Genomic DNA, 144,179 nt, shown 5'->3' on the forward strand with positions numbered 1-144,179 from the left:
GATACCAGTGTCATAGGTGGTGGCTTTACCCGCCATGCCACAACACTGGCCCCATCTGACACTATTTTTTAATCTATGTGAAATGAACTTTATTAACCAACTCAAGACATCAGTTTTAAGAGCTCTATCCTTACACCCATTTTAACTTCTGTGAATACATGTTAAAAACTTGTGAATTTTCATTTATTTTTAGGTACTTCCATAAACCAGTTATATATTTTCTTTTCCCAAATTATTAATCCCAAGAGCCAGTTATAAAATCAGACTGCCATAAAGTTACACAAACTATAATTAGCTTTAAAATTTTATTGAAATTCAGTTTTAGAATTTAACAATTTAATACAACATACTGAATATTTTCTAACTAATATTTTCACCTACTTCACATGATTTCTGAGCATACTTTCGGCCAATTTTTCACGAGACTGTCAATACATTAAAATATCAGATACTTCTCCAACTGTTCTTATCTCAATGTCAGAATTTTAAAAAATAAGTTAAAATGTTTAAAATGTAAGACATTAATGCTGTGGCCAACATAATATAAAAAATTAAAAAATTTGCAGAAACTTTAACTGCTTAAAACTCCTGTTAATGTTTACTATAGTAACACAGTATGAATTTTAAACATAATCATATGAATTTCTTGTTAAAAATGTTCCAGCATTTCCTAACAAAGCATGTCAAAAGTTATAAAAAAATCTTTTCTTTTAAACTAACTTATATTGATTTAATCCAAAAAAAACCCGTGGCACTTAGATAAGACATTTTTATAAGGTGTATTTTAAGTACCTAAGATATAGCCTGATCAGTAGCAGGTTACCGGGCAGAATAAAAAGCATAACTTTCTTTAAGGAGTGAGTCGTTTTGGGTCACGAGGGAACATCGATGTCTGACGAACATTATGCAATCCCAAAAACAGCATGGTCACTCGTTCCAACCCTGGGGAAACAAAATGATTATCAACTTCTTTTCTGAAAACCTCTCAGGATTTTATGTATTTAGAACTAACACAATACCATTGTTTGATAATACATTTCCTTATTAGGAGGAAAAATAACTTCTGTAACTTGAGTTTATTTAGAATGGCATGTTTTGGGAATTGATTTTAAAAAGAGAGATGCTGTTCTGTATGAGAAAGACTAAATGGATATCCTTAAGGGGAATGGAGTCATAAAAGTGAACGACAAAATCCTACATAAATGAACAAAATCTATGAAACAATGAAAATCGAATCAAAGTATTTCATAGGTATGTATTTTTTAAATGATACCAGGCTCTGATTATGTGGTCCAGGTAATGTAGATGAAAACCATGTTTGAGGAAGTTTACTTATAGAAGTGCCAAAATATTATTGGGATTCTAAAGGCATTTCACAAGGTAGTCCCTGGCATAAAGGGTTCCAGATTAATTATCATACTAGGTAAGTGTTTTGGGTATAGAAAAGCCACTAATTTTGGCATGTGGTTTAAATACTGGACTACTGGGGCTGGCGCTGTGGCATAGTAGGTTAAGCCTTCATCTGTAGCACTGGCATACCATACAGACACTGGTTAGAGTCCTGGCTGCTCCGCTACTGATCCAGCTTTCTGTTATGGCACAGGAAAGCAGATGATGGCCCAAGTGCTTGGGCCCCTGCCCACATTATGGGAGACCTAGAAGAAGCACCTGGCTCCTTGCTTTGGATCGGCTCAGTTCTGGCCATTGCAGTCATTTGGGGAGTGAACCAACAGGTGGAAGATCTCTCTCTCCATTTCTCTCTCATCCAAGTACTATCCAAGCCCGACCCTGCTTAGCTTCTGATATCAGATGAGATTAGGGTGGTATGACCATAGACTCTCTAACTCTGCCTTTCAAATAAATAAATATATTTTTTAAAATACTGTACTACTGACAAGAATTAAACTACTCAAGAAGCAGAGAACTACCAAGCGAAGCTTCTTATGTGCATTTTTATCTATTTACTTTACTCAAATTTTAGAAAACTTACATCACACAAAGATGGCAAGTTCCAAAAATGTTTTTATATAGTAATGACTTTTAAAAGAGAACATCACTACTGCTACTCTTTATCAAGATATCAAATGAAAATTTGAGCCCTGTATAACAGTGACCTAAGACTAATTAAAAAAATTAACATACCCCATCTTCCATTCAAATGTTAATCAAAAATAGGTTCTATTTTGATAATCATTAAAGCTTCCTTCTTCACAATCAAATCACAGAAGTTTATAAAATGTTTATTCAAACTGCACATTACTGAATATTCTAAGAGAAAATAGCCCTAACCTTCCCATTAAAATGTAAACTCTATAGTCAATGTAGCATCCTTTATAATATAGGCCGGCACTGCGGCTCAATAGGCTAATCCTCCGCCTTGCGGCGCCAGCACTCCGGGTTCTAGTCCCGGTCGGGGCACCGGTCCTGTCCCGGTTGCCCCTCTTCCAGGCCAGCTCTCTGCTGTGGCCAGGGAGTGCACTGGAGGATGGCCCAAGTCCTTGGGCCCTGCATCCCATGGGAGACCAGGATAAGCACCTGGCTCCTGGCTTCGGATCAGCGCAGTGCGCAGGCCGCAGCGCGCCAGCCGCAGCGGCCATTGGAGGGTGAACCAACGGCAAAAGGAAGACCTTTCTCTCTGTCTCTCCCTCTCACTGTCCACTCTGCCTGTCAAAACAAACAAACAAACAAACAAACAAACAAAAAAATATAACCCAAGACTAATAAAAACCTAGACATCCACTAACAGGAAGCTAGTTAACAAGATTATGGTGGATTGCATTTATAGACTAAAAAAGAAAGAAGGCTCTTTATTGATAAGCAATAAATTATCAACTAGGTTAAAAGTAATGAATAGTTTATGTAACACTCTATAATTTGTTATAATATTTTAAAAAGTATATCTGTGCATCTTTTTGTATATGCAAAGATTATTTTCGTAAAAGCAGAAAACTAGAAAGTTTTCTGTTACAAAGTAAATGCACACTTTTCTGTGTATTTTTCCTTCAAAAATTTTAATCTGAAAAATACTGTTAAGTTACTGTTCTAACCATTTTTAGGTACACAGATTGGTGGTATTAAATATATTTGTAGTACTGTACAACTGTCACTATTATCCATCTCGATAAATCTATAATATTTTTATTTTTAAATAATTTTATTTTATTTATTGAGAGGTAGAGTTACAGAGAGAGAGTGAGAGAGGCAGAGAGAGGTCTTTCATCCACTGGTTCACTCCCCAGATGGCCACAACAGCCAGAACTGAGCCAATCCGTAGCCAGGAGACAGAAGCTTCTTCCGGGCCTCCCACACAGGTGCAGGGGCCCAAGCACTTGGGCCATCTTTTACTGTTTTCCTAGGCCATAGCAAAGAGCTGGATGAGAAGTGGAGCAGCTGGGACTTGAACCAGCACCCAAATGGGATTCCAGTGCCGCAGGCGGAAGATTATCCTACTGAGCCATAGCACTGGCCCCAGCCTCTACAACTTTTTAAAACAACTTATGGGCACAGGTTAGTTTAGCCTAGTGGTACAGATGCATATATCACATATCAGAGGGAGTGGGTGTAATTCCCAACCCTGGCTCCTGATTCCTGCTTCCAGCTAATATAGACTTCGGGAGGCAGCAGTGTTCAATCGAGTTCCTGCCACCCATGTGAGAGACCTCAGCTCCTGATTTCAGACCATCCCAGTCCTTGCTATTGTAGGCATATGCTACAATGAAATGGGGTTCAGTTATCTTTACAAGGTAGTGATTTTGTTTCCTCTGGATTTATACTCAGAAGTGGGGTTGCTGGATAATATGGTAGTTCTATTTTTAAATGTTTGAGGAATGTCCACACTGTTTTCCGAATTGGCTCTACCATTTATATTTCCATCAATTGTTTTCAAAGGTTCCTTTTCTCACAACTTCACCACTATACACATTTTGTCTTTTTGATGCTAGACATTCTAACAGGTGTGAAGTGATATCTCGTTACGGCTTTCATTTACATTTCTGGTGATTAGTGATGTTGACCATTTTTTCATATATATACTACTTGTTGGTCACCTTGTATATGTCTTCTTTTGAGAAATATTTGGCCAGCGCCACGGCTCAAGAGGCTAATCCTCTACCTTGCGGCACCGGCACACCAGGTTCTAGTCCCGGTCAGGGCGCTGGGTTCTGTCCCAGTTGTCCCCCTTCCAGGCCAGCTCTCTGCTGTGGCCCAGGAGTGCAGTGGAGGATGGCCCAAGTGCTTGGGCCCTGCACCCGCATGGGAGACCAGGAGAAGCACCTGGCTCCTGCCTTCGGATCAGCGCGGTGCGCCAGCCGCAGTGCACTGGCCGCAGCGGCCATTGGAGGGTGAACCAACGGCAAAAGGAAGACCTTTCTCTCTGTCTCTCTCCCTCTCACTATCTACTCTGCCTGTCAAAAAAAAAAAAAAAAAAAAAAAAAGAAAAAGAAAAAAAAGAAATATTTAATCAGGTTCTCTGTCCATTTTTTAATTGAGTGATTTGTTTTCTTGCTATTGAGTTATACAGGTGCCTTATAATAGTTTAGATCTTAACCTCATTTAATAAATATGGTTTGCAATTAATCTCTCCTATTCTCTAAAATGTATCTTTATTCTATTGTTTCCTTTGCTGTGTAGAAGATTTTTACTTTGATGCAATTCAATTTGTCTACTTCTGCTTTTGTTGCCTAGGCAACAAATCTTTGTCTACTCAGGGGTCAAGAAGCTGATTCTTTTTCTTTCTTTTTAAAATTTATTTATTTATGTGAAAGGCAGAGTTACAGAGCAAGAGTGCGTGAGTTTCTGTCTGCTGGTTTACTCCCCAAATGGCTGCAAGAGCTACAGTTGGGCTTGTCTGAAGCCAGGAGCCAGGAGCTTCCTCTGGGTCTTCCAAATGGGTGAAGGGGCACAAGCACTTGGGCCATGTTTTACTGCCTTCCCAGGAGCATTAGCAGGCAGCTGGATTGGAAGTGGAGCAGCCAGGACTCGAACCGGTGCCCAGATGGGATGCCAGTGCTGCAGACGGCAACTTTTACTGGCTACACCACAGTACATAGCCTCAAGAGGCTTTTTCTTTACATTTCCTTCTATTGCTTTTGCAGTTTCAGGTCTTACATTTAGTTCTTTAATCTGTGTTGAGACCATTTTTTATATATGGTATAAATTAAGGGTTAAACTTCATTCTTCTACTATTCTAGTTTCCTCAACATCATTTATTGAACAGATTGTCATTTTCCCATGTTTGATGCTAGTATCTTTATTGGAGATCAAATGACTATAAACACATAGATTTATTTCATATCTCTGTTCCATCTCACTGGTCTATGTGTCTGTTTTTATGCTTGTACCATGCTGTTTTCATTTCTATAGCTTTGTGGTACATTTTGAAATCAGATGGTATGATTTGTTATTTTTGCTCAAGATTGCTTTAGCTGTAGTGGTTCCATATGAATAATTTCCTGTTTCCATGAAAAATTTCACTGAAATTTTGATAGGGACTATAATAATCTGTGGAATGCTTTGGCCAGTTGAGCAGTATTAATTTTTCTAATCCATAAACACAGGATACCTTTCCATTTATTTATGTCTTCTTTCCATTTATTTAAACTTCTTTTATCAACATTTTGCAGTTTTCAGTGTACATATCTGTACATTGAAGTGAAAGAGCTTTCACTTTCCTGGTTAAATTTAATCTTAAATATTTTATTTTACTGATATTATTGTATACAGAATTATTTTCTTGATTTACTTTTTGGATACTTTGTTGTTAGTGTATAGAAATGCTACTGACACTTGTATGTTGATTTTATATCCTATAATTTTACTGAATTCATTTATTAGTTCTAACAGTTTTTTCGTAGGCCCTAACTTTTTCAACTGCAAAACTGAAATTCTATATCCACTGAACAATAACTTCACTTACTCTTCTCTCCAGGCCCTGGCAACCACCATTCAGCTCTCAGCTTCTACAAGTACCTCACATAAGTAGAATTATATTATTTTGCTTTTTTGTGACTGGCTAATTTCACTTAGCATAATGTCCTAAAGGTGTATCCATATTGTAGCATATGTCAGAATCTCCTTCCTTTGTAAAGGCTGAATAACATTTCATTGCACAGAAATATAGGTTGAGCATTCCTAATCCTAATCCAAAAATGTTCCACAATCTGATACTTTTTGAACATCATGCTGATGCTCAAAAGTTTTGGATACGGGGCTGGTGCTGTGGCGTGGCAATTAAAGCTGCCACCTGTAGTGCTGGCATCCCATAGGGGTGCTGATTTGAGTCCTGGCTGCTCAATTTCCAGTCCAGCTCTCTGATATTGCCTGGGAAAGCACTAGAAGATGACCTAAGTCCTTGAGCTCCTACATCAATGTGGGAGACCTGGAAGAAGCTCCAGGCTCCTGGCTTTGGATCAGCCCAGCTTTGGCTCTTGCAACCATTTGGAGAGTGACCAGCAGATGGAAGTCCTCTCTCTCTCTCTCTGCTTCTAACTCTGCCTTTCAAATAAATAAATAAGTCTAAAAAAAAAAAAAAAGGTTTGGATTTGTGGTTTTTGGATTAAGAATGTTAGTCCAGTAAAGTCTATGAGGTGTTCGAAAATCTCCAAAACTCTAAAATCTAAAATATTTCTGGTTTCAAACAGTTCAGATAAGGGACATTGAAACACATTTTGCTTATCTATGCATGTGTTGCTCAACAGTCAGGTTACTTTTTCCATGCTTTAGCTACTGAAATGAATGCTTCTATGAACACAGTTGTACAAATATTTTTCTGAGACCCTGTTTTCATTTCTTCTGTGTATATACACATAAGTGGAACTGCTGCATCATATACTAATTCTATGAGGAATGTTCATACTGCTGTTGTACATTTTATATCCCAACTAAAAGTATACCAAGGTTCCAATTTTTCCATATTGTCAATAATACTGTATCTCTGGTGCATTAAACAGTAGCTATCTTACTGTATTTGAGGTGCTATATCATTATAGCTTTAATTTGTATTTCCTTAATAACTGGTGATGTTGACTACCTTTTCATGTGCTTATTGGCCACTGGTGTATCTTCTTTGAAGAAATGTCTATTGCAATTCTTTGCTCATTTTGAAATTAAATTATTTTTGTTGTTTTAGGATTTCTCTCTATATTCTGGATATTAATCCCTTCTCAGATGCATCATTTGCAAATGTTTTCTCCTATTCTATGTGTTGCCTCCTCAGTCTGTTGGTAACTGTCATTGTTTTCTGATACATAAAACTTAAAAAAATGTAATATTCAAATTGCTTTTTTTGTTGCCTGTGCTTTTGATGTCATATCCGATAAATCATTGCTAGATCACATGTTATGAAGCTTCTGCCCTGTTCTCTTCTAAAAAAAGGTTCACTGTTTTATATCTTATATTTAGGTATTTGATCCATTTTGAGTAATTTTTTTTAAAACTTTCATCTGCTGGTTCACTGTCCAAAGTGCCACAATGGCGAGGGCTGAGCCAGGAGCTTTTCTGGGATCTCCCATATGGGTGACAGAGGCCCAAAGGACTTGGACCATCTTTTGAGGTAAGGATCCAATTTCACTTTTTTTGCGTGTGGTATCAGTTTTCTCAGTACTACTTGAATAAAAGACTTTCCCATACTTGTTAATTTTGAAAAATTTTAAAGTATATTACCTATTCAACATAAAACCTCTAAACAAACTATAAACAAAAACTGCAACAGAACTGCAAAATTCTCTTTGGCTTTTGAACTCTTGAGCAAAAACAATGGCTAGAATTTTGCAATATTTTAGAACATACAACTTTGGCTGTTAACTACCCCTGCAAAAATCAAACGTTCCCTTAGTCATAACTTATTTTATTTAAAGAATTCTTAAACTTCAAATTTGTGTTATACTTAGTACTTAAAGACTTATTTGTAAGTAATAAAAGGATTTTACCAATGCCTCCACCAGCGTGAGGAGGGGCTCCAAAGCGAAAGGAATCAATGTAAGCCTTAATTTTCTCCAAATCTACAAAAGCAATCCAAAACAAATTTATTACTTTATTTAAAAAATTCAATGAAAGTTAAAATACTGTTTCTGAGAAATCCTTAAAATTTTTATAATGTGTTACTTTCATAAGACACATGCTCCTAAATATATTTTAAGTAGTTACCAATTCCATGATGTAAGGCTCTCTCTGTCAGCAGCTGAGGATCATGTATTCTTTGGGCTCCTGATAATATTTCTTCTCCTCTCATGAACATATCGTAAGAGTTCGACTGTTTCTACAGGAAAAAAAACCACAAGAACACCATTTTTCAAGTGCCTATCATCCTATTTCCATTATACACATATATAGGGAAAACAATACCTTAAGTAAAGAGCAAGTCTATTTCTTCCATGGATTAATGATGCAACCCGCTTTAATGAACATAATTTATTTCTCTAAAGTAGAATGAAATTACTAAGGCTTGCATGATAATTTCTTTCTCGCATGTCAGAGATTTTATGCTCTCATTTTCTCATATCCTTCAATAACAAAAGTAACACATCTGACTTGTAAAGAAGTAGTGCTGATCTTTATTTTATCATATGAAGTGTTATTTTTTTTTTTTTGCAAGCCTGCCTTAACTGTTTTTTTTTTTTTTTTTTTTTTTTTTTAAGATTATTTATTTGAAAGAGTTACACAGAGAGAAGGAGAGGCAGAGAGATCGAGAGTGAAAGATTGGTCTTCCATTCGCTGGTTCACTCCCCAATTGGCCGCAACAGCCGGAGCTACGCTGATGCAAAGCTAGGAGCTAGGAGCTTCTTCTGGGACTCCCATGCCAGTGCAGGGGCCCAAAGGCTTGGGCCATCTTCTACTAATTTCCCAGGCCATAGCAGAAAGCTGGATTGGAAGAGGAACAGCCCGGACTCGAACTGGCGCCCATATAGGATGCTAGCACTGTAGGAGGCAGCTTTACCTGCTATGCCACAGCACCAGACCCATGAAGTGTTTTTAACTGCATTATGTTTTTAACTGCATATTTATTGGCCGGCGCCGCGGCTCACTAGGTTAATCCTCCACCTTGCGGCGCCGGGACACCGGGTTCTAGTCCCGGTCGGGGCACCGATCCTGTCCCGGTTGCCCCTCTTCCAGGCCAGCTCTCTGCTGTGGCCAGGGAGTGCACTGGAGGATGGCCCAAGTCCTTGGGCCCTGCATCCCATGGGAGACCAGGAGAAGCACCTGGCTCCTGCCTTCGGATCAGCGCGGTGCGCCGGCCGCAGTGTGCCTACCGTGGCGTCCATTGGAGGGTGAACCAACGGCAAAAGGAAGACCTTTCTCTCTGTCTCTCTCTCACTGTCCACTCTGCCTGTCAAAAGAAAAAAAAAGTATATTTATTTACTTGAAAAGCAGAGTTACAGAGAGAGTGGGAGATTCAGAAATGTTCCACCTGCTTGTTTACTCCTCAGATGGCTCCAATGGCTAGGGCTGGGCCAGGCCAAAGTGAGGAGCCCAGTGCTAAGAACTTGGGACTACATCTAGGGGTCTTCCATGTGGTTGGCAGGGGCCCAAGCACTTGGGCCATCATCTGCTGCTTTCCCATGTATGTTAGAAAGGAGCTGGGTAGGAAGTGGAGTAGTTGGGACTTAAAAGGGCACTCATATGGGGTGCCTGTGTCACAGGTAGAGGCCCAACTCACCCCTAAATTGTCATTTTAATAAAATTTTTAAAAAATTTAAGCAAAGTAAACTGAAAACTGATCTACCAAATCTTAACCTGTTCCCTATCAGGTATCTAATAATAGCAGTTTTATCTTACTTCCCTAGTCTTTGAATAATTCCACTGGTCTCAAAGCATAATTCCTAGGTCAGAAGCTTCAGTAGTACCTGGAACTTGTTAGAAACACAAATTATCAGTTCCCACCCCAGAACAACCAGAAGCTTTGAAGATGAGGTTTAGCAAGTTTTGTTTTAAAAGTTCTCCAGAAAGACCTTTCTCTCTGTCTCTCTCTCTCAGTGTCCACTCTGCCTGTCCAAAAAAAAAAGTTCTCCAGAGGTGGGGCAGGTATCTGGCTCAGTAGCTAAGACACTGGTCTGGATACCCACATGCCACAAGTCCTGTTTTTGCTTTGGATTTCACTTCCCTGCTTATGTGTACTCTTGGAAACAGCAGGTAATGGCTCAAGTAGGTGAGTCCCTGTCAACCACACAGGAGACCTGGAAGAGTTCCTGTCTCTAGCTTTGGTTTGGCCCAGCTCAGGCCACTGTGGGCATTTGGTGAGTGAAGCAGGGGATGGGAGAGCTCTCTTTTTCTTTCTGCCTCTCAAATAAAAAACATAGGCGAATAAATACACATATAAAATTTTATAAAAGTCCTCCAAGTGATCCTGACACAGACTAAAGTTTGGGAGCCAATGCAAGATGAAAAAACAGTAAAAGGCCAAAAGACTATTCATATTAACTTCCAGGATATAAAATGAATTCCTAGTGGAAGAGCAATGACAGGATGATTTGCTAAAGTCTGCAAATCTGGTAGTGCTATTTATCTTTTATGTCATCTTTCTACCATATGAATCAAAAAAGTGACCCAGGAAAATGATTTTTTATTTAGATTTTCAGGACTAATTTGCTAGAATATAAAAACTCCACAAATCCTTTGATCTGTATTGACAGACAACAGTAGTAATATGTATAACAAAGTTAGTAGTGAAATGCAAATTACTAATAAAAACCATTATTCCCATTGTACAATTTGATGCAGTGACAAGGAAATCTTTCTTCCTCCCCCAAAAAGGTTATTTAAAACTAAATTACTCCCTCCCCTCGGGGCCAGCGCACTGCCAGAAGCATCCAGAGCTGCCGCCCAGGGCCCAGCGTGTGGGCTGAGTGGTGGGCAGTGGTGAGAAGTTCAGCAGTCACAGGGGGTGGAGGGCACAAGGACCCTGCCTGCTCAGGATGGGAGTAAACGAAAAAAAAAAAAAAAAATTAAATTACTTACAGGGTTTCTTGGGTCAGGCATTGTATAAAAAGGTCTTACAGCCAATGGATACTTATCAAGAATATAAAAATCCGTATCATACTATAAAAAGAACAGAGGCAATTAAAATACATTTAAAATACATAAAAAGGCTAATATTTTGATAATTATTTTTATTTGCATTTTATTCATCAAAGTTACTACAGTTACTATATATACAATGAGTATATTTTGTCAAATAACAACTGATCCTATGGTATTTTGCCATGTCACAAGTTCTTCCAATATCTTATTAAGAGCTGCTTACTTTCAATCATAGTTCATTCATATATTTATTTTTCTAGGCATGTAATCTCTTTCCAGTTTCTCCACTGTCAATTATGCCATGGTAAGTACTTTTAATTTTTTTTTATATACTAGCTCATCCAGTTGAAAGACTGGAAAGGATGCATTTTATTATTGTTCTGTTATCTGAAATCCTTTAGAGTTTTATAGAAACTATGTTAAATCTATAAAATACTTTGGGGAAAAATGACATTTTTTATATTATTAATATTTTAAAAATCTAAATATTTTTGCAACAGTTTAAATCTTTGCTTACATATTTAAATAAAATTGGGTAGTGTTTTTCCAAAATAACACTATAGAAATAAAATAACAATCACATGAAATTATGACATTTTTGATAAACTTACTATGAGACCTAGATTTAATTAAAAAGTTCAATATATTTTAACTCTTCTTGAGTCTAAATCTTTTCTCTAAAATTGGAGATTAGAGAGAATGTGAACAAAGTAGACAAACTGGAATTGGATGTGCTGAAACAACATTTTAAAGGTTTAAAAAAAATCATTACTGTTTGGTTTCAGATCTGCCTAGTTAGTGTAACCATTTCAAGTGCAACCAGCAGGAGGAGCTCGAGGACTTTTTCAATTCTTTACATTAGTCTCAGTTTTTAAGAACACCACACCAACTTTACCTTTTTGGAGTTTATTCTCTTTGGAGTTGCACTATTAGAAAATAGGACAGGAAAGTAGCTTTCATTTGAGACAGAAAGGAAACTCATTCATCTTCAAAGCTCATGAGATAGCAGGAGTTCTCAGGGAAGCCTATATCTAAATAATTTCAAATATTTTTGATACCTTTTTAATTAATCTGACACAAGTTATCACTTTGAGACACCTCTTGTATAACTTAGTACAACTACCAAATATTGAGTGAAAGTAGGTAGAGCCCGTCTGAATGTTTTTCTAAGAACTTTTAAAATATTGTCCTTTTGTTTTTTATTTATTCTAGAATCACATTATTTCTCAGATTAGTTCCCTCTGTAATTGTTCTTTAACACCAGGTTACATTTCAGATATAGAAAAAGAAACTCAACATGTACAAAAGAGTCCTACCTTTTCCTTTACCAAACGACCCAACAGTTTTTCATTTGGCGTGCTGAAAAAGAAACATGAATCATGTGATTGAAGATTAAAGACTTTTAAGCTTAATATGGCAACCCTTCCACTTGAAGTTCTCAAAAGAAAAAAACTTGGCCATAACACATTAGCGTCTACCTCATTCCCTTTTTAAAGGCAAATACTACTGAAAACCACTTATAAATGTTCCTAGTAAAGTGACTTAGTGCTGAGTAGGTTGTACCCAAATATTTAAAATCATAAATAAAATTTAGCAATTCATTAAGAAATATCATAGATGAAATAATTTCCACAATTACACATAATTCAAGTTCACCACACCAATCAGGGCTAGTCTAACAGTCTCCCCTTTTTGCTACTCTTTATCAAAGGTTTATAAAGTAAAAATCTATATTTCTAAGTTTTCAAAATGTAATAGTGTTTATGTAAACATGTTAAATTTCTGCAGCCAAGAGGTAGCTTATACTTTTTAAGAATAATTTTCAAAATATTTAAGAAAATATCGTCCAACTTAAAAGTAATTTCAAAATTTATAGTTTGTTTTAAAATGTCACATATCAATATAGGGGATGCTTAAATGCTTAAAACTGTGTGTTTGGACATATACTGTTTAACAAAAATATAAGGGGTTGTGAGTGAAATATTTAAGAATCCTAAAAAATGAGAAAAATCTCCTTTTCTCCTTTTATATAGATACAGTCCTATGATGACTTAAATATTTTCACTACAAATCCCTGAATAAAATATAACTTGATAGCAATTTCAATCTTTACTAAATTATGTAACTTGTTTCAAAATTATGTTATATATATATATATATATATATATGAACTGAATTTAGTACTATATATCAAATAAAGAACAGTGATTTTTCAATCTTTTGGAGATACTGAGAGTGTGATGCCCTAACCCTGGGTGGAGATGGATTTGGTTTGCTGCTTACTCTTTATAAATAATATCATTGATTGGAAAGTGAACCAACATATTTGATGATAAAATCACAGGAAAACTCCTGTTTTCTTTCAAGGGTTACAAATATGAGGGGGAAAAAATGAAAAAGTGGTGCTTAGGAATAAAATTATTGAAACTTACGTAAATCAAATTAAACATTTCTATTTCAGAACACACATTATATAAAGCGACATCATACTATATACCAAATTAACAAAATTTAAATTTATTAGCTACATAAAAATCATCTACTCTAATCATCTAATAAACCTACTCTTTCATCTCTTAAGCCTAATTACCAAGCTTTAAAAAATCAAAAACCAAAAACCCACAAAGACAAACCTCAGATCGTCTTCATCTCCCATTTCAACTCCAGCTTCTCTAAGCATAGCCAATGCTTCACAATACTCTAGTCTTAAAGTTGGCTCCAAAAATTTGAATGGCTCACAGGGGAATTGTTTATTCACCATTTGGATTTCGGTCTGGAACCTATTTGTACAATGATTTAGTTAATAAAATGTGAGATAAATGGTTCCTCCACAAGAGGTCACTGTAGCAATATACTAAATCACCCTCTGAATCAGCATATGCACTATGAAGAATGTTATAAAATTATTATGAAATGAAATTTAAATATTTAGAATATTTAATGTTGCTTTACAGTCCCATGTTTTTGTAACCACAAGGGCATTAAATGAGTTAAAAATTCCTTTATGGGTGCAATGAATTAAGCCCAAATTTGTGATGCCAGCATCATTTATTGGAATACCAGTTTGAGTTTTGGCTGCTCCATTTCTAAGTCAGCTACCTGCTAATAAGCCTGGAAAGGCAGTGAATGATAGCACAAGTACCTGGGCTCCTGCCACCCATGTAGGAGACTCAGATGGAGTTCCTGGCTTGTGGCTTTGGCCTGGCGCAGCCTTGGCCATCACAGTCATTTGGGAAGTAAACTAGTGGATGGAAGTGTGCACTCTCTCTCTCACACACATTTTCTGTCTCTCCCTGCCTTTCAAATAAATTAACTTTTTTTTTAAAAATGAAAAATTCTTATCTGAGATTTTATCTCCTAAATCTTTACAATGAACAAGTATAATTAAATCATTGCCAACAAAAGACATATTTGATTTTTAAATTAAAGGCCAGATTTTTTTTTTTTTTACCCCATTAGAATCTTTGCAATCTTTTTTTTTTTTTTTTTTAAGATTTTTATTTTATTCATTTCAAATGGTTACAGAGAGAGAAGTAGAGGTAGAGGCAGAAGAGATCTTCCATTCGCTGGTTCACTCCCCACGTGGCTGCAACAGCCAGAAGTGAGCTGATCTGAAGCCAGGAGTCAGGAGCTTCTTTCAGGTCTCCCACATGGGTGCAGGGGCCCAAGGACTTGGGCCATCACCTGCTGCTTTTCCACACCCATCAGCAGGCAACTGGATCACAAGTGGAGCAGCTGGGACTCATGACATAATCTTATGGGACCATCATTGTAAATTTGAGGCCTTTTCCCAAAATGTCCTTCTGAAACATAGGACTAATAAAATGCATCATCTAACTGGCATATCTATGTGTCGATCAATCAATCAATATCCAACAAAAACTATTTCAACTTAAGAATTCTTTTGTTTAAAAAGGATCCAAACTGATTTGAAATTAGGTCCATCTAAGATGTAATATGTCTTTTACCTTTCTTGAAGTCCTTTGAATATTTGCACCAAAGTATCAGCAATCTCTTCCATAACTTCATGATAATGGTAATTAAAAGCCATTTCAATGTCCAAACCAACAAATTCAGTGAGATGTCTGTGAGTATTCGAATCTTCAGCTCTGAACACTGTGAAGTTAAATAGCCAATGTTACTTTAAATTTTGGATAAATTGGAATTTAAATACAAAATTCAATTTAGCAGTACTCAAGTGATAGCATTGTAGTGCTGGAAGGACCTCTGACAAACCATCTGTTCAGCATTCTCCTGCATGGCAAGTACATTAAAAACTCCTATAGTCACGTAGTAATAGCTGTACCAAATGTAAATTAATAATTGAGGCTCCCGAAAACTGCAAGGGAATTTAAGCTCCTGAGATGTTTTCAATAATTAAAAATAGATTCAATTTTGACCAATACAGTGAGTTCTCAATTTTATTAAAACCTGACTCAACTCCTCCTATACATTACATTTTTTGGTACTCTATTAGTTACCATAGATTAGGGAAAACATATGGTATTAATCTTTTTGGGAAGTGTCTTATTTCACTGAGTGTATGTAAAAGAATGAAAATGACATTTTAAGATTTGATGATTGTTTACGGCCCTTGTCTCTATTGTTGAAGAACTGTTTTTTTCTTCTATTTGTTGAACTCTTTATTTAGTGTAGGGTTAATCTTATGAGGATAAAGTAAACTGAAAGTTGATCACTGTAAAAATTGAGAGAGAATAAGGGAGGGAGGAAGGAAGTGGTAGGGTGGGCGCATGAGTGGATAAGAGGGTGAGGTGGGAAGTATCACTATGCTCCTAAATCTGTATACATGAAATGCATGAAATTTGTATACCTTAAATAAAATTTTAAAAATTAAAAAAAAAAAAAAAACAACCAAAGCCTGACTCAAGCTAAATGAAAATATACAAAGAAGGAACATTACAGATATTCTAGCCATCAGCTTAGTCCAGCTATCATATTCTCACTGCATTTTCTTCCTTTCCAGTTTTCCCGACTCTAGCTCAGCTCAATATTCCTGTAACAGCCGGTTACAATGGTTCATAAATGACTGCTGTTCTAAGATATAAAATGTCAAAAAGTCAAAAACCTTTATGCTTTCACAATTTCATCCTAACCGATATTTCTCATTTCCTAATAACTGGTCTTATATTTTTGTTTTTCCCCATAATTTTACTTATCCTGCTTTCTCTGATTCAAATGGCATCTCCATTGTCTGTATATGCTACTGTCTTTAAAGCTCATTTCAATTTGAATTTTTATGGTCACTCTAACAAACTTCATCTCCACCCTCTTTTTATATTTACTACATAATTAATACTAATATACTGACTGTACAGCACAATCTGATTATGTCATGAAAATCATTTGATTATTCCTTGTGACTGCTATATGTATACATGTCTTATTCAGTCTTGGGAGCTGAACAATGTTTATTCCCCTTTCACTCAAAGCATGTTCTGCATATCAACACCATCAATAGTAACCTGGACTGTTGTGAGAACTACAGAATTCTGGAATCCCATATCTACTGGTCAGAATCTGCATTTTAACAAGATCCATGTTTATTAACATTTGAGAAGTGCCAATTGATTCTTTCTTCATGTACATGCTATCTAGTACAAGGCTACACAGGCAGCAGATGCTCACTAAGTAACTGGTTAATAAATTATAAAAACGAAGACATTAGTTAACAACCTTGCCAGTTTATTGAAAAGTATTTAATTTTTATTAAGCTACCAAATAATAAAACTTGCTCAGTTTTAAAGAATGAAGTAGGGGCTGGCACTGTGGCGTAGCAGGTGAGGCCGCCACCTTTGGTGATGGCATCCCATGTGGACACCAGTTCAAGTCCTAGCTGCTCCACTTCTGATCCAGCTCTCTGCTGTGGCCTGGGAAGGCAGTGGAAGATGGCCTAAGTCCTTGGGCCCCTGTACCCACGTGGCAGACCTAGTAGAAGCTCTTGGCTCCTGCCCTTGGATCGGCGTAGCTCCTACTCTTGTGGCCAACTGGGGAGTGAACCAGCGGATGGAAGGCCTCTCTCTCTCTCTCTCTTTCTCCCCCTCCCACCCCCCGTGTAACTCTGACTTTCAAATAAATAAATAAATAAATCTTTAAAAAAAAAAAAGAATGAAGTAAAGCTGTCTTTTTCTTATAATTAGCTTCATAAAAACTGCCACATGATTATGTGGATTTTTACTGAATGTATCTTTTTTTTTTTCAGATGTTATTTTTTTTCATTTATTAAACTTTTATTTAATGAATATAAATTTCCAAAGTACAGCTTATGGGTTACAATGGCTTTTCCCCCTCCCATAACTTCCCTCCCACCCGCAACCCTCCCCTTTCCCACTCCCTCTCCCCTTCCATTCACATCAAGATTCATTTTCAATTCTCTTTATATACAGAAGATCAGTTTAGTATATATTAGGTAAAGATTTCAACAGTTTGCCCCCATATAGCAACACAAAGTGAAAAAAATACTGTTGGAGTACTAGTTATAGCATTAAATAACAGTGTACAGCACATTAAAGACAGAGATCCTACATAATATATATATTTTAAATTTATTTATTTATTTATTTATTTATTTTTTGACAGGCAGAGTGGATAGTGAGAGAGAGAGACAGAGAGGAAGGTCTTCCTTTTTGCCGTTGGTTCACCCTCCAATGGCCGCTGCGGACAGCGCATCTCGCTGATCCGAAGCCAGGAGCCAGGTGCTTCTCCTGGTCTCCCTTGCGGGTGCAGGGCCCAAGGACTTGGGCCATCCTCCACTGCCCTCCCGGGCCATAGCAGAGAGCTGGCCTGGAAGAGGGGCAACCGGGATAGAGTCCGGCGCCCCAATCGGGACTAGAACCCGGTGTGCCGGCGCCGCAAGGCGGAGGATTAGCCTGTTAAGCCACGGTGCTGGCCCATAATATTTTTTTTTAAAATTAATTAATTTTCTATGCCATTTCCAATTTAACACCAGTTTTTTTTTTTTTTTAAATTTCCAATTATCGGCCGGCACCGTGGCTCAATAGGCTAATCCTCCGCCTTGCGGCGCCGGCACACCGGGTTCTAGTCCCGGTTGGGGCGCCGGATTCTATCCCGGTTGCCCCTCTTCCAGGCCAGCTCTCTGCTATGGCCCGGGAGGGCAGTGGAGGATGGCCCAAGTGCTTGGGCCCTGCACCCGCATGGGAGACCAGGAGAAGCACCTGGCTCCTGGCTTCGGATCAGCACGATGCGCCGGCCGCAAGCGGCCATTGGAGAGTGAACCAACGGCAAAAGGAAGACCTTTCTCTCTATCTCTCTCTCTCACTATCCACTCTGCCTGTCAAAAAAAAAAAAAAAAAAAAAAAAAAAAAAAAAAATTCCAATTATCTTTATATACAGAAGATCGATTCAGTATATAATTAGTAAAGATCTCATCAGTTTGTACCCACACAGAAACACAAAGTGTAAAAATACTGTTTCAGTACTAGTTAAAGCATCACTGCACATTAGACAACACATTAAGGACAGATCCCTCATGGGATGTAAGTACACAGTGACTCCTGTTGCTGACTTAACAATTTGACACTCCTGTTCATGGCGTCAGTAATCTCCCTAGGCACTAGTCATGAGTTGCCAGGGCTATGGAAGCCTTTAGAGTTCGCTGACTTTGATCTTATTCCGATAGGGTCATAGTCAACGTGGAAGTTCTCTCCTCCCTTCAGAGAAAGGTACCTCCTTCTTTGATGGCCCCATTCTTTCCACTGGGATCTCACTCACAATACAATCCCATCAAGGTGGCATGTACCAATGCCATCTCACTAGTCCAAGTGATCAATTTCAGTTCACAATTGATGGCTCTAATAGGTCTAAGAGTCAAAGGGATCACACAAACAAGACAAGTGTCTGCTAATACTAACTGATAGAATCAAAAGGGAGAGAAGGATCCAACATGGGAAGCGGGATACACAGCAGACTCATAGAATGGCAGATGTCCTAAACAACACTCTGGCCTCAGAATCAGCCCTTAAGGCATTTGGATCTGGCTGAAGAGCCCATGAGAGTATTGTAGGCATGGAAAGCCAAGATACCATGGAAAAGAAAAAAAAAGAAGATGACCTAAATGAAAGATCTCTGTGAGTGAGATCCTACTGAATTATCTTTAAAAGCAAGTTAACATAATCTCTTAAATATAAGACATTTGTTAGTAGTTTCTAATGGATTTTAGCATATTACTAATATTGAAAAAAGTACAAATAATAGTAGGAAAAACAATTCTGGAATAAAATTGGTAGCAAGAACACAGAGGTACACGACAAACTTTCAACAGTACAAGGCTATAAAAAGACAGTAAGATATAATAATTGAACGACTGTTCTGTAACACTGATAGGGAGCTGAAAGCATAGGCCAAGCGGCAGCTAATTCTATTCTAGTTGCACTTAAGAATAATAAATAATATACTTCTGTAGGTTGCGGCTTTACCTGCTATGCCAGAGCTCTGGCTTCTCAAAGCACTCATTTTTAAAATAAGATACTCCTAAGATAAAAAGTTTCTTCTGCATTCTTCTGTAGGAATATATAATGCTTATGATGCTACCCATTTGAATGATGCCCAGTTATTTAAAGAATTATTGAGGCACATACTGTTGCTTCTGCCTCAAAGTCTTGTTTTTGTGCAGCCTGCATATAAAAGAATTTAAGCTTTCAAAATGTCTATTAACTATAACTACTGTGCATTTAATGAATTTGGAAAAAATCTTTACTGAGAAGATCTTACCTGGTCCAATACAGAAAACCTTCTCAAAATCAGCACAGATGCACATTTGCTTGTACAGCTGTGGGGACTGTGCCAGGTATGCATTATTTTTAAAATACGACACAGTAAACACATTGGCTCCTCCTTCACTGGCAGCTGAAATACAAACATTTATATTATTACAATTAATTGTAAGAATATCAATGCAATGCAATGTCTAATAAAGATAGTATATATTTTAAAATTTCTTTTCCGTTTATATTTTTGATCCAAGATCATTTTAAAAACAAAAATGGAAAATCAAGAATTGTAGATAAATCATAGTCTATCTATCTATCTATCTACCTATGTATGCCTTTATGTAATTCTACACAATTTATATTTAAGCCAGGTTTACTTCTTTGGACTTCCATGTTTCCATTTTGCTTCAATTTCAAATATATTAAAGCTACTTTGGAGTTGTAAAATTTAAAAAAAAAATCATAAGGAAAAGAGGCAATGTTCAATTTTGTATTTGTAATTAAATGCCCATCATGTACATTTCTTTAAAGTTACTTAAACAACTCTAAGAATGGGTAAAATGATTTAAAAGATACTCACACAAGAAAGAAAATCAATGTGATTTTTCCATTAATAGTATTTAGTTGTTTTTAGAATACAGTTTGTAGAAAACATAATTAGACTACCTGTTCTGAAAGAAACCTGTATAATAGAAATAGTTTCTGGCCTAATATGACGAGAACAAGAAGAGTCTTGCTTTGTGTGTTATTGCCTCAGGAGATATATTACTGATGTTGCTGACATGTTGACTGCTGCCATGCAGCAATTAACCTTAAAAGATACTTAGGATTCTCAAATTACAAAAATATAAACAACTTTGGGAAAAGCAAATTCAGTTTTAAAAATCAAGGTGAATACTTTGAAGCATACCTGAAATAATTTTAGGAGTCTGGATTTCCACAAAACCTTTGTTAATTAAAGTTTCTCGGAAGAGATGGCAGATTCCAGATTGGAGACGGAAGATTGCCTGACTAGTTGATGTCTGTAAGAGAGTAATACAATCTAATTAGATCAATTTGACACGTTTACTGAGCACTCACTACATGTGCCAAACATCGATGGGAACCTAAAGGTAAGTAAAATTATTCTCGCTGTCAACAATTTAAATGTCTTAACAATGGGGGAGAAGACAAAAGCACACAAATCTAAGACAAGGCCAAGAGGATAAGGCCTGATGGCATGTAATGACTATGTAAGATCATATGAAGCTATTCTTACTACAAATGCTTAGTGAGCAGATGTCTTAATTTCTAAGAACTCCACTAAAGACAGTATTTCTTAACAATTAATGGAACATCATACTTGTGAATTCTCTTAGTGTGTTTTGCCCCTGCACCCATGTGGGAGACCCAGAAGAAGCTCCTGGCTCCTGATTGGCCCAGCTCTGGCTGTTGTGGCCATTTGGGGAGTGAACCAGCAGACGGAAATCTCTATCTCTCTGTCTCTGTAACTCTCTCAGATAAATAAATCTTTCTTAAAAAAAAAAAAAAAAAAGGCAGTCACTGAATAAATTTTACTGCCACTTCTCTCTTTTACTTACCTGACTAAACTAACTATAATCTCTATTATCAATTGTAAATTCAACTTCTGAACTGATTGTTACAGCCTATGTATTAATAGAAATTTCACTAATTATGTATTTTAAAGACCATTCTGTGCTCATATTCTTTATTTCCTGACTGCATAAACAAGCACATTAGTATGTAATATTTATTAGGAAAACATATCTATGATATATATAAGAAAAAGTACTTTTTTCTTATTTTTTAAAAAGATTTATTTATTTATTTATTTGAAAGAGAGAGAGAAAGAGAGACAGTATCTTCCATCCACTGGTTTACTCCCTAAATGGCTGGTTCACTTCACAAATGACAGCAATGGCCCTGGCTGAAGTTAGGAGTTGGAACTCCATCCCATGTGAGTGCAGGAGTCCAAGGACCTGGGCTATCCCCCATTGCTTTCTAGGCACATTAGCAGGGAGTTTGACCAGAAGTGGAGCAGGTGAAACTGGAACCGGCACTCATGTGGGATGCCAGCACTACAGGCAGAGTTTAACTTGCTGTGTCACAATGTCAGCATTAATTAGATTCTTTAAGGCTCTTGCTAACTGTTAGAAAACAGGCAACTACTTGATTAGTGATTAGTTACTTAGATTCTAGTATATCCCAATTTTCCTCAAGCATTTACGTGCTGCAGAATATTCCCAAGTACATTCTGTTTTAAAGGTTTAATTACCGAACTGCCGAGAGAGTAAAGAGTGAGGACGGGGAAAAGAGTTAAGCAAAAAAGAAATATTAAATATAAGATGTTCTTTAAAGTAAATAATGAGGAAGAAAAATAAAATTTTTCAAAATAAATCCTTAACTATTTTGACTACTTATTATACAAAAAAAACTTTACTGAAAAGAGAATTACACTCTTGCTACTGAATTCAGACCAGCTACCTCTGATAATGAGAAGACAAAGTCAGTATTAAGTTTGCGTGTCTCTGTAAACCCTTTACCTTTGCCCAGAGGAAAGTAAAAAATTGTCCATCAACCAGACTGGGCAGCTGGTCCAGCAGAGGAACAGTGCTCAGCAGATTCTATCACAGTCTGAGATTAGCTACTTTTGAGATTATCTTTCAACTTTTATTCCTTCTTTAAAAGACATTATTATTCCTACACTAGAGGGAAACAAAGCAGTTAAAATCTAAGAAAGAATAAAGGTAGTTTTCCCTCTTTTGGTCAAATCAAATTATATATATATTATTTGACTTGAATATAGAACTGACTTGAATATATATATATATATATATATATATATATATATATAAAATGTGACTTGAATTATTAGAATGTATCTAAAGAGAATATAGAATAGAATGTATCTAAAGAATATAGAATATATTGAGACCGGCGCCACGGCTCAATAGGCTAATCCTCTGCCTGTGGCATCAGCACCCTGGGTTCTAGTCCCAGTCAGGGTGCCGGATTCTGTCCCGGTTGCTCCTCTTCCAGTCTAGCTCTCTGCTGTGGCCCGGGAAGGCAGTGGAGGATGGCCCAAGTCCTTGGGCCCTGCACCCTCATGGGAGACCAGGAGAAGCACCTGGCTCCTGGCTTCATATCAATGCGGTGCGCTGGCTGCAGCGCACCGGCTGCAGCAGCCACTGGGGGGTGAACCAACGGAAAAAAGGAAGACCTTTCTCTGTCTCTCTCTCACTGTCCATTCTGCCCATCAAAAAAAAAAAAAAAAAAAAAAAAAAAAAAAGAATATATATCTATAGAATATATCTAAAGAGAAAAGCCATAGATTTTTAATACCTCGATTTAAATTAAAAAAAAAAAAAAACATCTGCGAGACAGAGAGCTCCTATCCACCGCTTCACTCCTCAAATGCCTGCAATGGCTTGGATTAGTCTTGGCTGAACCAGAGCCAGGAACCCAATTACTTGGGTCATCACTGCTGCTGTCTGGAGTCTGCAACAGCAGAAAGATGGAGTCAGGCACCGTGATGGCTAGTAGTGAACTGAAGTATTCCAATCTGAAACATGGGTGCTCTTAATGAATGTCTTTAAAAAAAAAAAAAAATCTATCAATTTATCTAAAAGGCAGAGTGATAGAGAACAAGAAATCGGGTGAGAGAGAGCTTCCATTTGCTGGTTCATGACTCCAAATGGATGAAACAGTTGGTGTTGGGCCAGGCTGAAGTCAGGAGCCTTATCTCAAATATGGGTAGCAGGAACTTAAGTTCTTGAGCCATCACCCACTGCTTTTCCAGATACATTAAGCAGGGAGATAGATCAGAAATGGAGTAGCTGGGACTGGAACCAGCACTCAGATATGGGAAGTGGGCATCCCAAGTGGTAGCTTAACCTGCTGCAATATAACACACAGCCCATTAAACGAGTATCTTAACTGCTAGGCTAAATGCCTACCACTTTAAGACAGTATAGTAATTTGAGGTTAAGGCAAAAACTAACAATTTTCCAAATTCACAGCCAGATAATGGAATGTATAACAAAAGAAATACATGTTCAATAAAGTATTTCCCTTCTAACTCTTTCAAGTAAATAAATAAATCTTTAAAAAAAGAGAAAAAAACTATCTCAGTACAAGGACTATAAAACCTTTTCAGAACTGGAGTTCAAGGACTGGGTTTTATTTTTCTAAAAATAAATTTTTTTAAGTACAGAAAAATTTGTTTTCTGCTTTCTGTTGTCTTCTACCTCATGTCTACTGTGACCACTTCTATTATAACATCTACCCCAGGGCCAAACAAAAAGTTGGCATATAATTAATATTTATTTAATGAATGATGAGGAGTATTATTTTTCCATATATAACTGAAGTATTTATTTAACCCAAGACAATTTTCAGATTGAAACATCACAGAAATCAGTATCATCATTAGTATGGTTTATCACTTTAATGTTAAAGAAAGCTTTTCCCTCTTTCATTTATGTATGTTTTTTAAAAATACATTATTTGGCTGGCACCGTGGCTCAACAGGCTAACCCTCCACCTAGCAGCGCCGGCACACCGGGTTCTAGTCCCGGTCGGGGTGCCAGATTCTATCCCGGTTGCCCCTCTTCCAGGCCAGCTCTCTGCTATGGCCCGGGAGTGCAGTGGAGGATGGCCCAAGTGCTTGGGCCCTGCACCCCATGGGAGACCAGGAGAAGCACCTGGCTCCTGCCTGCGGATCAGCAAGGTGCGCCGGCTGCAGCACGCCGGCCACAGCGGCCATTGGAGGGTGAACCAATGGCAAAGGAAGACCTTTCTCTCTGACTCTCTCTCTCTCACTGTCCACTCTGCCTGTCAAAAAACAAAAAACAATCAAAAATACATTATTTACTTTTTAAAAATTTATTTAAAAGGCAGAGTTATTGAGAGAGCAGGACAGAGCAAGAGATCAGTCTTCCATCTGCTGTTTCACTCCCCAAATGGCCACAGGGGCTAGGCCAGGCTGAAGCTAGGAGCTCGGAGTGTCTTCTGGGATTCCAATGTGGGTGCAGGGGCTCAAGGACTTAGACCATCTTCTGCTGCTTCCCTAGGTGCATTAGCATAGAACTGGATAGGAAGTGGACCAGCTGGGTCTTGAACCCACACCCATATGGGATGCCAACATCGCAGGCGGAGGCTTAACCTGCTATGCCACAATGCTGACCCCTCATTTATGTATTTTTTTTTTTTTAAGATTTATTTTACTTACTTGAAAGACAGAGTTACAGAGAGAGGTAGAGAGAGAGAGAGAGAGAGAGAGAGAGAGAGAGAGGTCTTCCATCTGCTGGTTCATTCCCCAGATGGTTGCAACAGCCAGAGCTGTGCCGATCCAAAGCCAGAAGCCAGGAGCTTCTTCCGGAGCTTCTTCTGGGTCTCCCATGCAGGTAGGGGCCCAAGGACTTGGGCTGTCTACTACTGCTATCCTAGGCCATACCAGAGCTGGATCAGAAGGGGAGCAGCAGGGACCAGAACTGGTGCCCATATAGGGTGCCAGCGCTTCAGGACAGGGCTTTCACCCACTGCGCTGGCCCCTCATTTATGTATCTTAAGGGAAAGGTAAGTAGTAATTGGAAGTTAGTAGGGGCTGAGCACCCCAATATGAAAATAAGAAAACTAAAATGTTCTAAAATCTAAGCTTCTTAACTACTGACATCATAAATGAAAAATTATGAACCATGAAACTTTGTTTCATGCACCAAATTACATATGAAACATAATGAATTTTGTGCTTTAGATTTGGGTCTCACCTCTAAGATATCTCATTATATATATATATGCAAATATTCCAAAATCCTCCCCCCACTCCAAATCCAAAATATGAAACACTTCTGGTCTCATGCATTCCCAATAAGGCGTATTCTACCTGTCATAGAAAAGAAGGCAGAAAGACATTGATAAAATGATATCTGGTTTAATTTTCCAGGGAAGTACTGTTAAAAAAAATCAGAATGATATAGAATTTTGGTCAAGCAAAAGTAATCTCTGTGAGAAATAATCTGAACTGCTTGTGATTTTTATTATATTACTGTAATGAGGCATTTCCAGCAGTATCAAGGTTAACTTTGTACCAAGACATTCTAATGTAAAACAAAAATGCTAGTAGATCCAATATGTTTTTCCCATGGATAGACCTTGTAATATACACTGCAGAGCTAAGCATTCCCAAAAGATTATTCTCCTTGATATGTTGGTCCTAAGGTCAACAGTTACAGCATCCCCCAGGATACCTCCCCTGTCTATTTCAGACTATCCAGATCTAGTCACAGAACTCCTACAGCTGTGGTGAATACACCCATATGATTTTCACTGCAGTCCCAAGTTCCTAATATTTTATCTGCTGCTGACATAAAGCAGCATTTCTTAAATGTGTTTTTGCCTTCTGCTATAATTTCTGTCATACTGGTTTTAGGAAAGGATGGGAAATGGGCTTATTTCCAATCAATTAGCAGAGGCTGCACTGAATGCTGTGTGGCTACTCTAAACTCATCAGAAACTAGTATGTAGTATGTTGTGACTGACTGGGGGATATTTGCTGTGGATGCTGGGGATAAACAGCTCATGTACTTGCCTTGACTTGAAGGATTAACAGTTTGTAAAGGAGAAAAGAAGGCGGGGGAGAGGGTGGATGAAGACAAAGATGACACATTTCAAATCAGAAGATCCATATAATAAGAAACTATAACCATAAAGTCATATCCATTCATTAATCCCCAGACTCAAACTGAGGTTCATTACTGAGCAATAATACACATACTCTTTTCCCCAGAATATACCTGATCATACAGAATGTGCTACACAAATACACAGTCTGAGTGTACCTCAAAATGTATATAGCAAATGGAATTAAAAGATAAGTTTATTTTGATACAAAAAATTTCAAACTTTATGCATAGTTTTTTTAAAATACTATACATTTTCCATGAACTTTTTGAAGATCCCTATTATGGGCTATTGCTGGTACTGTGGTTCAAGTGGTAGCATTAAGGGTAATGTGGTATATTAGTCAAGAAAGGGAACTTGGGGTATCCTATAGGATCGTTTAAGGGTAAGATTACTTTTTTTTTTTTTTTTTAAAGATTTACTTATTTATTTGAAAGGCAGAGTTACAGAGAAAGGAGGGACAGAGAGAGACAGAGAGGTCTTTCATCTGCTGGTTTACTTTCCTAATGGCTGCAACAGCCCAAGCTAAACAGATTTGAATCCAGGAGCCTGGAGCTTCTTCTGAGTCTCCCATGTGGGTGCACGCGCCCAAGGACTTGGGCCATCTTCCACTGCTTTCCCAGGCACATTAGCAGGGAGGTGGATTGGAAGTGGAGCAGCCGGAATTCAAACCAGTGCCCATATGGGATGCTTTTAAGTTCTGAATTACCTATTCCCTTTGCCAATACAGAGATAAAAAAGAGCTAAAATGATACATGTAAAATGCCTGAATTTGGGGGCAAGCATTGTGGTGCTGCTTGGGATGCCTGCAACCTATACTGGAGGGCCAGTTAAGAGTCCTGGCTACTCTGCTTCCATTGCAGATTCCTGGTAATGCACCGAGGAAGCAGATGATGGCACAATTATTTTAGTTCCTGCCACCCACATGAGATACCTGGATGGAGTTCAAGGCTCCTGGCAACTGTATGGCCCAACCCCCGTTGTTGTGGACATTTTGGGGAGTGTAAGATCTATTCCTCTGTCACTCTGCCTTTCAAATAAATAAATAAATGAAATCTTTATAATAAAATCCCTGAATTTTTAATATGATCTAGCTGAGTGCTGTGTACAAAAAGAAAAAAATAGCACAATATATAAACATTTGAATTCAGGTTTTTCCAGCAATGAGAATTTCCTTAACATTTTAACATTCTTAAAAGCCAGGAGACAAGGCCGGCGCCGTGGCTCACTAGGCTAATCCTCTGCCTGCGGCGCCAGTACTCCAGGTTCTAGTCCCAGTTGGGGCGCCTTGGGGCGATGGTTCTGTCCTGGTTGCTCCTCTTCCAGTATAGCTCTCTGCTGTGGCCCAGGAAGGCTGTGGGGGATGGCCCAAGTGCTTAGACCCTGCACCCACATGGGAGACCAGGAGGAAACACCTGGCTCTTGGCTTTGGATTGGTGCAGCATGCTGGCTGTAGCGGCCATTTGGGGGGTGAACCAACGGATGGAAGACCTCTCTCTCTCACTGTCTAACTCTGCCTGTCCAAAAAAGAAAAAAAAAAAAAAAAAAAAAAGCCGGCTGGTGCCACGGCTCACTAGGCTAATCTTCTGCCTGAAGCGCCAGCACCCCGGGTTCTAGTCCCTGTTGGGGCAGTGGAGGATGGCCCACGTCCTTGGGCCCTGCACCCGCATGGGAGACCAGGAGGAAGCAACTGGCTCCTGGCTTTGGATCCGCACCGGCTACAATGCGCCGTAGTGGCCACTTGGGGGGTGAACCAACGGAAAAAGACCTTTCTCTCTGTCTTTCTCTCTCTAACTCTGCCAGTCAAAAAAAAAAAAAAAAAAAAGCAAGCCAGGAGACAGTATTTTTTAATCAGAACACCTGCCTAGACAGTTCATGGAGAAAGCAATTTATTACATGAAAAACAGAGTTAGGTTGCTCTAGAACAAACATGGCAAGGTATCTTGGAATGTTTCATAAAAGAATAGTGGGGCCGGCACTGTGCATCCCATATAGGCTCTGGTTCAAGTTCCAACTGCTCCACTTCTGATCTAGCTCCCTGCTAATGGGCCTGGAAAAGCAACAGAGGAAGGCCCAAATTCTTGGGCCCCTGCAACCACATAGAAGGCTAGGAAGAAGGTGCTGGCTCCTGGCTTCAGTCTAGCTCAGTCTTGGCTGTTGTGGCCATTTGGAGAGCGAACCAGCAAATGGAAGCTCTCTCTCTCTCGCTGTCCCTCTCTCTAACTATGTCTTTCAAATAAGTAAAATAAATCTTAAAAAAAAAAAGAGAAGAGAAAAGCATCTTTGTCTTTTATTGGCAACTTCTCCAACCCTTGACTTCACCAAGAACCTATAAAAGAGCTGGTTTTATATCAGATAACAGTATAGACAGAAAGTAAGAGCTTAAAGATTTAAAGCTATTAATATATACAATGCTTCCCAAAATGTGAAGTCAAAGTAGATGTTAAAAATGTGAAAGCTTGAAATGACCAAATAATATGAATGACATTTCCTGAGTGGTACAGGGCAAAACAAAGGACACTGGACTCTTTTAACATGCTAGGCCATGTGGGCCCAGTATGCCAGACCCTTCTCCAGTGGTTTTTAACTTGGGAGGCAGGGAGGGAGAGAGGGGCAGAGGGGGAGAGGGAGAAGGAGAAGGAAAAGGAGAGAAGGAAAGAGGGAGAGAAACGGGGAGGGGGAGAGGGAGAGGGAGAGGGAGAGGGAGAGGGAGAGGGAGAGGGAGAGGGAGGAATGGCAAGAAACAACAAACAGTGCTTCCATCCACTGGTTCAGGAGCTGAAGGTAGGAACCAAACTTGGGAATTCTGATGTGGGACATAGGTGTCTTAAATGCTAAGCTACATCTGTTCTTCCTCCATCTTTTTTTTTTTTTTTTTTTTTTTTTTTTTAACAGGCAGAGTGGACAGTGAGAGAGAGAGACAGAGAGAAAGATCTTCCTTTTGCCATTGGTTCACCCTCCAATGGCTGCCGCGGCCGGTGCACCAAAGGCAGGAGCCAGGTGCTTATCCTGGTCTCCTATGGGGTGCAGGGCCCAAGCACTTGGGCCATCCTCCACTGCCTTCCTGGGCCATAGCAGAGAGCTGGCCTGGAAGAGGGGCAACCGGGACAGAATCCGGCGCCCTGACTGGGACTAGAACCTGGTGTGCCGGCACCGCTAGGCGGAGGATTAGCCTATTGAGCCGCGGCGCCGGCCTTCCTCCAGCTTTTTTAAAAGGCATCTGTTTTATCATTAAAGCTCCTATTTTCTTTCTTTTTAAAAAAAAAAAAATATTTACTTTATTTGAAAGGCAGTTACAGGGAGGCTGAGTGAGTGAGTGAGAAAGAGAGAGAGAGAGAGAGAGAGAGAGAGAGAGAGAGAGAGAGAGAAAGAGGTCTTCCATCTGCTGGTTCACTCTCCAGATGGTTGCCATGCCTGAAGCTGCGCAGATCCAAAGATAGGAGCTTCCTCCGGGTCTCCCACATGGGTGCAGGGGCCCAAGGACTTGGGCCATCTTCCACTGCTTTCCCAGGCCACAGCAGAACTGGATCAGAAGTGGAGCAGCCGGGACTAGAACCAGTGCCCTTATGGGATGCCAGCACTGCAGGCGGCAGCTTTACCCACTACGCAATAGTGTCAGCCCCAAAGCTCCCATTTTTCAACAGTGGCAATGAATTTAAATTAACAAAACAAAACAGCAAAAACCCATGGCCAAAATAGAGGCACAAACCAGTAATAAATCTTGTGAACAGCATGGTCATGTGTAATATGATGCTTAACTCCTGTGGCCGAAATATATGAAAAACCTGAGGTTTCTAGTAGTATCAAGGGGACTTCTGATTACTGTTCACTTTTTCTATAAATTAAAATGAAGAGGGTATAAGCAGACAAAAAGCAAATAAGTAGTAATATCACATGAGTGCACAATAAGGATAGGCTCATGTGACTGTGAAGACTTTGAAAGAACTCTAAAGGTGACAAAGAATTTGAGCTTTAGGTAGAATATTTAAGTAAGGAGGAAGATGTGGTCAAAACATTAAGAAAGATAATGGTTTTACCACGATGATGAAACCACTGAACTCTTTCACTTGCAACCAAATCAGAAAGGGAAACAGAAACGGAAAACCCCTAAGACTCCAGTTTAAGCCATCAGGGTGAACTATTTTTTTCATTCATTCTATACTCAGTTCAAATTCAAAGGAATAAGCTATTAATTATTTATCTCCACCTGGTCTTTCTAAAATGTGAACATAATTTCTTTCACAATTTTGCAGTGATTTTAGTGGTTATGTTTCAACTTGCTATCTAACTTGTACAAAACAGGTATCACCTGAGAGACAGCAAGTCTATTTATTGGCTTTAAGCTCATTTGGGACTTGGAAACAAATTGAGTCAATATCCCATAAAATGGTATCTGACCCTGCTGTCTGCAGTTAAAAAAAGAAAAATTTTTATTTATCTATCTGAAAGGCATAGCGACAGAAATAGAGAGAACTTTCATCTGCTGACTTCCCAAATGACTACAAAATGCAGGGCTGGGCCAAAACCAAGCCAGGAGGTAGTAACTCCATCTGGATTTCCCTCAAGGGTGGCAGGGGCCTAAGTACTTTGGCCATCCACCACCTACTGCCTTCTCAGCTACATTAGTAGGAACTGGATCAGAATAGGAGCAGCCAGGACTTGAACTGGCACTCTCATATTGGAGTGCCTGCAGAAGGGTCAATGAGAAAGGTAAACTATTTCCTGTATTATCATACTTCCATAATTAAGTATTATCATACATAAGCAAATACAACTTAGTTCTATATGCTTGGGACAGGTATGGTATTCCCATCCATCTCAACTTTGGCAATAATCATGTCACTTAAAAAAATAAATGAGGCATACCCTAAGATCAATGACTCTGTTGTCTAGTCTTGTATCTTGGTTAACAGTAGCTCTTCCCTCCTAAAAAAAAAAAAAAAAAAAAAAAAAGGTGAAAAAACAGATTTTACTAATTTTTTGAAGAACACAAACAACATGTTTAGGAGCCATATTTATTTTTAAGTGAGAATGGATATGTGCATGTTAATTTTATGCCTCAAAATCGGGGATCCAAAATAATGGTTAAAACAACTGAGATGAAAGAAGAGTTAATGTTAGAGAGAGAGGGGGAAGGTGGAAGTGGAGAAATGAGAATGAATAGATAGATGCTAAAGCTTTTTTTCCCCCTCTTTCCCTCCTCCAGCTCCAAAAGCCTTGCCTCACTATTGCAACACAGAAGAATTAACAACCTGTACCTTCGTTGATTCCTGGATTTACTTGCTAGTCCTAAATTAAAGGAACAGATAAAAACTGACATAAAGTAGTAGTTTTCAAAGTGATTTCTTTTGCGGAGTCCATGAAGTTAAACTTCTTTTTCTATAAAAATGCTTTTTCACTCATTTTTCATGAGTGTAGTGAGTTTTCCAAAGACTACATGATGTGTACTATCATAACAAAATAAATGTAGAGGCAATATGAAAATCAAGTTGTCTTTCATTAAGTCCAACGTTATTAAAATTTATAGATGTATAACAAAATTTCACTGTTGATATAAAATTATTTTGTTTTGGAAAAGTTATTTTTCATAAAATGTTTTTGTTATTTATATAATATATACACATAATACATTTACATTACTATTTTAAAATTTGCTTTAAGTTCTAATACTGTAAGTATTGATAGATAACAAAAATAAAAGCTTTTAGAGTCTTCACTTATTTTTAAGGCCAAAAAGTATGAGATTTGCTGATGTAAGAGCAAATATAAATAAAAATAGATTTCAAATCAATTTACCATCACCCTTAATACAAAAGTAGGGCACCAGGTTTTCAGTGTTTTACAGACTAAACACACAGGAAGCACAGTACTTTGTAAGGGTAATTTTTACCTCTTCTCCTTCTACCTCAGGCCGAATGGCATCATCCAGCTGCAGGGGCAGGCGGGGTTCAGCCAAACTGATCACATAAATCTGAAAGTGAGAGATTGCCAAAAATAACAGGAAGCACAAAAAATTGGTATCTTTTGGTTAAAAAAATAATCTACCACTGACTTAACATGATGTAGTGTTTGCATACATCTTTAACTGAAACTACCTGCTGAAATAAAAAAAAGTGAAGAATGTTTTTCACCTATAAAATGAGGATAATACTGTTTCTTGCCTTATTCTATGGGTTGCTAGGCCAACAAACACTTAGTAAACCCTAAGATGCATATCATTGTAATAAGTAAGGAATGACTGAAATACATGGGACTGAGCCTAAGGCCTAGCTTTATCATAAAAAAGCTCCATCTCAGAGCTTCAATTAAAAGGAGGCCTACTGAAAGAATAAGAGTAAAGGATGTGAAAACAGTTTACTCATGGGATGGGTTCATTAATATATGAGTTGTTACTGCTGTTAACAGCACTGGGTCAGTGCTTACACTAGGTCCAAATTTGTCCATCTGTTAAAACTCCTCTTCCTTTTTTCATTCTTTTTTTTTTTTTTTCCCAATTATCCCTTCATTGCCTCCTCTCATCAAATACATTACATCTGATCTAATTGGGAGCTGCCTTAAAGGATGTTCCTTTATGGGTTATGTTGCTAAAATTCCCTCAATATCCACTAATACCAATTTCACATTTTAGTGATAAAAAGCAATTTGGTCATAAAACTCAGCTAGGGTTTTTTGGCTACCTTTAAAAAGCACATTACCATATTACTTAGCCCTGACTACACCTGGAAAATCTGCTAAAGCACAAAAGGGAAACAGATATTATTTAGTTAATTCAGGAAAAGAAAATTACACCCTTACGAGTTTGCAGATCATATTTAGCATTCAGCTCAGACGCTTCAAGAAAAAAATGTCAGAAGGATACTTCAGTCCCCCTTTAGTAAAATAAAATTATTTATCACCATTCCCTTCACACAAAGTGTAGGGTTCACCTTTGATGAATTAACAGAAAAACCTGACCTCTAATCCCAAGTTGGAGAACCCAAGGCATCTTCCACTTTGACAAGTGGAAATCCATGTCCTTCACTAGGTTGTATTTTGATTCCCAGGACTACACATCATGCTTGGCACAATGTATTTACATTCAGCAACTGCTGATTGAAAAATTATATAAACTATAAGGGAAAGTCATTGCTTTTTATAAAATCCTATTTAATATATAATACTTTATGATTTGTGGCAAAATTTGCAACTCCTTATGCTTTATTATTAAGGCTGTCTTGCATTCTTGATAGTATCTTTAAAGGTTTTGTTAATAACACATTTTAACAGACATATAGAAAGTATACATATTTATGGAATAGCATGTAATATTTCAATGTATGTATACAATGTGTAATATATATTTAGGGTAAAAAGATCTATCTCCACAAGCACTGACCATTCCTTTACAGCATATACATCCAAAATCCTATCTTCGAATACTTTTTTTAAAATGCAGAAATGTAATACATTAACATTATCTATGGTCACTATGGAACAGAACCCCAGAAATTCTTATTTTTACCTAGCCATAACTTAGTGCCCATTAACCTTTTCCTTTCGTTTCCTCCCCTTCCCCAGCCTGTTAACCACTATTATGCTTTTAACTCCTAAGAAATCACATTTATTTAAGACTCCACAAATGAGTGATATGACATGATACCTGTCTTTCTGTGCTTAGCTTCTTTCACTTAATATAATGACCTCCAGTTCCATCTTTACTGTTGTAAATGACAAGATTTCATCTCTTTTCTTTTTTATGGCAGAATATCTTAAAATTGCATTTCCTTGCCCTAGTCAAAACATTTTATTAAAGTATTATAAATTATTAGAAAGATGAGGCATGCTATGTTTCTTGGCCAGTGTATGTGGACATCTTAATTAAAAAATTATTTATTAGGGTTGGCATTGTGCTATAGCAGGTAAAACTGCTGCTTGTGATGCAGGCATCCTACATGGGCATGGGTTCAAGTTCTGGCTGCTCCACTTCCAATCCAGCTCCCTGCTAATGGCCTGGAAAAATTAACAGAGGATGGCCCAATCTTGGGCCCCTGCTACCCTCCACATTCCAGGCTTCAGCCTGGTGCAGCTCTGGCAGTTGCAGCCATTTGGGGAGTGAGCCAACAGATGGAAGACCTCTCCCTCTCTGTCTTTCCCTCTCTGTAACTGTAACTCTGCCTTTCAAGTAAATAAACTTTTATTTGTGTGTGTGTGAGAGAGGGAAAGAGAGAGCGAGAGAGAGAAATAGAGAGAGAGCGAGAGAGAGAAATAGAAAGAGAGAGAGAGAGAGAGCGCACATCCAGTAGTTCACTCTCCAAATGTATGCAATGTTTCAGGCTGAAAGCAGAGCCAGTGGGGCCGGCGCTGTGGCTCACTTGGTTAATCCTCCGTCTGCAGTGCCGGCATCCCATATGGGCACTGGGTTCTAGTCCCGGTTGCTCCTCTTCTGGTCCAGCTCTCTGCTGTGGCCCGGGAGGACAGTGGAAGATGGCTCAAGTGCTTGGGCGTCTGTACCCGCATGGGAGACCAGGAAGAAGCACCTAGTTCCTAGCTTCGGAATGGTGAAGCGCTGGCTGTAGCAGCCATTTTGGAAGTGAACCAACGGAAGGAAGACCTTTCTCTCCGTCTCTCTCTCACCGTCTATAACTCTACCTGTCAAATAATTTTTTAAAAAGAAAGAAAGCAAGAAAGCAGAGCCAGGAACTCAATTCGGGTCTCCCATGTAAGTGGCAAGGACCTAATCAACTTAAGCCGTCACTGCTGCCCCCCAAAGTCTGCATTAGCAGAAAGCTGGAGTCAGCAGCCACAGCAGGGTATCTAAACCAGGTATTCCAATATGCGACGCAGTCATCTTAACTGCTATGCTAACCACTAGTCTAAACATGCACCTCTGGACTATCTGTAACAATCAGTTCAGTTAAATACCACCATACTCCCAAATTACTGAGTACATATGGTGCCATGTCTCTGAATCTGTCTGCCTGTCAGACTTCAGACTGTTTGCCTCTCTTACATATGCTCACGTACACACATACTTCCACAGGAGTGGAGGTGGGGGTTAAGAAGAAACCAGTTTGTCTTTTTTTTTTTTTTTTTTTTTGACAGGCAGAGTTAGACAGTGAAAGAGAGAGAGAGAGAGAGAGAGGGAGAGGGAGAGGGAGAGGGAGAGGGAGGGAGAGGGAGAGAGAGAGAGAGAGAGAGAGAGAGAGAGAGAGAGAGAGAGAGAGAGAGAGAAAGGTCTTCCTTTTTCCATTGGTTCACACCCCAAATGGCCGCTAGGGCCGGCGCGCTGCACCGATCCAAAGCCAGGAGCCAGGTGCTTCCTCTTGGTCTCCCATGTGGGTGCAGGGTCCAAGGACCTGGGCCATCTTCCACTGCACTCCCGGGCTACAGCAGAGAGCTGGACTGGAAGAGGAGCAACCGGGACAGAATCTGGTGCCCCAACTGGGACTAGAACCTGGGGTGCCAGCGCAGCAGGCGGAGGATTAGCCTAGTGAGCCACGGCGCCAGCCTACCAGTTTGTCCTAAAGACTATTCCTTAAGAGAAATTTAATGATCATGTTATAGACACAATCTAGATCTAAGTCTGAGCCACAGGTTCAACACTGTGGGGTTACTTCAATAGTTCTAAATATGCATGTATTTACACATGGCACTTTCTTGTCAGTGACAATGAACACTCGTAGTTTGTATGCCTGAAGAAAAAAAAAAACTGAAGGATCAATAAGTCTTATACTCTCTCTTTTGACTACTCTATGCCATAAAAATCACAGAACTATAATGAAATATAATTATTAAGAATCAGGTTAATAAACCTTCAAAAGGTTATTACCGCAGAAGAAAATTCATGAGGTAGGTTCCTAATATTGAATAAGCTTTTTAGATGTGGTCTATACTTTTCCCTGCATGACTGTGGTAGATTGTGTAAAAAGAGCTGCAATAATTCCTCCTGCAAAGATGTTCCTTTGCAATGATATTCCCTGTCCTCCCACCAAGAGCTGGAATCAATTTTTCCATCCCATAAATCTGTTTTTCCACGTGACTTTGACAAATGGGATATTCAGCACACATTAAATAAATAGAAGCTTGAAAAATGTATGTGTACTAGTGCTGCTGTCTCTCTCCCCTGGGAACCCTCATGGTACCATATAGTCAATGCCACAGGAGCAGATAAACCATTCCAGAGGGAGCCCATCCAAACTGCTTGATTCAGAATTGTGAGAAAATGAATGATTGCTATCTTAAGTCACCAAATATTGGGAAGCTCTGTTACATAGTAAAAGCCAACTGATTCAGGAATCAACTTATAAATCTCAATATTTTACATCAACTCTAATTAACAGCACATGGATTTGACATGAAAAGTTTTAAAAACTACTCAAATCTATTTCTACACATACTTTTATATTCTGAAAAGAGTTACCTTCTGAACATGTAACTCAACATCTTGTTGTGTACAGCTTCCAATTTTCTGATTCACTTTTCTCACAACGCCTTCCACATCTACGATGCTCTCTTTGTTGATGCTGTCAAAAGAAGAAATTCCCTACTTTAATCATCTCATCAGAGGTGTCAGAATTCATTTGGTGTTTCAGCAGTAAAGCTGAATATATTAAACTCTTTTAATACAGTAAGCCGCCTGAGATAAAACCGGTTTATTTAACCTACTTATAACAAGCTATTATGCAGCACACTTTGTGAGATTTTTTTGAAGAGATATTTCTATGCCATAATTTAGATACCATTTATACAATATTCTGGACACAAAAGCCAATCAGACCAGTACTGGACTGTGAAAAGTAGTAAAATAAATAAATAAATAAATAAATAAATAAAGATGGGGTTGACACTGTGGTGCAGTGGGTTAATCCTCTGCTATGGCACCAGCACCCCATATGGGCGCCAGTTCTAGTCCCGGCTGCTCCACTTCTGATCCAGCCCTATGCTACGGTCTGGGAAAGCAGTGGAAGATGGTCCAATCTTTTGGGCCCCTGCACCCACATGGGAGACCTGGAGGAAGCTCCTGGCTTCGGATCAATCCAGCTCCAGCTGATGTGGCCATTGGGGAGCGAACTAGAAGATGGAAGACCTCTCTGTCACTCCCCCTCACTGTCTTTAACTTGACCTCTCAAATAAATAAAATCTTAAACAAAAAAAAAAACCTCTTTCAATTATTTATTAAAGAACATTTCCATTGCTATATTTAAGATTCACTAAGATCAGCATTTCTTATAATAAACAATGCTTTTAATAAATGCAATTACTGATACAAAATGGAATTAAATAATACAAGAACATCGACTGAAAAGATTTCAAGGTAATAAGAGGACATAAGAGTACTATTTTGCAATTAAATTTGCATCACCTAAAGTTAGAGAATACTTTGTCACTGATTTTTTTAAGATTTATTTATTTATTTGAAAAGCAGAGTTACAGAGGCTGAGGCAGAGAGAGAGGTCTTCCATCCGCTAGTACACTCTCCAAATGGCCCCAATGGCCAGAGCTGGGCTGATCCAAACTTAGGAGCCAGAAGCTTCTTCCAGGTCTCCCACATAGGTGCACAGGTCCAAGGACTTGGCCCATCTTCTGCTTTCCCAGGCCATAGCAGAAAGCTGGATTGGAAGTGGAGCAGCCAGGACTCAAACAGGCCCCAATATGGGATACCAGCACTGCAAGCGGCAGCTTTACCCACTATGCCACAGTGCTGGCCCCTTTGTCATTGATTTATAACAGCCTTCTGGACTGCTCTCAAAGAATGCCTATATGAAACTTAATGTATGACAAATGTAAAACAAATGGATATCTGGGGCAGCTTATTCTATAAAAAAACTTAAATTCTGAATACTGGATCCTCAAATTCTGAAATCTAAAACATATGAAGTAGCTTATTAAACACAATTATTTTATCTCTAGTACACAACCAAGGAAGAAAAGATATTTTCCAAAATGGTGATCTCATACAAAATTCACCAGTTTTATGTAGTTTTATATTGATAGAATGTCACAATGTATCTGGTGAAAAGGACAAGATTTAACTTTCATGGAAAGGTTCTATTCATTCTGATGAGGAACAGGATCTTTAGTCATTGTGGTACTCTCAGACATTTCAGAAACTCAACTTATTTTACACCAGAACACCACCACAATCCTATTCAATGAATTTGCTCTAGGTTGGAAAGGGATTAAAACAAAGAGCTTAAGAGTTGTGAAGTAAGAACCTGTTACATTGCCTAGAATTCTGCATCTTTTGTTACCAATTACCTTTTTAAAAAATCAGTAGTACACATCTCTTTTTTTTTTTAAAAGATTTATTTATTTATTTGAGAGGTAAAGTTATAGACAAAAAGAAGAGACAGAGAAAGACATCTTCCATCTGCTGGTTCACTCCCCAAATGGCCACAATAGGCAGAGCTGGACTGCTCCGAAGCTGGGAACCAGGAGCCTCTTCTGGGACTCCCACATGGCTGCAGGGGCCCAAGCACTTAGTCTACCTTCCATTGCTTTCCCAGGCCATTAGAAGGGAGCTGGATCAAAATAGAGCAGCTGGGACTTGAACTGGTGTCCATATGGGATGCTGGCAAAATAGGTGGAGGCTTAACCTATGCCTACCCAATGAACACATCTCTTGTATTCTCTTAAGTCAGCTGTACTAGAACTATCACTTAATACCTCGTTAAAATCTTGTGTACTAGGGGCTGGTGCTGTGGCATAGTGGGCTAAGCCTTTGCTTGCAGCGCCGGCATCCCATATGGGCACCAGTTCGTAACCCAGCTGCTCCTCTTCTGACCCAGCTCTCTGCTATGGCCTGGGAAAGCAGCGGAGGATGGCCCACCTTCTTGGGCCCCTGCAGCCAATTAGGGAGTGAACCAGAGGATGAAAGACCTTTCTGTGTCTTCCTCTCTGTAACTCTACCTCTCAAACAAAACAGAACAAAACAATCTTGTGTACTGAAGAAACTCAGACTTTATTACAGCAAAAGAAGTAGTTATTGAACGAACATAAGGTTCCTCTGAGACCAGAAGGATTAAGAGGCTTCATTTTACTTCCCACCCACACGGAAAACCCAGAAGGAGTTCTAGACTCCCAATTTTGGCCTGCCCAGCCATGGCTGGGCAATTTGGGGACTGTACTGAAACATTTTTCTGTCAAGTCTGCCTTTCAAGGAAATGAAAATAAACATACATAACACACAAAACCCCAGCCTATTTAGATATCAATAAAATCATTCTGATTTTTTAAACTTTGGATAATTTATCTCAAGTACTTCTATATAGCTACTTCTAGACCTATTCCTACATATTTTTGTTAATAGCAAATTCAGGAGGAAAAAAGTAAAACACAAAATTTATGAAAAGGGGTCAGACTATACTTGATATTTAGAATTAGTAAAAAGGCTATATAAAGGGTATGTGTGTGTGCATGTGTGTGTGCAATATTACAAGTTAAAACAAGAGGGACAGGAATACTTGAGTTTGTTACTGCCTGTAGAATAAAATTCCCTTTGCAGAAACAGACTAAGTAATATTTTAACTAACATTATATGTAAAGATGGCACATATGTAGTGTATATGCTACACTTTGACTACTATCATAAATGACTTTATTAAGGTTTTAGGTTTACATTTTGAAACTAATATACTACTACGTCTGTGTTTTGAAAAAGGGTTTAATCTAAAAGCAACTAAAAGCCTTAGGTTTTTACAGCAGATATAGTAAGGGTGGGGTAAAAAAAAGAAAGAAAAAAGATGGTGCAAGGCAGAGAAACTCCTGGGAACTATTTTATTGCTGGAGAAATGAATCAAGTAAATTAAACACATCTTCTCAAGAGCTAAGTCAGCTATTTTTATTATTACTACCCCCTCACACTATTGCTGTATTGTGTTTTATACCCCTTTCATTTTCTAACCATCCTTCTGACCCTCCCTATAATTAATCACTCTTCAAATAAGATACATTAGCATGGTCTTGATATTAAAATGCTCTAGCTAATAGGCATAACTGATTTCATGTCATCCATTAGGAACTGTCAACCATCAATAAATAGCTCAGTTCTAACTAAAACTGTCTTTATAAAAGAAAATCATAAAAAGCACCCATCTTTATGAAAACTGTTCTATACAAATATTTTGCAATTTTTAAAAATTTATTTGAGAGGTAGAGAGACAGAGACAGAGAGCTCCATGTGCCCATCCACTCCTTAAATGTTTACAACAGCCATGGCTATAGCTGAGAGCTGGGAACTCAAACATGAATAGCAGAGACCCAAACAGTTGAGCCATCACTACTTCATCCTAGGGTCTGTACTAGCAGAAAACTAGAGTCAGGAGCCAGAGTAGGGAACTGAATCCAGGCACTCTGATAAGGGAACTGGATTTTTTTTTTTTTTTAAATGCAAAATGTGTTTATTGGGAAGGTTTCCCACTCATCTTGATTCAGGGTGCTTTTAGTGCTGCTTCCTTTTTAAGGAACATCCTTCTGTAAGCCTTGCTCTCCCTCCTGTAGGCTGGCAGAGAACAGTGGAGCAGCCAACACACAAAACTACCATTTGTGCATGGCTGAAAACCGTGGTGATTTTATAGCATCCTGGGCACTTCAAATCCATGAAATAGGAACTGGGGCTCTGCACCAGGCGCTTCTTCTTGTGTTTCCTCTTCTCCTCTTCTGGAGAGGGATGGAGGAGATCCTTTGTGAGAGGCATATTCCCGTGGGTAGGCCGGAAAGGCGAGAACTGGATGCCTTAACCACTATTCTAAATACTCCTTGCTCATGATTCTTTTTTTTTAAATATTTACTTATTTACTTGAGAGGCAGAGTTACAGAGAGAAGGACAGACAAAAAAGTCTTTCATCTGCTGGTTCACTCCCCAAATGGCTGGAACTGGGCCGATTCAAAGCCAGGAGCCAGGGGCTTCTTTGGGTTTTCCATGTGGGCGCAGGAGCCCAAGCACTTGGGCCATCTTCCATTGCTTTCCCAGGCAGTGGGATTGGAAGAGAAGTGGCTGAGACACAAACTGGTGCCCATACAGGATGCCAACGTCACAGGCAGAGGTTTAGCCTACTACATCAGAGCATCAGCCCCTCAAGCTTTTTTAGAAACAAATATATACAATACATGACTAATTCAAACAATTATGAAATAGGTAACTAGGAAAAAACAAACAGTACCCAGTTATTTGAAAGAACATTAGTAACATACACTTTACTACTTGGGCCCTCAGTTGTGCCTCACTTGAGGGACACTTTCATTATCTATAGTTCTATCAATTTTTATTATCAGTTATCATATCAGTACTACATAAAAAGCAAGAAACTAAAAGAGAGCATTGTATTGTGGTGGGTAAAGCTGTGGACACCCCATATGGGTGCCTGTTCGAGTCCCAGCTGCTCCACTTCCAATCTAGCTCCCTGCTAGTGTGCCTGTAAGCAGCAGAAGAGAGACCAAGTACTTGGACCCTTGCACCCACATGGGAGACCAGGAAGAATCTCCTGGCTTCTGGCTTCTGCTGGTTGAGCAGTTCCACCATCTGGGGAGTGAACCAGTGGACAGATCATCTCTCTGTGTCTCTCTTTATCATTCTGCCTTTCAAATAAACAAAGTAAACCTTAAAAAAAAGAAACTAAAAAAGTCTGACGGAACAACTAGAAGTAGGAACAATTATTGGATATTGCTGAAATCAACTGAAGTTTATGCATACACAAGTATAAACACACCAAAACCAGGAAATGGAAAAGAGCCACAGATACCCTTCTGTCATTGAGAAAAAGTTAAATACTCATCTCATGTCTTGATTGTCCTATGGTAGTAGTATTCACCCACACTCTTGCCATGGCTTCAAGATAAGCAGAAAGTACTTGCTCCTTTGAGTTTGGCCATGTGACTTACTTGGTACCCTTCTCAGAAATCAATTGACCATATACATGAGGCTGTTTACAGCACTAGTCTATATGTCCATTTTTTTTTTCTTTTTACAGGCAGAGTTATACAGTGTGAGAGAGAGAAAGAGACAGAGAGAAAGGTCTTCCTTTTCTGTTGGTTCACCCCCCAAATGGCTGCTACGGCTGGTGTGCTGTGACGATCCGAAGCCAGGAGCCAGGTGCTTCTTCCTGGTCTCCACACGGGTGCAGGGCCCAAGCACTTGGGCCATCTTCCACTGCCTTCCTGGGCCACAGCAGAGAGCTGGACTGGAAGAGGAGCAACAGAGACAGAATCCGGCGCCCTGACTGGGACTAGAACCCGGGGTGCCAGCGCCGCAGGCGGAGGATTAGCCAAGTGAGCTGCGGCGCCAGCCTATATGTCCATCTTTATGCCAGTACAACAGTTTTGATTACTGTAGTTTAGAATGGTTGAGTTTCCCTTTTTTGGTAATGCTTGAGATCATAAGTGTTTCAGATTTCAAATTTTCTCAGATTTTGGATATTTCCATATATATAATAAGCTATCTTAGGGATGGGATCCAAGTCTAAACATAAAATTCATTTGTTTCATATATACCTAAAGCACAGAGCCTGAGGGTAATTTTAGACAATAGTTTTAGTGATCCTGCATTTGAGTCAGACCTTTCATATGAGGTTACATGCACAGTTTTCCACTTGTGATGTCTTGTTGATGCTCAAAGTTTCAGATTTTGGATTTTCAGAGTAAGGATGCTTTCTACCCATAGCAAGGTATAAAATCCAAAGTGTGAGTCCCCCAACTTCATTGCTTTTTTAAAAGATCATTTTGGCTATATGAAGTCCTTTAAGATTCAAGTACATATTTTAGGACTGGTTTTTAAAATGTTTGTAAAAAAATGCTTTTGGTATCTTGAATGATTATATTAAATCTGTAGATTGGTTTGGGTAGTTGTCATGATACTGAGTTTTGACTTCATTTGCTACTTTTTTCTTTTTGACTCACACAATCTTAATAAAGTCATAAAAAATAAAATACTCGAGTTCCAAGATATGATCTGGCCATAAAGGCTTTGAAATACATCTGGAATGACTTGTCATACAAGTCTGTTTTCTTTTGGGCAGGCTTATTTATGCCTCTCAATTACTATCCTTCAGAAATGCTGAAGATCATAATAGAACTCTGCAATAGGGAGAAGTGACAAAGAAAAAAGAAATTAAAGAGAAATGTGCTTGAGCAGCCAAGAAAGTAACAAGTTTCAAAACAGAACACTATCAATGGATCAAAAAGGACTGAGTAGCTAGGTATCTCCAAATATTTTTGATAATTTAGCAATAATGAATGGATGCAAATCCAAATAATTTTCCTGATAATTTTTAATTTGGGAGTTACTGACATCTTGCTAGACTTGATTAGACTATCATTTCTTGCTCTCTCCCTTTGTCTCTCCCTCTTTCTTTGTTAACTCTTTCAAATAAATAAATAAACCTTTAAAAACAAATCAAAACTATATAATGCGGGGCAGGCATTGTGGTGTAGTGGGTAAAGCTTCAGCTTGCAATGCCAGCATCCCATATGGGTGTTGTTTTGTGTCCTGGATGCTCCATTTCCAATCCAGCTTCCAGCTAATGGCCTGGAAAAAAAGCAGCAGAAGATGGCCCCCAAGTGCTTGGGCCCTTGCTACCCTCATGGGAGACTTGGAAAAAGTTGTTGGCTTTGTCATGGCCCCAGCACTGGCTGTTGTGGCCATCTAGGAGAGTGAACCACTGGATGGAACTCTCCCTCTAACTCTGATTGTCAAATAAATCAATCTTTTTTTTTTTTTTTTTTTTTTTGGACAGGCAGAGTTAGACAGTGAGAGAGAGAGAAACAGAGAGAAAAGTCTTCCTTTTCCATTGGTTCACCCCCCAAATGGCTGCCACAGTTGGCGCGTTGCGCCGATCCGAAGCCAGGAGCCAGGTGCTTCCTCCTGGTCTCCCATGTGTGTGCAGGGCCCAAGGACTTGGGCCATCCTCCACTGCCTTCCTGGGCCACAGCAGAGAGCTGGACTGGAAGAGGAGCCACTGGGATAGAATCTGGCGCCCCAACTGGGACTAGAACCCAGGGTGCTGGTGCCGCAGGCGGAGGATTAGCCTAGTGAGCCGCGGCACCAGCCAAATAATCAATCTTTAAAAAAAAAAACTACTACATAATGCAAATGACACAAAATCTATGTGTAGTAGTATCAGCAATAACATCTTGGTTGAACTTACATTTTTAGTTTTACCTTCAATCTATGGTTTTTCTTTCTTTTAAATTTATTTATTTGAAGGTCAGAGTTATAGAGTGGTAGAGGCAGAGGCAGAGACAGAAAAAGAGGTCTTCCATCGTTGGTTTACTCCTCAGATGGCCGCAACAGCTAGAGCTGTGCTGATTTGAAACCAGGAGCCAGGATCTTCTTCCAGGTCTCCCATGCGGCTGCAGGGACCCAAAGGACTTGAGCCATCTTCTACTGCTTTCCCAGGCCATAGCAGAGAGCTGGATCGGAAGTGGAGAAGCCTGGTCTCGAACTGCACTGCAGGCAGTGGCTTTATCTGCTTTGCCACAGCACCCGCCCCCTATGGTTTCTTTGTAGAAATCCATTTAAAGCCTCTGAGGGCCAGCTTATTAAAAAAAAAAAAAATATATATATATATATAATATATAATCCCCATAAACCAATTACCTAGGCACTGTAAATGGAAATTGGCTACAACACACTGACACTGAACCAGGGAGTATGGGTGCCAGTGTGTGCTTTTTTTATTATGATACTGTGATCCTCCCTCAGAAACCTCCCATGCTTTAGGTAACATGTGACCTGAGACAAAATCCAGTGATGGGCCCTGAGTTTACTGATAAATTAGCTACTAAAAAACTCAAATGCTTTCTCATCCTTTTAAGGAAAAGAAGGAAGCATGAAAGAAGCGAGGGAAGGAGAAAGAGAGGAACAAAGATTGCTTCAAGCAAATCACATTTTGAAGACCAGTGGGGTAGAGAAAAATAATCATAAACACTGAGAAAAGGTAGTTGTTGCAGTAGGTGATTTGAAAGTTACTGGTGGAGGATCTAAGTAAAAAAATATTTGACAGCACACAACTTTATTCAAAAGTTTTCATGTAAATGAAATGTACACTGTTCATGTAAATGACAAAAAACTCTGGAGAAAAAGTAGTTCATTTATCTCTTCCTGCTTGGGTCCCACTTTAGGGTACTGACTTTGGCCTAGTCCTTTAGGAGTACACCATGGAATCACCTCCAGTCCAGCCTGTCATATGTACATCTTCAAATTCCCACATCCACCAGAGTACCAAGACCACAGTAGATGCTAAACAGAAGTTTTCTAAATCAATGATACTCTTCTGAGTAGCGTTTTGATATTTTCCAGATCTAACAGTTAAAGTGGCAAACTGAAATTTTAACCTACCAACTAGTAAAACATCTTTTCTAGGTGAAAGATCTAGAAAGGAAAGAAAATAAACAAACTTGTGTGTCGCTAGGTGATTCATTAGAGAATGGGAAACACTGCTGTGACTCACCAGCTACCAATAAATCATTTAACCACAATGACTAATACAAAGAAAAATAAAATACCTATATATACAAGGCCATCAGGGCTGCCTTCTAAAACCTTGAACTTTGTAAGACTCAACCATGATCAACACAAACTGGTCTGTTAATCACTTTAAATAAAAAGGCACTAAAATAAAATAATAAATTAAAAGACAAAAGAGGATAATTTTTTGCCTCAACTCCGGTATTGGCTACTATTATATAACTAATGTGCACATAAGATGAGGATCCAGAAACACTGGCCTAGATAGGGAGAGCATCTTCTTGCTTCCAGACAAATTTCATTTAAAGGCTTCAAACTATTCAGATATACAATTAAGAATCTGTTCTTAAAATCTCTAGGGAATTACTTGTGCAATGTAACTCATTCAAACTGTCTCATTTTTATATACATTCAGCCATGAGAAAATTGATTTTCCAACAAATTGATTAAAATAATGCGGTGAAGACTCTTGTGGCACTTAAATCCAATTAGTGAGTCAACTTTTTTGATTAGTATATTGATTAATTGGATATTCCTAGAACAGATAATTTTGGGAAAATAGTTGACTAGATACTGAACTACAATGCTTCTTTTAAGGAAAATACTCAAAAACTAGAAATTGCTAGCAGGTTCAATTTAGTCAATAATGCTAAAGATAATTTACTTCAGATTTAATATCTAAAGTAAATGCTAAGATAGTTATCTACTTAAGATATTAAAAGTGACCCCATATTTTGTCTTTTAGATGATTACAAAACCCCAGCTGGAACTATCTCAGTTGATATTTTTAATAGTGGAGTCCGTGCTTTTTTCCACCTGGTATATGGCCAGAGGGAATAGAGTAAATGTAAGGCCTTGCAGAATTAACATATAAATACCATTATTTCTCTCACTTCGCTGTGTGTGAGTTCATGTTTTAATGTCTGGTATCTTTGGATGGTAAATTCAAAATGGAAACATCTTGAAAGTAAGTAAATAGTCTTTAGCCACTCCCACAGTACTAAAAATAACTGCAAGCATTTCATACACAAAAACTGATCTAAGAATGAAAATTAAATGGAGATTAAATTGCCCTTTCTCTCACAGACATATTTCTATACACACTATTTTCTAAATCAGATTCCAGCAGAATGGCTGGTTGGCCCATCAACAAAAGCTACCCAAAGAGAATGTGTTACTAAATATTCTGTTGAATGACCTCATGCTGCATTGGTCCTAAAATTTAACATAAGCTGGAACATTTATAAATAAGGATGTTTTGTTTTATTTAAGCAAAAGAATTCACCAGGATTGGTTTACATGCTGTTGGTTATGTGCTTTTTAAGTCATGATTGAAAGATGATAGAATATTAAGGAATGCAACTCAAAGTATTTTCCAAATATTTCCTTTGTCATTGGAAACTAAAGGATAAACAGGAATGAGATCCTGAAGAGTTCAGCAAAACAATGAAAATACAGGCAGCCTAGAAACCTCAGTTTTCATTAGAAAGTATGATATATCCAAGGGTCCAGTTAAGGAATGGAAATCAACCGTTATACCAACAAATACTATACAATACATTCAAATCTCCACATTAGATAATGGAATCAGGAATCTGTGAGACAGGGGAGCTTCTGGCAAGATAAAGAGAAGGGAACAGAGGATAAGGATGCAGTGAGAGCAGTTCTTAGAACATGGGGTTCTATAAGGTGAGAAGGAGATTGAAAAGAATGGAGAAAAAACAGAGACTGATAAAAAGACTAGAAGTCTTGAAGAGGTCTAACAGAAGATTAGGAGGCATGGGAGAAGCAGATTAGTGGAAATTATACTCTGGCAGAATGGTGACTGCAGTTTAAAATGCTGAAGTTGGGGCCGGCGCTGTGGCGCAGCAGGTTAAAGCCCTGACCTGAAGCGCCAGCATCCCATATGGGGGCTGGCTCGAGACCTGGCTGCTTCTGATCCAGCTCTCTGCTATGGCCTGGGAAAGCAGTAGAGGATGGCCCAAGTCCTTGGGCCCCTGCACCCACGTGGGAGACCCAGAGGAATTTCCTGGCTCCTGGCTTCGGATCGGTGTAGCTCCAGCCATTGCAGCCATCTGAGGAGTGAACCACTGGATGGAAATCCTTTCTCTCTCTCTCTCTCTCCCTCCCTTTCTCCCTGCCTGGCTCTTCTCTCTGTGTGACTCAGACTTTCAAATAAATAAATAAGTCTTTTAAAAAATAAAGTGGTGGTGAAGTTCTCAGGGGCAAAAATCCAAGTTGTGACCATAGGAGTGAGTTGTTAAAAAGGAGTAATGATGAAGACAGTGGAGAAAAAAGGAACAGTAAGGCCAGGGTATTTCATATGGACACTTGACGACACTCAGATGAAGAGAAGGCTTGAGAGGGGAAGAGTAGACTACTACTAGCCAAAAAATATGATGGTTTTTGGAGTTGAAACCTATTTCAGTCTTAGGGTTTTTCATGAACTCAAAAGGCTGGAACTTTAATTTATTGAACACAAGTAAGTTGAGGAGATTAGCTGCCTAACCAATAGCGCTGCCATTTTCTTTGCTAAGAGGCAACTTTTGTTCAGTAACCACCCTTTATTTCTCACATGCGCTAAAGGAAGGTGAGCTTATCCTAGCTCTAGAGAGAAGGTCATGTTTAGTCCCAGCTCATATAGACCATCTACAATAGATTAAAGGTTATCATTTCAGTTCTAGTGTCCAGTTTCTCAAATTAGATACTTTTAAGTCATCTTCTACTTGGTTATTTTCCTCACCCCACCCATAAGCAATAAGCAAAAAGGTAAGACTCATGTTTTTATCAACTGATTGGGCAAACATCACAATCTGTTTCAAGAGGACAGCTGGTTTTGCCATAACACTTGTTTTGGAAATGTGAAATTGTTCCAATAATATGGATGCAGTCATATTAGGGAACAATTTGAGCACAATGAGAGTTTTTATATTTGCCTATGCGGACTCCAACAGTGAGAACACTTGGTTAGTGCAAATAAGAGTTTGGTTAATGCAAACAAAAGTGTTCAGGTGAACTTAGCCACACAGAAACATATAATACACAAACATGTGGGTCGGTATTGTGGCACAGCGCGTCAAGTAGCTGCTGCATGGGACACCCACACTCCTCATTAGAACTGCCAGTTCCATTCCTGGTTTCTCTGCTTCTGACCCATTTCCCTGCTAATGTGCCTGGGAAACAGTGGACAGCAGCTCAAGTACTCGAGTTCCTGCTACCACCCACCTGGGAGACCCAGATGGAGTTTCTGGCTTCTGATTTCGCCTGGCCCAGACCCTGGTTGTAGCCACAATTCGTGGAGTAAACCAGAGGATGGCAGAAAATTTCTCTTTTTCTCTATCACTCTTTCAAATAAATAAACCTTTTTTACAAAACAAAATTTAAAAACCCACAGCAAACATCTACATGTGACCTACGTGATTAGAAAAAGTTAGAACTTTTCCTCCAATTTCAAACAGTTTTCCTTCCATCACTTTTTTTTTTTTTTTTTTAAAGATTTTACTTATTTGAAAGGCAGAGTTACACAGAGGGAGAGAGAGACAGAGGGGGAAAGAGAGGGAGGAAAGGAAGGAGGTAGGGAGAAAGAGAAAGAGAGAGAGAGAGAGAGAGAGAGAGAGGTCTTCCATCTGCTGTTTCACTCCCCAAATGGCTGCAACAGCTGGAGCTGTGCTGATCCGAAGCCGGGAAGGAGCCAGGAGCTTCTTCCGGGTCTCCCATGCGGGACAGGGGCCCAAGGACTTGGGCCGTCTTCTACTGCTTTCCCAGGCCATAGCAGAGTGCTAGATTAGAAGTGAAGCAGCCGGACTTGAATTGGCACCCATTTGCGATGGCGGAACTGCAGACACAGGCCCCTAAAAGCTTTTCAAGTATTTATTTGAAAGGCAGAGAGAGAGAGAATGAAAGAGAATTCTTCCATCAGTTGACTCATTCCCTAAATGCCTGCAACAGCTGGAGCAGGGACAGGCTGAAGCTAGGAGCTAGAAAATCAGTTTAAATCTCTCATGTGAGTGGAAGACACCAAAGCATTTGAGCTCATCCTCACAGACCCAGGGTAAACATGAGCAGGAAAGTGAAATGGGAACTGGATCCAGGACTTGAATCCAGGCAGGCTCTCTGATATGGGATGCAGGCATGCCAAGTGGTGTCTTAACTGCTAGGCCAAATGCCAGCCCCTCAGTTATACTATTTTTTTTTTTTAAGATTTATTTATTTATTTTGAAGTCACAATTACACTGAGAGATAAGAAGGAGAGAGAGAGAGAGAGTGAGAGAGAGAGAGAGAGGTCTCCCATCCGCTGGTCCACTCCCCAACCGGCCGCAACAGCTGGATCTGAAGATAGGAACCAGGAGCCTCCTCAGGGTCTCCAACACGGGTGCAGGGGCCCAAGTAACCGGGCCATCCTCCACTGCTCCCCCAGGCCACAGACGAGAGCTGGATTGGAAGTGGAGCAGCTGGGACCCAAATTGGCGCCCACATGGGATGCCGGCACTAAAGGCAGAGGCTCCACCCGCAATGCCACAGCACCAGCACCAGGTTATACTTTCTAAAACTAATTTTTCTCCCTACCATTTTGATTCTCAGTAACTTTGGAACAGGGTCTAATAGACTATATTCTAAATAGACTCCTATTGTGAAGGGCTTTGAATTAATAATATATTATCAAACAGAGGCAGGATGGATACGGAGGCTACAGTGTGAACCCTGCAGTCAAAAAGACCTTAGAAAAAGAAAAAAAAAAAAGACCTTAGTCAAAACATTTAACATAGGGCCGCACTGTGGTATAGTGGGTGAAGCTGTTGCCTGCAATGCTGACATCCCATACATCCACAGGGTTGAGACTTGGCTGCTCCACTTCCCATCCAGCTCCCTGCTGATGCACATAGATAAGCAGCAGAAGACAGCCCAAGTCTTCAGGTCCCTGAACCCATGTGGGAGACCTAGAAGAAGCTTCTGGCTTCAGATCACCCCAGCTCTGGCCATTGTGGCCATCTGTGCAGTGAACCAGTGGATGGAAGATCTCTCTCTCTCTCTCTGTTAATTTTGCCTTTCAAATAAATAATCTTTTAAAATAATTTAATATTTCAAATCTCAGTTTCCTCATTTGTAAAAAAGAACAAACTAAAGGGGGACAGTGCTGTGGTGGCCCAGGTCCTTGGGCACCTGCACCCACGTGGGAGACCTGGAAGCTCTTGGCTCCCAGCTTCGGATCAACTCAGCTCTGGCTGTTGTGGTCATCTAGGGAGTGAACCAGTGGATGGAAGACCTTTCTCTCTCTCTCTACCTCTCTCTGTAACTTTTTTTTTTTTTTTTGACAGATAGAATTAGACAGTGAGAGAGAGAGAGAGAGAGAGAGAGAGAGAGAGAGAGAGAAAGGTCTTCCTTCCATTGGTTCACTCCCCAAATGGCTGCCACCACCGGCCCACTGAGCCGATCCAAAGCCAGAAGCCAGGTGCTTCCTCCTGGTCTCCCATGTGGGTGCAGGGGCCCAAGGACCTGGCATCCTCCAATGCCTTCCCGGGCCACAGCAGAGAGCTGGACTGGAAGAGGAGCAACCGGGACTAGAACCCGGTGCCCAATGGGAAGCCAGCGCCGCAGGCAGAGGATTAACCAAGTGAGCCACGGCGCCAGTCCCTCTGTAACTCTTTCAAAAAGAATATCTTACACCTTTTAGGGCTGCCATGAAGATCAAACAAGAAAATTCAAGTAAAACGCTTTACATCTCCATACTTAGTATATGTCAATTTCTTAAAAAGATTTATTTATTTATTTGAAAGTCAGAGTTACACAGACAGAAGAGAGGTAGAAACAGAGGGAGAGGTCTTCCATCTGACAGTTCACTCCCCAATTGGCTACAACGGCCAGAGCTGTGCTGATCCGAAGCCAGGAACCAGGAGCTTCTTCTGGGTATTCCACGCGGGTGCGGGAGTCCAAGGACTTAGGCCATCTTCTACTGCTATCTTAGGCTATAGCACAGAGCTGGAGTGGAAGTGGAGCAGCCGGGTCTTGAACTGGTGCCCATATGGGATGCCGGCGCTTCAGGTCAGGGCCCCAGTATATGTCCAGTATTATTGCCTTTATTTTGAAAATATATGTATTTTTCTTTGCTTGAAAAACAGAGACAGTGAGAGTGAGATAGAAAGAGATTGATCTCCTGTCTGCTGGTTCACTTTCCAATTGCCTATAATAGTCATGGCTGGGCCAGACTGAAGTCAGGAGCCTAGAACTCATTCCAGGTCTCCCACGTAGGGGGCAGGAAGCCAACTACTTGAGCCATCATCTGTTACCTCCCAGGGTATAAGCAGGAAGCTGGAAAGGGAAGCAGAACTGGGGCTCGATCCCAACTGTGGCACTAAAATCTTGCCCCTATTATTGCTATTATAATAAGCCAACTTATTACTTTCCCTCTATGCCATATTGGGGAAGATTCTGGTGACCACTGCAATGTACTTTCCAGACCTGGTATAGGACTAATAAGAGGAACACAAGTAAATATAAAAATCCATGCTAGTTACCTTGTCAAGATAAAGCAAGAACAGTCACCATACTGAATTTTAATAACAAATTAGGTATTTTTAAATATTAAAAATATTTCACATGAAATAAAAATACCAAAGTCCAAAAGTTAAAGCTTAGTTGAGTAGAGACTTCAGAAGGAGATTGAGAAGAGTTTGGTCAATGAGAAACCCTTTGTCACCAGTTGACTGGGAATCAAATCTCTGGGTTCTCTGGCCCTCTTTAAGGCCCAGCTGCCCACTGGTGCTTTGCAAAAATAAAAGGTGTAAGTCATCCTAGTAGTTCTAATGAAGGCTTATTTTATGAACTCATTCTTCTTCAAAGCCCCAAGAATTCGGAGTCTAAAATAATCTAGGTGAAAAGTATGCACTATTTAATAAGGCACAGACCAGGGATTCTGAAACTACAATACAGGCTTTCTTTAGTAGAACAAAAAAAGTCAGGGACTCTCAGTTATCAAAGAAACTAGTTTTATTATGTTACTTTAATACCTAACAAGTATAAAATTAGTATAAATGCTTATGCTTTAAGTTTATAATCAAAATTAATTTTCAAAGAGAATAACAGAATAAAAACAATATTAATTTACTAAAACAAAACTGCTGACATTTGGTTTACTGTATAAAGCTGTAGCCTCAGCACTAATTCTATATTTAATCTGTTTCTGCATATGATTTCAATGCTAATAATGTGAAGAAAGCGTGTTCACAATTACATAAAACATTAACTCAGAGTTTGGTTCAGGATATCTGGGCCTCAAAATTAACCAAAATTCTGCAGAGCACAGTCCAACGATAACAATTTAAATAAAATATCAGCTGATAATTTTATAAAAACTCCTTGTTCACGTGAAAGTTAATGTGGTATTATTAGAAATATGCATAAAATGGGTTATTGAACATTAATCTGCTAAATATTGAAACTGGAAATAGAAACATTTTTCCTTGCATGAGAACTATTGTTCTATCAGTTATCTGACAAAAACAGGATTCAGTACAGACAAAATAGGATTCAGTACAACTGCTTGAATGGTAAAGGTTTTTTTGAGTTCAGAACGTCTCCACTACCAGGTACCACATGGAAACCAAGCCAGTCAGCATGTGTTTCTATTCAACTACTGTGAAATCATTTCCACAGAACACAGATATCATTCAATTACAGATGAATGCAATTGTAAATGTGATAGTAAATGCTAATAGAGGCACTGCATTCACAGAACAGTTCTCAAATGCAAACTGGCCTTTAAGATGCTATAGAACGACATCTTAAGATTATTAAAAATAAAACTATCCTAAAATTAAATATATACAGATGGAAAATACCCAGCCTTCTAAAAATATATATGTAGACCCCTAAGAAATGAATGGAAAGAAACCAATCAACGAGTATTAATGAAGATATAATGAATAAAGCCGGCACTGTGGTGTAGTAGGTTAATCCTCCACCTGCAGTGCCAGCATCCCATATGGGCACCGGTTCTAGTCCCGGCTGCCCCTCTTCCCATCCAGCTTTATGCTGATGCCTGGGAAAGCATGGAAGATGGCCCAAGTCCTTGGGCTCTTGCACCTGCATGGGAGACAGGGAAGAAATACCTGGTTCCTGGCTTCGGATCAGCTCAGCTCTGACTGTAGTGGCCATTTGGGGAGTGAACCAACGGAAGGAAGATCTTTCTCTCTGTCTCTCCTTCTCACTGTCTATAACTTTACCTCTCAAATAAAAATAAATAAAATCTTAAAAAAAAAAAAAAAGAGGTCATTGTTGGCACAGAGTGTGTCCAGTCTGAAGTGGGAAGTAACACTGTAATGAGGGAATTAGCAGGCAGAACACTGCACATGGTTGGAAATAGGAAGCCATTAAATTTTAGATAAAACTGACATTGAAAAAGAAACTTATGACAAGTATAGACCTAAGGAGGGATCAGGAAGAACAGGTATCTCCAATAAATTTTAGTTTAATAAGTGATTGGACTATTTTGCTCTAACCAATTACATGTGGTAGAAATTATAAAGAGGGGCTGGCACTGTGGCATGGTGGGTAAAGCTGTTGCCTGTGGTACTGGCATCCAATATGGGTAATGATTCTGGTGCTGGCTGCTCCACTCCAGTCAGTTCTCTGCTGTGGCCTGGGAAAGCAATAGAAGATGGCCCAACTCCTTGGGCCCCTGTACCCACATGGGAGATCCGGAGGAGGAGGCTCCAGGCTCCTGGCTTTGGATCAGCCCAGCTCCGGCCGTTGCAACCATTTGATGAGTAAACCAGTGGATGGAAGACTGTTCTCTCTCTACCTCTGCATCTCTCTGGCTCTCTGCCTTTCAAATAAATAAATAAATCTTAAAAAAAAAAAGAAAGAAATTATAAAGAACAAGACTAAACAGAGATGAAAACATTTTGAAGTCAAGTATCTAAAAAAAATCATTTTAGAGATACACAGAAGACTTTAATCTCAAATATTTTTTAATAAATAATTAAAGTATTACTTTCATTTTAGGGCCCTATCTAAAAGCAGGATTATTCTTCATGCTTATAAATATGGAAGTGCATGTGATAAAAACTCTTACTTTTCATAGTTAAAATCAAATAGAGGAATATTTTAAAATTAATGTATTTATTTTAGAGGCAAAGAAACAGAAAGCACCTACCCACTAGTTCACACTACAAAGGTCCACAATAGCTGGAGTTGGGCTAACCCGAAGCCAGCAATCAGCACTCAGTCCAAGTCTCCTACATAAGTGCTTTAAACCAGTAAGCTAAATGCTGCCTCACACCATGAATTTCTTGTCATTGCTATTTATGATTCAACAATAAACTTATACCTTAGATTCTTATTTCATAGAAGGTTCCAGCTCACTAAACAGCACTACCACAGCATGTGACTTCAAAGACAAATAAATAAAATTTTTGTTTTCACAGTGGAGCCAATAAACACCTGTTTTAAATAAAACAGTTTGTGAGGTGAGCATCTGACCCTCAGCAGTTAGGATGCTGCCTCAGACACCTGCATCCTGTATTGGAGTGCTTGAGTTTGAGTTCTGGCTCTGCTTCCAGTTTCCTGGTAACAGACACTCACGGCAGAGATGAGGGCTCCAGGGACTGGGTCCCTGCTACTCATGTGGGAGACCTGGAATTGAGTGCTAGGCTCTTGGCTTTGGCCTATCCCAGCCCTGGCTGTTGCAGGCATATTGGGGAATGAACCACTGGATGAGATAACTTTCTCTCTGCTTTTCAAATAAAATGAAAATAAATTTAAACTAAAAATAAGCAAATAAAACAGTTTCTGTTATACCTAGCCAATAATAATTTCCAGGAAAAGGATCTTGAAGGATAAAGAAAAAAAAAATCCATACACTGTTTCCCTTAATAAGTTCTAAAAAGCTTTTAGAGTTTACATACAATTTCACTTGATTGATAACTGACAGAGCAAGTAATAATTTTCAAAGTAAAGCTTTCTGTTCTTAATTTTCTTTAAAAATTAGTATTTTGTGGACATGCACTTGACCTGTATCCCATACTGAAGTTCTTGGATTCCATACCTACCTCCTACTAATCCAGACCCTGGGAAGTAGTGGGATGGCTCAAGTAATTGAATTTTTGCCGCCCACACAGAAGTTCCCCGCTCCCACCAGGGTGTTGTAGGCATGTGGGGAGTGAATAAAAAATATAAGGGACAGGCACTGTGGCATAGTGGGTAAAGCCTGCAGTGCTGGCATCCCATCTGGGTGCCAGTTTGAGTTCTGGCTGCTTCATTTCTGATCCAGCTCCCTGCTAATGCACCTGGGAAAGCAGAGAAGGATGACCCAAGTCCTTGGGCCCCATTACACATGTGGGAAACACGAAGAAACACCTGGCTCTGGACCAGCTCAGGACTGGCTGTTGTAGCCATTTGAGAAGTGAACGAGCAGATGAAAGACCTCTCTCTCTGTCCCTATCTCTCTGTAACCCTGTCTTTCAAGTAAATAAAAAAAAAAAAACTTTAAAAAATAAGTAAATAACATTTTAAGAGATATTAAAAATTAGTACTTTGAACCTATCATACTGCTAAGTTTCTGTCCAAAAGGAGATGTGACTTAGATTTCTATTACCAACAAGGATCAAGATTTCTGAACTACCTCAGAAGCACAGACTAAAATCACACAAAAAAGATAAGCTAACTGGCCTCTCTGGAGCATGAAGTCATATTTCTAGGAAATTACATTATCAACCAGGAAAAAAAAAAAAAGTCACTAGAATAAACCTTATTTTATTTATCACTAGGATCTTAGTCATGAGAATTTTCTTTTTCACAAAGTAGCAAAAGTCATTATACATCTACTATTACTCAAGCTTGATTCCTCAACACACTAGTGCCAAAAGTTCAATAATTATAATTTGAGTACCACATGTTAACCCTATTGTATAAAATTGGCTCTATCTGCTTGTATATAACCAAAGGCTTTATAATTTGTAACAGCTCAACCTTTTCCCACACATTGCTAATTATATGAAGTCTGGTTTTCTAGGGGACCAAAAATAGCCACATGTTCTTTGTTAAAACAAAATTCCAAGTCACAAATTAATTGTTAAACCTGAATTACATCTAGTCCTTGATTAAGTTCCATTTCAGAAATTATTAAACCAAGCTAAATTATCTAAATTTTTCTCATGTCTGGAAGAAAGATCATCCTTATACCATCTGAATTGGATGAAGGCCTTTCTTTAAGTATCATGAAAGTACAGTGAACTAAGTTCTGCTTAGGAGACCACCTCCAAGTACCTCTTCCAGCTGGTAATCTCTGGTTGAATCTGATAAAGTCAATTCTGTTACTCAGTCAAGTCCCAGATTCTGAAGACCCAAAATAATAAGAATAACTTACTAGTAGATTACTTAAGATGTTTACTTCTAAAGCCATCATATGGATTGACTGCCCACTTGTGAGCAGAATGTCTCTCAGTAAATATTATAGGTAAGAGGGGTTTTCTTTTTTCTTTTTTTTTGACAGGCAGAGTGGACAGTTAGAGAGAGAGAGAGGCAGAGAGAAAGGTCTTCCTTTGCCGTTGGTTCACCCTCCAATGGCCGCTGTGGCCAGTGCACCGCGCTGATCCGAAGCCAGGAGCCAAGTGCTTCTCCTGGTCTCCCATGCGGGTGCAGGGCCCAAGCACTTGGGCCATCCTCCACTGCCTTCCCGGGCCACAGCAGAGAGCTGGACAGGAAGAGGGGCCAACGGGACAGAATCCGGCACCCTGACTGGGACTAGAACCCGGTGTGCCAGCGCTGCAGCCGGAGGATTAGCCTATTGAGCCAAGGCGCTGGCCAAGAGGGGTTTTCAAAAGAGTTTTAGGCTATAATTTCATCTTTTGGAAAATAACACTGAGGTTATAATGTAGTTTAGTGGAAGAAATGTATCCTCTATAAAACAATCAGCTTCATATATTAGTTTTAAGAACAAAGTTGATATATAAAAAATAAAAACATGAAGATTTATTGATTTGAGATTGCTTTTTTTCCAGGAGATTAAATGTAATTTATCATGTTTGTGGTTTCCAGATACTTTACTTCTGGTAATCAAGCTCATTTATGTCACACTTCACAGCATACACACTGATCTTAAAATGCTGGGTGACAAAAAGCATCCTCCAAGCAGACCTCCTCACTGACTATGAGGTGAAACTACCAGGAGAGACAGGAAGAAGACGTGAAGGTGGCAGTGTCTGAATGCAGAACTGTGAAATAGAGAGCAGAGGGCTATAGAAACAGTAGCACTAATACTACTGAATTCATCAACGAATTGATTTTTTTCATGACACTTGTTTTTAAACAGAAGTGCATGTCTATGATACAATGAAATTCAATTTGATAAATATATCTCCAAACCAAAACCAGTTACTGAGCACACACTATATGTAAAAACTGTGATTAGGGGTGTCAGAATGGGCCCAAACATAAATTAGGATATTAAACTGGATCAACTTTTCTAATTCTAAAATTCATAATTCCACCTGTATCAATCCATCTTTGAAAATACATGTTTAAAGAAGAGACTTAAAAATGAATAGAAAAATATAATATTTACTCTAGATTCCATTTCTTTTTTTTAAAATTTATTTTTTATTTGAAAGTCAGAGTTACACACACACAGAGAGAGAGAGAGAGAGATCTTCCATTCGCTGGTTCACTTCCCAACTGGCCGGAGCTGTGCCTATCTGAAGCCAGGAGCCAGTAGCTTTCCCAGGCCATAGTAGAGAGCTGGATTGGAAGTGGAGCAGCTGGGACTCAAACCAGTGCCCATATGGAATACAGGCACTGCAGGCGGTGGCTTTATCTGCTAGGCCACAACACTGGTTGCCAATTTCTTTTTTAAGAACCATTTACACAAATGAAGTATTGTATTACTTAAAAATGTAAAATTGTTTTCTCAGGTTTCCTTTGATCATCAACATGGAAATAAAAACTCAAATTGAGGAAAAAAGTCCCCTGGTAGAGGGGACTTTCAAAAATTCATGGAAAATGTGTATTATGAAAGACTTTACATGGATTTCAAAAACTTGGGCACCAAAATAAACTTACCTTTTAATTCCATTTTTCCAAAGATTTTTTTGAAGTATTCTCATACAGGCCAACAAAACTAGCCACATAAACAACTACCAACTAACTCAGAGCCACAGCATGTATAACCACCTTTTTTTTCTATTTCAACATCCTGCCCCTTGCAAGCTGAACAAAACAATGTGCTTCTATAGGAACTCAGAGCTAGATAGGAAGACTGTAAGAGAAAAGCCAAGTTTTATCTTTTTTTTCCCCTAAACCTTCAGGCGTCAAAGCTCAGTTGTAACATATTATAACATACGTCTTACTTCCTTCCAGAGGAAATACTTTACAAGACTACATTTTTTAATTTTATACACTTTTATTATTCAGCTAGAGAACCTGTTGCTCAGCATGCAAATCTCAAACTGGGGGAGGGAGGGTAGGAGGAAATGAAGCTCAACAAACACAACAAAATAAAGTTGCTCTGCTGAGTTGAGACTGCCAGGCTTTTTGTTACTCTACTTGAAAGTAAATGTGACTTGTCTGTACAGAGTGCTGCTTCAGCAATTCCAAATGAATTTTAAGCCTGTGCTCCATATTTTCTCTTTTGTAAGTTTAATGTATTCAGCAACACTGAACTGACAATTTAAATAACTACATTTTCAAACAAACGAAGCATTGATGTTAATGTATGAAAATGGTCCAAACCCCTGGGAGCCTTCGTTCCCACCATTGTTGACTCTGACAACAGGATATAATTGCTTACTTACTTGGCAGCGAATTTAACCATCTGCTTGCTTGCATGGTCTCCCACTGCCACAAGAGCCTGGATGTTAAACTGCTGCTGACGTAGGACTAAGAAGCACTGCTTTCCTGAATAAGACAGAAATTACACAAGTGCGTTAAGGACATGCCTCTTCAGGTTTTACAAAGGAAAATGTTTCTCGACTTTAAAATTAGGTCAAAATTTATTTTATTCATCAGACAAGTGTGTGTGTGTATCCATCCAGCTTCCATAGCCAAGATATTCACACTGATGGGTTTTAAAGAAACCCAAATTCCAACTACGAATAACAAAAATGCTTGTAACATTTTGTTATGAGAACACAGGCAAATCACCAACTTCAAAAAAATTATAAACTAAGAAAATAGTTTGCCATTGAGCTGATTTTTTTTACATTTTTTAAAAATACGTATTTATTTATTTGAAAGTCAGAGTTATGGAGAGAAGGAGAAACAGAAAAAGATCTTCCATCCACTGGTTCACTCCCCAATGGCTGCAACGGCCAGGACTGAGCCAGGCCAAAGCCAGGAGCCAGCTTTATGTGGGTCTCCCACAGCGACGACAAGGGCCCTGGGACTTGGGCCATCTTCTGCTTTCTCCAAAATGCTGCCCCTGCTCCCACCACCCCCACCCTCATCACTGCACTGATTCAGCAAAAACAATTTCAAGTAACTTCAGATGACTTTCAACATATATTAACTAGTGGATCTTATAGGCAACAAAACCTGACTGCTAAGGAAGCTTCACTGATGCAACCACAAAAGTGCTAACAAAGTACTCAAAAATAAGAACACAGCATTCTATGGGGGTGGTCCATGTACAGAGTTCTTCCTAACAAAGTGCACTTTGAAGAGCATTTACATTGACAGGCTAGTTCCTTTTGTGTTCTGTGTTCCCTTTATCATGTTCCTAATTTTTCAGCTTTATTAAGATCTTGCACTGAGTATAAGGGTCTTTCAATGACCAGCCAAAGCTGGGGGCCAGGAACTCAATTCATGACACCTACATGGGTGGCAAGAACCCAATTACTTGAGCTATCACTGCTACCTCCCAGGGTCTATGCTGGCATGAAATTGGAATCAGGAACAGAGCCAGGTACTCTAACATGGGATGCAAGTGTCTTAACCACTGGGCTGAATGCTCACATTTCACATTTTTTTAACTCCAAATATTTTCTTTAATTATTTTTTTTAAAGAAATCACTATAAGCTCTGGAGCCACTTTTATTTTTACATACCCTAGGCCTCTTGAATATCACTTCTTTTCATAAAGAACTATCACTCCTTATTCTTAACCTTCTGAAAACTATTACTCATAACAGACTTTGGACATAATATATCCTTTTGACATCATTTTTCTCCCAAAGCAAATCCTTTTAAAGTCTCTGATCAAATCCTGGGAAACTACTTCCCCATAAAAACAAGTTAAATTTCTTCAATACCACTTTTTAGACTGTTTTAGAAAACATCAAAAGATTTTGATTTTCAAATTAGGAATTAGCTTTTATGTTAACTATCCTACCCTGCTCCCCCCATAAAGCAAAATGCATGCAGACTATATTTGCTTCTTTCAATATATGGCATTTTCAAATACAAATCAGATAACAATCATGATTTGTTAAAAAGGCTGCACAGCAGCAACTCAGACACGATCTACTGACTTGGAGTCATGTGATTGAGAGGTTTTCATCACTAAACAGACAGTAATTTTTCTTTTTCCTCTAGAGTATTAATGACTCACAAAGTACATCTTAAAAAAGAAGAAATGTGCTATTATACAAACTTACAGAGATTTTTAAGATACCACATGGACAAAGGTCAGTACCCCAGAGAAACCTTTTGATGGATCAAAATGACATTAGTCTAGGACCTACAACTGAAGTCACAACCAGACATTCCCTACTTAGTGAGAAATGGAAGATAATGTCCATACAATGGTGCTAGCCTAAGCCATTATTTAAACAGAATATTTTAGTCCCTCTAACAGTGCAGAGAGAGGCAGCCAACACTTAGCTGCATTACAAAGAGTCCAGTAATGAACTTTAATGCTACACCAAAGACCCTGACAGAATGGAGATCACTAAAATAAGTGCTTACAAAGGGTGAATACAGAAAACTGATTATGGGTCAGCACTAGGAGTAACATTTAGTGTCTAGGTTTGGTAAAGAGTAGAAGTTTTGATTCCAAAGGCCCTAAAGCTGTACCTATGAAATTTGTATTTATTAAATAAAAGCTAAAAAATGAATATACATACCCTTCAATCTAGCAATTTCATTTTTAGATATTTATCTTGGAGAAATACTGACCCTTGTAGATCTATAACTAGCATCATGGAAGATTTTCCAAGAGCATCATTATATTAATATTTTAAAAGTTAAAATACAGGGCCAGCGCCGCGGCTCACTAGGCTAATCCTCCGCCTAGCGGTGCCGGCACCCCAGGTTCTAGACCCAGTTGGGGCACCGATCCTGTCCCGGTTGCCCCTCTTCCAGGCCAGCTCTCTGCTGTGGCCAGGGAGTGCAGTGGAGGATGGCCCAAGTGCTTGGGCCCTGCACCCCATGGGAGACCAGGAGAAGCACCTGGCTCCTGCCATCGGATCAGCGCGGCGTGCCGGCCATTGGAGGGTGAACCAACGGTAAAGGAAGACCTTTCTCTCTGTCTCTCTCTCTCACTGTCCACTCTGCCTGTCAAAAAAAAAAAAAAGAAGTTAAAATACATTGGCCACATCGTGGAGACAGCGGCCCAGCTGGCCATCAGTGTCACCAACCCCAACGCCAGGCTGCCCGGTGAAGAAAATGAGTAGGCGGCTCGGGTGCGCTTTTTATTTGTGTTTAAATAAAACCTTGAAAACCGCCAAAAAAAAAAAAAAAAAAAAAAAAAGAAGTACTGTCAAGATGTGACGCGGTACTAAATTTTAAGTTTCTATAATGGAAAATGCTATTAATTCAAATGTTTGAGAATTAAAAAGTCTAATGATCTTGTGTTATTAGACATGATAGTTATCTTAATGAGAAAGCCCCAGAGGCTTAAAAGGTTAAATACTTGTAAAATCCTACAGGTGCTTTCAAAAATACTCTGTAGTAAGCAAGTGCCTCTTGTTGGTTGATGAGTTTATAATTTTAAACATGGCAACTTAAACTCTTTTGTCATCCACAGTTATATATGATTTGCTGCTCATAAAACTAAAGCGTTGTTGGTTCTGTGTTTAGCTGTCCTCCTACAGGTTCCTATGGACTTTTTCCAGCCACTTCTATTGTATTCAGTACTTTGGGATGGCTCTGTAAACAGATGAAGCCAATAATGTATTAACAGTACCAACTGAGAGAAAGTATGGTTAATTGAGGTTACTAAAAACAAAAAGCAATTCAAATCAATTGACAATTTACAAAAAGAGTTAAAGATTTTAAAAGCTATTATTAAAATTGCTATATTGGTCTATTATGTTATGTTATATGCGTGTACATATTGTATGTCCACATGGGAAAATTTTATTAAGAATTTTATTTTAATTGGCTTATAGATAAGACTGTCCATAAATTTAAGCTGCTAAAATCAATCAAAGATACATTTTAATTCATGTGACCTGAATCTCTGTATCATATGTTTTATACTTGTTGGTAGAAAGAAACTAAAAACATTTTAGATGGTTGTGCTTAAGTTTACTGGTTAAGCAAACTACACCATGTTAGATATTTAAGAGGTGTTTCCAAATACATGATTCTTAAAATTTATAGAAGGCATTGCACCTTCTGGTAAATGTTTTCTTGTTATCTAATGGTTGAAACTGTTTGCTAAGTATTCATGTGAGATTGCTATTGTCAGCAAGCAATCTAGGACTTGCTCCCTCATTTCTCTATTCTAAGCCCAACTTGTTCTTTCATTTCTCTATTCTCTTCAAGGTAGGAAACTAATTCTATTATGAAGGAAACTGTAGGACGCACAATTTAATCTTTAGACCTTATAAAAGAGATGGCTAACATTTTTCTGTAATAGCATAGCCAAAATAAGAGCTTAAATTATAATCTCATAGCTAGATTTACTTCGCCATCAGCGAAGTAAACAGTAAGTAGAAAAAACCTCCCTTTCAGACCAAAGGGAAAGAAAGTTTCAAAGTGAGAATATAATTTTCCTCATGGGCATTGTCTACCTTAGAAAAACTACTACAGAACATGCCTGTGACTATAGACTTGTAGTTCAGGCCACCGAAGATTAGAGATGGGACTTGGGCACTCCCTTGACTTGCATCCTCTGGTCTGCTTGAACACAAACCAGGAGGAAAAGAAAGCTAGGCATCAGAAGCAATGGGTGGCAGGCCTATTAATGGCTGATCTGTACAGTGATCTGCCCTCAAGGAGACCCAACAGGCCAGTCCACTGCAGTGGCTTTCAATGTGGTAAGCCTGGGCTTCAGCAGAAGTCAGCTTGTGAAGAGCCCTGGCAGCTCTGCCAAAAGTTGGATCACTGGAAATGGACCTGCCCTGGAGTCGAAGGATGCCCAGGTCAGAACCACAGATCTAATTGGCTCTAAGCTGAAAAGCCCTTCACTCAGCCCAGCTTCCAAAGTGACCCCTGCAGCTGAGGGGACGGCCAAGTAGGGTCAGCAACATTGCAGGCAGAACTGTAAATTTCTTGTTAGAGATGCCACCTGCCTTTACCTGGCCAGCTCTCCTCCCAGGCCAGCTAAGTAATGGAAGTCAACAGAGTGCCTTCCCCTAGGAGGTTCACACCTCCCTTAGGATGTACCCCATGTGAAGAGATAGATAGGTCTGGGCCTCTTAACTTACACGGCCTAAAGCCCAACAGATTATCAAGCCCCTTCTGTCAGGTTCTATTTGCCTCTAAATCAGAAAACTTAATTGTAGCTTAGACAGCACCTTTCTTAGCTCCTCTAATAATGACTCTGTCCTTTGTTCTAGACCCTGTCTAGCGCACTTGGGCCTCATTCCTTCGTAATCATAACTTCTACTCTACCACCAATGGCTCTACTCCCAACCTGTGTGTACTGACGGTCCTCTTCCCCACTTAATGCTGTATAATTGTTCAGACCTGGTTAACACCACTCTTAGGATCACTGGTTACTATCCTCACCCTGTCTTAATATGATCAGAGTCGGCGAACTTGAAAGGCTTCCATAGCCTTGGCAACTCATGATGACAGCCTAGGGTGGTTACTGGCGCCATAAACTTGAGTGTCAATTTGTTGGGTCAACAACAGGAGTCACTGTGCACTTGCTCCTCATGTGGGATCTCTGTCCTTAATGTGCTGTACATTTTGATTTAATGCTATAACTAGTACTCAAACAGTATGTTTCACTTTGTGTTTCTATGTGGGTGCAAACTGTTGAAATCTTAATATATACTAAATTGATCTTCTGTATATAAAGAGAATTGAAAATGAATCTTGATGCAAATGGAAGGGGAGAGGGAGCGGGAGAGGGGAGGGTTGCGGGTGGGAGGGAAGTTATGGGAGGGGGAAGCCACTGTAATCCATAAGCTGTACATTGGAAATTTATATTCATTAAATAAAAGTTAAAAAAAAAATACATTGGCCAGCACCATGGCTCACTTGGCTAATCCTCTGGCTGCAGTGCCGGCACACCAGGTTCCAGTCCCAGCTGGGATGCCGGATTCTGTCCTGGTTGCTCCTCTTCCCGTCCAGCTCTCTGCTGTGGCCCGGGAAGGCAGTGGAGGATGGCCCAAGTGTTTGGGCCCTGCACCCGTATAGGGAGACCAGGAGGAAGCACCTGGCTCCTGGCTTCAAATCAGCGCACTGTGCTGGCTGCAGCGCGCCAGCCGTAGCAGCCATTTGGGTGGTGAACCAATGGAAAGGAAGACCTTTCTCTCTGTCTCTAACTCTGCCTGCCAAAAAAAAAAAAAAAAAAGATAAAATACAATGTAAAGGGGACAGTACTGTGTGTGGTGTAGCCGGTAAGGACACCGCCTGCTGTGCCGACATCCCATATGGGCACTGGTTCAAGTCCCAGCTGCTCCACTTTTGATCTAGCTCTCTGTTATAGCCTGGGAAAGCAGTAGATGGCCCAAGTCCTTGGGCCTCTGCACCCACATGGGAAGATCCGGAGGAAGCTCCTGGCTTCTGATCGGCACAGCTCTGGTGGTTGCGGCCATCTGGGGAGTGAAACAGCAGATGGAAGCTCTCTTTCTCTGTGCAACTCTGACTTTCAAATAAATAAATAAATCTTAAAAAAAAAAAAAATTAGCATGTATAGTCAGACAAACTAAATGTTCACATACAAAATTGTGTACATGCATACATGTACTACAAAACAGATTTAGGAGTATATCGAATAAATTAAATACGAATAGAAAGAATTGGGACAGAATGCAGGCAGTAGCAAAGAAAAAAAATAAATATCACTATATTTCTATTCTTTGAAAAATTCACCTAAAAGTATTAATGTGCTACTTGGGTAACTTAGTTAAAAAACAAAAATTACAGCTTTACCAAGCTGAGTTCCAAGAACCTCAAAATAGTTTAACATTATATAACTCATTATTATAAACCACCACAATTACATATAGCTGACTGATATTTCCGGTGGTTCTCTCCCATAAAGTTACCATGAAAATGAATTAGTGAATTATCATGGCTTCTTTGGGAAATACAGGGTTGGGTTCCTCACAACCCACAATCATATTTTCATTAACTGATTAGGAAATACACGATCTCACTCTGTGTGTTTTTGTTTAAAAACATCTTAGCTGGTATATATTATTTACTTTTTTAACACTTAACTCAGGGCCACAAGCACTGTACCTCCTGCTGGAACCAAGTATCTAATGCAGTTATCTAATGCATTTATTTGAAAAGCAGTTACAGACAGAGGAGAGACCAGAAAGAGAGAGATCTTCCATCAGCTAGTTCATACCAAATGGCCACCAACAGCTGGGGCTGGGCCAAGCTAAAGCCAGGAGCCAGCAACTTCTTCCAGGTCTCCCACTGGGTGCAGGGACACAAGCACTTGGGCCATCTTCCTCTGCTTTCCCAGGCACATTAGCAAGGAGTTGGATTAGAAGCGGAACAACCAGATCTCAAAGTGGAGGTTTAACCTGCTATGCCACAACGTAGCAAGTATCTTCAACATAAGGCACAATATAGTCTTCTTGTGCTGAGGAATGCTAGAAAAATACTAAGCATTATACTTGGAGGTCATTTTAAATAGCAAAATTGGGGGCCAGTGTTGTGATACAATTGGTTAAGTGGCCACCTGCAAAACCGGCATCCCATACTGGTTCATGTCTTGGCTGCTTCATTTACAATTTAATTTAGCTTCCTGCTAATGGTCTGAGAACAGTAGTAGAACATGGCCCAAGTGCTTGGGCTCCTGTCACCCAAGTGGGAGAACCAGATAAAATTGCTGACTCCAGCTTGGCTAAGCCCTGGCTGCTGCAGGTATCTGTTGAATAACTGACAGAAGATCTCTCTGTCTCTTTCTCTAACTCTGACTTTCAAATAAATACGTAAATCTTTTTCTTTTTTAAAAAAAATAGTAAAATCAACACAAAAATATGAAAAACCTGAGATTAAAAGAGACTGCAGAGGCCGGCGCCACGGGTTCTAGTCCCGGTCGGGGTGCCGGATTCTGTCCCGGTTGCCCCTCTTCCAGTCCAGCTCTCTGCTATGGGCTGGGAGTGCAGTGGAGGATGGCCCAGGTCCTTGGGCCCTGCACCCACATGGGAGACCATGAGAAGCACCTGGCTCCTAGCTTTGGATCAGCGCGATGCGCTGGCTGCAGCGCGCCGGCCGTACCGGCCATTGGAGGAGGGCGAACCAACAGCAAAAGGTCTCTTTCTCTCACTGTCCACTTTGCCTGTCAAAAAAAAAAAAGAGAGACTGCAGAAAGAACACTTGTCTATAGTATGAGAGCTGAAATAAGGAGGCAGAATATCACAGTGCTTTTTAGCTGGGAATGCATGTACTAAGCAACTCAAATTCTGCGTATCTGCACATGTGCAAATCTGGCATGTTTGAGAATGACCATGGAGATGCACTAAGTATTGATCTGGGAGCCACACACACACTTTGGCCAGTTTTTGAATTTATAAATATATAATCCATAAATAAGAGAATCAATAGTATTTCTAAATTTTCATTGTATGGGAAATAGCAAAGAAACAAAAACAGAGTATATAATATAATGAACTTCAATGCACACACACTCAACACAATTATATTTTCAAGAGAAAAGATCAAATTCAACATCTGTTCTTAACAACCAAAAAACTTAGACTAGATGAAAACAACTCTTAAACTACTTTTTAAACTTTGGCATTGTTTTCTAATGATATTTTATGCAGAAACTCTGAAGTTTTCACATAATTCATCAGGAGCTTAAATTTCCACTGTTTGAAAAAATTCTTCATTGTAAAAATCCTGTATGTATGTATTGTAAAAATAAGTGAGACACAAATATATAAAAGAATAAGATGACAATTATTTATCAACAATACCACTGTTTACCTACAGCCTCATGCACTTTAATAAATATCAACTTATGACCATTCTTACTTTAGCTTCACCAAGACATATTTATTTTAATTCCTGTATTATTCCAAAGCAAACCCCAGCCATATTATTTTATCTATACATGTTTTAGTATAGACATCTGAAAGATTTTTTAAAATTCTTAAACATCAAATATCCAGTTAATGTTCAAATATCCAATAGTCCAAACGTCCATTTAGGAAAAAAAAAACCAAAACTATGCACTTTAATCAAGATCCAAATAAGTGACAGGTTAAGGGATCATCTTAAGGTTTAATCCATAAATTCCCTCTCTCTTTTCAATTTAATTATTGAAAAAACTAGGTTGTTTTTGCTCAGTAGTTTCCTACCAGGTTACACTGATTCTATTTCATTTTCATTTAACATGTTCCTTTGTCTTATTTTTCCTGTAATCTGATAAACATATCTAAAGGCTTAATTCAGCTATATTTTAGCTAACATTACTTCATAGACTACTTCATTTTGTTGTGTTTTTTCAAGAGTAGAAACTATTTTTGGTTGTCTTTCCTTTGTGATGTTAGCAAGCAATGATGATCAATGCCTGGTTTACTTACTAGGGGCAAAATGGTAATGTTCTAACATTCTTTTTTCATTTTATTGGCTAGCACATTTCTCTAAACAGACACTTCCTCATATCAATCATTTAGTTTGCAAGTGATATATAATCCATACAGAAATTCCCTTTATTAACTGGTTTACAATATAATGACTTTGTTTCACTGGTTTTTGGCCTGTGGTAACCTCTTTAAGTTAGTCCATGAGTTCCTTATTCATGGAACCATATAGTCTTATCCACCTTCTTTCCTACCTGTTACAAAAAGATATTCTAGATCTGTCTTATACAATTCTTGCCCAGCACTTAAAATTTGCTATTTTTCCAAGTAGCTTTAGTTTCTTTTAGGAGATGATGGCATTTCAAAAATCACAATATGAAACAAGCACTCTGGAAAAGTTTGGCAGTTTTTTTAAATGAAGATAAATATATACCTATCCTGGGATCTTACAATTCCACTCAAGAGAAATAAAAGCGTATATGCAAAGATTTTTACATCAATGTTAATGCCAGCTTTATTCAGAACAGCCAAAAATAGGAAACATTCTACCAGAATGTCCATCAACACATACCTAATAAACAGATTGTAGTATGATCATACAATGGAATACTATTCAACAATTAAAATGAGCAAACACCTAATACATGTAATTTGTACAAAAGAATACATATTATATAATTTAGTCATATGAGTATCTAAAGCAGGCAATATCAAACCTCTCTTACACTCAAAATACTGAAATACAAATAGACTTGGAGAAAAATATTTATTTTTTCTTGTACAATAAAAATATGAAAGGGCAAGAACATACCCAAGAAATTTAAAAAGCTAACATATAGTTAAAAGTTTAATCTAACCAATGATTGAAATGCAAATTAAACAAGAATGAGTAAACTCAAATTTTCTGAAAATGGGAAAATACTAAGTATAGCCATACTACAGAATACTATGAAACCATTAAAAAATAAATGAAGCAGGACTATACATACAGATAGGAGAAATGTCCAAGAGAAAATGCAGGTTAAGAAACTACTGTATTATAAAACTTTTTTTTTTTTTTTTTGTCAGAGTTAGACAGTAAGAGAGAGACAGACAGAAAGGTCTTCCTTCCGTTGCTTCACTCCCCAAATGGCCGCTACGGCTGGCGCTGCGCCAATCGGAAGCCAGGAGCCAGGTATTTCTTCCTGGTCTCCCATGCGGGTGCAGGGGCCCAGGCACTTGGGCCATCCTCCACTGCCCTCCGGGGCCACAGCAGAGAGCTGGACTGGAAGAGGAGCAACTGGGACTAGAACCTGGTGCCCATATGGGATGCCGGCACCACAGGCAGAGGATTAACCAAGTGAGCCATGGCGCTGGCCGCATTATTATAAAACTTTGGTTTCAAACACATACATTCTGCTATTCATAAAAACAAACCTGAAAAGGAGATTAATAATTGATTTTCCACCTTTATGCATCACTTATTTCTGTATTATTTCAAAAAACTATTTTATAATCTAGAATAACAAACATTTCTTTTTGAAAATTATACTGTAAATGATGATGCAGTCATATAAAATACAGGTATAGCATAGGAACTCACTTTTGTAATTTAGTTTAAAGCAATCTCTAAATATTTCAACTTTTCATAGTTGTCTTTGAGAGTAACAAGTGAGCTACTTTTTGATCTCTTGAGAGTAGAATAACGAGTTACTTACTGCTTTATTCTTTAAACTGTTCCAATTTAAAAATACCACATGTGTGTGTTAGTTTTCAATTAAAAGAAAAAAAGGTGTTTCCATTTAATCCTACCAAAATTCCCAGAACCCATTAATTTATTTAATTATATTTTTCTAGATCATATAAACAGAAAGACTTTCTCCCTTCATCAGCTTGCATCACCATGATAAATTCCTTGCAACTTGTTTCATATTTTTAGGCAAGCACTGTCACTTAAGAGACTAAAATTATTTATCACAAGCAGAATAAACCACTAGCAGATGATATTTTTTCACTTTTGTGATGCTTTGTAATTGTCTTCTAGTTTCTTTTTCTTTTTTGACAGGCAGAGTGGACAGTGAGAGAGACAGAGAGAAAGGTCTTCCTTTTCGCCGTTGGTTCACCCTCCAATGGCTGCCACGGCCGGCGCACCGCGCTGATCCGAAGCCAGGAGCCAGGTGCTTATCCTGGTCTCCCATGCGGGTGCAAGGCCCAAGCACTTGGGCCATCCTCCACTGCACTCCCAGGCCACAGCAAAGAGCTGGCCTGGAAGAGGGGCAACCGGGATAGAATCTGGTGCCCCGACCGGGACTAGAACCTGGGGTGCCGGGGCCGCAAGGCGGAGGATTAGCTTATTGAGCTGCGGTGCTGGCCTCTTCTAGTTTCTTAGAATACTTGCTGGTAAACAAGAGTGTCAAATTGTTAAATCAACAACAGGAGTCACTGTGTACTTACGTCCCATGTGGGATCTGTCCTTAATGGGTTGTCCAATGTGAAGTAATGCTATAGCTAGTACTGAAACAGTATTTTTACACTTTGTGTTTCTGTGTGGGTGCAAACTGATGAAATCTTTACTTAGTATATACTGAATTGATCTCCTGTATATAAAGATAATTGAAAATGAAAAAAAAAAAACTTGGTGTTAAATTGGAAATTACATAGAAAATTAATCAATTAAAAAAAAAAATCATGTAGGATCTCTGTCCTTAATGTGCTGTACACTGTGATTTAATGCTATAACTGGTACTCCAACAGTATTTTTCACTTTGTGTTGCTATCTGAGGGCAAACTGTTGAAATCTTTATATATACTAAACTGTTTTTCTGTATATAAGGAGAATTGAAAATGAATCTTGATGTGAATGGAAGGGGAGGGTTGTGGGTGGGAGGGAAGTTATTGGGGGGGGGAGCCATTGTAATCCATAAGCTGTACTTTGGAAATTTATATTCATTAAATTAAAGATTAAAAATAAATAAATGAAAATAAAAAAAAAATACTTGCTGGATCATCTCAATCACAGTAAGTTACTCCAAGACCAAGTATAAGATCCAGATGACAATGCTTTGTGTATAAAGCAACTCCCATTTAGTATTTAATTTATTCATCAATTATTCACTAGGGTTTTTATTGAGTACTGTGTATCAAACAAAGAAATAAAATAAGCAGTAGTACCTTCTATGAGTCTACAATAGGAAATAAGATACACAAAAAACTACCATGAAATGAAAGTAAGTATACTCATTAGTACAAATCCAGTATTCAAACATAGGTCAGTCTCACTCAAAAGTTTGTCATCATAACTGACATGGTGGAACTAAGCAGGAAGTTTAGGTAGGAAAGGTTGACCTGCAGTATTTTCTCACAATTTCTGCATAGCCCTCCATTGTAACCCCACCCCCTAACCTGTCAATCCAGTATGCCCATTTTGCTTGAAGCACCTGTCTCTCATCCAGGACCAGAGGAGATGCCACGATGAACATTGGGACGTTAAGCTCTATCTGGAAGCACCATGAAACTCCCAAACAGCCTCATACATACTGAACTCCACTATGTTTGTACATTCAATTAGGGCACCATCCCTACCTCATAAAAAGGGACTTATTCAGGTGGAAACACCCTTTTGGCTTCCAGAGCATGCTTATGGGTCCTCAGGCCTCCCCTCATTTTCGCCTAGTAGGCAACTCTCAGGTGCACTCATGATGGGGATCTCTCTATGTGGGTGGCTCACACTCACACATGAATGTATATTCACTCCCTCTCTTGTAAAGAAGTTCTATTCTCACTTGTCCACTATGTTTATGCTTCTGCTTTGAATTCTTATCTCTGTGGGGCCAAGAACTTAAAATAAAAATTGACATACATACATCCATAACATAACCTTTGAGAAATATCACTCACTTTTGTGTTTTAAATATTACGAAAGATAAATATAAGGGATAAAATGAAGCAGTGGGTATGAAGCAGTGGGTATTTTTAGTTCAGGTTTATATGTAGCATGTGTTCTATGTTTAGGAAACACAGTGCTCAGTTCAGAAAGCAAAGGCTCCCAAAGTAAATGAAGGATTACAACATATTGTGATTATCTGCTGATAGAGTAAGTGTCAGCCTCTCAGGAAGGGATATTAGTATTATTCAAAAGTTTTAAAACACTACCAGCACTCTTTTACTCTTTTCAAAATCCATCAGCATTCATCTATTTGCAGGCAGGATACTGGAAGCATAGATATTAGCAGTGATCTTGAGAGACTGATATATAAATGTTGGAAATTTAAAATCATGAGCACATACGGGGATACTTCCAAAAGTTCATGGAAAATGGAATGAAAAATTTTATTTTGGTACAAAATGATTTGTAAATACATGCACAAAAAGAATCTTCAAAAAGTTCATGAAAAATGTATATTCTGAAAAACCTATCATGGACTTCAGTTTTTTGGTTTTTTTTTAGCTACTTTAAGTAACTTTTATCCATATACCCCACAAACTTTTTGAAGTAGATTTGTATTAATTCTACAATAAAAGTTATTCTAAATTACAATTAAGAAACACTATTGCATAGTATATATTAATTACTATAGAAGGAAAGAACTCTAATAAAGATATAATTATCAGAAAGCTTCTGAATTCTGTTCATACCACAATTACCATGAGACTTGGGTCGACATCATCCTGAACCTGTCTTTTCATTTATAAAGCAGAATATCAATGCCTATTCTGCCTACTTTATAAATTTGTATGGACAACCAAATGTGAAAGTGTGAAAATATTAAATTATAAAGTAACATAAAAGCCATTATTATCTTTAGAAAATTTCAAATTTTAGGTTGGACCAATTTTCCACAAGAAACCAAGGTTTGTCTAAACTATCCTAATATTTCTTCTCTATTGTTCACACTAAATCCTTAGCGTTGACCAAAACGACCTTTAAAAATGATAAAAATACTCTGTATTTGCTGTCATTCCATAGTGGGAGCCACTAACCACATATGGCTTAAGCACTCAAAATAACAGTTGGTGGGGCCAAGCTACTGAATTTCCATTTAAACTTAAATAGCTATGTGCGGCCAGTGGCTTCTGTACTCGACAGCCTAGTGCCTTAGCCTTATCTCTCTGCTACCTCCCTATTCATCTAATCATTACAAATTGACAAGTTTTTCAAAAAACTTACTTAAATAAACTTTTAAGAGATGCTAGAAAAGTATCTTGAAGTTTTAGATTTCATCAATCTTCAGGGTCAAGCTATCTTTAATCTTAAAGGAATTTAAAACTAACCATGGTACAGCAATTTAAGAAAAAAAAGTTATGTGTTTTTGCTTTGTTCTGTTTTTAAAGACTTACTTTGACCGGTGAGGAATTTGCAAGACAAAAATACATTGTCAATCTTACCTTTAGCTCTGCTTGTGTGAACTCTCCCACGTACCCAAACAACTTCATCAGCTTTTTGTACTGTCAAGTCTTTAACCCAAACCAAAACTCGATCTGTGAAAAACAGTGAAACAATTTTTCCATTCAGAATTTACAAAGAGATCATAATTGTTTCTGTCTAGTAGCTCTGTGTACTTGGTATCATTCTAAATAATTCTCAATCCTTGGTAACACTTCTCTATCCTTTCCATATGCAATTCTCCTCAAGTTTTGTGAATAATACTTCCTAAATATATTTTAGTGGGCTGGCGCCGTGGCAGAGCAAGCTAAGCTTCTGCCTGTGTGTTAGCATTCCATTTGGGCACAGGTTCGAGTCCTGGCTGCTCCACTTCTGATCCAACCCCCTGCTAATTTACCTGGGAAAGCAGGGGAGGACGGCCCAAATCCTTGGGCCCCCGCACCCACATGGGACATCTGGAAGAAGGTCCTGGCTTTACATCAGCTCAGCTCAGGCCACTGCGGTCATTTGGGGAGTCAACCAGTAGATGGAAGACCTTTCTCTCTCTCCCTCTCTGTCTGTACCTCTCAAATAAATAAAATCTTAAAAAAAAAATTTAAAGAAGGACTAAGTCACATCTTCTTAAATATAAATATTTCTAAAATTAATCCAGAGGCTGCCTCTGTGGTGTAGTGGATAAAGCCACTGTGGTGCCAGTATCCCATATGGGCGCCAGTTTTGAGTCCCGGCTGCTCCACTTCCAATCCAGTTTTCTGCCATGGCCTGGGAAAGCAGTAGAAGATGGCTCAAGTCCTTGGGCTCCTGCACAGCGTGGAAGACCCAGGAGAAGTTCCTGGCTCCTGGCTTCTGATCAGCACAGCTCTGGTCATTGCAGTCATTTGGGGAGTGAATCAGTGGATGGAAGACCTCTCTCTCTCTCTGTGCCTCTTTCAAATTAATAAATAAATCTTTAAAAAAGAAAAAAAATCTAAGAAAAAAATTAATCCAATTCTCTATCTTTACTACTACCATCCTAAATCAAGCTATTATTACCTCTTGTTTAAACTATAGGAAATAACATCCTAATTGGCAAACTCCTGGACCTCTTCTATATCAGTTATAATGCAGCCGGAGACAGTTTTAAAATGTAAAATTTGCTGGAACAGTTGAATGACCTTTAAGGCCAAACAGTCTGTCCTCACCTACCTATGCCTACGAGGACACGGTATTTTTGCTTGCCTGCTATAGTATATAATCAGCTAGCCTGAACAGGTATCATAGCACCACATTCTCCAGGACACAGTAAAAGCATGCTATATCAGAGATATACAAAGTCTTTCTCTCTAGGATTTAATACACAGATCTGGGAGTGAGGCTCTCCACGTTCCCTTCATTTAGGTGAGATAATGCAAGCTCAAGGTTGCAGCCATCTTCTTTCCCATTTAGCATGAGTTTGCAGGACAAGAAAATGAGGCCAATATCCTAAAAGCAGCAGTCCAGAGGTAGAGAGAGAAAGCCTGAAAATGCTGGATGGTAGATGATGACTCAAAAACTTGGGTTTATTTTTAGAAAGCTACTTTAATTTTTTTTATTGTGTATATTTTCCCAACAAAGTTAAAGAAGTAAAAGTGATTTTGTAATCATAAGGCAAATCAAATTTAAAACAACAGTAAGACTCACATGACGGTATATTAATCCCAAAACGTAAAATTCACAGCCAGCCCTCTAAATTAGAGGTAGTACTTTGAATGGCCTAGAACTTAAGGGGCGGGTGCTGTGCCGCAGCAGGTTAAAGCCCTGGCCTGCAGCACCGGCTGCAGTCCAGGCTGCTCCACTTCTGATCCAGCTCTCTGCTTTAGCCTGGGAAAGCAGAAGATGGCCCAAGTCTTTGGGCCCCTGTACCCACATGGGAGACCCAGAAGAAGCTCCTGGCTCCTGGCTTCAGATCAGCTCAGCTCTGACCACTGCGGTCATCTGGAGAGTAAACCAGCAGATGGACAAACTCTCTCTCTCTCTCTCTGGCTCTACCTCTTTCTGTAACTCTTTCAAATAAATAAAAGAAATCTTAAAAAAAAAAAAAAGAACTTAAAGGTTTGCAGTAATACTAAGGATAAAAGACATATTTGGATGTCTACAAAGAAAAAAGATTACTAAACAGTTGAGAGTTGAGTAAGATAAATCTCTAAGACAAAAAAGCAAATATTTACAAATAAAAAAACCTGTAGGGTGGCTGATTGTAATGTTGACATCCCATAATGGAGCACTGGTTCAAGTCCCAGCTGCTTAGCTTCTGATCCAGCTCTTTTGGCTAATGTGCCTGGAAAGATAGTGGAAGCAGTCCAAATAGTTGGGCCCCTGCCATCCACATGGAAAACCAGGATGGACTTCCTGACTGTGGCTTAGGTCTGGCCCAGCCCCAAATGTCACAGTCATTTGTGAAGTGAACCAGCAGATGGAAGATCCTTTCCCTCTGTCTCCCCCTCTCTCTGCCACTATGCTTTTCAAATAAATAAATCTTAATGTCCCCCTCTCCCCCCAAAAACAAAACCTAAAGATCTGAAACAATTAATGTGAGTCAAATCAATTTCAAAGAAATATAAAGATACAAAGGTTTTTTTTTTTAAGAGAGCTGTAGTAAGAATTCAAGAACAGTTTCATTCTTAGATATTCAGGCTAAGAGTGAAAAAATGTGTGGAGAGAGGGGGCTGAGTTCCAAATTACACCTTGGCGGCCTATGCCCCGGCTTACTAGGCTAATCATCTGCCTGCAGAGCCAGCACCCCGGGTTCTAGTCCCAGTCGGGGCGCCGGATCCTGTCCTGGTTGCTCCTCTTCCAGTCCAGCTCTCTGATGTGGCCCAGGAAGGCAGTGGAGGATGGCCCAAGTGCTTGGGCCATGCATCTGCGTGGGAGAGCGGGAGGAAGCACCTGGCTCCTGGTTTCGGATCGACGCAGTGTGCCTTATGCAGCCATTTGGGGGGTGAACCAACGGAAGGAAGACCTTTCTCTCTGTCTCTCTCTCTCTCTCACTGTCTAACTCTGCCTGTCAAAAAAAAAAAAAAAAAAAAAAAATTAAAAAATGACAGCTTGGCCTAAGAAGACAGAGGGGTGGAAAGACCTACAGGCTCTGGGATCAAACTTGGTTCCACTATTCCAGGTCTGGCATATTCTTTCTGGTCGTGTGGGGTAAAGTTTCTTGTCTTTCAACTTTTGAGAATTTTAAAGGATGTTGTAAGAATTAAGTGGGAAAATAGATTTTTAGAAAGAGTCAAGCAGACGGAAGTTTAATAAATAATAACCAGGCCGGCGCCGCGGCTCACTAGGCTAATCCTCCGCCTTGCGGCGCTGGCACACCGGGTTCTAGTCCCGGTCGGGGCACCGATCCTGTCCCGGTTGCCCCTCTTCCAGGCCAGCTCTCTGCTGTGGCCAGGGAGTGCAGTGGAGGATGGCCCAAGTCCTTGGGCCCTGTACCCCATGGGAGACCAGGAGAAGCACCTGGCTCCTGCCATCGGATCAGCGCGGTGCGCCGGCCGCAGCGCGCCTACCACGGCGGCCATTGGAGGGTGAGCCAACGGCAAAAGGAAGACCTTTCTCTCTGTCTCTCTCTCACTGTCCACTCTGCCTGTCAAAGAAAATAAATAAATAAATAAATAAAAACCAAACTAGTCAGAGATTTAGGATAAAGTAAGGGTGATAAAGTCAATAAAGCAAGCAGAAAGGCTGCATGTGATGAAGGCTTTTTTTTTTTTTTTTTTGACAGGCAGAGTTTAGACAGTGAGAGAGAGAGACAGACAGAAAATTCTTCCTTTTTCCTTTGGTTCACCCCCCAAGTGGCTGCTATGACCTGTGCGCTGTGCTGGTCCGAAGCCAGGAGCCAGCTGCTTCTTCCTGGTCTCCCATGCGGGTGCAGGGCCCAAGGACCTAGGCCATCCTCCACTGCACTCCTGGGCCACAGCAGAGAGCTGGACTGGAAGAGGAGCAACCGGGACAGAATCCGGCGCCCCAGCCTAGACTAGAACCCAGTGTGCTGGCGCCGCAGGAGGAGGATTAGCCTAGTGAGCTGCGGTGCCGGCTGAAGGCAGTTACTATTAACAACTCTTCTTTTATCCCCTACACCAGAATTAAATCTTCCTAATTATTTAGGAATATTTTAATAATGACCTACACTTTGTAATGCATCACTGAATCTACAATATCCATTTAACCTATCTTCTTCCTTTTCTAGATTATCTAAACTGATGTTTATAAGGGGTATGGCATCTAGTTGAATTATTAATATTATTTAAGGTTTTCAAGTATTTTAATGATCTCACCCTTACTTAAAATTTCTTTTTAAAAATTTACTTACTTATTTGTGAAAGGCAGAGTTACAGCGATACAGGGAGAAGCAGAAAGAGATTTTCCATCCATGGATTCACTCTCCAAATGGCCACAATGGCCGGGGCTGGGTCAGGCCAAAGCTGGAGGCCTGTAACTCCAGCCAGGTCTTACTTGGGCCATCTTCTGCTGCTTTCCCAGGTGCATCAGTGGAGTAGCCGGGACATGAACCAGCATCCATGTGTGATGTCAGTATTGTAGGCAGTGGCTTAACCTGCTGAACCTCAATACTAGCCCCCTTACTTAAAATTTCATGAAAAGCTTTCTTAGAATTAGAAAAAAGCGTTTATTTTTTATCGCATAGCTACTAACCTGGTTTTTCTTGTGACTGTATCATTGAACATATTCCATATCTCTCTTTAGCATAATCCTACAAAAAAAGTTTGCATATGACTTTATTTGAACACTAATAACATAGTAAACACATAAACAGTAACAGAAGATAAAACTGAATTGGATTTAACTTTCAGCATTATTTCAGTGCCAGTAGTTTTAAAATGTGGAAATCTGCCATTTAATAAATACTCAATGAAAGAAAATCATCCAGTTTCTGGTTACTTTTGAAGATCACCACTCCTAAATGGATAAACCATACATAACAGCGATTCTCATGAAGTTTATACACATGTACAACACAGCTTAACTACCTTCTTCAGAAAGGAGATTAAAGTACTTCAAAGCAACCATATAAATTTCCTCTGTGAAGGGAGTAGGATGAAGTACCACCATTTTATTAACTTCCTATCACAGGAAGAGATTTTTAAAGAGAACCAACGTTTTGAACTAAGTTTTCTGAGCACCAGATGTCCACAGTTTTTAGAAACTGAGGATGCTGGATATTAATAGCAACTTTCTTTCTGTAAAGTATTGTCCAAAAATTCACCAGCTTCCTGTACCCAAAAACCAGCTTCAGGATACCAGGTTACAAGAGCTCAAAAATGACAACCTAATAATATCAAATTTCTTGTTAGATTTAAAATTAGGAACAGGAAACAAGAAACCCAGAGTCTAGACTATTAATAAACTATATTTATTCAATATGTAAGTGGCCTTTAGGCATACTTAACCACTAAAACCATCTCTTAAGATCCTTCATGTAACTCTGCCATAGCTTTTTCTTATATCTAGACCTAGGTTATGTGCAAGGATGCACTGCTGGTTTATGTAATTCAAAAGGTCAAGAATAAACAATAATCTCCTTAGATTTTTACAAGGTAACAAGCTCTGTACGACAAAACAAGGTTCTGCTACTTCATAGCCTGTTGGAATCCTTTCCTTTAGATCTGGAGGACACTGGGTTTTGTGTCTATATTAAAATAATCCAGAAAACATTTGGGTGCTTACTGGATATTTTTTTCCAAATATAAAACACACTTTAAGAACAAGGATAACCTGAACCACAGTAAAGAGATACAGTCACATAATGAAGCCTGAAAGCAGCATAAATAGGCCAAAATTTGTGAAGAAAAAAAAGATCCCAACCATTCTAATTAGTACTATTCATATATGTATATATATATATATGCACACATATATTCCTTTTAGTATTCTGAGATGAACTACTTCTTGTGTAGTCTACCAAAAATTCCTAACTCCTTAGTTGAGAAATCAGGAGCCTCATTGGGATAAAGGCTCATATTACCATAGCACACATAATTCACTGTTTGGTTTCAAACGTTCATTTCTGAAAAAGCAATGAAAAGATCACTGGGTGCTATGCATTACCCATGTGATTTTGGGACACTCGATCTCAGATGCGTTCTCTTGCAACCTTAGCTACTTAACTTCCCTGAGTGACTGCGAGGGAACAAGCAATGACAGGTTCTTTAACGCTGTCACATGGCAAATCGGTCATTAAACAGATGGTGGGGGTGGGGTGGGGCCGTCATTACCTGCCAGACATTAGGAAAATCGCCCTATCGATTACTGGTGGTTATTAAAATGTTTCCCGGCGGAGGGGGTATTACGTGCAGGACGTGCCTAACCCAGAGGGGCGCTCACAGTGGCAGCGCCGCTCCTACTTCCGGGGCAGCTGGTGCTGCACGCCCACCCCACCCCGAGGACACGCTTCTCGCAGGCCAGGACCCCCAGGCACCCTGTAAGAAAGGCGGGCCCGAGCGGGGCTGGCCACGATGCTCGGGCAAGGGCCCTGCAGGGGCTCTGGGCGCCGGCACCCCTGACCCGCGGCCTGTCGGAAAAGAACTGACAAGGACCCAGAGGGCAGGGCCCCGCTCACCCTACTCCCTCCCTCGGCGCGGAATGGCCCAGGGGTCTGTCCTCCCAGGCCCCGCGAAGGAGGAAACCCACTTCCGCCGCGTCCATGATCTCCCGCGGCTTCTCCTGACTCTTGCGGCTGGCGTTGGCACTGGGCATCGCGACAGCAAACGGGGCAGTGGACACTACCCTCCCTCGCAGGCTTCCGTAGGGCTGGCTAAACGGGCTTCTCCCTCCCCGCTCAGTCTCCGCCCTCCCGGCCCGGCGGTCTCAGCACGTTCGCCCGCACTCCGCGTGGAGGGTCAGTTCCGAAAAGATCGCGAGAGCTCTAGCTCTCGCGAGATCCCAGAGGCCCGGGACGCGAACGACCGTGCGCCGCCGCCTGCCCCCGCCCCTTGCCCCGCCTTTTTGTCCCTCCCCTCTGGGACTCTCTCCGGAGTCGAAGGGAATCCTCGGGAATTCGTTAGAATCTCGCGGGATTGGCTTGGAGGGTGGGGTCCCAGGGTAGCCTTTGCGCTGTTGGAGGTGTCGTCAACCCTTTAGCAGCTCGGCTTTGTTTTCCAACCCTTCCAGTTCCTCTCGGCGTAACCTCAGACTGGTCACTAAAACATCCACCCAAGGTCCGGTCTCGGTTTTTCCTCTTGCGCTCCCCCAATTTCACTCTGCCTGGGCTCAAAGGCCTCTTCGAAAACCTGTTGACCTACGTATTGGGACCCAGAAGAGTGATGGGTTGGCTGCTGAGGCCGGATGGGGTCCCAGCACCCAAGGACCAGACGGGTGTAAATACAATGGCAGCAATAACCAGTACCCGCACAATTGTACTGGTTGCCTGTACCTGTTGGCGTCGTTAGTCAATGCATAGCGTTGATTATTCCATGAATGAATCGCCCAAGTTAAACTTTTTCTGAAAAACACTGCCACTAATGAACCTTTTATCGAAATGGATAGTAACTTGGGAGACTTGATTAAATATTGTTTACTCTGCCAGTCTTTGCCCTCCATCGAGTTTCAGCTGTCTGTATTATTGCCTTAGATCCACACAAAGTGACACAGCCAATACTTGTCAGGGGGTTCATGTAGACCCCAACGCCAACGAAAGCTCTCCCCAAGTTCCCTCCTTCAGGTCTTGGGATACGGTAGAGATGAGACAGACATGGTCCCTACCCTTGTGTAGCTTACCGTCTGATTGTGGGTGGGAAAATTTGGCCTCGTTTAATTTATCAGTGATAATTTATAAGTATCTACTTTGTGCTAGGTGTTATATTAGGCACTACCAATAAAAAAGATAAGCCATGGTTTCTGTTCTAATACTACACAGGGACCCTGGCTGATGGATGCTTTTGATATATGCTTTCCTGATCTTGGAGGCAGAAAGAGAACCTAGCTGTGGAAGTGGCTGCCTGGAAGTGACACATCTCACATTATTCTATTTCATTAGCCAAAACAAGTCATATGACCATTCCCAAATTTAAGGGGTTAGGGCAATTTATTATTTCTCAGGGAGCAACAATGAATGCTTGTGATCAAAATACATTCCATTAAAATATATTTTTTCCATTATGCTAATGGGTAAAGTTGTTGCATCTTCAGATTTTTAAAAAAAGCTTTTATTCCCTCAACTAGGAACAGTCCTAACATACGAACTGATTGTCAGAAATCTGGAAACAAATCCTATCTGGTGTCCCTTTGCTAGGTTAGAGATCTCATCTTCCCATCTGTCCATGTGGTTTCTCCATGCACTTTTTCTGACAGATTATTCTGTGGAGCCATCTACACCCTGGACACCATCCTAGGCTCTAGCCCCTACCGTCATGGCTAGAAGCCTGGTGACCCCATGGCCCAACCACCAGTGTCAGCTCCACCTCCATCCTAATGGGATTCTCTACTCCTATTTCCCTGCCCGCACCCCCCCCCCCCCAACAAAGGTTTAACAGGACCTGTTCTTGAACACGTGGAGCTCGCTCTCTCTCTCTCTCTCTCTCCCTCTATCTCTCTCTCTTGATCTCTCTCTTACCCTCTTTTTCTCCCTCTTTTCCTTCATCACCCCTTCCCTCCAGTCTGTTGGGTTTCCCCACCAATAAACACTTTCCCTTACTCAGGTGTTTGGTGTGTTTTGTGGTGGCCTTACATAAGTAATACACTGTCTAAATCTAAAACTGACTTTTATAGCTTTACAAATTAAATTAGCCTTGAGCTTGGCCTTGCTTGTCTTGGGTGTTCCTGTCTTGATAGGAACCAATGGGTGTTCTGCCAACTACCAAGATGTCCATTCCAAACCCTACATTTAGACCACAGAAATGCTGTGATCTAAATCACATACAGGTAGACCCGTAGGCTTACTAAGCCCATCGAGGGTGATGCTATTAAGAGGTTTGAAACACCATTGTGATTCATGATCCTTTGAATGTGATTCTTTTCATCCTAGTAAAAAGACAATCACTGGCTATCTGCTAAGTCAGTTAAACTGGTCCTGACCTTTTGAATGCTCTGGAAATTTGCGTGTGCCATCCTTCAGGTCTAAATCCATCATTGTACTGGACATTCAGACATCCGTCTGAAAACTTATTTAGTTCTTGGCTGTTTTCCTGAAAAATTTTTTCATGTTCCTTACCCTTCAATTTCCTTTCTCTTTTTTTTTGAATTCTTATTGGTCTTTCTCAGCTGGTCTTCTCATTTTCTTATCATTTCTCTCCATTTCCCATCTCATTACCTTTTTCAAAATCTGCTTTCAGGAAATTTCTTCAAACTTTATCTTCTAATCTTTCAGTTGAGATTTTCTCATTTTTGCCATCATGTTTATAATTTCCTAATTGCTCTTCAAATGGTCCTGATCTTTTAATATACATATAATATCTTTTCATTTTAATGAGCATATTAATAAGGCAGGTTTTTTGGTAATTAACAATGTTCTCTCAGGATCGGTATTGTGACATAGGAGGTAAAGCTGTTGCCTGTGACACTGGCATCCACTATGGGTCACAGTTGGAGTTCCAGCTGCTCGACTTCTGATCCAGTTTGCTGCTAATTCATCTGAGAAAGCAGCAGAAGTACCTTGGCCTTGCCACCCACATGGGAGACCTGGATGAAGCTCGTGGCTCCTGTCTCTGGCCTGGCCCAGCCATAGCCATTACAGTCATCTGGGGAGTGAACCAGCAGATGGAAGATCTCTCTCTCTCCCTGCTTCTCCTTTTCTCGCTATAACTCTGTCTTTCAAATAAATAATAAATAAATCTTTTTAAAAATGTTCTGCCTACATAGTTGATTTCTTACAAGTTGCTTGTATTTGTTTAGTTTTTGTTTTTCCTCTCTGTCCTCTGTATTATAGACCTACCACAGCTCTCTGCTTGCATTAAAAAGGGGACTGAAAAGCTGATTATAAGCTCCGAGCCCTTGCATAGGGTTTGTCAAGTTTGAGCTTCTCTGTACCATGATCTGCTTGGTCCATCTGATGGGCTGCCCCGGATGTTGGTACCTTTAGATCTTTTCCTTTTGGCTGGTAGATTGTTCGGCAAAAAACTCATCTGATTTCCTGCCTGAAGAATAAAGGTCTGACTACCAATGTCCTGGGAATACCCAGCAGCAATTTGCATGTGGCTACTGAATCTCTCTAGGTTTGGTACAATACCCAGTTCCTGAAGTCAAGGACCCATGCTTGTACCCTTTCCTGACATCTTGTCAGAGTGGGAGACAATCTTTGCCAAAAGGGTGGATTAGGGAAGAATCAGGGCTCAGTCTTCTCATGTGCATTTCCTTGAATATTCCTTCTTAAGAAAGCCCACCCCTCACCTTCATTTCCAGAGGAACTGCTGGTCCTGAGTCTTTTGAACTTTCTGTAGTACACATTAGGTCGTTTCTCAGCTGTCATATCTGTGAGTTAGATTACCACTCACTTGTTTCTTTCTAGCATCCCACATTTGGGGAATGTTGTCTCCTGTTCTCCCATCATCTTGATTACAGTTTATGGCATTAGGGGTGGGAACAAAATTAGATTTGCCATTTTAGCACAGAAGTCACTTTTCTTTTTCTTTTTTTTAATTTTTTACAGGCAGAGTGGACAGTGAGAGAGAGAGAGACAGAGAGAAAGGTCTTCCTTTGCCGTTGGTTCACCCTCCAATGGCTGCCGTGGCTGGTGCACCGCACTGATCCGAAGGCAGGAGCCAGGTGCTTCTCCTGGTCTCCCATGGGGTGCAGGGCCCAAGCACTTGGGCCATCCTCCACTGCACTCCCAGGCCACAGCAGAGAGCTGGCCTGGAAGAGGGGCAACCGGGACAGAATTCGGCGCCCCGACCGGGACTAGAACCCGGATTAGCCTATTGAGCCACGGCACAGGCCCAGAAGTCACTTTTTGTGTATATGAAATTTCTAGTAGATAAGTTGTAGTTACCATAACAAACACTAACACTCACTGATTCTTTCAACAAGTATTCATTGATGCTGCTCATCATGGAGCAGCAGGTCCGATAGAGCTCCTCAGGGCCAGCCTGGGGAGCTCGGGGGCCGAGCGTGGTGATGAGTGTCGGTGGCAAAGGAACGACACCAGAGCCGGGAGATCAGTCAATGCCCAGGGCACAGCCGGGTTCTCAACTTTATTGGGAGGGGAAGAGCTTTTATAGACACAGAAAGGGGGCTGTCCAGGGCACAAGGGAACTGAGCCATCCAGCTGAAAGGTAAGGCAGGACATGAGCCAGGCATGCCCTCAAGGGCCTATCACAGCCCAGTACACATACTGTTCACGAATAAGGAAGTCTCCTGCCAGGCTAGGTACCTCCCCTGGGGGCCATCTTGGATTGTTGGAAACGCTGAGTCACTGGGACGCGGAAGTGCGGCAAACTCGAGCAAAGGCTTAGCAGACTTGTCCAGCGAAGGCTTAGCAACTTTGTGTCCTTTTCGATTGGAGGCCCCCCCCCCCCCCCCCACATTGAGAGCTGACTATGCCAGGCATTAGTCTAGGCATTTGGGATATATGAAAGAACAAAGTAGCTAAGGATCCTTGTTCTTGGGATAGGCATTTGGTACAGTGGTTAGGATGCTTGTGGCATCCCATATTGGAGTGCCTGGGTTCAAATTCCAGCTCCACTTCCAATTCCAGCTTCCTCCCAAGGTGCACTCTGGGAGGCAGTGGTAATAGCTTAAGTACCTGGGTTCCTGACACCCATGTAGGAGACCCAGATTGAGTCTGAAGCTTCTGGCCCAGCCTTGCCTGTTGCAGGTATTTGGGGAATGAACCAGTGGATGGAAGATCTTTCTGTTTGTCTGTTATTCTCTGTCTCTCTGCCTTTCAAATAAATGAAAGCAAAGAAAGACTTTTTCAAAAGATCCTTGTCCTTGTGGAACTTTAGAGGATGGAAGAAGAAAATAAATAATAAATGAAACAGGTTATATAACATTAGTGATAATAACAAAGAAGGAAAAAAATAGAGCGAGGTAAAGGGAATGGAAGTGCTGGGTGGAGGGACAGTGGGTTGCAACATCAAATACAGTGGTCAGAGGGCCCTCATTGAGAAACTGACATTTGAAGAGTTGAATGCAGTGAGAGTTGTGACCATGAGTGAATCTGGGGGCCAGGGTGGGATGGAGGAGAGCATCCCCGTCAGAGCAATAGTAAGTGCAAAGGTGTTAAAAGTGGAAGAACAAAGAGGCCAGTGCTCTACGAAGATGTCTAGTAAAGTCTTCAAGGTGTCTGAAGTACATAGGATTCTTTGTCTCTATCCTGAATGACTCCATTTTGCCAAGCCTTTTAAACAAATTGTGGTTAAAAAAAAGCATATAAAATTTATTTTCTCAAACCTTGTAAATGTATGGTTCAAAAATGTTGACTATATTCCCATTATTGTATAGCAAATCTCTAGAGTTTTATCATCTTGCAAAACTGAAAGTCCATACTCATGTGCTTTGGTTTACATCTGGTTTGTACCTGAAAAGTTCATGTGTTCAAATCTTGGTCTTCAATATGATGGTGTTGAGGTGCAGGGGCCCAATGAAAAGTGATTAGATCATGGAGCACCACTCTCAAAAGGGATTAATATAGTTCTCATGGGACCAGGTTAGTTCCCACGAGAGTCGTTTTTATGAAAGAGTGAGCTTGGCCCCTCCCCATTCTCATGTTCCCTTACTCACACACATGCCTCTTTGGAATGTTCCACTTCCTCTTCTCTGCTATATTGAGATATAGCCAGATGGCAGACACTGTGCTGTTTGGACTTCCCAGAATCAGGAACCAAACAGACTTCTTTTCTTTATAAAGCAATAAGCCTCAAGTATTTTATTATAGCTTCAGAATAGAGACTTAGATACCATGTAACAATAACTAATTTCTCCTTTTCCCAGTCTCTCCCATCATCATTCTCCTTTCTGTTTCCTTGACTTTGACTAGTCTGGATAACTCACATAAGAGGAATTATATTTATCCTATTGTAAGTGGCCAAGCTTTTTAAGTTTTTGTATTGCAAATGCATTCTGGCTCCAGCCTTGCCATCACACCGAATATAGCTATTACTTCTTTCTTGTCAGCATTAATTTAAATCATAACTTTCCTACCAGCTGAATCAAATAGAATGCCTTTGGCTGTGAGGAAGAAAAACCCTGACTCAGACAGCTTCAAAAAGTAAAGGAATATACAGCTCATATGGGTAGGAAATTTGGAACAAGGGAGAATCCAGGTTTGACTAATGCAGACTTTCAGCTAAGACATCACGGACCACACAGCACTTTCCTTCTTTCAGTTCTACAGGCTTCATTGTCAGTTGGTAGAAAAATGATTGCCACTAATTCAGGCATCACATCCAGTCACAAAAATGTCAGAGAAGGGGAGAGACCCCCCACCTGCTTCTGCCCCTTTCTTAAACATGGAAATCCCTCCACCAGATCTTTGCAGCAAGCTTTCTGTGACACCTCTTTGGCCAGGATGGAACTACATGCCTATGTTTGAACAATTTATTGGCAAGAGAAATGGGATCAACATACTAACCAGGTATGCAACAGGGTTTCAGGGGTGACATGGGGTATTGTCTCCACTGAAACATATGGATGCATGGTAGGGGGGAACATAAACAAAATCAAGTTCTGTTAGTAAGGGGGAAAGGGAGACTGGGCACTGAGTAGACAGCCAACAGTGTCTATTGCATTGGCTGCACAAGTTCAGAAAACTCACTTAATGTCTTGGATTCTCAGTTCTCTCAAGAAAATGAGAATTATAGTATTTTACTTGTATAAGGATTAAGTGACATAATAATTGAAATGAGAAAACAAACATAAAAATGCTCAGGATAGTCCCCAGTACATGATAGTGCTTAGTCCAGTGGTTCTCAGTTGTGGTCTCCAGGCCTACAATATCAACATTAGCACAGTGTTATGGGCTGAAATGTGGTGTCTCCCCCAGTCTGCCATCTCCACCTTCCCAATCCATGTGTTCAATACCTGGAGATAGGGTCTTGGAAGAGGTAATTGAGGTAAAATGAGATAATTGGGGTGGGCTCCAATCCAATATGACTAGTATCCTTAATAGAAGATGAAGTTAGATAAAACACACAGAGGGAAGACTTCATGAAGATAGGGAGAAGGCAGCCATCTACAAGCCCAAGAGAGAGGCTTTAGAAAAAAACAAAATCTTGGTTTTGGACTTTTAGTTTCTAGCACTGTGAGAAAATAAATTTCTCCTGGTTAAGCCACTCAGTGTGTGATACCTTGCTATGGATGAAGCTGTAAGGGCCAGCACTGTGGTATAGCAGGTTAAGCCTCCGCCTGTGGCCATATGGGCATCGGTTCAAGTCCCAACTGCTCTACTTCCAATCCAGCTCCCTGCTAGTGTGCCTGGGAAATCAGTGAAAAATTATTCGAAGTCCTTGAGCCCTTATGGCCATTTAGGGAGTGAACCAATGGATGGAAGACCTCTCTCTCTGTCTCTCCCTCTCTCTTCCTCTCTGTCTTTCCATCTCTCTCTCTGTAACTCTGCCTCTCAAATAAATAAATACATCTTAAAAAATTTAAAAATAAAATGTAAAGCCCCATTTGATTAAAAGATCATGGTGCCAATGTAAGAGCTGATAGACTTAAAGGAACACAATAAAGTTCAGATATCTTTTTTTTAAAAGAGTTATTTATTTATTTACTTGAAAGTCAGAGTTACAGAGAGAGAGGAGAGGCAGAGAGACAGAGAGGTCTTCCATGCGCTGGTTCACTCCGCAATTGGCTGCAACAGACAGAGCTGCGCCAATCCGAATCCAGGAGCCAGGAGCTTCTTCTGGGTCTCCCACGCAGGTGCAGGGGCCCAAGGATTTGGGCCATCTTCTACTGCTTTCCCAGGCCATAGCAGAGAGCTGGATTGGAAGTGGAGCAGCTGGGACTCAAACCAGTGCCCATATGGGATGCCAGCACTGCAGGTGGTGGCTCTACCCACTATGCCACAGCGCTGGCCCCTCAAAGAGATCTTAACAAACCAAGATTATACAATAAAAGCATACAGACAGTTTTCACATAACTTTCAGCAATTTCTCGCAATGTTACCATCTATATAACCTTAATCTATTGGTCTAAACCAGGTGATGACAAACCACAACAACTTGTAATCCAGATGTCTGTTTCTGCAGGACCCACAAGAAAATGATGCAGTAGTCCCCCATGCATAGTTTTGCTTTCCAAGATTTCAGTTACTCACAGTCAATAAGAGTCTAAAAATACTACGTGGAAAAATCTAGAAATAGTTTGTAGGTTGTAAATCACATTACAATTTGAGTAATAGAGTACAAATTGAGTACAATTTCCACTTCCAGTCCAGCTCTCTGCTGGTGTGCCTAGGAAAGCAGTGGAAGATGGTCCAACTATTTGGGCCCTTGCATCCCATGTGCAATACCTGGAAGAAGCTCTTGGCTTCTGGCTTTGGATCGGCGCAGCTCCGGCAGTTGCTGTCATCTGGGGAGTGAACCAGTGGATGGGAGACCTCTCTCTCTCTGCCTTTATCTGTAACTCTGCCTCTCAAATAAATAAATCTTAAAAAAGAAGAAACAGCAGCAGCAGCAGCAGCAGCAGCTGTAGTGAACTAATACACCTAGGGGCTTGTCAGAATGTAATCTTTTGCCCCAGTCCAGACCTACAAGATTAGATATTCTGAGGGTAAAAACCCAAAAATTTGCATTTTAAAAGCCCTTCTATACATACTCGATTTCCAAAAAGTTGGTCTGCTTGTTAATGACGTAGGACCCTGACTGCCCTGGGTTCATATCCCAACGTTACCATTTAATCAGCTGTGTAGTCTGAGATACTTTGAAAAACCTGCTATGTTTCAGTTTCCTCATCTATAAAATGGGAGTAAGTCCACTTCCTACCTCTTAGGCTGCCATGGTGGTGAATGAGTCTGGATGGAATCTGGAACAGCGCTTCATACGGGGCTATCATCCAGCAATAGTGGGAGCTATTACAGCAGATAGCATGTAAATCCTGACTCCGCATCTCATTTTAAGTGGTTGAATTTGGAAAAACAGATAGCCAAGCTTACTGGAATTACTTCTAAAGTGAGGACCTGAGGACTCCCTGGAGTTAAGCTGAATATTCCAATCCCGGTTTTGGCTGCTTGAAGTCCCTTTATCCCTTACTTCCTGGTTTATGATTGTGATGTGGAAAATATAGATGGTGCCAAGTTCTTTGGTGTTTATGCAAATAATACATCACACACATTATTATGTTGCTCTTCATCCTCTACGACGGCCTATTGTCATCAATTTTATATCCTGTTCCCATGAGAACTCGACTTTTTTCTGCTCTGCATTCTGTTCTTGATGGATTGTCTCGTTTCTCAGTTGGACAACTTATCCTCCTCCCCTGATGGCCCATTTAAAACCACCTCCTATTAAAAAAAAACTTTCCATCAAGGCATCGAGATACTCATTTCCCTTGTTTTTCATCTGCCTTCCATCTGAGGCAATTCCAATTGTTTTACAGTATGCAGCTGTCACCAGATACTAATGACATTTTCGCTGGGCAAGTTGCATTTCCCAGCCTTGTTTCTGTACCTTTGATTGTGTTCAGTATTTTATGTGAGTTGTAAACATACTGGGTAGAAACAACTCAATAAATGACAAATAGTAAAATGAATAATAAAAAGTTATAGTCTCATAAAGTGAGAATGAGTGGGACCCTCTCCGAAATAGAAGTAGGCCAGGGATATCAGGATGTTCTGAAAATGCTGGATGCTGCTACTTTCCCTTACTATATTCCATCAGGCTCAAACTTGCTTTTGTAATCCTCCTTTGCAATACACAGCTCTCCTTCCCTTCCATTCGCCTCCTTAATCACTCTAGGAAACATAACCATTCATTTATCACCTAGGCCCCAAATCTTGGTGTCATTTCTTACTGCCTTCTCTTCTCCCTAACATTCAAAAATCAACCACAATCTTTTCCACTTTTCCCTTTATAACATTATCCATCTCTAACTTATCTCAAAGACCAGACTTTCTACAACTGTGGAGAACTGGAGAGTCAGAACTTGAGTCAGGACTCAAGGTAAATAATAATTCATTTGGTTAGATTATCTTCAGTCTTATTTTGTAATTCCATATATCACTGCAGTTATAGCTAGAAATTCTATAAAGCCTTAAAAAATCATGTCCCCAGTGAACTGCAAAATAAAATACAAAGCAAAGGTAAAGCATGTGATATGTATTAAAAGACTACCTATACATGAGAGAAGAGGTGAGGGAAAGTCTGTAAGATCATCACAAAACACACCAAACACTGGAGTAAGGGAAAGGGTTTATTGGGGAAAACCCAGCAGACTGGAGGGAAGGGGCAAAGAAGGAAAAAGAGAGAGTAAGAGAGAAAGAAGCTGAGAGAGAGCAGAGAGGAGAGAGTGAACAAGAGAGAGTGAGATGAGAGCTTGAGAGAGAAGAGAGAGAAGGAGACGAGAGAAGAGAAGACAAGAGAGAGCCATGTGTTCAGGAACAGGTCCTTTTATTTTTATTTTTTTTATTTTTTTTAATTTTTGACAGGCAGAGTAGACAGTGAGAGAGAGACAGAGAGAAAGGTCTTCCTTTTGCCGTTGGTTCACCCTCCAATGGCCGCCACGGTAGCGTGCTGCGGGATGGCAGGAGCCAGGTGCTTCTCCTGGTCTTCCATGGGGTGCAGGGCCCAAGCACTTGGGCCATCCTCCACTGCACTCCCTGGCCACAGCAGAGAGCTGGCCTGGAAGAGGGGCAACCGGGACAGGATTGGTGCCCCAACCAGGACTAGAACCCGGTGTGCCGGCGCCGCAAGGCGGAGGATTAGCCTGTTGAGCCACGGCGCCGGCCAGGTCCTTTTAAAACTTTGCTGGAGGTCAGGCAGGGAAGCAGGAGCAGCAAATCCCATTAGGATGAGGGTGGAGCTTGACACTGGGCCATGGGTCATGTGGCCACCTGGCTTCCAACAATAGCTGCAGGGGCTAGAGCCTAGGATGGAGTCAGGGTGAAGATCCCCACAATAGATAAGACTGCACCATTTTCCTAACAAAGTCAAAACCTTCGAACTGCAATTACAAGACTCTCATGGGCTCTTGTCTGGCTCTCCCTAGTCATTACCCAGGTTCCCTTTTATTGTTTTTTGCTTTGCTCACCCTAACTTAGTACCCTTCAGGTTTTCACTATAAGTTCACCATTGTCACTATTCAGAGCGTATGTGGTTTTATCATCTACCTTTTTTTTTTTTTTCAAAGGGAAGGTTCTTTTAGAGATGGATTTTTATGGCTATTTATTTTCTCTTTTTAAAATTTATTTATTTTATTTTATTTAGTTTTTGATGACAGGCAGAGTGGACAGTGAGAGAGAGAGAGAGAGACAGAGAGAAAGGTCTTTCTTTGCCATTGGTTCACCCTCCAATGGCCGCCGCGGCCGGCATGCTACGGCCGGCGCACTAAGCTGATCCGAAGCCAGAAGCCAGGTGCTTCTCCTGGTCTCCCATGCGGGTTCAGGGCCCAAGGACTTGGGCCATCCTCCACTGCCTTCCCGGGCCATAGCAGAGAGCTGGCCTTGGAAGAGGGGCAACCGGGACAGAATCCGGCGCCCTGAGCCACGGCGCCGGCCTATTTATTTTCTCTAACCTAGTGTCTTTTAAAAGTTTTTTTTTTTTTTTTTTAAAGATTTGCGTATTTATTTAAACGCAGAGTGACCCAGAGACAGGGGGAGAGAGAGAGAGAGAGGTTTTCCTTCTGTTGGTTTACTCCCCAGATGGCCACAACATCCAGGGATGGGCCAGGTTAAAGCCGAGAGCCAGGAAATTCATCTTGGGTCTTTCACGTGGGTGGCCAGGGCCCAAGTACTTGGGCCACTTTCCATAGGTTTCCCAGGAGCATTAGCACAGAGCTTGATTGGAATTGCAATGGCTGGGACTCAAACCAGTGCTCATATGGGATGCCGGCGTCACAAATGGCAGCTTAACCCACTGCACCACAATGCTGTCCCCCTTTTATCTATTTTTATTCATGGTTGTAAATCCGATTTTGCCCATGAAGAAATTATTTTGCCTTACTCTGAGAAATAACCCTATCTAAGTCATGTACGCGCAAGTTGTGCTAAACTTAAAACATTTGGTTCCATTTACTTCTTCACTGTAGCAGGAAACTGTGATTTTCCTGTGTCACTCAGTCCAAATGTTGTCAAGGAAACCTAGCTCCTCACTATTCCCCTAGTTGTGGGCAGGCTTGTTCCCATAGATGCTGCAACCAGCCACCTACTGGCTGTTCTCACCATTTTCCAACTGAGTGGTGAGACTTGCTGTTTCCACTGCCACAGAGCTCTTGAGTCTTCACAATCACCTTCAGGCTTTATGAACAAAGGGGCCCATCATTCAGTGATGATGACAATGCCCAAGTAATAATTATAAGAGTATTTAACACCTTTTGAATAATCACGATAGGCTAGGCACTGTTTGAAGTGTCATATATTTCTCTGTATGTTTAAATTTTAGAACAGGTTATTGAGCTAGGTACCATTATCATCCCATTTTATTTTATTTATTTTTTTAAATTTACCCAGGCTCAAGTATTTTATTACAGTAGTACAAGTAGACCAGGGCACCTACAGATAAGAGAAATACATACTATGTTAATTTTTCAGTAAATATTTAAAAGATATTTTTAAAGTATTTGAATAAAAGTGAATTCAGTGCCAATCTAACTTTTGGCATCTGCACCTGAAAGCTTGGAAAGTAAAGAAGAAATTAGTCAAGAAGCTAAAAATTGTCACGTTATCATCCCATTTTACAGATGGGAAAGTGAAGACCCAGATAGGCCAAGGAGATTGGAAGTGATGGAATCACCATCAGAACCTAAGTATCAAACCCAAAGCCCCATGCTCAGTCACTATGATGCCTGCCTCGCCTAAACAATGCCTCAAGTTCATCAAACGGATCCTCAAGTATTACATGCTTGTGTTTTGTGTTTTGTTTTTAAGATTTTATTTATTTGAAAGGTAAAGTTACCCAAAGAGAGGAGAGACAAAGAGAGAGAGAGAGACCCTTCATCTGCTGGTATACTCCCCAAATGGCCCTGCCAGGCAGATACCAGGAGCCAGGAGGTTCCTTTCAATCTCCCATTTGGGAGCAGGGGCCCAAGGCCTTGGACCACCTTTCCACTGTTTTCCCAGGCGCTTTAGCAGGGAGCTGGATGGAAGTGGAGCGGCCAGGTGCCGCTCCATGGTGCCCAAATAGGATGCTGGCGCTGCAGGTAACCTTTTCACCCTTTCCCCACAGCACTGGTCCCAAAGTATGATATCTAAATGTTACTTGATCCTACTTTGATTAAGAAAGTCCCTGGAGCACTGGGTTCACTTACTGTAGATGGTGGGCTGCGTCCCAGGCTACCATCACCCTTAGAAAAGCCTGATGGTAGAAGGGTCTCCACATCGGCCTCTTGCTGCGTTCACAGTTCCAGGCAGGACAGAGCGCGTGGGCATTCCCGGGCCCTCACTCCCTGCGGTCACCGCAGAGGGCAGCAGAGCGACAGCCAGGCCACGAGGGGCCTGGAGCAGTGGAGTAGCTGGAACGGCGCCAGGCTGGGCAGGGGCGGTGTGCAGCCACCTCGCTTCCGGCCTCAGTCCCCATCAGCACCGCCCACGGTACACCGTGACCGGGGCAGCCAGCGCTGTGCCCGTCAGGCTGGAAGCGCAGGCAGGGCACGCTCCCCAGCGCCATTCCCAACGGCGCTGCTGCCCTCAGCTCCCTCCTGGGCAGAGAGTTGGAGCTGTTACTGCAAGCGGGGTGTCATTTTACTTCAAGTGGCCCTTGAAGTCCGCCTGCTTCCTGCCTGCTTGATAACAAGCCCGGGGCCTCCGAAGGAAACGAAAAAGTTAATTATAAAATTTAGGAGTGCCTGTATTCTCACGGTGTGTTCAGAGCAAGGCCTTTGGAGCCAGACGGTCAGAGTTTGGGTCAGAGTCCCATCGCTGCCGCTTATTTGCTGCGTGGCTATGAGAAAGTTGCTTTTTTCTCTGAGACTCCGTGTCATTAGATGTGGAGTAGAATAGTCTCGAGTACTTTTTTGTAAGAAATATGTCAGTCTTATTGGCCTCATATATATCAAGCAACCATCTGGCTAGCAATTTTTAAAACAGATTTATTTATTTATTTGTTAAGAACAGACACTACTCTTGATCTTAGCCAAAAGGCTGAGAAGAGATTATTATTTATTTATTTGAAAGGCAGAGTTTTAGGGCAGCGGGGAGAATTCCTTCTTCCATCCTCTGGTTCACTGTCCCTGGAACAGGCTGAGCCAACGCCTGGAGCCAGAACCTCCATCCAGGTCTTCCACATGGGTTTCAGGAACACAAGTACTTGGGCCATCTGCTGCCTCCCAGGAAGTTGCAATGAAAGCACAGAGTAGGCAGGACTTGAACCTGGCACTGTAATATGGGATGCAAGCATCCTACCCAGTGGCTGAACCCATTGCACCACAGCGCCTGCCCAGGGTAGCGTTATTTACATACACAGTGTATGTTATTATCTATAAGGCCATGAACTCACCACGTAGGCTTAGAATGTAAGCTGCAAAGGGCAGAGCTCTTAAAAAAAAAAATTCAGGGAAAATGTGTAATAAGAAAAAAATTTCGGCCGGCGCCGTGGCTTAACAGGCTAATCTTCCGCCTTGCGGCGCCGGAACACTGGGTTCTAGTCCTGGTTGGGGCACCGGATTCTATCCCAGTTGCCCCTCTTCCAGGCCAGCTCTCTGCTATGGCCCGGGGAAGGCAGTGGAGGATGGCCCAATCCTTGGGCCCTGCACCCGCATGGGAGACCAGGAGAAGCACCTGGCTCCTGGCTTCGGATCAGCGCAATGAGCCGGCCGCAGTGGCCATTGGAGGGTGAACCAACGGCAAAAAGGAAGACCTTTCTCTCTGTCTCTGTCTCTCTCACTATCCACTCTGCCTGTCCAAAAAAAAAAAATTTTTTTTTTTCGCACCAAAATAAACTCATCTGTTCGTTCCATATTTCTGCAGACTTTTTGAAGCAACCTATATTTGCTCGGGGAAAAGACAACTACCACCATCTATTTTAGAAATGTTCTTTCTTATTTTAGTTTCATCCTCTAGATGCTTCAGAGATATGTAGTACGAAACTGACATCTGTAAGTTTACAAAGTGTCTAAGTCTCCATCAGAGGCTCTGAGCTTTTCAGGTTTCTGAGGTCCATGAAGCCCTTGAGATTATCGGCAACATTGTTCATGTCTGTGTGCACATGCATTTTTGAGGGGAGATGACTCATAATTATCAACAGACTCTCAAGGGGGTCCATGCTTAGACAAAAGACTAAAAAAACCTTAATACGGAAACATCCTTTTAAATCTTCTTCTACTGAAAGTAACTTGGAGGCCTTCCCTGACTTAAGACAAAGCAGGCACAGCTTTGGAAAGTGCTGGAAACAGATCCTGGTTTTCCCAGCCAAGAACTGGTCTCTTTTCCCCATTGTGTCTTACGGGGTACAATGAGACTGACTGCTCCCGCTGGCACAGGTAGTGCTAGAGAGAGGGACTCATAATGAAGAGGTGTTGCCTTCCCTAATTAAGGCTAACAAAGACCAAAGCCTAACCTCAGGTGCACCTTCTGTCTCTGGAAAGTCACTGATGGAGGAGACCTGTAATTAGGATTTGCTACCTGAAATGTAATTCTCAGGATGCTGAATATCTAAATTACGTCCCCAGACACACACCTGAGGCAAAATCCTAAGGGCTGACGGCCATCAGGGGTGCGTGTAGTATTCTTCACTCAGTGGGGATTAATCAATGAGGATGATATCACTCAGAGGGTTGGAAGGGGCAGGTGTCCATGAGACCCTTTTGACTTCTGCAACGGGGCCTGACAGCCTGTGCACTGAGCTCCATAATTTATGCCTGCGGCATAGAATCTGCACAAAGCAGAAATGGCCACATCAGCATTTTGGGATTTAAAACCGGCTTCTTTTATCCACAGAGCTCACCCCCCCACACACACACACATTGTAAGAAAGATTCAATTCACTGACTTCATATGATTTTTAGAAAATTAGTATTGTTACACAAAATAAATGAAAATGCTGTTGGAGTAAGAGACAGAAGTGTAATGTAAAGCAATTTAAGAGATCAATCAATGATGGCTATCTTCGCAATTGTAATTACATCTGTTTAATTAATGAGTAATCCGTGAATTAAGGCATATCCACTATATGCCTCATGGAATATATTAGGAAAACGTTTGATCCACGCAAACAACCGGAGAGAAATTGAGGGTGCACCTGTTCCTAGTTATGTCCTGGGAATATGTGGAACTCCAGTACAGGATGAACGTCTGTTGGTGTCAGTATAACAATAACAAAACCAAGTTGGCAGTGCACGGGGAAGGCTTTGGTGGGCGGTACCACCATATGCAGCCTGTGCCCAGCCCCGCTGAGTGTTCTGATGCCCATCAACTGAAAAGGGACTCTAAGGCTTCTCAGTGATGTTCTCCTTTCACAAAGCTGTTGTAACATAAAATACAAATCCTTCCTGAATGTTCCTAGCTTTCCTTCCTTGAGGAAGTTTTCAGTCAATGAGAAACAAAGCCTTATTCAAAGGATTAAAGCTGTAGTCATTCTATTGTTTATGGCTTCAATAATGTGCTTTTCCTTCCACAGACAAAATTTTCAATTCACAAATCACCTAAAAAACAGGAAATTTCAGGGAAACACGTGCTTATGATAACAAACAAGGGATCAATTCTGTGATACAGAAGTTAACACAAAGAGGCATCTGATTTTTTTTTTTTCTCCTTTGTGTTAGACTGCTGGATGCACTCTAGGAAGATCATTCCTTAAAAGAAAAAGCCATATGGCTTATAACGTAGGACTACTCAGTTCCCACCCCACCCCCCAGAAGAGCATGGAGGAGGGGAAATAGATTCTGGCTGTATTTTTATGGCTGTATTCCAGGCAGTCCTGTAGAAGCAACAGACAGATTTCTAAAATGTCCTCTTCTCCCTGCTGTCCTTAGGTTTCTGTTTTCCCCCTTCATCCCATCTGAGTAACTAAGCCCTAACCTGGGAGATGGAGGGAGAAGGGCCAGCAATATTGATTAAAAACGCTGGAGAGATGTGGGTGGGGGTCAGTGGCAAGAGTAGCCATAGGGAGCCACAAAAGGTTAAAGAGTTGTGGAAAAAATTACTTCTGCAAGTAGGGCTGATGCAGTGCAAAGATAAAGCAGCAACACCAATCTGTGAACACACTTACTTTGCAAATCTGTTGGGCATTGTGGGTGAGGCCACTGCCTACAGTGCCATTATCCCATGTGTTTGAGACACTGCTGCTCCACTTCCAATCCGGCTCTCCTGCTATGGCCTGGAAAAGCAATGGAAGATGGCCCAAGTGCTTGGGCCCCTGCACCCGAGTGGGAGACTGAGAGGAGGCTCCTAGTTCCTGGCTTCCAGTTGGCGCAGCTCCAGCCATTGTGCCCATCTGGGGAGTGAACAAGTGGATGGAAGACCTCTCTCTCTCTCTTTCTCTCTCTCTCTCTTTCTCTCTCTCTCTCTTTCTCTCTGCCTCTGCCTCTCTGTAACTTTGCCTTTCAACTCATCAATAAATCTTTTTTTTTAAAATCTATTCTGGCTGCTTCTACATAAACTTCCAAGAGATTATAATAATTTGGATTCCTCGTTTTTGTGGCCATCTTTTAATCCTTCCATCTGTTTGCCAAAGGAAATATTATGGGTCCTCCCGAACAGTAATTTTGGAAGTGTCCACATTTCTCCAACATCATGATTTTTTCTCAGTCTCTATCTTCTCCCATTTCCCTTAACTTTTATTCATACTTTACTCCAGTTGATGGAAGGTAGTACCTACTTACTTCCTAGTATTTTCTTCTAGAACTCTGGCTGCTTAAAGTGTGGTCTGGATCCCAGCTTCTTCCTGGAGAAAAATGCAGACTCTTGGGCCCCACGCTATGCCTACTGAGTCAGAATCAGCCTTTTAGCAGGATCTGTGGTAATTTGCATGCACATTAAAGTTTGGGAGGGGCTGATCTACCCAGACCTGCTCTACAGTCTGACTCCTAAGCCACACTCCCAGGGCTTACAAGATCCTATAGCCTCTGACCCTGCCCCTTCTCCAGTCTCTACCTCATTCTGTAGTTTCAGTCCCACTCATCTGCTTGTTCCAGCTCCCAAGCCTTCGTCTCACTGTTCCCTCTGAGTAGAGTTCTCTTGCCCATCTTTGTGTGGCCAGCTGCTCTGCTTCACTGCATTTTCAGCTTAAACTCTACCTCCTCAGAGGAGGCTTCCCTGACCTTTGTGTTTGGAGAACCATCTCCAGCCCAGCCACCCTCTATTCCATTCTGTTTTACATTTTTTATGGCATGTATTGTCGTCTGAAATAATTTTATTAATTCACATTTAGGCTTGCCTTATTCAGGGTTGTATTTTCAGTGCCCAAAGCAGTGCTTGACATGTTCCAGGTGTTCGGTAACTATTTATCGGGTGAATGAATAAACTTTTGATGATCATGAACTGTAAGAACATAAGCCCAAACAATTCTAAGATAAAAACCTGTCATTTTCTGAACCAATCCAACATCTTTCAGTTAACTGACCTAAGAGCAATGCTTTTGAGCTTTCAGATCAGTGGCTCTCAAAACCTGATGCCTTGGGAACTTGACCGAAAGGCATAGTTCTGTGCCCCACCCCTGGCCTGCCCAATCAGAAATCCTGACGATGAGTTCTAGCAATCTGTTCTTTAAGGAGTTTTTCCAAGAAACTCTGATGCACTGCCCCCAGCACATCAACATCTTGCCTCTAAGCCATTTTACATGTATCACTGTTGTTCCAGACTTCAAGAGAGTAGTGAAAAATAAGCAAGGCAGGTGTCATTATTCCCCTTTTATGGATGAAGAAATTGAGTCCTGAGAAATGATTCTATTTGCTGATGGTCACACAATTTTTTATCATAACCTTGTCACATTCTTGTTAAAATTCTACCCTGGACCTGCTAAATCACCAGGACTGGGGCTCTAACATTCCAGATTTTAAAAAGAAAGAAAAACTCCCTAGGGGATTCTGAAGCTTCCACTATTTGAGAACCAATTATGATAGAAAACAGCAAAATGGGAATTAGAGTTCATAGCCACTCACTCCTAAAGCATATTCTTGGAGAGCCTAAGGATAAGTACAAATGATACTGATCTTTAGTGAAAACAATTAAACCAAACTCTCAGTAATTCTCCACCTTTATTTGCTCCTAACCCTATTTGCTACTAGAGTCCAATTCCATGAGACAGGCGGCTGGTTTTATATGTAATTTACTTGTGGTTTTTATGGACTGGACGAGATGGACATCAGCTAAGGTTTGGCAGGGTCTGTGAGGCTGTGATGCAGGGATTGTTGCAAGGCATTGTTTCTTTTTGTCTCACTCCCACAATCCTTTACCTGCTGCTCTGCATACTTTTCTTCTGCTTACATTTTCTAATCAAGAAACTTTGAGAAACGTCTTCAAACCCAACAGCTCCAACTGTCTAAGCATTCATTACAACCTCAGACATCATTAATTTAGCCTGGAAAATATTCACTTTTAAAAAGACTTCTCCTTGGGGCTGGCTTTGTGGCATAGCAGGTTCACCTCCACCTGTGACACTGGCATTCCATATGGGTACCTGGTCAAGACACAGCTGCTCCACTTCCAAAACAGCTCCCTGCTAACGCTCCTGGGAAAGCAGCCAACAATGGCCCAAGTGCCTGGGCCCCTTCCTCCACTTGGGAGACTCAGAAAAAGTCCTGCACTCCTGGCTTCATCGTGGCCCAGCCCTGGCCATTTGGGGAGTGAACCTGTGGATGGAAAAATCTCTCTCTCAGGGCCAGCACTGTGACGTAGCTTGTACAGCCACTACCTGCAGTGCCAGCATTCCATTTGGGTGCCGGTTCGAGTCCTGGCTGCTCCACTTCCTATCCAACGCTGTCTGCCATGGCCTGGGAAAGCAGTGGAAGATAGCCTGAGTGCTTGAGCCCCTACACTAGTGTAGGAGACCCAGTAGAATCTCCTGGCTCTTGGCTTCAGATTGGCCCAATTCTGGCTATTGTGGCCATTTGGGGAGTGAACCAGCAAATGGAAGACTCTCTCTCTCTCTGTCTCTGTCTCTGTCTCTCTCTCTCTCTCTCTCTCCCCCCTGTGACTCTGCCTTTCAAATAAAAAGAAATTAGTAAATAAAAAGACTTCTCCAAATTGTCAGATAGCTCCCATATTTGTGCCTTTTCTAACCAACTCCTATGAACATCAGACCTACTAACTTAACTGTGGGTAGAACAATTCTCTTTCAGATGGCCTGCAGGCATTTTGATCTTCCTGCATCCAAAACCAAATGCACTATCTGCTTCCTCCACCTCATCCATTCTTCCTCCTGGACACACTCCATACACCAATGACTACCATCCACGACATCATCGGCCAAAAATCTAGACATTGCTTCTGGATTCCTTCCATCCCTTCTCCAGAAAGTCAACCAGTCCTTGTGCATTATTCCTTAGATCTCTCTCTAATCTGTCTCCTCTTCTTCATCTCTGCTTGACTCTACTTCAGCACCTCATCATCTCCTCCTTAGGCCACCATGATGGCTTCTAAAGCAGTCCCCAGTCTATGCTTTTGTTGACTTCATTTCCCCTCTCCTTCTCACCATATGTTTTGCTACTACCTAACTGCTTTCACTTTTTCTAAAAAGTTTTTCATTTTAATTTTATAGATGCATTTCACCTTTATGTCAATGTCAGTTCTGTGGAAGTCTCCATTACGTTTTTTTTTCTTAAGATTTATTTATTTTACTTGTAATCAGAGTTACACAGAGAGAGAAGGAGAGTCAGAGAGAGATCATCTATCCATTGGTTCACTCCCCAATTGCCTGCAACAGCCGGAGCTGAGCTGATCCGAAGCCAAGAGCCAGGAGCCTCCTCCCGTCTCCCATGTGGGTGTAGGGGCCCAAGGACTTGGGCCATCCTCCAACTGCTTTCCCAGGCCATAGCAGAGAGCTGGATTGGAAGTGGAGCAGCCAGGACTCGAACCTGCACCCATATGGGATGCCGGCACTGCAGGTGGCAGCTTTAGCTGCTATGCCACAGCGCTGGCCCCTCCATTACTTTTACAAGGCACACAAGAAGGACCCTTCTCTCCTGGTTGTGAGAATTCAGATCAAAAAGGGGAGAGGGTTCAGGGAGTATAGTTGCCGTCCACGAGGAGCCTATCGAAGTTGGCTTTCCCACATTGAAGACCTCCAATAGTCCCCATTAGCTGGTACTTGCCTGTTGTTCTTTGTTTAGTTGGGCTGTGGATCCGTATCTTCTTCATCTTCATAACTCCTCTGTGATGGCTGAGAGTGTAGGATGTTGACAGACTGACCATTCCTCAGGAACTGGAACACCATGGAAAGTCTGTATTTCCAACTGGTAATTTGTGAAGAATTTAAGTCAACTTCTGGGTGAGTTCACACTCTGCCACATATCTCTATTTTCCAAAATGAGAAACACACATGCTTCAGTGTTTCAGTGAACCACTTCATGACTCTCATGTAAAATCCAGGGTCAGACATATCCTCAATCATTAAACAAAGTTTCACAAAACTCTTAGGTTTCAAGTAATGAAGGGAAACTTCATCCCATGAGGGCAAACACTTAGGATCATTATTACCACCCAACTTTTTAAAAGATATTTGGTTACTTTCTTCTTTCTGTCAGGATTGACTCCATTTGGGTCTCTTTGAGGGAGGAACCTCTTTGCCCTCACGCTGAGACTAAAGCCACTTTCACTTCTTAGTGATGCTTTTGCCTCTGTGCCTTTGCACATGCAACTTCTGCTCTGTTGGTTTTCCCTTCCCATCTCTCATGCATGGCACACTCCTACTTGTTTTTTTGTTTTTTAAAAGTTGTATTTATTTTATTTATCTAAAAGGCAGAGAGAGAGAGAGAGAGAGAGAGAGAGAGAGAAAGAGAGAGAGAGAGAATCTTCCATCCACTGGTTCACTCCCCAGATGCCTACAAAAGCCAGGTCTGGGCCAGGTCAAAGCCAGGAGCCAGAAACTCCATCCATGTTGCCCATGTGAGAGACAGGGTCCCAAGTATTTGCTTCCTTCCCAGGCAGTGGATGGCTGAAATCAGAAGTGTAGCTGAGTTGAACCATGGTACTCCCAGAATGCAAGTGTCCCAAGAAACATCTTTACTGCTCAGCCAAATGCTCACTCTTTTTTTCAAATTATTATTATTAAAAAGGGAAATTACCTGATATTCATAAGCACAACTTTTAAAGTTCCTTTTATTACTTTTCTCTTTATTCAAGCACACTCTGTGATATAAAGAGATTTCTAGCTCAACCCTTAATGAGGTTTATCACCTTCATCAAATCTCTATAACAATGTCACTAAGCTTCACTTGCTTTAATTCTAAAATGAAGGGGTGGACTACTTAAAGTCCATTCTAGTTCTAAAATCATACCATGCCTCTCAAACTGACAGGGAAAAATTGAATCCTTGTCTGTTAAGTGTCACTTGCAGTAAAATTTTATGGGCACAGGAATTTTAAGGGAAGCAGTGAATGCCATGGAAATGATGACTCAGCACAATACTCAGACCTGACTCAGCACAAAGCTGTCAGTGGGGGAAAAAAAGCCAGTAGTAACTGTAAATCCAATCTTTCAGCGTCTCTTCCCTGACCAAACTCAGAGACATGATCATCTGTAGTAAAAAACTTGAAAGAGGATTATAAAATCTGTTACTGAAGGCTGGGATGACAGACTCTTTAGATTTGCATAGAGCCCTCAGTCTCCGGAAGGTCCCTACACACAAATGCTAAGTTTAGGGCCAGAGAACTGGGTGACTCCTAAAGGAAATAAACTCTCGCCTGAGAACAACAGCTGAAGTAAAATCCCATAAGCCAGGAAAACGGCCACACAATCACAGTAACAGGTGGTCGGTTTCAAAACAAATTTCAAGGTCTGACTCGCGGCACCTGCTCTAGGGCCGCAGACAACACTGTAGCCCTGTCTGGGTAGGTTAGGTCACCCCCGCCACGCTGTAGAGGAAGATTAACTGCTTTCATTAGCAGAGCTAAGGCATGGTAGGTCAGATGACGCCTCTCTCTGGTGGAAACCCTTGCGGGCCCTGGCAGAGAGGAAGGAGAATTTGGGAACTGGAAGGGGCCTTGGAGATGAACTAATTCAACTCCCTTTAACAGTTGAGCAGAATGAAGTCCAAACAAGGTAAGTAGGCACTGGCTTGAGGTCCCAGGACCTACGGAGGCAGAATGTTTCTCCCTCATTAAAAAAAAAATCCAAACACAGCAAAGTTGAAAAAATTCTTTTAAGCTTTATTTTACTTATTTGAAAAGCGGAGTGAGAGAGAGAGAGAGAGAGAGAGAGAGAGATCCCCTGTCCTTTGGTTTACTCCCCAAATGGCTGCAATGGCTCAGGCTGAGCCAAGCCAAAGTGAGCAGCTAGAACTGCATCCGCTTTTCCCATGTGAGTGGCAGAAGCTCAAATTCTTGTGCTACCTTATTTTTAAAAATTCATTTCAAGGTGAAATGCAGACATCTGTATTTTTCCTTAAAGCAGTGTAATATTTTATTATTTGTCTAATTATTTTATACTTCCATTTTACACACATTATAGAATCAGAAAAAATTTTCAGCAGAAATCACTGGACCCCATATATGTAAATTGGCAACAGTGAGCACAGCCCTAACTCCAAGGCAATTGAGGAGTCTTACGAAGAGCAAATTCCAGAGATGGCAGAAATAGTCGTTAGCACTCATCACCACTTATGCTTTCCCTCCACCTGGAATCCTGCTCATGCTCCTCCTTGCTATACCTGTTAAAACCCTCCTCATCCACTCCATTCTTCTAAGAGTCATCGCAGATGTCTACAAGAAACAAACTCTCGTTCTACATTTAGTTCTGATTTTCAAAAGAAAGTTATTTAAAAAATCTGAAATGCTGCCTCCTTCCTAATGTCTTTTGATCTTTCTTATTTGAAAGTCCATAGCTTTCATTGCTACTTTTCCTACTTTGTTCTTGCCACAGTGAAATGGGTATCTGTGTGTCACTACTGCGTGTTACAGCTGATTGGTGCTTGTTATACACAGTTACTACTTGTTACAGTTAATGGGCATCTGCTTATCACTACTACTTATTCCACCTGATTGTTGCTTGTTACTCCTGGTAGTTGCTTGTTGTACCTTGTTTTAGTTAAATATGTGTTTATTTATCACCATTACAACTACTACTTATGGTTAATTCCTCCTTGTAAGGGATTATATTTTAAAACTTCTGTTTCCTTACAGCTCTTTGCAGAGTCAAAGTTGCATGTTAAGTAACTTCAAATTCCAAATCAACAAATTGTATTTGTACAGCTTTCTGCAAATGAGATCCTAAGAAGCACTTGCATCAGGGTACTGAGGGGTCTGTTTGGTGTGCAGATTTCTGAAGCTCCCCCCCACTCAGAGGCGCTGACTCAGTAGGTTTGGGGTGGCTTCAGCCTTAGAACTGCCCCTGCTTATTCCAGTGCAGGTAGTGCAGGAGCCGAACCTCGAGGAATCTGTTTATTACAGGTCCACATTATCAACCTTTCTTTGGGTTATGTTTTGCATTGCTTTTACACCAGCACACCTGATCTGCCTGTCCCTTGAATGGCTCCCTGATAAAGGTGTGGCAAACAAGGTGCCTGTCGCGGTGGAGTATGACAGTCATGGTGTCAGACCTCACCACATCATGTGCCACCAGTCACCACTTCTGCTGTTGCCAACGACCTCAAGCTTCCCTTTGTTACTTCCCCTTACCACCACCAACCGCCGCCACTCATCTCGCTCCTCACCCTCCCAGGCTGATTCAGATCCAGTGTTGAGCCCTTGAGGGGGAAGCTGTCATGGAAGGCTAGATGCTGGGATTCCCATTCTACACTGGCAGTCCTGCGTCTGGGTTTGAAGCAGTGCCTACTTCTGCACACCTGAGTAGAAAGTTGGGCTCATCGTTTGAAGTTCCTACTGCCTTTGCTTTTACAATGAGAGCAAAGTAGAGTTGAGTAACAGAGCTCTTGCCCAAGCTTCACAGGCCACCACAAAGCATTGAGCAGTGGGCATAGGAGCTGATGACAAGTGGCCGGTTCCCTCCTCTCTGCTTAAGGGCAAGCCAACCACAGTCATATGCACTGTCTGGCCTTGGAAGAGCATTTTTTTTAACAGTATATGCCAAAGTGTACTTGGTTGTCAGGAGCCAAAAGGGTAAATCTAAGAAAAATTACAGTCCAGAGGGTTGTTTCATGAAGCATAATCTACTTCATGTTTCGAGTTAAATATTCTTTTTTTAAATTTGACAGGTAGAGTTATAGACAGTGATAGAGAGAGAGAGAGAGAGAGAGAGAGAGAGATCTTCCTTCCATTGGTTCACTCCCCAAATGGCTGCTACGACCAGCGCTGCACCGATCTGAAGCCAGGAGTGAGGTGCTTCTTCTTGGTCTCTCTAGGGGGTGCAGGGGCCCAAGCACCTGGGACATCCTCCACTGCCCTCCTGGGCCACAGCAGAGAGCTGGACTGGAAGAGGAGCAACCAGGACTGGAACCCGGTGCCCATATGGGATGCCAGTGCCGCAGGCGGAGGATTAACCAAGTGAGCCACAGCGCTGGCCCCTGAGTTAAATATTCTTGAAACCAGCTTCTCTAAGACAATCACAGCATTGCCTTTTTAAATTCAAATATTTCCATTTCAGCTGTCCACAAACCTTACCAGGTACAGATTCATCTGGAGCATTTGTTAAAACAGATTTGGGGACCTCCCCTACCCACAGAGTTTCTGAGTTTCCAGGTCTGGGAAGGGACCTGAGAATTTACATTACCTTAAGAAAAAAATTAGATTTATTTACTTGAAATGCAGAGAGAGGGAGGGAGGGAGGGAGGGAGAGAGAGAGAGAGAGAGAGGGAGGGAGGGGGGAAGGGAGAGTTTCCATTTGTGGGTTCACTCCCTAAACGGCTACAACAGCCAGGAACTCAGAACTCCATCCTGGTCTCCTAGAAGGGCGTCAGGGACCCAAGTTCCTGGGCCATCTTCTGCCACCCAGGCACATTAACAGAAAGCTGGATCAGAAGCAGAGCAACTGGGACTGGAACTGGCACTAAAATATAAGATGCTGAGCAGCAGCTTAGCCTTTGGCAGCTTAATCTGCTGCACCATAATGCTGGCCCCTCAACTTCGCATTTTCTAGCAACAGGCGGTTTGGTGCTGATGTTGCCAGCCCCAGGCTCACAGGTTGAGAACTGCTGTCCTAAGAGAAGGCAAAATGTAGTACTTGTTAGACCACATGCCCATCTGCCTGTTTATCTTCCTGTGCGACAACACAGCTGATTCTCAGGCCCATTAGAATTACCCTGCAATGCTTTTACAGTATAGGATCTGGGTGGAATGCTCAGAACCTACGTTAGGCCCAATTAAGTTCACAGCTCTAGGGATGAATTTGGTGCCTTTTTCTTTTCTTTTCTTTTTTCCAGAAGAACCCTGGGTGTTTCTAATGGGTATAGCAAACTCGAGCTCCATTTTGTGTTAACATATGATTCTTATTTGACAGATATATATTGACCACCTAATACATGTCCTAGAACATGATGAAGTGTATAAGAAATGGTCCCTGACCTCAAGCAAAGATAGATCACATGTCCAAACATTTAAATGAAAAGCTGTTGTGTGGTGAGTGCCAATTAGAGGAATAAACCAATACTAGATGATCCAAGGTGAACCAGTGCAGCACTTGGCTATCATATTGTTTGTGATCAGTTATATATGCGTCTGCCACACATGAGACATATCTCCTTGGTGGGGGAAATTGCTCATTTATTGGTTCATTGAGGATGCTCCAACTGATTCACCATGGTAGGTGTGATTGAACCATGGAAATGATGGAACATTAAATCAATAGCTAGTCAGCTGGTGACTATTCCTGTGCTAAGTATGCTATTAAGGTTCTGTTTCAAAAGTCCTGTGCTCAATAGAGGTGAACCTTTTCAGTGCAGAAATACAATATGAATATGTTTAGAGAACATCAACCTGGAGTCTTAAATATGCCTTAAATATGTAGGGAAAATTCAAATTTATTTGTGAATTAAAAATTATGTCCAAAAATCAAACCACATTTTATGTTTAAAAATACCTTCTTATTTGCATCCACTAGAATACAAAATAATTTAATGATTCAATGACAGCTGGGCCAGGAAAGAGGGAGTATCCTTGCCAGGTGTTATTTTCATATTAAGGGAATTCTATAATTCACTGTTTTATTTAATTTGGTTCTATCTTTGAGATTCTGTTTTCATATTGGAGAGTTTTTCCAAAAATAAGAGATCTCAATGACAACAAAAGACCATTGTATTTAAGAAAGAGAAAGACTTTTTCAACTGTTAAATTTATTTCCATCCCATATTCCTGGAGGCATCATGTTAGCCATGGCAGGATATCATGTGAATAAGACAGCATTGCTGTCAGAGAAACATATAACTTAGTGGACGGGAAAGAGAAGTACTTCTTTGAAGTAAAAATATTATACATGCCTTTAGAGAGGAATAAATTTTAATGAGGCTTCAATGAGCTGGAGGGAGAGGAGGTCAAGGTTCAAAGAGCCTAAGATAAGACATAGAAACGGGGTTCTGGTACAAAGCATTACCGCATGGCCAATTTCCAAAGGCCAGCTGTTCCCAGTCAAATGAAGACCGAAGATGAGAGTAGGTGCAATCAATGGGAAAGCCAGGCTGCCCTCCCCTCTATTCCTAGTGATGCGGTTTCAAGATCAATAGTTTTACAATCTCATTTCAGTGAGCAAAATGAAAATGAGTCTGATGCATTCTTTTCAGTTCACTTCTTACTAATAAAATCCAATTTAAAGGATTTTATATGTTGCTGTATGGCCACTAATATTTGATTAAAATGTTTAGCATTATTAGTAAGCAAATAAATGGAAATTAGGATAACAATTCAGTTGTTTTTGAAGATTTAAAATGATCACCTCATGTTGGTGTGACCGATGTGTTTATTAATAATCTGAAATATTAATAAGCTGTGTGGGCTCTTGCCACATATTCAGAGAAGAATTCTGGATACTGGCACAAATAAACCAGGCAACATGATAAGTTTTAAGCTTTTTATTCAGTGAGAAAAATGCATGGGAGAGTGAGGGTGTTAATCTAATCTAAGGGAGAAGGGAAAGTCTGGAATTTTTTTTTTTTATTAATTAAACTTTTATTTAATGAATATAAATTTCCAAAGTACAGCTTATGGGTTACAATGGCTTCCCCCCCTCCCAAAAAATTAAGTTGGGATCCACACCAAGCGGAAAGCAGGCCGAAAGCCCGTGCAGCAAGCCTTTGGTTTTGAGCAGCTATTAGCAGCTTATCATTGGTAGTGAAGTGAAGGCAGAGAGCACAGGCAGCCCGAAGGCCACGAGCTCCAAAGGTGCAGGGCAACAAGGGTCCATAATGTCGAACAAGGACAAAAGGGCCAGGCCCACCACATTTCAGGTCTTTAATCCACTTCCAAAGGAGAGTGTTTAATTAGTTTGATTGGCAGGCGGGCTCACAGGTGTGGTCAGGTAGGAGCCTGAGATCACACAGGGGGCGTGGTGAAGGCGTGGTGTTCCAGCTCACAAACCTAACCAATTTTATCCTATGTGCCAGTGCCTGGTTTATTTGTGTCAGTATTCAGAATTCTCTGAATATGTGGCAAGAGCCCACACAGCTTATTAATAGTTCAGGTTATTAATAAGCAAATTGGTAACATTGGCAGGTTAGGAAAAGGGGGCCTTCTCCTCCCTATAGTGAATTCCTTGGTTTGTCAAGGCTGGTGGACAATCCATGCCCTGTGCTCATCAAGTCTCCTTCTAGGAACATGAGGGAGCTTCAAAAATTCATGGAAAAATGAAATTAAAAGGTAAGTTTATTTTTGGTGCACAGATTTTTAAATTCATCTGTAGTGTCTCCTGCATAATATGCATTTTCATGAACTTTCTGAATTTCAAAAATTTTTGTACCACAACAAATTTATCTTTTAACTTCATTTTCCATGAACTTTTTTTTTTTTTTTTTTTTTTTTTACTTTTTGACAGGCAGAGTGGACAGTGAGAGAGACAGAGAGAAAGGTCTTCCTTTTGCCATTGGTTCACCCTCCAATGGCCGCCGCAGCTGGCGCACTGCGGCGGGCGCACTGCGCTGTTCCAAAGACAGGAGCCAGGTGCTTATCCTGGTCTCCCATGGGGTGCAGGACCCAACCACTTGGGCCATCCTCCACTGCACTCCCTGGCCACAGCAGAGAGCTGGCCTGGAAGAGTGGCAACCGGGACAGAATCCGGCGCCCCGACTGGGACTAGAACCTGGTGTGCTGGCACCGCTAGGTGGAGGACTAGCCTGTTGAGCCACAGCGCCAGCCTTCCATGAACTTTTTGAAGTACCCTTGTATATTTCAAGAGTATAGTAGGAGTATGTGCAAAACCTGTATAAAAATATTCCTTAGGACTTTGCTTGTAACTGGCAAACAACAGGCTAATAAATAAAAAAAGTCATGCAAGAAATGGAATAGTGTTGGTCTACTGAGCCTAGAAACTGTGCCAATAGCCAGGAAAAAAATCTCCCTGAGTGTTTTAGGAAAGTTAGTTCCTTCCACTCAAGGTCCATCCCCTCCCCTCCATTTCTTCCTCTCTGATAGCTGGTGCTCTTGGCAAACAGGACCTTTTTCTGGTTGTGCCCTGAGCTGACCCTGTATACTTTCTTGCCTGCTTGCTCATGCTTTCCCCACTGTCTGGGTCTGCATGATCCATCTCTGGGGTCTCAAGACCCAGTTTTGTAAACCCCCATACAAAATGTTATAATGATGCTCACCTTTCTCACCCAGCCAGAAGGGGTTACTTTCTTCTCTGTATCCTGGTAGCAATTTGTTTATCTTCTATGGCCCTTCTTACCCTCTGTCCTATTTTAGAAGTATCTGGATATGTATTCTATTTTGCCTATTAGATTTTGAAGAGCTTAGGGTGAGGTCCAGTCTTACTCAGATTTGTATCCTCCATAGTTGTGGAGCATGTTGGGTAAATGGTTATTGACTGAACAAATGGGCGAGTGAGTGAGTGGAGAAGTGCACTCAGAGACAAATGTTACTTCTCTGCTCACATAGAATGAACTTGACAAGGGCTAAAGATGCCTTTGATTTCTGTGTTTCTGAAAGCTTCCATCTGAGCCAGGCCTGGAGATGAGAACAGGTGAGACCAAGACCGAGAGGGAGTGTGCCAGAGCGGGGAGACCAGGATGGTAAAGCAAACTTCAGTCTTCCTCATTGTCAACCCCCACACCCTCAACATTTAGTGGAGAGGAGTAAATTAGAATTTTAACAGAGGGGGGAACTGATGAAGACCTTGGCAAAGGAGTAAGTACTTGTGTAAGTTATCAGTCCTTTTCCCAACTCAGCAGCATCTGCTGTAGTCAGCAGGTCTAAAAGACAGCACATTTATCTACAAGATGAAGAGATAAGGATTATTCAGTTAGTTTGAGGGGAAAAATATAAATGAAGTGTTCGAAAGAATTTTAACGATGTACATCGATTTGTACATTTCGAGATTCCATATACAGTGACAACACCATTGATGTTGCCAGGGCACGATGCCTCCACACTGTCAGTGATGAAATTATGAAGCTGAACAACTTTCAAAATGATGAACATTGAGTGTTGCTAAGGCATTTTCTGTCCCCATCTGGGACAAGTGATACCTACGTGTCCTGTTATACTTAGCAATACACCTGCTGGCTTTCATGGGTCCTGAGGAAATGCCTATACTTCCTGAACAATGCAACAAACAACAACACAAAACAGCACCGCAGCCCGCTGACACCAAATTGGGAACTATCCCACTCTAACTGGGGTGAGGCTCTTGAGGGATTACTATTTGCAGTTTGTGCTATGGCCTAGTTCAAGAAAGAAATCAGAGAAAGGATCTAGGTAGATAGATTCTACTGTGTAAGTATGTATGAGTCCTTGCATTTACATATGATTTATAGGGGGTGGAGTTCTTTTCCTTCTTTCTTTTAAAAAGTCCCTAGTGTGGTAAAATTAAACCTCACTGAAATGGATGGTTTTCTGTAGTAAATAACATCAGAAGCTGCTTTTCACCAAAGTTCCTTTCCTTATGCCAAGTGGCAGTGATTTACAGACCCAAAGTGTGAGTGAATGGGAAATACTATATTTCCAGACTTGGGTAATGAATAACCTCTGAGGTCTTGAACTTGTCTCTGTTCCCACAGACTGTATCCACAGAGCAATGCTCTTGCCCTGAAAGGAAGGATTTGCCCCGGTTTGGAAGGAAGTAGAATAAATAGAACTGGAAGTGGCAAGGTCACCTTTAATATCATATGAACTGCCTCTCAACAAGCTTCACAATTGCTTTGTTTCTTCCTCCCCCAGAGCTATAAACAGGCAAAGCCCAGGCAAACTCTGGGAGCTCACGGAGAGAGCGGAGGAAGCTTCCCAGAGCTGTGAGGAAGGGGAGGCTGCAAGCTTGCCGGGGCCTATGGGCATGCCAGGGTGACAATTGTATTATGGTGTGGTGGCCAGAAGGGAAAACTGCTTGTTTTGAAAGGAAGGAGTTATATTGTCCTAAATTCCTGTGTATAAAATATAGGACAAACAAGTTTCAGTGGGAATATTCAACTGGAGTGTTTGGAACATCTGCCTTGCACTTGGCTTTTCCTTACTCAAGTATCCCGTGGTGGGTACACAAATACAAAAATGTGATTTTAAAAACCCTTTTCCTCAGGGCCATGTTTGGTTCTAAACACAGTGCAAGCTCTGTGTTGGCTTTCTCATTCACAGAACGATTTCCCTTTCTGTCCAGACTCCTTTAGGCATGGTCAGCTTTAGGCATGTTCTCTATACAATTCCACTCTGCTGTTTCCCAACCCTTCTTCTTGAATGTCTCCTGTTGAGGGCCCAGAGGATGTATGGAAAAGGCACCAGCAGGGTTTGGATGCCACAGGGTGGAGCAGCAGCCCAGCCTGGAATTTCAGTGTCCTGGCTTTCAGAAATTCTTAGATGGACATCTTGGGGCCAGTGTTGCGGTACAGAAGGTTAAGTGGCCACCTGTGGCACTGGCATCCTATTTCGGAGCACCAGTTCAAGTCCCAACTGTTCTGCTTCCAATTCAACTTCCTACCACTGCACCTGGGAAGGCAGTGGAGGATTGCCAAGTGCTTAAGATTCTGTCACCCATGTGGGAGACTCAGATGGACTTCTGGTTCCTGGTTTTAGCCTTCATACTATCTCAGCCGTTGTGTCCTTTAAAGGGAGTGAACCAGACCAACTTTGAGTCCAAGAGAGAGAACCTTATCTGGCTCTAATTCAGATAATTAAAGGTGGCATTCAGGCACTGTTACTTCCACCTCCATCTGGATTCTTCACATCCAGCTAGGGTGTTTAGGAGAACCTCTTCCCTAGTAATTTGAAAGTACTATAAACTGTTGTGGTTTCAAAAAATGGGACCAAAAGGATGGAAGGAGGAAGATACGACAAGAAATATCTAGAGGGCAGAAAATAAACCCTAAAGGGCAATCTCTGTTGAACCTGCATTTTGGCTGCTTGTTTCTAATTCCAAAATGACAAAGATTCTTGGCATTACAGATAATGGGGCAGAGTGAGCTCTTTGTGGAAACTGCTAGATGGAGCTAGAGCCATTATGTGGCCAACTATTTTGATCTGTGGATAATGCAGAGTATCAAGAGATTCTGATCTCTCTGGTAAGTGTTAAATTGAGTGTCTGGGGAGCAGACATTGAGGCATCAGTTTAGAAATTCTAACAGATGTGCTCTACTGAAATGCTATGCTAGAGTGGACCTGACCAGGCTAATCATACTCCAAAGTGCCTCCTGCACCACAATAGGGAGGAGACATTTTCTCCCTGACTGAATGAGAGCTGGGAGGGGTGGGGAAGGAGCTCTTTCCTTTGTCCTCTGACCCCCTAGAGCAGCATGGCTAATTTGCTTTGTCTAGCATTAAGAAATCTCACAATGTACTCAGCAGCGAGGTTTATTGCATGCATGTGTGCCTTCACTGATGCTCACTTCTTACCTTAATGTGTTTGCCACCTTTTTTAAAATATGAAAGCAGTGAAGCCAGATTGAGAAACTCGCCGTGCTCTTCAACCAGACGTCCCCTTGTCTCTGAGGACAGTGGGACCTCATCCAAAGGCATCAGCTGTGCACTTGTGCTGTTACCTCTCTCCAGGCGACAAAATAGCAACTTGTTCTCCTACGATGAAACCCGATTTTATTTTGGTTTGCTTTTGCTCAAGTTCTGTTTCTAGCAGGAATCCAACACCACTTTTTCCTAGGGCAGAAGCCCCTGTGAGTCTGAATGGTGTGACTGCATGAGGCCTGCTCTCTGTTCATTAAGATCGCCCCTTTGAGATGGAATTGATGAGTTTCCAGTGGCCATTTGTAGCATTCGAGATCCATAGGCATCAGGCTTGATGCATGGCCCTCATCTCCGTGGGCTCCTGTGCAATGATTCTCATCTGTCTTAGTTAGAAAGTGAATTAATCTTGACCTTGGCCCCTGGGGTGTGGCTCCCTGCCCTCTCACACATCTTCAACTCATTTCTTTATCAGAAGCACTTCTTGTTTCAGGTCCAGGCCTCCACAACCCAATTTCAATCACATCTAGCCATGTGTCTTTAAACTACATGGCTTTGATTTTAAACAAAATCTATATTCCTAGCATTACACATTTCCAGAAATTTCTCAGTCTGAATTGTAATTTAATTACAAGGATCATTAAAGCTTTGAAGGGTACTAATGGGCAGAAAAGGACTTAACAAAAGTTATTATTAGGAATTACAAATCACTTAGCGTTTCAACATCGCTAGTCGGATGTGGGCATTTTGTTGAAAGAGACTTTGTTTTGAACAGTGACAGTGCAGAAGACCTCTAGCAGAAACTAGCTTCAAACTTTATTTCTATTGTGACAGCATGCAGAGCAAATTATTTACTATGTTTTATATTAAGAAAGGAATAGATTTAGAAACACTGTTAGCAGAAAACAGATGTGTTAGGTAGCACTACACACCATTTTAGTCTAATCACTCAACTGTACTTATTTCATGCATATTCTCTTTGGATGTAAATGAAATTTTTATTTCACAATGCAAGTAAAATTGTCAGATATTCTTGTATATGTGTTTGGTGGGTTGAAGAGTTAAATCATGGTGACAATGTTGTTAGTTAGGAAGGTAATGAAAACTTCATTTAGCTTCGGGTTTTTCTTAGCAAGCACCAGTTAAATGTCAGATTAAAGAAGTGGTTAAAAGCATCTGAACCATTTCATGGTGTATAAGTTTAATCAGAACATTGTGACTGCACTTATATTTATACCAAATTTCATTAAGTTGTGATATTTGTGTGTGTGTGTGCGTGCACCTCAGGTAGCAATACATTGAAAATAATGCTCTCATCTGAAATTAGGAACAGAGAAATATTTCAGTTACACAGAAAGTGGACATGGCTGGGAAATCACAGGAAAGTGGTTAGTTATTCATGTCAAGTTTAAAGCTCTCAGGTTCTGCTGGCAGGCCACGCAGAGCACATGAGGGAAGCAGAATGGTTTCTAATAAGAATACTTACTATTGTTGCACCCCTTCTCCATTCTCCTTCATTGTGCCTTTTCTTAAGCGGCCTCCCTTTATTCAGACCACTGTAAGGAAGGGTGCTAAACAGGAAGGAGGTTACATTTGCCAATGTCTGGCCTTCAAACTGTCCATCAGCTCCATTTGACAGGGCTACAGACTGGTTGGTATATTTCAGAAACAATGGGGATCATACAGATAGCTCATATTGACTTGTAAGTCAGTGTTTTCTTCTGAGGAATGACCAGGTTCTATGATAACACAACCATAGGGGAGACTGCATAGAAATATAATGGCCCAGTAACAAAATGCCCTCATCTTGTACCATTAATTGTGTACCATCCAGGAATATGAGAGTAGTTAAAAAAATGCAGGGAAAATGGAATGAAGAGATAAGTTTATGATATTAGAAGAAAATTTGAAATGCATGCATGGATTTAAAAACTTTGTATAAAAATAAATTTAGTTAATTACAAGAGGGAGAAAGCAAGATAAATTGTGATGAGATAAGCAGGCAAATAGGGAATGGGGGAGAAGGTAAAGAATTTGGGAGAGCCTGGTAGAAAAAGAGGGGCAAAAGGAAGTAGAACCAAACCCCAAAAGGTGAGTGGAGTTGCTGTACGAAGAAATGTTCTTTTGAGTGTAGAAGAGAGGTACCTTCTGAGTGTAAAAGGAATAAAAACAACAGCAACAACAAAACATATTGAAAGGCACAGTTATCCCCAAAGGAAGACAGAATGAGAAAAAGTAGGCCAATATTGCATGGAGTACTTTTAATTTAGTGGAAAGTTTCTTTTATTTTACTTCTTGTAACTTATTCCTTGGAAGAAAGCCCCAGACTGTTCAATTCAGTGACCAAAGAGCTAATGAGAGAGCTGCCTTCAAGAAGAATTGAATTAATGGTATCTTCCCTTTGCAAGCTTAGCTGGTCTAATCAAATTATTTAAATATTGCGCCAGAGTGTGTAATTTCCCCCAAATCCCAAGTTCTTTTAGACTACTTCGAGGAACTGAGAGTATACTTTTATGTAATCTGTACACCAGAGTAATTTGTGGAGCCCTGGAAGGGAAATGTGAACTGTGATGGTATCTCAGCTTGAAACACATGCAGCGGAACCAGAGGTCACACTCATAACCTAGCAGGAATTAAAGGAAGTGATTCTGCTTGAAAGACCCTTATGTATGTCAAGACGGGAGGAGACAGTTCTCTCCCTGGAGGATGGAGAAAGGGAGAATAAAGGTAGAGACATGACCAGGGTAAGTGATTATCCTGTTGTGTCCTAAATTCCGAATCTGGATGTCATTGACATCCTGTTCCAACTTCCTCTGAATCCCTTACACTGCTGAAGCCAGAGCCGGGATACTGTATTAACCTCCGTGCTTTCACTGGACTGGGCTGTCTGTCGCCATCCAAACTGAAAAGCACCAGCTGTGGGACGGTGAGACTGACTCCAGCCCGCTGGCTCCAGCTTCTGGAGGGACACTGCATTGTAGTCCTGCCACCAGGAAGTTCTTCACCATCATCATGTGCTTGCTTTTGGTTATTTGTGTGAAGGTCATGGGCTGAGTTTGGAACCAGATGTCCCTCCTCTGCTTCCTTAAATACTGTGTACCTCTCTGATTACCTCTCGTGGTATCTGGTTCCTGATGGTTTACTGAGAGCATGGCCTGCAGAGACACACTGCCTGCTTCATATCCAGGTTCACCTGATACCAGATGTGTGGGCTTGAACAAGTTACTTAACTTCTCTCTGCCTCAGTTTCCACATCTGTAGAATGGACATATGGAGATATGCTCATAAAATCTACGAATCAATGAGTTAGTATGTGTACTGTGCCCAGAACAGTGACTAAAATGTTAACCATTAATATTACTAGAAATCTGTCTTTTTCCTAGAGTGTGAAGTTCTACAAGGCAGGCGAAATTGTATATCTAACCCTTAACATAATAGAATAGTCAGTGTTATTTGAATATTACAAGATAGTTTAGGTAGGATTGCTTTTAGAGCTATGGCCCAGTAGTCACTTACTCGTTAAGTTAGTCGATTGCTCACCAAATGTTTGTTGAATTCTTTCTAGGAATCTTCTAACTGCTTGGGATGGATGGAGAACCAGGGGTAGATCTCTGTCTTTAAGGGGTGTAGTGGTAGAGGTGATCTTAAAAGAATAAATACCAAGTACATTTACAATTGCAATTTGCCTTAAGTACTTTGAGGGGAAAGATTCGAGTGATATGGAAGAGAAGAGCACTTTGTCATCAAGTTCCCAGTCTTTCATACAGTTGGGAAAGGGTACTGGAAGATGGAAGATAATTTGTATATGTACTCCTCATATTATGTTTAAATATGGGTGATCAAGGCAGAAGCATTTATATAGTTGATCTTTTGCCAGTTCTTCTTCTACTTTGGCATAATCAACATGTAATGTTCTCTGATGTCCATGGCTGGTTAGCTCATTTGGTTAGCTAATGAGGTCAGGGTTAGAGGTCAGCATGGGTCAGTGAGCTTTCCTCTTTTTTGAGGCCAGATTGCACTCTTAACCTCAGCCATCTTGCAAAAGTGAGCAAGTGGATCAAGAGAATGTGGATGGAAGAGCTCCATCTTTACTCCAAATGCAAGCCTCACTGATCATAGGCCTCAGCCAGCTTTCCCTAATGATAGGATACTGTGTTTTATTGTTCTTTGTTGGCATGTAGGGTATAGTCCTATTTTTGACTGATGTAGCCAATACTTCCTAAAATATTTTTTTCAGAAAGGAAAACTGTTTCAAAATAAGCAAAGCACCTTTGAACATCATCTCTAGTGCATGGATGCTGTAGGTTAGAGCAGTCCTTCTCTGATGGCGGTATAAAAATTACCAGGGGAATCTTGATAAAAATGCAGATTTGGTGCCAAAGGTGTGGATGGGGCTGCAGATTCTGTCTTCCTAACAAAATCCCAGCTGATGCTATTGCTGCTGATCTATGGACCACACTTGAAAGAGCATGGGATTAAACAGAGAATAGTGAAACAAAACCAAACCTAGATATTATTTTTTATTTTTTAAAAATATTTATTTTATTTATTTTAAAGAGAGACTTAGAGACAGAGAGAGGGGTCTTCCATCCGCTGGTTCACTCCCCAGATGGCTGCAATGGCCAGAGCTGTGCTGATCCGAAGCCAGGAGCCAGGAGCTTCTTCTGGGTCTTCCATGTGGGTGCAGGGGCCCAAGGACTTGGGCCATCTTCCACTACTTTCCCAGGCCATAGCAGAGAGCTGGATCAGAAGAGGAGCAGCTGGGACGAGAATCGGCGCCCATATGGGATGCTGGCGCTCCAGCGTTAACCCACTGTGCCACAGCACCGGCCCCAGCCTAGATACAGGTGCAATAAATACTAAGGTGGAGCACAGTAAGTTTGACCACTAGTACTGTTTGCTTGAACTGTCTTTCATTTAAAGTACTTCATTATTTATAGGTAGACTCTCCCTCCATAAACAGTGTTTCCTTTCAGCCCTCCTTCTCAAACTTTGAAAATGGTGCTCTAGTTTCCTGGGAGGAGAGTATTTGGAGAATTCAATATGCTTTCATTTTTAACCATCTCTATCTATCTATCTATCTATCTATCTATCTATCTATCTATCTATCTATCAGGCTTGAAGGGCTGGAGCTAATTCTTTATTATGCATGTAATATATCTTTGAAACACACCAAGCCTTTCATTTTCTGGAGGAGATATTTAGTTTTATCCTCAATTTATTCCACCACGTGCTATAAAAATCTCTCGTGTCTTCTGCATTTATTTTTTGTTAATAAAAGAAGACAGCTCCTTTCCCCCACTGTCCAGAAGAAGTGCCGTCTCCCGCTGACAGGTCTGCATAACTCCTATTGATATGAAGTTGATCATGAGCATGATGTTGCCAAAGAAACTGCTTCTTGGAGGAAATTTCCATGAATGTGAAATTGTGGAAATCAAAGTTGATGGGAAAAGTTCTCCAAACTTGAGAAAATCACTAACATTCTTGTAGGAAAAGACTCTATGAATACTGAATGTTACTTTTGGAAAGAATCGCCAAGCTCTCCTTAGTGCAAAATGCTTCCTTTATTGTTCTTCAAGTCCTTTGGGTGGGTATACATTTGTTAAATTTGGAATTTTGTGGTTCAGATTATTTTAGTCCACCCTTAGCATATAATAGGATGGCCAAGGCCATGGGAACTAAATGACCTTCTCAAGGTGTTACCCTCAAGTTAGAAACAGGACCAGGACCCAAAGCCATCTCCTGTTCATTCACATTGCATTTCCATGTCTTGGAGGCCTTTAGATAATTACCACAGCAGAAGTTGACCATACATGGAGTTGAAGAAAAGTTTAGGATTTGTGTGTATCTTTGTCCCTCAATTTATTTAAGCAGTCAATCAATAAATACTCAATTAGCTTCTACTGTGTGCCTAGCACAGTTTTACACAACGTAATTTAATATTTATTCATTGCTTCTGATTTTCTGTCAGTCAACTACTCAGGGGTGAGTTAGGCTCTCGCAGTTGCTGAGTTGACTGGGGAGCCCACTGGGGAGCTGTTTCTTATAAAAAGCTTCGGTGCAGCTGCAAGCTCCAGCGCGCTCTATCTCACATCCCCCACACGTGTCGGTGGCTGAGATTCTGTCCCAAGTGCCTCTTACATCACATCTTTCCTTTCTTCCTCTGCTTGCCTTGAAGGCCCCATTACCCAACTGCCACCTCTGGTCTGTGGTTGAGGCTTGGGGCCCATACTCTTAGGGATCCTCATACCCTACCATTTTCTTTTCTTTCAGAATACGGTTACTCTGCTTTTGCTCCCCAAAGTGTGCAGGGTAACTGAAGCTAACTGATCACCATCACCCTTCCTGTATTCCTTGCTCTGGACTCCTCCAGGATCGGACTTCTCATCAGTGCCCTGGATCACAGCTTTCTTCCCTCCACTGGTCCTACACTAGGCTGCTAAACCCCTGTTTCCCAAGTGTGCTGATCTGTGTGCATGAGCTAGCTTGCCTGGACCTGCACCTGAAGCACTGCAGGCAATGAATAAAGTTGCTGCCTCATCTTTTTCTGTCTACCCTAACAGCCAGAGGAAGAAGTCTCTAATGATTCGGTTTCCATTTAGGTAAAATGAGGATGATAACAATAGTAATACCAATAATTTCCTGGGATTGTTGTGAAAGTTAAGCTATTATTTTAATGAGAAAAATCCAAACTATGAATAATTTTATCATTTTCTAACACTTGGTGTCGTTTCACGAATGTTAGTTTTATTTCTTTATAGTAAATGGCAAATATCTGGGGGGAAACACAATGTTTTGCCTTTTAGGACTCCCTTCACTTCTCAGCCAATTTCCTAAAGGGTTTCCATTCCAGTGGGCATCAGGAGTAGCATTCGGCTGTTTCACTTGTGTGCAGATTCTTTCTTTTCTTTTTTTTAAAGATTTATTTATTTACTTGAAAGGCAGAGTGACAGAGAGGCAGAGGCAGAGAGAGGGAGAGAGAGGTCTTCCATCTGCTGGTTCACTCCCCAATGGCTGCAACAGTGGGAGCTGCGCTGATCCCAGGCCAGGAACCAAGAGTTTCTTCCAGGTCTCCCACGTGGGTGCAGGGGCCCAAGGACTTGGGCCATCTTCTACTGCTTTTCCAGACCATAGCAGAGAGCTGGATTGGAGGTGGAGCAGCTGGGACTAGAACCAGCGCCCATATGAGATGCCGGTGCTACGGGCTGGGGCTTTAACCTGCTGTGCCACAGTGCCCGCCCCTGCGTGCTGATTCTTGAGCAGGGCCGGTGTATGCTGGTAGGGCATCTTTTCTGGCGGGTCAGAAATATCCATTGACAAATATTTGCACATCAGTCCTGCTTGATTGATTTATGGTAACTAGAGTTTGACAGCAGCCAACTAAAAATGTTAAAATAGATGAGAGACATATAGGCTTTTGCTCTCTCCCTGTCAGCCTTGTAATATTAATTCTGAATTTAAAATAGCTTGCCACCAAAAAAAAAAAAAAAAGACCTAAATGAAAGATCTCCACGAGTGAGATCCCAGTGGAAAGAACGGGCCATGAAAGAAGGAGGTACCTTTCTCTGAAGGGAGGAGAGAACTTCCACTTTGACTGTGACCTTGTCTAAGATCAGAGTTGGTGAACTCAAAAGGCTTCCATAGCATTGGCAACTCATGACAAGAGCCTAGGGTGATTACCAACATCATAAATAAGAGTGTCAATTGTTAAGTCAACAACAGGAGTCACTGTGCACTTACTCCCCATGTAGGATCTCTGTCCTTAATGTGTTGTACAATGTGAATGTGTTGTACAATGTGAACAGTATTTTACACTTTGTGTTTCTGTGCAGGTGCAAACTGTTGAAATCTTAATATATACTAAATTGACCTTCTGTATATAAAGATAATTGAAAATGAATCTTGATGTGAATGCAATGGAGGGAGTGGGAGATGAGAGGGTACGGGTGGGAGGGAAGGTATGGGGGGGAAAAAGCCACTGTAATCCAAAAGCTGTACCTTGGAAATTTATATTCATTAAATAAAAGTTAAAAAAAAAAAAAGCTTGCCATGGTGTAGGTCGGCTTTCTCTCATAGCCTGCCTTACTTCATTGTTGAACAGAATACTATAGGGAGGGCGATGGGAATACAGAGAAACACAAAGAGATGGCAGGAGGCTTCAGGTGAAGGTACACCTGGTTTTCCACGCTGGGAGTATCCGGGGTGATGAGATGCGGGTCAAGCCCCTGCGCCCCCACCCCTGGCCTCTGGATGGCGCTGTGCAGGGAACCCTCACGTGGGAACCCTAGCTGAACAAGAGGCGGTTCACCAGGAGCAGGCCTGCAGTACTCGTCTCTCAGCAAGTCAGATTAGGTAGGGAAACACTGGACGGCACAGCTGTGCTTCTCCGTCTTCGGCTGCAGAGGAAAAAGAAGCTCATCCCTTGGGGTATGTTCCCACTGGAGGGAGATGCCTCCCGGCTCTTACCGGGGTTTGTGCCCGAGGGAGACTTGGCAATTTGTTTCCCCAGCTCACCCCTGAGTTTCCTAGCACTCAAACACCACGCTGAACACTTGGTCAAGGGGTAAGGGATCCTGAATGAAATGGGACTCCAGAGGGAAGCGGTGGGAATCCCAGGAACTTCGCGCCGACCTGTGGGGGTTTGGCAGACTCCACAGAAAACCTCCCCGAGCCCTCAAGTTGTTTTTGAGTTCCATGGCAACGGCAGCCTTAGAAACTTGAGAGAAAGGGGGGTGGGGGGAGATGAGAAAGAGATAAGAAAAGATGACTGAATAGGCCTGGGATTTTATATGGGGCGCCTGAGAGGGAACGGAGCCGGGTGGGAGGCCTGCTCCAGTGACCTCACCGCAGCCAAAAGGCGAGCGAGCGAGGGCTCCGCCGCCCGCCTGCGGAAAGGAACAAAGGCCGAAGGTGGGCGGATGGGGGAAGGAGAGGGCGCCCAGTCGCCGGCGCTGCTGACAGGCCCGCAGTGCTGGCCCCGGGAGGCGACGTGGCCCAGCCCACAAAGGGCCTGGGCCCGAACAATGGCCTGGCGTGTCATGCAGCTCAGGCCTGGTGACCACACAGGAGTTGTAGCCCTTTGTGTCCGCGGTACCCATGGTGGTGGTGGTGGTGGGGAACCAGGCCACCGTTCCGCGGCGCAGACTGGCGGGTGCGGATGCGGCTCTGCGCTGGCGGCGCGGAGGGGCCGCGTGGCCCGTTGCCCGGCAACCGGACGCCGCCCGCCAACCCGCGCCAGCCGAGTGGGCCGGAGCCGGAGCCGGAGCCGGCGTTCAAAGGCCGGGCTGGGGAGGGGGAACAAAGGACAGGGAGCCGGGGCGGCGACTGCGTGAGAGCGGGGCAGGCGCTCACGCTGATCCCCAGGGGACTCTGGGGGCCCTCTCTGCCCAAGGGCCCGCGTTGAGACCCTCCCTTGGCACTACACAGAGACTGCTTGAACGAATTTAGCTCTTCCTCCCTTTTCAAGTGCGTTTCTTGCCCAGATGTTGTATTCAATTGTATGCCTATTGTGTAAAACACGTAAACAGCCCCAAACAAACAACAAAAACAAACCCTGTTCAAGTGGCCAGCTGACGTTCATTGGTTCGCCAGGGATGTTTTCTAAAGCAGGACCTGCCATGCACCTGGTGTGTGTGCACAGAGCTCACGACTTGTTTGCGAAGCGCAGCGTGGCTCCGGGACTGCACAGTGAAAGGGGAGGGGGAAACTAGGGGTCTAAAGCCTGTGCTTTAGTTAACAGTAATGTATTAGTATTAATTACTTAGTTTAGAACTCTTTCTGTACAGAACCAGAGCATGAAAACTTGAGGTTTTTTGTTTCGGCCAGATGGTCTCTGCTCCAGCTACCCAATTCTGCTGTAGCAGTGCTAAAGCAATCCAACAACATGTAAAGGAATGGACATGGCTGTGTTTCAATAAACTTTATTAGGGACAGTGAAATTTGATATCATATAATGTTTAGGTGTCATGAAATATTAGACTTCTTTTGAGTTTTACAACCATTTAAAAAAACAGCAGTCCTCCCTTATCCACGGAGGATATGTTCAGATCCAGTGGTGTCTGAAACCATGGGTAATATGCAACTCTTTATATGCTTTGTTTTTCCTATACATATCTAGCCATGATAAAGTATAATTTATAAGGTAAGCACAATAGGAGCCTAACCACAATAACCAATGATAAAACGGAACAATGAAAACCATACCTGTATACTGTAAAATTGTCAGTATCATTGCTCTTACACTTTGGGGTCATTATTAGGTCAAATAAGGATTGTTTGGCCACAAACACTGCAGTCTGGTACCCCAGACAGCTCAGTGACTAACAAGCGTATAGTATATACAGGATGGATACGCCGGACAACGAATGATTCATGTCCCAGCTGGGACAGGGTGGAATAGTGTGAGATTTCATCATTCTATTCAAAATGTAATGCAATTTACAACTTATCAACTATTTCTAGATTTTCCCATGTAGTATTTTTGGACCATTGTTGACTGTGAGTAACTGAAATCTTGGAAAGCAAAACTATGGATGGGGGACTACTGTATCATTTGCTTGTGGGTCCTGCAGTAACAGACATCTGGATTACAAGTTGTTGTGGTTTGTCATCACCTGGTTTAAACCAATAGACCACGGTTATGGAGATGGTTACATTAGGAGAAATTGCTGAAAGTTACATGAAAACTGTTTGTACTCTTTGCAACTTTTCTGTAAATCTGAGATTACTCCAAAATAAAAAGTTTGCTCTGAAGGAATATTTAAATAGAAAGCTTTTTAGAAGGAAATTTTCAAATGGAGTTTGTTGTGGGGAGGGGAGTAAATTGAAGTTTGAAGGGTATGTGTGTTGGACACATGAAGGAATGTTTTCCTTAGTATTTGTTGACATATAGCACTAAGACTTCCCAAAATGAAACTGATTGTTACATTACTGTATTGGTGATCAAGCCATTATCATCAAACAGCCTGGAAACAAAGCAACATTCCAATAACAGAATTCTGACCCTGAGGGTTAGGGGAGGAATGTTTCAGCTGCCACTGAATTAGGATAGAGAACACCAGGAAAAAGAAAAGTTTCCTTTAATAGGAAACTTGAAAATTTTAAACCACATACATACATCCTTTTATAATTTCCTAATCTGGCCATCATCTATGCCAAGCATAGCACATTCAAGACTTTGCTTTACAACTATGATCTGTATTCTTTCCTGATATTACTAGTGTGTGAATGAATACAGATTTTATATTTGTCTAAAGTAATGTATTATGAGACCTTCTCATTGCCTTCTTTCAAATAAAGCTTGAAAACATTCTTTCTCAGGCTGGGCATTAGCAACTATTAAGAATGGATGATAATTAAGTTTTAGAGATCAGTTATACAACACAATGCCTATAGTTAACAATACCGGTCTGTGTACCTTAAACTTTTAAGAGGATAGGATACATATTAAGGGTCCTTATATACATATATAGGTATATGTGCTTAATTCCTTGGTTTGGTGATAGGGTTATGGGTACATGCACGTCTCAACTCATCAAGATATATACTATGCATTCACTGTGTGTGCTTTTTTTGTATATCAATTTTATTTCAACAAAGCTTAAAAAGTGGATGACGAGAAAGTACAGAAGGACATTTAACAGAAAGTCCATCTTGGCTGCAATCCTAGGAACAAACAGTCCACAGGGAGTTGATTGGTTTAAGCCTGGGCATGGTAGGCAGGAAGAAGCTCAATGCTGGGAGTCAATGCTGAAAGTGGGACTTTCATAGTGTTCCTTAGCAAACTATAAAGCACCTGGTAATGTGGCTTCAGGGATTTCCCATCATCCCTGCCTTGTGATCTCTTTTCCTGTTCTCATACAGTCAGCTACTCCACATTAAGGCTTTGGCGTTTGCTTTTTCATTTGGAGATGTTTCAGGACTCATTCATTCAACCACTTTTATCAGGCATGTACTTTCCCTGTGCTAGGTCCTGGACCAAGGCTGGGGTTATGAAGTAAGCATGGCATCCATATTCCAGGCCCAGGGGCTTGGAGGTGTAGACAGGGCCAAATAAGTTCTCCAGTGTGGTTGGTGGATGCTGGCATCAGAATTGATGGGGATCACAAAAGATACATATTGCGTGATATCTCTCTATGTGGAATGTAACAAAGATGGATTTAGAGAGAGAGAGAGAGTAGAATTGTGGTTACCAAGGGCTGGAGGTGGGGAGAGGAAGTGGGGAGATGATAGAGAGATGATACTCAAAGCTTTGTTGGCACAAACTTTCAATTCTGAGATGAATAAGTTATATAGAGAATTCATGTACAGCATGGCAACTACAGTTAATAATAACGCATTGAGTAGCTCTCAAGTGTTCTCACCCTAGCCATGAAAATGTAACTATGTGAGGTAATGCATATGTTAATTAGTTTCATTGTGGGAATCATTGCACAAGGAATACTTATGTCTAAATGCCCCTATGGTATACCTTAAATATACAAGTGCAGTTTCCTGGGCCCTCCCCACAATTGCTGAATCTAAATCTGTGCAGGGCAAAAGCTTTCTTTTCTTTTCTTTCTCTCTTTCTTTCTTTTCTTTCTTTCTTTCTTTCTTTCTTTTTTTTTTTTAACAAATTACCTAAGTGATTGTTTTGCTCGGTAAACATCCGAGATGCACTGACTGGATGTGAGGCTGTCTCAGGTATGATGATGATGTTGTGAACCGGTTACTACAGAAGCATAGCAGAGGCGGAGAAGGGCCAGAAGGGAAATTCTTGAAAAATGACACTTGGCCCTAATCTTCATGAAAGAAAAGGCAAGAGCAGGGGTGAGTGTGAGGGACAGAGTGTTTTCTACCGAGAGCCCAACATCACAGAGGGAATGAGGGCAGGAGACAGAATCCTGCAAGTGTGAAAAACCACACTTGTTTTTGTAGCTGAAGTGCAGGGGACAAGGAGGAATGAATCCCACTGGTAGCTTGCAGGCACTGTGGAAGATGGTGGAAAACTTGCTTTGAGCAAGGGGCTGTCCTTTAAGCTACTCTGCGTTCAGGTCCCTTCCCTAAGGGTATACGATTTTTGGTAAGGGCTTGGCATTTTCCCTTACATTATATGTTCTGTAGCCCAGGCACAGGGAATGAAAAATGTCAAAGGCTAGTATCAGATAAGGGCTTATTAGGGACACTCCTCTTCCAGTTTCAAAGATCCCTGGACATACAGCTTCCCACCTTTTAGTAATGTTAGGGCTGTAAATCTGTGATGTGTAATGGAGGGAGGATGGATGTTATCCGTTAGCACCTCCAAAAGAAGGCAGGGGGGATGGTTGTGAGATAATTTTGGGAAAAGAGTGTGTCATCCTCTGCCTCCATCATCTCTGTATCTTTAGGTTGGTTTTTCTTTGCGTTTTTGTTCTCTTCGAATGTTTCTTTTCCTGACTTCAACAGATGGCCTTGGCATTGCAAGACTTTGATTCTCTGAGAAGAAAATGATCAGGTTGTCAGGCTTATCTTCTTTCCCATGGTTTCATGTTTCCTTCCCATTGGATCTGATTTCTTTGACCAGCCTATATCAGGATGGAGAAATCTCACTTGGTCAAGTGCATGCAATGATACATTGATATAGTGCGTGCAGTGATGTGGACCAGAAAAACACACAACACACAAACCTCTCCACCGTGTCAGAGACCGTTACCTAGGTTGCTTTTTCTTCGCTAGTTAGGGGAAAAGCTCCATTCATCAAAATAATCAAAGTCCCTTGGAAAGTTAGCACATACCATTTGGCTCCTGAAAGACAGCAACATTTGTTTTGTGCTAAAAGTGACCCCTTTGTGTCTTTTAGTAGGAAATCACAGGTTTGGTGAAAACAGAATGGTGACCACTTAAAGAAGATGGGGAGGGGGTCCTGAGAGGTAGAGAAAAAAAGAACAGTAAATACATTTCTATCCCATCCTTACACACCCGCTCATATGTCCATTTCCATGGAGCAGATGTAAACAATTAGAACCCTAGGGACCAGAGCTGTGGCACAGCAGGTTAACGCCCTGGCCTGAAGTGCCGGCATCCCATATGGGCGCCGGTTCGAGTCCCAGCTGCTCCACTTCCAATCCAGCTCTTGGCTATGGCCTGGGAAAGCAGTAGAAGATGGCCCAAGTCCTTGGGCCCCTGCACCCACATGGAAGACCCAGAGAAAGCTCCTGGCTCCTGGCTTTGGATCTGTGTAGCTTCAGCCATTGCGGCCAATTGGGGAGTGAACCATTGGATGGAAGACTTCTCTCTCTCTTTCTCTGTGCCTCTCCTCTCTCTGTGTAACTCTTCCAAATAAATAAATAAATCTTTTTAAAAAAATGAGAACCCTAGTTCAGAGTATTTCTTTGGCCCCATTGACATGTGAGGCAAGGTAATTCTTTGTTGAGAGGAGCTGTTCTATGCTTGTAGGATGTTTAGCAACAGTTCTGGCCTCTATCTATTGGATGTCAGTAGCAACCCTCCTTCCACCCTTAGTTGGAACCATCAAAAATGTTTCCAGACGTTGCCAAATGTCTCCTGGGTAGGAGGGCAAAAGTCATCCCACGGTGGGAATCATTGTTCTAGTAGAATCATTCACCATGTTAATAAATCAAGCAATATCCAAAGTGTTTATGGTAGCAGTGGGAGGCCAGGATGCTCCAAGGGCTGCATATTTGTGGTTGGTAGCTTTCAGATCAGGCTTAAGTGGACATGGAGCATAGTTTCACCCCAAGAATGTGACAGACACAGCTGCGAGTTGACAGAGGAAAGAAGCAAATCCTTTTGGATGAGATATCCTGTGAGCATAATATGTGACATTCATCAGTTTTCAGAAGTGGCTTTAAAGTTTTTTTTTTTTTTTTTCCTTCTGAGGCTTTGTGCTGTTGCTACCCTCAAGCATAGAATTTCAATTCTTCACAGTTTGTGGGAGTTGCAGTAGAAGCCTTTTCTTTCCCTTCTTGTAGTCTGTGATAGTAGGCTGGTATCCATAAAAATGAGAAATTCACCTGAACTTCTAACTTGTGTTTGATTTTACCTGGAGTCAGAAAATGTTCCATACTCCAGGCCCCATTGATCTCATGGTGAAAATTGAGTTACAGGCTGGTACATCCTTTGGTAGGAAATTCCCATAGTTCCAGGCCCCAGGGTGGGTCCCTGTACTGATTTTGGAGGAAATTCATTCTGCCTTCTCCAGGCTGTGTTCAGCCTTTCCTTTGCTCTTATCAGGCTTGCCCTGCACTTTAATACAATAACGCCCGAACAATGAAAATATAATGGGGAGATTTAGACTGAAAAATCACAAAGGAAGGAAATTTTAAATTACTGCTTTCACTCAGGCTCTCATTCAATGGGTCCTAGCATTATCTAAACATCAGGGAGTCATGTTATACATCTCATATCATATAATTATCTGTAAATATGCCATATAGGTTTAGAGTCTTAAAATATCTCAACCCTTGAACAGATAAGAAAAAAAAAAAAAAAAGATCCACAGTACTAACCAGGATGTCTCGGGTACATGTGTAATTAAAGTTAAAAAAGAATTCAGTTAAGATTGGTAGTTATAATATGTTGGTCTTCAATCAAGTTTAATTTGGTCTAATCTTTAAAGCCATGCTTGGGTATCTGGACTTCTTGCCATTTTTCTGTTGTCAACATATTCAAATATGCATTGGCATATTGACTTAAGTCAAGTTGCTTTCATCTTTTCAATACTGACATCAGTTATATCTCTTTTAAAGCAGCAGCTTAAATCTGGAGGATTTTGTTGTCACAAATCAGTTGTTAAATCAGTGATTGTCGTTATACTCTGTGCTCGTGAGTGTAAGCTAACACTATTAGGTTTACGTTGGCATGTAAGATAGTCAGAATGACATTAAACTTCACAAGCTCTAGGACAAAGTTGAGGGTTTGAGTTTCCCTTGCCTTTGTAGAACTGTAACTTGGCTGGAAAATTACATTTCAATTGAACATTCTATAATGCTCTGAGGTATGGCAGTAAATGAGTGTGAAAGTGCCAAGCACCCCATTCTGGCACTTCTTATTAAGCATACAACATTCTTGAGTGAAACTAATATCACAGAGTAATTTGGTTATTAAGGCAATAATAGCATATCTTGTCCTGGTGACAAAGTTACCTTTTGTTAACAGTTTTTCTTCCCCATTTTAATAGATGCATTAAGAAAAGTGCATAATGAATTTTCTTTGAACAGATTGCCTGCTCCACATTCTTTTTCTTTTTCTTTTTTTTTTTTTTAAATTTTTGACAGGCAGAGTGGACAGTGAGAGAGAGAGAGAGACAGAGAGAAAGGTCTTCCTTTTGCCGTTGGTTCACCCTCCAATGGCCGCCGCGGTAGCGCGCTGTGGCCGGCGCACCGCGCTGTTCCGATGGCAGGAGCCAGGTGCTTATCCTGGTCTCCCATGGGGTGCAGAGCCCAAACACTTGGGCCATCCTCCACTGCACTCCCTGGCCACAGCAGAGAGCTGGCCTGGAAGAGGGGCAACCGGGACAGGATCGGTGCCCCGACCGGGACTAGAACCCGGTGTGCCGGCGCCGCAAGGCGGAGGATTAGCCTGTTGAGCCACGGCGCCGGCCTCATTATTTTTCTCTATCTGATTCCAGCACAGTGTTGAAGTCTGGATGGCAAAGTCCTATCCTCAGGGCTAGTAAATCCAAAGAATTTCACATAAATATTTGATATACTAAAGGCTTCTTAGGTCAAACTTGGAAGGAGGGATTTTCAAGTGTTAATCCATAGTTGGTAGGATTACAGATGATTAAGATTTTTTCATTATGTCTCTCTTTTTAAAAAAAAAATTTTCAGCAATTGATATATATTATTGTGTATTTCACAAGTTTTATTGTGAGAAGGTTAGTAGATCCACCTTCCTGGCTGTTTAAAGCTACTTCATTATGGAATTCCAGTATATCTATGTAATTTAATTTTATTTCATTGCTTACCAATGCATAAAAGAAATATTTCCATTCCTAAAGCTTGTTTCACAAAGAATGAGCTAGTCATTCTTGACTTTTGGTTTAGGATGTTTCCAGGGAGATGTGAGCCTATTATGTATTCATTCAAGCATCTCAGGTTGATCAAATTGAAACAAATGAAAAAGTTCATTATGCATTCAACAGACTTGCTTTTTTAAGATAAATGATGCTTGGAATGTATTTAGATACATTCCTGATAAGTGTTTTTAATTTGATTAAATGTGATTTAAGAAGGTCACATCCACACAAGAGCAGCATTGAAATGTAAAGCATGAGAAAATGAGTGCAGCTGTCTGTCACTGTTTGCTCTGAACTTTGATTTCTTTCACTGTATTTATTATTATCCAGTGAAAAAATAAAGAAAAGGGGACCAGCATGTGGCCCAACAGTGCAGACTCCCATGCCCTGCATCCCTGTACCCACTAGGATTGATGCTCGATTCTGGCTCCTGACTAATGCAGACCCCGGGAGGCAGTGGTGATGGCTTGAGTAGTTGGGTCTCTGCCACCCTTTTGGTAGACCTGAATTGAATTCCCAGCTCCAGTTTTGGCCTAGTTTATAGTCACTGGGTGTGTGGGCCAAGGGATGAGAGCTCTTTCTCTATCTCTCAAATAAATAACATAAAATAAAAATAAATTATAAAATAGAATAACAAAAATAAATAAAGAGGAAGAAAAGAAAAAGAAAACATAGTTAGGAAGGAAAAACACACTAATAGCTAATTAGCGATTTCTGTTCAACTTAGGGTCAAACACAATACATCATTTGCTTAGGTGGTGTGGGCAGTTCAAAGCAAGGTGAAATTTCCTACCATCATAGTACCTAATACACAATAGGAGGTGCTTAATAAATATTTTGAGTGAATACATGAATTTATTAAAGATAAACTGACAGTGAATTAAAAATGTAGAAATTCAGAGAAGGGACTCTTGATTGTAGTTCGGGAAGTTTTTACCAAGGCGATAGAAATACAGTGTGGCCTTGGAATCTGGACCTTTCTTGGGTGGAGAAGGCAATGACTAGAAGCCTCATCTGTCAGATCTTTCCTGAGCAGGAAAGGAGATTGAGTTTAGGAAGGGAGGGAGGGAGGGAAGCAGGGAGAGAGAGACAGAGAGAGACAGACAGAGAGAGGGAATAAGAATAGTCAGATGGGGAGGAGCTATTCAGCCAGAGATGTACCCAGACTTGCTTATTCTGTGTTAGGTGGACCCCAAATTCTGTCTCTTGGGCTGATCTTCAGGAACTTCATTGAGGTCTCTGGCCTTATGTTTAGTTTCTGGTTTCTACCTAACTCCTGAACTTCTTACAAATGTGATTGACACCTGCCCCAGCTGGGCTGACAGTTTAGGACACATGACACTCACCTGGTTATAGTTCTTACAGATATGACTTCCGATTCACCACTGCTCAGAGCTTAATGCAAAGTGAGTGGAGACTGCAGTCTGAGTGGAAGGTCATCTGACGCATTCCTCTGACTAGTGATTTACATGGGAGAAAACATGCATAGTGTCTATCATACACACATACACACACACACGTGCACATGCACGCAGGGGCCTCAAAAATTCTTGGGGAAATGGAAATAAAAAGATAATGCACAGGGGCTGTGGTGCAGCAGGTTAAGGCTCCACTTGGGACATTGCATACCATATGCTGGAGTGTTGGTTTTTCAGCTTCCAAGCCAGCTTCCAGCTAATGCATCCTGGGAGGCAGCAGATGATTGCCCAAGTGCTTGGGCCCCTGCCACCCATATGGAAGACCAGATGGAGTTTGGTGTTCCTGGCTTTGGTCTGGCCCAACCCTAGCTGTTGTAGGCAAAATTGAGGAGTATATCAGTAGAGGGAAGATCTTTCTGTGTGTCTCTTTTGCTTTCTCTCACTCTGCCTTCCAACTAGATAAAAATAAATATTTAAAAAAACTCCATGTATTTCATGGACATTTTGAGGTCCTCTCGTGTGTGTATGTGTATATATATGTACATATATAAAAAATATATAAATACATACAAATAAAATACCATGATGTCATGCATATATACCTCATAATCACTATATAATATATACACTTTATTTATATTAAATTATATATTTCATATATTAATATGTGTGCATCCCCAAATTTATACTAAAGGTATTTACCTTAATTCCATATCCTTATTTTTTTTAAAGATTTATTTATTTACTTGAAAGTCAGAGTTGCACAGAGAAAGGAGAGACAGACAGAGAGAGAGAGAGAGAGAGAGAGAGAGAGGTCTTTCATCTGCTGGTTTACTCCTCAGACGGCCATAATGGCTGGAGCTGCACCGATCCAAAGCCAGGAGCCAGGGGCTTCCTCTGGGTCTCTCATGTGGGTGCAGGGGCCCAAGGACTTGGGCCATCTTCTACTGCTTTCCCAGGCCATAGTAGGGAGCTGGATTGGAAGTGGAACAGCCGGGACTAGAACCGGCACCCATATGGGATGCCGGCATTTCAGGTGGGTGCTTTACCCACTATGCCACAGCACCTGCCCCTCCATATCCTGATAGCTTGTGGGCACTTTTATATATTCTAGTCTGTTTTATTTTACATTTCATTTTTAAAAAATATTCATCATAACTCATTGAATTGATTTCACACTGAATGATGGGTCTACTCATAGACTGAAAAATGTGTCTCTAGTCAACATTTCTCAAACATCAGTGTTCACTAGAATTGCCTAGGAAGCTTTTTAAAGAACCAGGTTCATGAGGCCATCTGAAAAAGATCCTGATTTACATCTTAAGGGAGCCCCAGGGACCTATATTTACATTTTAAAAAATTTATTATATATTTTTCTTTGCTTTCTTTCTTTCCTTTTTTTTTTGAAAGTCAGAGAAGCAAGAGGGAGCTCTACCATCCACTGGTTACCTTCCCTAATGCCCACAACCACTAGGGCTGACCCTGGGCCAGGCCAAAGGTGGGAGCTCAAAGCTGCATCCAGGTCTCTCAGATGCAAGGCAGGAACCCAATTACTTGGTACACCACCTGCTGCCTTTCTTGAATCAATGTGGAGCAGGGACTCACATGCAGGCACTCTAATATGGGATGTGGGCATCTCAACTTTGTAAAAAACATCACTTCCCATTTTCAATCAAGAACTCTAGTTTATATTCATGGTACATAGGGCACATTTTGAGGAATACGGCATCTAGAGATTTTTTTAAAAAAATATGTCCTCAGATTAATCCAGACCAGTCAAAATTCCTGTTGCCTTGAAGTATCTCATTTCCATTGTCTTCGCTTTTTTTTTTTTTTTTTTTGACAGGCAGAGTTAGACAGAGAGAGAGAAAGAGACAGAGAGAAAAAGGTCTTCCTTCCGCTGGTTCATCCCCCAAATGGCTGCTATGGCCGGCTCGCTGTGCCAATCTGAAGCCAGGAGCCAGGTGCTTCCTCCTGGTCTCCCATGCGGGTGCAGGGCCCAAGCACTTGGGCCATCCTCCACTGCCCTCCCGGGCCACAGCAGAGAGCTGGACTGGGAGAGGAGCAACCGGGACTAGAACCCGGCACCCCAACCAGGACTAGAACCCAGGGTACTGGTGCCACAGGTGGAGGATGAGCCTAGTGAGCCACAGCACCGGCTTCTTCGCTGGTTTTGACTTTTTCCCCCTAATATTATACCAACTGCTTACATTATAGGTTGTATTTATTCTAATACTGTTGAAGACATTTATTGCTCATCAAAGAGCACAATATTCTCTGCTTGAAGTCTTCAGAAAGAAATTTCCCTCTCTTCCTAGTGCTGGAAACTATTAAGCCTATCCTGAGAAACTGGCTTACTTGTACTTTATTTATACGATGATTCATGTATCAGATGGTGTTCTTCTCACAGCATGCATTTTGTGTAACAGTATCACTCTGCACTTAATATTATTTTCTACCTATAATTATTTCTTTGTCCAATTTTGAGTGAATTTTTGTAAACTCTCAAATTCATTTTGGGAGAAGGGATTTATATAATTTTTTTTTTTTTTTGACAGAGTTAGACAGTGAGAGAGAGAGAGACAGAGAGAAAGGTCTTCCTTCCATTGGTTCACCCCCAACATGGCTGCTATGGCCAGTGTGCTGCGCTAATCTGAAGCCAGGAGCCATGTGCTTTCTCCTGATCTCCCACGCAGGTGTAGGGACCCCAAGCACTTGGGCCATCCTCCACTGCCCTCCCGGGCCACAGCAGAGAGCTGGACTGGAAGAGGAGCAGCCGGGACTAGAACCCAGTGCCCATATGGGATGCTGGTACCACAGGTGGAGGATTAGCCAAGTGAGCCACGGTGCCAGCCACAGTGCTGGCCCCAGATATATATAATTTTAAAAAAAGATTTTTATTTATTTAGTTGAGAGGTAGAGCTACAGGGAGAGGGAGAGACAGAGAGAAAGGTCTTCAATTCGCTGGTTCACTCCTCAAATGGCTGTTATGGCAGGAGCTGGGCCAGGCTGAAGCCTGGAGCCAGAAGCTCTTTCCTGGTTTCCCACATGGGTGCAGAGGCCCAAGCACTTGGGCCTTCATTGATTGCTTTCCCAGGCCATCAGAAGAGAGCTGGCTGGGAAGAAGAGCAGCCAGGACATGAACTGGCACCCATATGAGATGCAGGCACCACAAGTGGAGTCTTAGCCTATTAAGCTATAGTGCCAGCCCTGATATATATCTATTTACTTTCTATGTGTCTGTCTTGTATCTATTTCTCTATCTTCTGTCTATTTATCTATTTCCCTTTTTCCAAATGAATATGTGTGCCTATGTGAAGAAATAATAGAGAAAAATGTGAAGAAATAATAGAGAAAAACACAATTTATTGAACTGCTGTTGTTTCCAGTTTCAAGTCTTCCTTTCCTCCTGAATGGCTTCCACTCGTTTCTCTGTCTTAATTTCACAACTGGACATTCTCAATTCCTAACCACTCTGCTTCCTTAGTCCTTTTGCCTCTTGCTTGCACTGAACTTGTCCGTCCTGTGCAATTCCATAAAAAAAGAGGAATCTTCCTGAGAGCTGTGTGCTTCTTGTCCTTTCCTTGTGTGAAAGCTTTAAAGGTTCCCTCTGCTGTCCCAGCTCCATGGCCTTGTACAGGGAGCTTCTTCGTTCGACTTTCTGGATTTCCGTGATGACTCAGCGCGTTCTCCTAGATCCTGGAGGTCTAGCGCAGTGGGAGGCACTGTGTATGGTGGCACTCCGTATGTGTTCATGAGAGACAGTGTGATCTCTGATTCTTCTGCTTTTAGGTTTAGTCTCTGAAGAATTTTTTTAAAAAAAGTAACAATATTGAGTTAGATGTGTTCAATATCAACTCTCAAAGGGGCAGATAGAGTCTCTGTCTTCAGTAAACTCACATCTTTGTCCAGGGAAAGGATCTAAACATGTAAAATGTAAGTAACAATGTTGAGAACATTCAGGTAATGTCGGAGAGATTCAGGCACACCTTCAGAGTGGAGTGTGGAGGCAGGTGTTTGATCTACTGGTTAAGACACTGGTTAAAGCACTGAACGTTGTAGCTCCTTTTAGGAGACCCACATTCCATATTGGAGAGCCTGGGATCAAGTCTCACCTTCACTTCCAATCCAGCTTCCAGCTAACACACACCCTGGGAAGCAGCAGATGATGGCTCTAGTACTTGGGGGACCTGCCACCCAGGGGAGACCTGAGCGGAGTTCCTGGCTCTTGGCTGTGTCCCGGCACAACCTTAGCTGTTGCAAGCATTTGAGGAGCAAACCGGTGGATGAAAGATCTCTTCCTCTTTCTCTGTGTGTGTGTTACTCTACCTTTCAAGTAAATACTTTTTTGTTGTTGTTTTTGTTAACTTGTGGGTTAAGACACTGTCTCATATCAGAGAGCCAGGGTTCAATACTCACCTCTAGCACCTAACTCCAGCTACTTGTTAATGTAGACCTTGGGAGGCAGCAGGTGATGTCTCAAATGGTTGGATCCCTGCTACACACGTGAGGGACCTGGACCAAGTTCCTGGCTCTGTGGCTTTGGCCCAAGGCCCGGCTATAACAGTTAATTGGGTTTTGGGTGCTGTCTTCCTCTCTCTGACAGAATCTGCTACCTCTAATTACACCTTTCAAGTCTGACATAAAAATAAACCAAAGCTTACCTGCTCAGTACCCACAATAGTTACACAAGGTGAATCCAGCAATATTCAGATGGTATCTAAAAGAGTGGATTATGTTTATTCATTTCCTTTTTCAGAGCCCTCAAAGGCCACCCTTGCCTTAAGCAGCTGCAAAATAACTAAGTAGATTTTTAAAAAAGACTTATTTATTGATTTATTTGAAAGTCAGAGTCATAGAGCAACAGGGAGAGATAGAGAAAGAGAGATATCTTCCATTCTTTGGGCCAGCCAGGCTGGAGCCAGGAGCCAGGAGCTTCATCCTGGTCTCCCACATTGTAGGCAGAAGCCCAAATACCTGGACCATCTTCCACTGCTTTTCCCAGCCATTAGCAGGTAGCTGGATCAGAAGTGGAACAGCTAGGACATGAACATGCGACCACGTGGGATGCCAACATCATAGACAGCCTTACCTACTATGCCACAATGCCAGCCCATAAATACATTTTTAAAGAAAAAAAAATCAAGATTTAATTGGAATAGTCTTGTTCTCATAAAATAGCATGTTTTAGACTCAGATGCTCTATGTAGCACTCATAATTAATATGCTTTCTGTCTGTAGGAGCTGATGTTTGCCAAGAGATGCTCAGTAAAAATGTATATGTAAAAATGTAAATGTAAATGTATATGTATATGTAAAAAACCTAGCATGCTGTGTTAATTTAAGAAGGTAACATTCGTGGGGCTGGTGCCGTGGTGCACTAGGTTAATCCTCCGCCTGCGGCACCGACATCCTATATGGGCACTGGTTCTAGTACCGGTTGCTCCTCTTCCAGTCCAGCTCTCTGCTGTGGCCCGGGAGGGCATGGAGGATGGCCCAAGTGCTTGGGCCCCTGCACCTGCATGGGATACCAAGAAGAGGCACCTGGCTCCTGGCTTTGGATTGGCGTAGCTCCGGCTGTTGTGGCCATTTGGGAAGTGAACCATCAGATGGAAAACCTCTCTCTGTCTCTCTCTTTCTCACTGTCTTTAACTCTACCTGTCAAAAAAATAAAAAATCTTTAAAAAAAAAAGGTAACATTCGTGACCTACCATAATTTTTTTTAGAGGATCTTTTATCTCCACATTCTTTCACCTTCCTGCCCTTGTAACCAACACATATTTTTCAAAAGAACAATTCATGGTTGTATCATGAGACTTAATAATAAAACTTGTTCTCAAGAATCATTTTCATTTAGTGTATTAAATGGAGGATATTATTATGTCTCAGAAGTTATAGTTATGTCTAAGAGCTCACAAAAGATGTATCATCCTTGGGTTCTTCTTTAAGACAAGTTTCTAAAAGACAAGAAGGGGAGGAAGGAAGGGAAAAGAAAAAGTGAAATCACCTTTGAGACACAATAACATGGAACAGCCCTTGTCTAGACTGTTGAAGAACAGTTCTCTTAGTTTTTTTTTTATTCCATTCTTTCTTTCTGTTTCTTTTTCTTTCTTGGACTAAACAGGAGAGGGAGGAGGAAGGAGGGGGGAAATGGATGGGAGGGCGGATATGGTGGGAAGAATTACTATGTTCCTAACGTTGTATTTATGAGATACATACAAATTTTAAAAAAGAACAAATAAAAGACTGTTCATGGAAAAAAAACAAAATGAGCTGAGCTGTCTGAATTAGTTTATCATTAATAATTTTAGAATTTCAGAAGTTTGTGATAGATAACTGAACTGACAAAAAGAAAATGCCTTAATCTGGCTCCAGGGAAAAAGAAATATTATATGATATTTAATTTTCCCTACATATATATGTGTGCATGTGTATGTGTGTGTGTGTATTTGAAACAGCTTTTCTGAGGTTTAATTGACATACAATAAGCTATGTATATTTAATTATACATTTTAACAAATTTTGGCCAATGTGTGCACCCATGAAAACACTGCTATAGTTAAGATAATGAATGTATTTATTACAACAACTTGGAGTTTTCTTGTTCCCCTTTTTAATTTCTTCCTACCACCCTACTGCATCATCTTCTCCCACCAAAATCCCCAGGCAGCCATTGATTTTCTTTCTGTCACTATAGATCAGTTTCCATTTTCTTCTATTTAATATAAAAGGGAACTTGGTCTCTTGTTTTTTTCTGGCTCCTTCTATTCAGGAATTGTTTAGAGACTCAACCAAATTGTAACATTTATTAATTGTTTTCTCATTCTACATTATTGCTGTGAAACATTCCATTGTATGGATATACCACAAGTTGTTTACCCCTATACCTATTAAAGAACATTAGATTATTTCCAGTTTTTGGCTGTTAAAAATCAAATTGCACAGATATCTATGTATATGTCTTTATATGTAGAACAACCTTGAAAACATTATACAGTTTTCTTTTAAGATTCTATTTATTTACTGATTGATTGATTTGACAGGTAGAGTTACGGAGAGAGGGAGAGACAGAGACAGAGAGAGAGGTCTTCCATCCACTGGTTCATTCCCCAAATGGCCGCAATTGCCGGAGCTGGGCTGATCTGAAGTTGGGAACCAAGAGCTTCGTCTGAGTCTCCCACATAGGTGCAGGGGCCCAAGAACTTGGGTCATCTTTCACTGCTTTCACAGACCATAGCAGAGAGCTGGGTTGGAAGAGGAACAGCCGGGACTCGAACCGGAACCCATATGGGATGTTGGCACCCCAGGTGGAGTCTTAGCTCACTAGGCCACAGCGCCGTCCTGATCTGATAGTTTTCTGTTTCTAGACAGTGACCCTGAATATGGCTATAACTCTGCAGTTCACAGTTATGGGTTAGATGTCTTTTATGCAAACTGTACTAAATTTATGTCTTCTTGGGTGGAAACATTCAGAGAAATAAGAACCATGTTTTAGAGAATTCTAAACTACTTTGCAAAATCACATTGTTTACTTGCTGGAAAAAAACTAAATATTCACAAACTTTGGTACAATCAGTTATTTTTAAATACTGTATCTCTATACTTGTGATATTGTTATGCTCTAGATTACTGTCACCAACTAGGTATTTCATTTGTTTTCTCTTCTTACAATAGTCATTAGAATGAAAACATAAACTGTTTTAACTCTTGTTACTAGGAATAGTTGAGGTTATGATTTGCCATATTTTTCAGATATAAAAATAAATAATGCATTTATTTTATCCATCTTCATTTCTAAGGTTGGTATCAAAACACCACATATTCATAAACCACTGAAACTGAGTCATGTGAATTCTAAGGTTTCTTCAGGAAAAGATCACCTTGCTGGGAATTTGTCGTATGTGTATTTCAGTGCAGGATGCAGAAGGGGTAATTGTACCCCTCTGATGGTCAATTAGTTTTAGGTAATCTTAGGATCTTACTGGAAGAGTTGAAAATACGAATGAAAAGGACTTTTTAAAAAATATTTACTTGGGGCCAGCGCTGTGGCTCAGCGGGTTAATGCCCTGGCTTGAAGCACCGGTATCCCACATGGTGCTGGTTTGAGTCCTGGCTGCTTCACTTCCAGTCCAGCTCTTTGCTGTGGCCTGGGAAAGCAGTGGAAGATGGCCCAAGTCCTTGGGCCCCTGCACCCACGTGGGAGACCCGGAAGAAGCTCCTGGCTCTTGGCTTCGGATCGGCTGAGCTCCGGCCGTTGCAGCCATCTGGGGAGTGAACCAGTGGACAGAAGACCTCTCTGTCTCTACCTCTCTCTGTAACTCTGTCTTTTAAAATAAATCTTTTAAAAAATATTTACTTGTTTATTTGAAAGGCAGAGTTACAGAGAGGCAGAGGCAGAGAGAGAGAGGTCTTCCATTTGCTGGTTCACTCCCCAAATGGCCGCAAAGGCTGGAGCTGGGCTGGTCTGAAGCAAGGATCCAGGAGCCTCTTCCAGGGTGCAGGGTCCCAAAGACTTGGGCCATTCTTTACTGCTTTCCCAGGCCATGGAGAGCTGAATCAGAAGTGGAGCAGTCAGGGCTTGAACCGGCACCTATTTTGGATGTTGGCACTGCAGGTGGCAGCTTTACCTATTATGCCGCAGTGCCAATCCTAACTTTTAAATTTTAGGTTTTTTAGGTTGTTTTATCGTAGAGTGTAAGTAGTAAAAGGAAACCAAAGGTCTGGAAACATGTTGGTAAGGTCATCAGCTTTGATGTTAGCCTTTTTTTTTTATTCTTTTTAACAGGCAGAGTTAGTCAGAGAGAGAGATTCAGAGAGAAAGGTTTACCTTCTGTTGGTTCACCCCCTAAATGGTCACTACGCCCGGCATGCTGTGCCGATCTGAAGCCAGGAGCCAGGTGCTCCTCCTGGTCTCCCATGCAGGTGCAGGGCCCAAGGACCTGGGCCATCCTCTACTGCACTCCTAGGCCACAGCAGAGAGCTGGCCTGGAAGAGGAGCAACCGGGACAGAACCGGCACCCAACCGGGACTAGAACCTGGGGTGCTGGCGCCGCAGACGGAGGATTAGCCTAGTGAGCCGCGGCACCAGCCGATTATAGCCTTTTGATAAGCTGCAGGATTATGGGTAGAAGAAGGGACCAAGGATCAAGATTTTCTGTCTTTGACTGGGATCTGATAAACTTACAAATTCCACCTATCCAGTAGCCTCTATGAACAGGCAAATTATAAGCAATGCGAAAAACATGCTATTCAGTGGAAATTGTGAAGAAATACAATCTGTACAAGTAGAACATAAGTGAACTGGAACAGAATTTTAAAATTTTAATCATGGAGGGAAGTGGGTCCCAAAGAGGGTGAATGAAATATCCAAGATCAATAAGGAGTTAAGGCTGAAACTTTCTTAATCCTATACCATTCATTTATTCATTCATTCATTCCACGAATACTTATTGAGTACATATAATATTCTAGATTCTGTGGTAGGTGCTGGGTTTGTAATAATGATTGGAATAGAAAGTACTTCCTTCCCTCTTAGTGTTTGGTAATGGAGACTGATAGAAATTTCTCTCTGTTATGTTCACACAATTTTGAGCTCTGAGGTATGAAGTCTGGAGTCTATAAGAATACACTATGAGGAGGCCTGGCTATTGGGGGCAGTCCGGGATGGGTCCCCACTTGTATATAAATCACTTTTTCCTATTTCCCAATTTTATCTTCCAGTTCTGCCCCTGGGGCCTGAATGTGTCTATGTTCACATTATCTCTGTCTGAAAAAAGATTCTTTTCATGTTTGCATGTGGTAAATGTCTGCTTGTCCTGAGGGCCTGCCTTACATGTCATTTTCACAGAGAGAACTTCATCCCCAGAGTAGATACAGAACCGGAGGCAACCATTGTGGCATAGCAAGCTAAGCCCCACTTGGAATGCCTGCGTCCCATGGCAGAGTGCCTGGTTCAAGTCCTGCCTACTGGCAGCAGAGGATGGTCCAAGAATTTGGGCCCCTGCCATCTATGTAGGAGACTCAGATGGAGTTCTGGGTTCCTGACTTTGGCCTGGCCTAGCCTCAACTGTTGTGGGCATTTGGGGGATGAATTAGTGGGTGGGAGTTTGCGCATTCTCTTTGTCCCTCTTTATCTGCCTTCCCCTTTCAAATAAATAAATAAATAAATACTTTTTAAAAGAGAAATATATTGTTTACCTACCTCATCATTCATTCTCATAACACCACACACTTTTTCACAGTAACACTCCCCACAATGAATTTTATTGTGGGTTAAGGTCTGGCCTCCTCACTAGACTGAAAGCTCCCTGAGGACAGACCAGGTCTGCCTTGCCTTGTCCTGTGAACAGATCTTGCCACACATTAATCAAGCAATGAGTGTTTAGTGACTGTTTGGGTGATTGTCGCTTCCCCTAGGATGTCATTAACAATACTGACATCTTCCTAGGAATCTGTTACACTGAAAGCAACTGGCTTCATATAAGAGATATTCTCCCTGTTGTACTTACCTTTTCTTAACTCTTCACCATCTCCTGAATTTTTGTAGTTCTTGAAATAAAATAATCCTCTCCTTAGACTTTGTTTCTTTTAGTCTTTGGAAAAATTAGCTGAATTTAGCCCAGGGATCTAATTAGTGTTGGTTGCAAATAGGAAACTCCTTATTTGGGGTTTGCCTGTCTCTCCTCGCCTTACTGACTCTCATGCTGGGGTTAAAGAAACCTCCAGCTGAGAGCTTTGTGAGCATTCCTGCAAAGATGTACATTTCCTTAAAAATGTCTGGACAGGGGCAGTTCTGATGATAAGGAAGTTCTGGCAGCCACATACTGGTCCCTGCTCTCCTGATGAGGCCCAACTTCCTGGTGCAGAGAGATACACAAAGGAAGAGTTCCTCAGAACAAAAATAAATTTTAAAAATGAGAAATATCATGAATTACAGAAGTCTGCAGGGGAAACCCATGAAAAAAGCAGCATGCTGATATAGAAAATAAGATACTTAAAAAAAAAAAAAAGCCTAAGCTAACTTTCACAGGCCAACCAGACTTTACTTGTTGGCTGTATTTTTTTTTTTTTTGAGGAGAATAAGATCATGAATTTTCTTTTGTCCTGCTCCAATTCAGTTACATACATTAATGAACATGTGTTGAATACCTACTCTGTGTCAATCTACTATGACTATGATAGTAAGTAAGACCATGGTTCTCTTCAGCAAAATAATAATTGAGTAGGCTAAAAGCAGTGTGCTCCAAACCAGAGGCATAAACAAAATATTTATGCTTGGAAGATTGCATGGTAGTTAGAACCAGGAGGAATCAGTGATGTTCTTCATGGAGCTTTTGCATTGAACCAGGCTTTGAAAGGTGAGCTTCAACAGACAGACATGGTAGCTCAGGGAAGCTCTGGTTGGTATGTGAATGGGGTTGTGAGGGATCCAAGGGGCGCGGGGAGGATATTCCAGGTAGAGA

General features: G+C 41.2%; 2 protein-coding genes and 1 pseudogene across 2 annotated transcripts; all 3 read right to left on the bottom strand.

Moving 5' to 3' along the window:
• Nucleotides 1-288: 288 nt before the first annotated feature.
• Nucleotides 289-80,992, bottom strand: DARS1 (aspartyl-tRNA synthetase 1). The gene is made up of 16 exons (XM_062186210.1): nucleotides 80,779-80,992; nucleotides 78,784-78,841; nucleotides 74,121-74,213; nucleotides 59,667-59,769; nucleotides 36,841-36,943; nucleotides 32,332-32,412; nucleotides 31,308-31,367; nucleotides 20,671-20,782; nucleotides 19,762-19,896; nucleotides 14,982-15,129; nucleotides 13,647-13,793; nucleotides 12,330-12,372; nucleotides 10,951-11,031; nucleotides 8,143-8,254; nucleotides 7,926-7,997; nucleotides 289-942 (listed from the first exon to the last, which is right to left on the bottom strand). Exons 1-16 carry the CDS (start codon nucleotides 80,842-80,844, stop codon nucleotides 851-853), a joined length of 1,506 nt encoding a protein of 501 aa, XP_062042194.1. The 5' UTR covers nucleotides 80,845-80,992; the 3' UTR covers nucleotides 289-850.
• On the bottom strand, nucleotides 40,860-41,121 carry LOC133765805 (small ribosomal subunit protein eS27-like). Its single transcript, XM_062199337.1, has one exon. The coding sequence runs from the start codon at nucleotides 41,113-41,115 to the stop codon at nucleotides 40,861-40,863; it is 255 nt and encodes an 84-aa protein (XP_062055321.1). The 5' UTR covers nucleotides 41,116-41,121; the 3' UTR covers nucleotide 40,860.
• A 14,203-nt stretch (nucleotides 80,993-95,195) lies between the features above and the next one.
• On the bottom strand, nucleotides 95,196-95,326 carry LOC133768815 (U2 spliceosomal RNA; annotated as a pseudogene).
• Between the last annotated feature and the right edge of the window lie 48,853 nt (nucleotides 95,327-144,179).

This window comes from Lepus europaeus, chromosome 1 (assembly GCF_033115175.1).
Source record: "Lepus europaeus isolate LE1 chromosome 1, mLepTim1.pri, whole genome shotgun sequence".
Lineage (NCBI taxonomy): Eukaryota > Metazoa > Chordata > Mammalia > Lagomorpha > Leporidae > Lepus > Lepus europaeus.

Excerpts from the sequence above, each read along its gene's own strand:
- LOC133765805 (XM_062199337.1), bottom strand. The coding sequence starts at position 41,115 with ATGCCTCTCACAAAGGATCTCCTCCATCCCTCTCCAGAAGAGGAGAAG.
- DARS1 (XM_062186210.1), bottom strand. The coding sequence starts at position 80,844 with ATGCCCAGTGCCAACGCCAGCCGCAAGAGTCAGGAGAAGCCGCGGGAG. Across the intron at positions 74,214-78,783 it reads ACAGTCACAAGAAAAACCAG|ATCGAGTTTTGGTTTGGGTT; the intron begins GTTAGTAGCTAT and ends TGTTTTTCACAG. Across the intron at positions 7,998-8,142 it reads AGCCTTACATCATGGAATTG|ATTTGGAGAAAATTAAGGCT; the intron begins GTAACTACTTAA and ends TTGCTTTTGTAG.